Genomic DNA, 137,685 nt, shown 5'->3' with positions numbered 1-137,685 from the left:
GGAGGTAAAATCTGCCATCTTTGATCTGTTTCACTGTCTATGCAGGAAGGCAAGATCTGCTATCTTCAACCTGCTCCACTGTCTCCAAGGGAGGCGAGGTTGGTGTCTTCGATCTGCTTCACTATCGATGCAGGAAGGCAATATCTGTTATCATCACTGATCTGTTCTCTAGAGAACATGACCTGTATAATGAACCTAATTATGCCTAATGATTAGGATGACATGATCAAAATGAATCAAATGCTCCTAACTAGACAGATGTGAATGGTGTTTGCATGAATGCAGAATGTCATGAAAATGATATTTTAACGTTTGAGTTATTATTACTCCAAGTTTATTAAGGTTTCCTCACTAATGAGCTATAACACATTCTTGCTCAGCTAGCATCTCCGAAAAACACTTAACCAGATTGCCCCACACTGTAAACCTCCAAGTTTGATCTACTGGGATGCAAAATATGTACCATCTTTCTCCTGTTGTAACCCAAGAATAAAAAGATTCGGCCTTTTCTCAATCCTCTGCTATCACAATTCAAGGATACAGGATGTGAAACTTTTTGGTCTCTTACACCATTCCCAGGGTGTTGTACCAAATGCTCATGCACAAATGAAGAAATCTTCTCTAAGAACAACTTCTTCATATTACTCGGTGATCATTGCTTGCTTGTTCATTGAAGCTTTGTCACCAACACGACATCTTGCCATTTTGTTCAATTAATACTTTAGACAAGAAAATTCAAAGGGATAGTCTTAATTTAGACTCTTCTTTATCAGATTTCTAACCTGGTGCGTTCTAAACAATAGTCCTGTTTGAGGTTCCTATATTATTCAGAAACTTCTAGAGTAATATGCAAAACTTTCCTTGTGAAAGTTTTATTAGTCCATTAATCATTATTCTAATGCAACATGCTTGCAAAAAAGATCATGGATAAGAATTGAGTTGGTTCTGAGCATAGCTCGAAATGAATAAGTTGTCAAAGATAATAAAGATGGATAACAAAGAAATTGATTTAGGAATGCATATCTTGGAAACAAATGAAGTGTTCCAAGAATAACAAAAAATAATATAAGGATTAGGTGCCCCAGATATCGCAGCTTGAACTTCTCTGTACAGATTTTTAAGACCATTCTGAGTTTAACATGTGTTTAGGAGTACTTTGTCGATGCCTCAAGATGTCACCTACCCTTTCCTGTTGATTCCGGTATAGCAAGACCACTGCATGCCCCCACTCTGATCAGTATTTGAGCTGCTCTGAAAATTTCAAACGCCATTTTGATCAACATTTGAGCTGCCCTTTTAGGGTTTTCAACTCAAATCTGCTTTGGTCTAAGGCGCCCTTTGTGGGTTTTCACCTTAGCCTCTCCATTTTCATTTTTCATTTTTTTCACGTTTTTTTTACTCAAACTTCCCTTTGCGGGTTTTACCTTGGTCCTCTCCTTCTTTAAGTGGAGTATTTCCTGACTAAATCTGAGTTTACAAGACTTTGCAGGTTTATCATCTATCTCGCTCAAAATCAAAGCTCCTTTGGAAAAAAACCTTCTCTATAATCATAAGGTTCATCCCAATTTGGCATCCGCTTCCCTCCAAGATATTTTTTGTAGAGGGAGGATCTTCAACATTTGGTCACCCTCGTGGTATTCTCTAGGATGAACCTTTTGTTATAGGCTCGCATCATTCATTTCTGGTACATCTGACCGTGATGAATAACTTTTAGTCTTCCTCCTTCTATCAAGTTCAATTGATCACATTGCGGTTGGATCTGTTCTGCTTTATCCAACTTGCTCAGCCAATACCCAGAGAGAAAGAATTTCAATAGGAAAAAAATCGTGATAAACTAAAGAGAGAGGCACTGCTCCTGGTAGAGTTTTCACTGCATCATTCATGATATTAACCTTGAACATACTGTAAATTTCTGATATCGTCCTGTTGTTCAGATTGCAATGACAGTGCTTAACATGGGCATATCCTGGTATGACCATGCATAAACATCTTTGAATTCTTGAAGTAACTCAACAATGCATTGCTTTATCTTTGAAGTCATATCAATTCCAATCTTCACCGAGCCCACAACTTTTAATGATTCTTTGTGAGGTAGGATCTGTCTATCCTCTTATTCTACCATCCTTAATAAGTCTGGAAATAAGCTACAATCCATGTCATCTTCAAAGTTGTGAGATCCCTCTAAACACATGTCTCACTCAGAAGGAGATTCTGAGTCTGTAGCAGCGTCACTCATGTCATTGATATTTGGGGACCCATGGTGGGTACCGAAGAATATACAAAAGAATGTATGAGTAATATGAATAAATGAATGAATAATTTGGCAGAAAAAATTTGAAAGAATGGAAAAAAAACGTAAATAATGAAAGAACATTTGCTCAAAGATGATTGCAATAATGTATTTCATTAAAATAATAATGCTTAGACGTGAGCCTATCTCACAAATAAATTCTTATTGCTTCTAGGCTGAAAGCAAAAAGTGTTTTCTAAACATTACTCTAACAGACTCTAAATACTACAGGTTTTCCTCTGCAGTCTAACTATTTAGAACATTCCCAGGTTTACAAGGGCGAATATCTGACAAGGTCCCTTCTTTAGTTGTTTCTTCGTATATGTCACTTATGTGAACACCCCCAACACCTCTTCATATATTGCATCCACCCTATTGTCAATCATGATTGGGAAGCGGATTTTTTGCACTTGATGAGTCATCAAGCTTGACAACACCCATGTTGATGAGTTTTTCAACTAGCTTTTTGAAGGTAATGCAATTCTCGATTGAGTGCTCTTTAATTCCCGCATGGTAGTCACATTGTGCGTTCGCATCATACCACTTGGGATACGGAGGTTGTGGGGGTTTTAAGTAGGAAGAGGAAACAACGTGTGCATCGAATAAACTTTGGTACAGCTCCTTATACAACATCGGAATTGGCGTGAACTTGAGCTTCTCAGTACCTGGTTTCACTCCAAATTCCTGTCTCAATGAACTTTGTTGACTAGCAACCCCCTTTCCTGGATGACTTACAGTAACTGATTTAGAGTAACTTGTGTTGTTCACCTAATTTTCTCTTCTCCTTGGGACTAACCTCTTGTTACTCTCCTATGCATCAATTTTCCCGCTCCTTATAGCGCTTTCAATCATTTCACCATTCATGACTATGTCAGGAAAGCTTTTTGTGGCACGTCCTAACATATGTGTGATGAAAGGTGCTTTCAGGGTGTTAATGAACAACATGGTCATTTCCTTTTCCAGGAGCAGTGGCTGAACTTGAACTGCGACCTCCCTCCATCTCTGCGCGTACTGCCTAAAGCTTTCGCTCGGCTTTTTCTCTATATTCTGAAGGGTGATTCTATCGGGAGCCATGTCTGTCACATGACTATATTGTTTCATGAACGATTGTGCCAAGTCCCTCTATGAACCAACCGTGGCACGACTCAATTGATTGTACCATTTGGATGCTGCCCCTGCAAGGCTGTCTTGGAAACAATGTATCAAGAGTTGGTCGTTGTTAACATATCCCGCCATTCGCCTGCAGAACATGGTGATGTGAGCTTCTGGGCAGCTTGTCCCATTGTACTTTTCGAATTCTGGCATCTTAAATTTATGAGGGAGTACCAAATCCGGTACTAAACTCAGTTCTTTGGCGTCAATACCTTGATAACTTTCAGCGACCTCCATTGCCTTGAACTTCTCCTCGAGCCACTTGTATCTTTCCTCTATCTATTTCGACAACTCCTCCTTTATTCTTTCCTTCTCTACCACTTCATCAAAGTCAGGAATGGCCAGGTTGACAGGGTTATTTCTGGGATTAGAGCCCGATGCAACTTGAAAGTTCAAGCATCTACCGAGGCTATTGAGGCTTAATTGTGACAGTAGGTTTGAGCGGGTATGCTTCAGCTTGAGCTCGCGCATGTGGAGGAGTAAAGCCTGGAGGATAGAGTAGTTCATCCTCGTTACCTTCTTCGCCATCAGCCATGAGACCCTTTCCTTTATCACCTCCTCCAGTCAACAGTTTGGTTAGCTTCACCATAATATCATCTTGGGATTCTTGCATCTTCTCAGACATCTCTTGTTTCATCTTGTCTAACCGCTCCTGCACCTGTAGCTGAAGTCGGTCTTGCATCTCCTTCTGACACTGTTCGAGTTTTTCCAACCTCTGATCCATATCTTTAATCTTTGCTCGGGTAGAATGAATTGCTTGGTTAGTTGGTTGGTTTCCAGGTTAACTGAGCAATGATTTTAATCAATTAGGATCTTTTAATGGACTTTAATGTGTATGATGTCATGTGATGCAAATGCATGCAATAAATGCATAAAGAGACGTTGATTCTGATTCAATTCCATTTAGAAAACTTTACTAGAAAACAAATCTCTTTACATAAAATGGATATTTATATGGCTTTGCCCTCATAGGCGGAGACGTTCGATCCTCTTCTTCATTCGAGCGTTAAGATAAATCTCACGAACTCTTCAAAAAAGATGTCTCTTCTATCTCTTTTTGCTCGATCCGGGTCACAACTCGTTGCTCACTCATCCTCGTGATGCTCATTGGCCTCTCTTTAAGAAGGTTCAGCAGCTCTCGAATAATCTTTGTCATCTTAAATCCTTGGGCAACGGAGCCATAGTCGTGTAGTCCTCCATTAAATTATCATCCTTCTCTTATCACGAGTTCTTGGACCATATTCGGACAACCATATTGTCATCCACTTTATCAAGAAACTCATTTTCTTATGACAAGCTCTCTATTTAACAACTGAACGTGAATCAACACCTCTTTTTTAAGATGAAAATGTAATGCCATGTCATGCAATCAAAACAAAACACAAAAAGGTCAGTATCATATAAATATAACCAAGAAATAGTAAAACTCCTATTCGAATATCTAATAAGGTTTAGTGTAGCTCTACCTAGGGTAAGTTTCTAACGTTTACTATATGAGGGTTATTTTCTAGAGTAAGGGTACCCGAACCAGCAGATTCCTCGATCCTCACCCATTATAGGCTCATGTGAATCGAGTTCAGTTCAGGGGGATACATTTCCCTATGGCTGCACGGAGATGAAAATCTCACGAAGACATAGGTACGGATGTATCCCGGAAGCGGTCCACTACCCTGCACGGAGGTGAAAACCTCACGAAGGACTAGTTTTTCACTCCCACTTAAAGGGTATAATGCAAAATGCAAATGCAAAGTTACCAACATACCAAGAAGAAAAAAAAAATCAATGAATACGAAAGGGACTCATGAAATTTTCTAAAAACTTTTGATTTTCGACACAAAGACAAATACAATCAGTTTATGGCTCGACTCTCAAAGTCCCCAGTGGAGTCGCCAAGCTGTCGAAACCGTTTTTAAAAAATAAAAATTTAGTTGTCGACTTTAAAAATAAAGTTGGAGTCGCCACCGATCCTTTATTAAGGTGTGATCGGCTCACCTTAAAAATTATTTTGGTCTATGCATTTTGAGAAAACGAGTTCGGGAGTCAGTTACGCACGAGGAAGGGTTAGCACCCTCGTAACGTCCAAAATTGGTACCAAATTGATCATTTAATGTCTTAGTGTCGAAGGTTAAAAAGATTTTAAAATCAACTCAAATGATGAAATTTGAAAAAGGATAATCAACTGTTCAAGTCATGTAAAGAAATCGAGTCCCAATACGTTAGGGTACAATTCCTCATAATCCCCGAACTTAGAATATCACTTTTATTTTATGTGAAAATTTTCATTTTGAGAAAGTAACATGACACACCCAATGCGTTAGGACACAACAAGTTAAGTTCCCAAAAATGATTTTTATACCCATGCATTTTGAATAAAGAATATCCTCGGTTATTTAAGATCAACAAAGAAAATCAGAACCTAATACGTTAGGGCTCAATCTCCCTCGAAAATCCCAAACTTCGAATATTGCTTTTATTCAAAAACAAAAAAAAAAATCTTTGAATCAAGAAAATAACTTTGATGTATGGTTAAAACCAAACTATATTTTCAAAAGGGTATGTTAAAAAATTAATGTACAATATGATACAAAACCTTAATTTAGAACGATAGGAATACGTATTTACAAAATATATATATGAGCACAATATACAAGTAAGCTTGAAAATATGTACGAGCATGCATTTAACACGTAAATACGAGTGTACATATAATAAGGAAGGTAAAGAAATATATACAACAAGCTCACAATAATTTCTAAGAATATGCATGCAAAACATGTGTATGTATCCGTGAAAATTGTGAAGATAAAATATCAAAATATGCATATGTATATATATTTACAAAAGAAAAAAAGGTATACATATATGTATATATTTACATATTTATATATGTACAATATGTATTCAAGTAATGGAATATATATAGAATAATGATAAATGTTTTAGAAAAAAAATGTAAATATATATTTGTAAAATTTTTAAATTATAATATATAGTAAATATATGTAAATTCAAAAATGTACATGTATATTTATATATATATTTGTAAAAAATGTGAAGAATAATATATGAAAATAAAATATATGGTAATATACATAAATACTATTTGGAAAAGTAAAAAAAATATAAGAGTATACATATATCAAAATTTACTTGTATGCACAAAAAAAGTTTAAAATATTCATATACTATAAAAACATATATATATATTAAAGAAACATGCATGTGTATACTATAAGAATACGTGTATAAATAATGATAATAATAAAAATTTAAAAAAACAAAGTGAAAAGAGAAAAGAAAAAAATGTAATTAAAATAAAATGAAGGATTAAATGGCGATGCGCGCATTCCCTGAGGGGGCTAAAATGAAAATAACCCGTTTCCCTGAAACGGTGCGCAACAATGGGCCAAATTGAAACAAAAAATAAAACACAGAGTTAAAATTATAAATATGAAAAGGACTGCATTAAAACAGCTCGAGAGCAGAGGGATCAAGGAGATAAATATCCCCCCAGTGAAAACAGGCGGGTTACCAAGCGGGTCGGGTCACACATGCGGGTTTTGGCCCTATACGACGTCGTTTTGAGGCCATTGAAGAAGGCCCTAAACGACGTCGTTTCATAACCCTTAAATGCCAAATTTTCCTTAAAAAAAATTCATTTTCCTCTTTGATTCAGAAAACATAACAGAGAAGCTCTGCTAGGGTTCCTCCTTTATGCCGCCGCCGCCAATCGAGGCATACCACGGCCTCCGTCGACGCCCCAGTCTCCGATCGCGACGGAAAGGGGCACCAACTCAGCTATTCCGACGAAAATAGGTATGTTCGTCCCTTTTCTTTATATTTTAAACAAAAGTAAATAAAAATACAAAGAAACTCTATAGAAAAAATAAGATATATGTATATATGAAACAAAATAAAAGAATGATAATCTCAATGAGGTAAAAACCAGAGAGAAAGAAAACCTTTTCTTTCAAAAAGAAAAATCTATTTGCCTTTGAATTTCTTTCGGTATTTTCTCTATTTTTGTCTTTTTTTTACACTCAAAAAATCCCCCCTTTTACAGATTTTTTCCTCGATTTTTATAACCGAAAAAACAAAGAAAAAAACCAAATAAAAAATCCCGTAAAATACGAAAAGCGTCCTTATTTTCTGTTATTGTTGCGTTTGTATGCCTTCTTTTTTGCTATTTTGTTTCTATTCGTTGCTGCAGGTGTGGCGTGCGCGACGGGCGAAGAAGGCCGATGCGAATCGTGCGCCTATTGGAATCTTGCTGGCAGCGCTGGAGACTACTGCTAACTGCTGGGCTAGGGTTAGTTTGGAGCTTGGTGGGTATTAGGTTTAGTTTGGGCTTGGGTGGGTTTAGGCCTGCTAGTATTTTATGGGCCCGGGCATTATTGGGCTTGTACACACTTAATTAATACCTAATTAATCACTCAACTAAACTCATAATTACTTCTAATAATTATTTATGACTCAGTTTACTAAGACAAAGGTCCGATAACACACACTTTTTCGGTGCCCACGGATTTTGGGTCGTTACATTGGAGGCTTTGTTATAGCCTATGAGAGTGTAATTTGAAGTGTTTAACTTGAAATCAAAATTGGGTGAGAAAGGTGGCCTTGAAATGACCTCTTTTCGTCCACACGAGCAAACACACGGGCGTGTGTCTCAGCTGTGTGTGACACATGGCCTAACATATAGGCGTGTGGTCTAGCCTTATGTCCCCTGCATCCTTAAACTTGAGAAACAGAATGCCTAGGTATTTTCACATAGTCTTATTCGATTACACTCAATTGTTATGTAATGACATGTATTTTCACTTAGTCAATTTCCCAATGAACACTTTAGAATAATAACAGTTACACGATAGAACAACACATAGCACCACCCTTATAAACAATGAAATCTGGTGGAATCAGCACATAGAAACCCCTTATAATCAATTTAAAATTTCATAACAATTAGACACTCCTAACATATAGAACTCAACTTTTTCACTTTTTACAATTCAGTCCTTTTGGCTAAATTGAGTGCCCAAACGTCGAAATTTTCGAACAAAATTTTCACAAAATTATTCCGTGAAATTGTAGACCATCAAAATATAAAAAAAATAAAATTTTCCTCGTCGAATTTGTGGTCCCGAAACCACTGTTTCGACTAGGCCTAAAATCAGGATGTTACACTTTTGCTGCTCTGTTTCTTTTATATGAAAATAGACTCAATCCGCTTTAATCTCATATCTCATTCAACTTCTAATTCAATTTCCACCATTTTTGGTGATTTTTCAAAGTCACACAACTGTTGTTGTCCAAAACTGTTTTGTTGTTGAATTTACTCTTTCATAATTTCACTTACTCCATTTCATCTTACCAAAGGATCGATTAAATATCAAGCTCATTGTTCATCACATAGTCTTATTCGATTACACTCAATTGTTACGTGATAACATGTATTTTCACTTAGTTAGTTTCCCGATGAACACCTCGGAATAATAACAGTTACACGGTGGATCAACACATAGCACCACCCTTATAAACAATGATATATGGTGGAATCAGCACATAGCAACCACCCTTATAATCAAGGATACGAGGAATCAGCACATAGAAACCCCTTTTAAAATCAAGGTTACGATGGAATCAGCACTTAGCAACCACCTCTATAATCAATGATACTGGGAATCAGCACATATCAACCCCTTTTATAATTAAAGATACGGTGGAATCAGCACTTAGCAACCACCTTTATATTCAAAGATACGAGGAATCAGCACATAGAAGCCCCTTTTATAATCAAAGATACGGTGGAATCAGCACTTAGCAACCACCTTTGTATTCAAGGATATCCGTTCTAATCTGAGGGTTCAACCGGGAACTTTTCTCACTTTTCTTTTTCACTGATCAAAGTCAATTTCTCGTCTTTCATAGCTCATAACAACACATTTAACTTTTTTTAGCACTCACACTAATCAATCTAGTCCAAAAAAATACACTTTGGCAAAATTACATTTTTGCCCCTAAACTTTTGCATATTTACACTTTTTCCCCAAAGCTTGGAAATTAAACTTCATCCCTTATTCTTATGTTTTATGACATGCTGAACATTTTCCCCTTCTATGGCAACATCAAATTCCCATTCTAACACTTACTTATGAACATTAAGTATTTTTACCGATTATGTCATTTTACTGGTTTTCACTTAAAATCGCCTAGCAAAAGTTGTTTAACATAATTTCAAGCTTCATATTCTACGATAAAACATTAAAATAAACACATTTCACCTATGGGTATTTTTCCAAATATGAATCTTAGATTAAATTATTGCTAGAATAAGCTAAATCAAGTTACCGGGACCCCAAAAACGTAAAGAACATTAAAAACGGGGCTTGGAATCACTTACTATGGAGCTTGGAAGCTTGAAAACCTTAACTATGGCTTCCCCCTTGCTATATTCAGCCACCATGGAGAAGATGATGATTTTTCGCCTATTTTGTCTTTTTAATACATTTGAATTACCAAATTACCTAAATGCCCTTAACTTAAAAATTTCCTATTTCACTTATCTCATGTCCTTTTTTGTCCACAATTTAACCAATGGTCTAATTACTATTTAAGGGCTCCCAATTTAAAATTTCATAACAATTGGACACTTCTAACATGTAGAACTCAAATTTTGCACTTTTACAATTTAGTCCTTTTGGCTAAATTGAGTACCCAAACGTCGAAATTTTTGAACGAAATTTTCACGAAATCACTCCGTGAAATTGTAGACCATAAAAATATAATAAAAATTTTTCCTTGTCATATTTGTGGTCCCGAAACCACTATTCTGACTAGGCCTAAAATCGGGCTGTTACATGAAGTGTTTAACTTGAAATCAAAATTGGGTGAGAAAGGTGGCCTTGAAATGACCTATTTTTGTCCACATGGGCAAAGACACGGGTGTGTGTCTCAACTGTGTATGACACATGGCCTAACACATTGGCGTGTGGTCTGGCGTATGTCCCCCTGCATCCTTAAAATTGAGAAACAGAATGCCTAGGTATTTTTACACGGCCTAAAACATGGGAGTGTGGTTTGGCCGTGTGACCCCTGCACTTTAATTTCACAAGTTAGTATGCTCACACGGCCTAGCACACGGGCGTGTGGCTTGGCCGTGTGACCCAAGTCAGAGAGTTACACGGGCATGGACACGGGCTGGGCACGACCATGTGCCCCACTTCGAATGCCTACACAGCCTGGCCAAACGGGCGTGTGTCCTCTACACCTAAGAAAAATTTTGAAATTTTGTGAAAAATTTTCTGAGTTTTCGGTTTAGTCCCAATTCAACTTTTATATTTATTTTAAAATGGGTTTATATTAAATATTAAAGTATATTAATTTTTTATATCAAATGATGATTAAAATATGTTTAAGATAAAAAAAAAAGTTTACATATATTCATTATATCATTATATAAGAAATAAATTTATGTCATTAAAGTTACATTTTATTCTATGTATGAGTCTTTATACGTGTAAAACGTACTTTTTCATTTTAATGTTAATGTATGAGTCTCAATTATTATTAATATAAATTCCATTTTAATGTTAATGTTAATATAAATTCCATATATAATTTATTTAATGTGAAATACAATTACTTATTATATATTTAATTTAATTTAATATGAAAACAGGGTTGAACAAGTCACACTAATTGAAAAAAGCAGGAAAAGTTGACACGTGGGCGGTCAGATTTGGGAAAGCCCCGCGGGTGTTGAAGCATAGCTGAGTTTAGCGTTGTTCTAACTAATTGAACTTTTTTTCAAAAAATGATAGAGGAGGTGAGAGAGCCGATTGAAAGAAACCACTGCCAGCACGTAACCATTTCATTTTGTGCATCTACACATTTTAATATAATATAATATATATTATTTACTAATAATAATTGAGACTCATACATTAACATTTTAATGTTAATCTTTATACATGTAAAACATACTTTTTCATATAATAAAACATACATTTTAACGTTTTAGATAAAAAAGAAAACTATATGATCATATAATAACTTGAAAAATGAAAATCCAAACACACTAACTAAACAGAGAAAGAAACGATGATATATATATATATATATATATATCCACACCGATTACATAAGAGGTATTGTTTTTTTTAGTTCACACTAATGGTGTAGAAATTGTCACCGTTTTCCATTGAAAGAGTGACAGTATCACCGGTACCGTGAGAACTAACAAATCTCCTCCACCCATGACCTCTGATCGAGAACCACCCGCCTCCTTGACTCTGGCATTCGAATCTCCAAGAATCGCCGTTTCCATTCCTAACACTCAGAACACTTGGAAGTCCGCTGCCAACATAGTGAAACTTGAACCCTGATTCATGGCCACTTCTAAGATTGATTGTAAAGATCTCCGCCATTTCTATAATATGATATGCGATTATCAATCTCTTTTTGTTATAAGAGAAGTTATAAGACAGAAGTTATAAGAATCGCCGTTTAGTCATAAATGAATCTCTCTTTTTTTCAACTGTTTTCAGTTGAATCTCCTTGACCGCTGAAACATGTAAAACGTACTTTTGAATATGATTCATTTATGAATCTCTCTTTTTTTCAACTGAAAACTGAAACATGTCTGGTTCTCCTTGACCGCTGAAACATGTCTGGTTCTCAAAGAGGAAGAAAACAGAAGTTTATCTTTAAACAGTTGAAAAAAAGAGAGATTCATGAGACGTTAATCATGATTTTATTAAAGATTAAAGATTGAGACGTTAAAGATTGAGACGTTAATCATGATTTTATATTATTCTTTTCCGATCTAATCTCTATTTTATTAGAGATATTTTTCCTAACTAAAATATAACTATTTTGCTAGATGTTCGATGTGGAATGATTTTAATTTTGTATTTCATTTTTATTTGTTATAATTTGGTCCTATCCAAAATAGATAGTTACCTATCCATATCAATCATTACTTTTTTTTATTTATTTATCAATTTTTAAATCTAATATGTAAATATATCAAATGGTTTAGATTAAATATTTTTAATATAAAAGCATTAATTGATTGTATAAAATTTCATCATTTAACAAATCTCAAGTAAACCTTAAATCCTAAACCATTTAATATATATAAAGTCTATCTATTATCTCTTAAATAATTTAAACTATAATCATAATTTTAATATATTAAAATTAATATTATCTCTTTACAATTATATAAGAACTTATTTAATATATAAATTAAAAACACTAATTAATCTAAACCCTAAACTTCTAACTCTTATCCCTTAAACCCTAAATCATAAAACATAAGCAGTAAACCGTAAACCCCTAACCCATAACCCCTAAACCCATAATCCATAAACCTTAAATAGTAACTCTTAAACTTTAAACCCTAAACCATATACCTTAAATCATACCCTAAACTATAATGATAATTAATTTAATATTTTAAGATTAATATTATCTCTTTTACGATTATATAAGAAATTATTTAATATATAAATTAAAAAACAATAGTCATGTACCCAAAAAACTTTAAAATTATTTTAAATAATAGTATTTTCATTTTTTTTCATTTTTAACAAATATTTTTTGCAGCGTTTGCGTTTTTCGAAAAACGCTGCTAAAGGTCGACCTATAGCGGCATTTTTCAAAAAGCGCCGCTAATGCTCGATCTATAGCGGCGTTTTTAAAATAATGCCGCTAATGCCACTAAAGCTCAACATAAAGCGACGACGTTGTCCTTATATTTTTTACGGTGTTTTTCAAAAAGCGCCGCTGAAAGTCGACCTATAGTGGCGCTTCTTGAAAAACACCGCTAATGATCGATCTATAACGGCGTTTGTCAAGAAGCGCCACTAATGCTCGATCTATAGCGGAGTTTTTTATCCAAACGCCGCTAAAAATGCCACTAAAAGCCTGTTTTGCTGTAGTGTTCAATCACCAACATACTTGTAAACTATCATTCATTTAACCATACCAAACTCATATCAAGCATGATAAACCACCTTCATGTGTATATAAGTTGATTGTAAGAAAATAAACAAAATGTAATTCATATTATATACACAACCAACTTTGATCAAACCATTTCAACCCTATACATGTCATATAAACCATAATGTACGTTGCAAAAATTACCGGAACAAGTTGGATGGTGTGGCTTGATGTGTTGATCCGATCTCCCGACCTCACGATAATCTACAAGGACATTGAACAACACAAGTAAGCTTAATGAAGCTTAGTAAGTTCGTTAAGTTAAACATAAATCTTACTGAACCTAATATAACAAATCAATAAGCAAAATTATTCATGCAATCTTCTTGTCAATCACAACTTTAATCGATGAACACACTTATTTTAAATCAACACCAATAATAACAATAAGTCTTTCAATTTCAGTTACATAAATCACTTACCTAATCTTACCAAATAGGAGAACGGCTTACGGATAAGAATACATTGTTATCAGAAACTCGAAGGCTGAACAGAAGCTCATGAGAGCAAAACAGAAACCTATAAGGGTTGAATAGAAACTCGTGAGAGCTGAACGGAAACCCATAAGGGTTAAACAGAAGCTCGTGAGAGCTAAACAGAAAGTAAACACGAAAGTTTGCAACAAATGTTAAACTTTGGTTTACTTGGGTAATTTTGCTGTCACTTCCTTCCAATGCCGTCAATTCATCGATTGCTAAATGTACTCATATCTCGCGTTCCATTTAAATCTGAACATTCTATTCATTTTTGTAACTTTAACAATATTTCATTTTCAGTAGTAGAATAAATACATAATACTATTTATCAAATCAACATATAAATATTTAAGTTTAACCATACGAACTTATCTGGGTTAAATTGTAATTTTTGCAGGAGTTCGGGGACTATTCTACTAATTTTCCTTTTTCACTAGTATATACGGGCTCTTAATCTAAAATATAAAATTACCCATTCATTAGCATATATTTCATTCCCAATTCACTTCACACTTAATACCGCTTAATTTTTTTAATTTACACAATTACCCCAACTTTTACAACTTTTGCAATTTAGTCCCTTAACTAATTAGTCTATCAAATGAACTAATTTTTCTCAGTTGATAATTTATTTAAATATTCTAGGCTATCATAATGCCCTTGATAAACATAAATTTAATACCAAATCATAATATTTAACCTTTTAACAATTTGGTCCTAAAATCAATATTTATCAAAATTACTATGTAAAATCATCATACAACAAAATTAAAGCTCTAAATCCATGTTATTTCATCAAAAATATCTAGTATTCATCAATAGTAACTTTCAAATTTTCCAATAAAATCAAAAACTAATGAAATAGTTAGTTGGACCTAATTGTAAAAGTCTCAAAACATAAAAATTTCAAGAAAAGGTAAGAATTAAACTCACATGTAGAGAAATAGAAAACCAGCTTAAGAGCTCTTCAATGGTGTTTTTAGGCTAAAATTTATAGATGAAATGTCTAGAAATCATTTTAGCCATTTGTTTTATTTTTTTCTTAACTTCACCACATGATCATTTTGCCCCTAATTCATTTTATTTTGTTTTCTTTCCTATGCTTAAGCTGCCTCAGCCATCTCCTTTTGGCTCATTTACTCTTTAACTCCTCCCTTATTTACCATTTAAGCTATTTTATCAATATTTATCTTAATTAGCAAGTTTTGCACCTTTTCCAATTTAGTTCTTTTTAATTAATTAACTATCAAAACGTTAAAATTTTCTAGCGAAACTTTAATACTACCTTAATGACACTCCGTAAATAGTTATAAAAATATTTACGGCTTGGTTTATAGAAACGAGGTATTGATACCTCATTTTCTAAACCACTTGACCTAATAAATCCTTATAAAACACAAATTACTAATACAAAAATCTTTCTAAATCACATTTGACTCGTAAATACTAAATAATAAAATTTACGAGCTTACTCATCGAATTTGATGGTCTCGAACGTAACATACCACTATTATCAATGCTATACTCTGAACTCAAATTGTCCTAAATCATTTGTCGTTTCAACACCAAATTCGAATCACCATCTTGCAATTTCTCGAATTCGTTGAAGAAACAAGATTTCGTTCTCAACTCTGCTAATATAAGTATCGTACTTAATTATATTAATTTGGTCTCAATATCAATTTAATTCACAAACATTGAGGCCCGACACAAGTTTAGATGGCAAGATATCGTGCTACTACTTCCTTTCAGATTGGTGACGTACCCTTTGAAAATTGTATTAATTGGAGCGACTGCCATTTATCATCATTTTGGTCTAACTTTAAATTTGTGGGTGGTTAATTGCTTTATAGTGGATAAAGAAAATAACTGAATAAAGTTGGTTTGTGTTTCCGCAACACCAAACATGTTTGGAATTATGAACGTATGTACGTGGGTTATGGCTGTTAACTACTTTTTTAATCAATTTGATTTATTATTAATCTATTTGTTAAGTGACAAAAAAGCCACTTTATCGAAATTTATGAGAGGATCAGCAAAGGGGCATAAGGGAAAATGTCAGCATGATGTTAGCTGTCTCACGTAATAGGTTTTGTCGTGACGCAAGTGCTTTTGCGGCTATGCATGTGAAATTAATATTGGCGTGGATTTAAAAATAATATATTATAAAAGGATGAATTTCAAAGTTATCTATCATCTTAATTTAATATGCAAATTTTGAATTGTGATAATTATAAATAAACATATCAAATTATTTTTATATATAAATTATTTGTATATGTATTACATAAATATAAAATGATCCTATATCAATATTTTGTAAAAATTGTATGGAATCAAAATTTCATAAATAAAATTATACAAAATTAAGTTTATGTCTAAAATTACAAATTAGACTAAAATTCATGTATAATTTTAAGATTTATCTCTATAATAAATAATAAAACGTGTAATCGTTGGATACTGAAACAATTGCATTTACCTTTTACATGCATCACCATATACATACACAATTAGAGATGAATAAAACTTGATTCGATTAGGAAAATTTAAAAAATCTAATTTTAAATTATTTGAGTCAACTCAAATAATTAATTTAAGTTTGAGTCTAACTAAATTTTATAATTGAATAACTCGAATACCCTTTTGTTCTTCCAATCTTTTCAGTTTTTTATTAATATTTAAAAAAACTTAAATTAGCGCGATGTTAATTGTTTTATAATGTTGTGAAACGGTTATTGAAGATTTCGTGCTTTTTCTAGATTTTTAATGATTGATTTTAGTTTTCTATTTTTAATTCTTGCTTATGATTTTTATCATTTTTTAATTTTTAATTGTCAACGTTTTTTCCCTTAAAATTTTAATTATTTTAAATAAAGTCAAATTAAATTAGAGATGATATTGTATATGATTTAGTGTATAACAAAAAATTAATTCATTGATTACAAACATATGAACATAAGGTAATAATAGTAAGAAATTTGGAGTCATAAATTATTGTGATGACGCGTGAGCAGCTTGCTATTCTGTTGGGTTGAGTTGGTAAATCGGTTGTTAGGTTAGAAAATCAAAGCATTCCTTTACTTCTGTAATCTTGCGATAATGAAAAAAAACCCTATAAATTATGATAAGTCGCGAGCAGGGGCTTAAATCTTTACAAGGTCTTGAAAGGTGAATACATTTACATAAGTTTTCGGGAAAATATATGATCTTGATCGTCTTTGTTAGTTATCGCACGCAAGATGAATTGAAGTACAACCTCAAAGTTGTCATGTATGCATGATAATTGATAAACTAGGTCAAATGCTTGTGACGTCATCTGATATTATTCAAGATTGAACTACTATTACTAAGTTTTTTGAACATCAAACTTGTTGTTCAAAAAGAAAATGGTTGATAGGGCAAAGAACAACACCAGAAATAAATGGGTGTTGGATTCTAGCAAACATGTTTCAAATGTTGATATTTGAGTCTTAACATAAATTTTAACAATACAATCGGATTGGAGTAAAATTCTCAATATCCTTTATATATAAAGCCATAAAATTATGATTAATTTTATAACTCTTAAATTCAACATTCCTAAAAAATTTCAAATTTCTTCGTCATTAATATGACTTACAAGACAGATTACAACATTACTCTTTTATATATATAAAGAAAGATCTATTCATTCTTAAACAAAGCACAAATTTCAAACATGAAACTAGAATATTACATATAGGAACCACATAATAACTTACTTATAATTATAATCCACACATAACCTGACATAATATGCATGCACTAATAGATGTAGATAGCTTGCAATTCATCTATCATGGTTTCCACACTTCATCTATCTTGTACTCGTTGTTAGAGATGCTCTCAATGGTGATGTTGTAACCCTCTCTAATGGTATAGGTTGAACGGAGTTTCCTCCAATGTTCGCCTGATAAGATCATTTTGTTTCCAGTCCTGATACGCTTGAACTTCAATGGCACAGGACCCGCATCTCTGACCTTCAACTCCGCAGGGGCCCTAGATGATTCTGTGAATATAACTATGAGTTGTTTCTCATCTGCTTGATCAACTAACAAAAGAACCATTGTTGTGGCTTTGATTTAGATACTAACTTAAGGTTGTAGCTTGAGAGAGAATTTGATTTTTTTTTTCTTTAATGAAGATGATGAAACGAAATGAAGAAGAACCCTTGCTATATATAGAGTCCAAACTGATAAAATTTGCCCTAAATGAGAAATAATCAATAAAACACTTGTGTATATCTGAGGCGGACAATATCAGTTTAGTTCGCACGATGTCGTGCTACTACTCTGCTAAAAAAATATTTACATTCAGTGTCTTGTTAAATGATCAAATATTTTTTTATGAACAAATTATACACACTTTATTGAATTTTATTACGAGAGTTGCAGCACTTGCTGTGCGACAGCGTAATATTTTAGAGCCTCGCGTCATAGATAAAAATGTCGGCAAGTAGAAACAGATCATGCATGGCGGTACCTAAAAGAATGTTTAGCAGCCGATACCCCAATCCCAGCATCTTTGGGACTTATTGAATCTTTTCAAAATTGCTTTGCCGCTCTATAATATCAACATATCAACATAAGGTAATAATATTTAGTCATAAAACATTGTAATGAAGCGCGAGCAGATTACTATTCTGCTGCAACGTTGCTTATCATTTAAGAATTAAGACCGTCAGTGTTGAATTCATAGTTCAGTTGTTACGAGAGTCGTGATTAAAGACAACCCAAAATTGAAAAAATACATCCAAATACCTTTATTCTTGTAATCTTGATATAAAATATGGTATATCACGAGCAGAGTTTTAAATCTTTCGACAGACTTTGAGAGTTGAATGCTTTTATATATAACCTTTCGGCCACTATATATTTGATATTTTCTAATTTCATGATTATTGTTCTAATAATATTATCTTTAAAATTTAAATTTATGTACAATGCAACCTTATAGGTCATATATATGTGAACTCATCTATTATTACTGAAGATTGCACTACTATTATTAAGTTTTGTGAACTTCGATTCTGTTGTTGAAAAACAAAAAGAATGATAGGGAATAACACACCAAATAAATGGGTGTTGGATTGCAATGATTGAAAGTTGAATGATGATAGTATTTTGATCTTTAATTGGATGGAACCGATATAATAACTTGTTGATAAAAAATTAAATATTTTAATTTCAATTTTTCAAAAATTTATCATACTAGTAAGTGAAATATATATTTATGTAAAAAGATAAATATGAGATAGGTTGTTAAAACTAGCACGCCATAACCAAACTATTACTTGGAGAATATATGTACAAAATAGTGCCAAAAGGACACGTCTAAAGCTGAAGGGTTTCATAAACGCTAGGGGTTCATTTCAGGTCACCCTCATGGTGTACTCGTCGTCGCCTTCTTCCTTGTAAAGTGTGACCATAGTATTAACCCTAGGCTTAACAAAACTACTCCACTCAGAACCGATCCTCTCCTTCATTCTTTCAGTTGAAGTTCCACGATCTTCTCTGACCGGCAGAACACTTGAACCGCCGGGGAGTGCACCGCCATTGTGACGAAACCTCGACTTCCATTCATGGTTTCTTGCAAGAACGACACCGTCTGTGCAACCTAAAAGTCTACATGCATGCATGCTAAACTAGGTCAAACATCAGTGACGTCATCTAAAATGGGAGTTTTCTGAAACCTGTTCCCAAAGAATGATTATAATATAATAATGAATAAACTAGGGTTTTATGAAGCCAACTTTAGTCGTTCGATGGTGACGTCTATCTTTGTTAACAATCTTCCTGAATCTATTGATCGTCAATGGTTGTTCGATATTTGCAGCAGGTTTGGGAAGGTTGTGGATACCTTCATCCCGGGTAAGAGATCGTCAATAGGTGTTTTTTTTCTGGTTCTCGCTGCGTTGCATTTGTTAACACTCTTTATTTCTAATAGGTATTTGTTGCCGAGCAATAGAAAGAAATATGTCGCTTTCTTCCAAAATCTAAACTTTTAATTAATTAAGTAGGTGACAGAATAAAATCGCTTAGGGATCATTATCTTAATGTTAGCACGCGAGATGGAGACAATTTTCTTTCTAAACGCTGTCGCTCGATTGACTGAAGCGATTGCATATGCCTTGCACATGCATCGTCATATATACACGCACCACTGCTTGCTGTGAGAGAGAAATTAAGAGTTTGAGATTGAAGAACTAAAAACATGTTGTACAATTAATACCATAATCTGTTACTTTATTTTGTGGGCCTATTATACGATGATAATAATTTTTTTATATTTATATATTTATATTTTATTATATAATAATCCGACTCGAGTTTGAGACATATAGTAAAAAGGGATGGACTTCAGACCATTTGGGAGATCTTCCTCATCTCTCGGCTTCTAGACCTTCTCTTCTCATCTCTTCATTTCTGTTGATAAATTGTACCATCAAAAACTGTAATTGTTTAGTTGATGATTCAGTGAGTTGCAATCAAATAAGTGAAATAATATAAATCGAAACATTCCTTTATCATTATAATCTTGCAATCAAGAACAGCTCTTATAACAAGCTTAAAAAAGTATCATGAACAATAAAATAAAACAAAAAAATAAAAAAGAAATAAAAGAAACAAAGAAACAAGTAAAATTTTTGATTATTTCGATTATCCTAATGGTGGATCCAACAAGCCCATGCTTATGTGTTTGGACTCTAAGTTGAAAGTTCCCCTGCCCGGGAAGCTTTTTGTAGTTTGGGCTGTACCATGTTGGTACCTTAAAATGTGCATTGCATTTTGAATGATATACAGATTGGGCTGATGTATAATTTGTAATTCCAGTCAAACCCATAAATTTGGCCCTCAATTTTCTTATGGCCACCATTTAAAGCTAACACTAACCTCATCCAATCAGATTCCCAGCCATTCATCCCCTTACTTCACCTTATCCATCATCATCTATTTCCCCATACAAAAGTAAACCCCCATTTTTGTTCTCTTCAACTTTATTGCATACCAAAAAAACTTACAACAATGGCAACAGCCTCAGTTACCTACACTCCACCCATGTTGGCTGCTGCCACCACTAACCCCAAGAAGAAGACCAACACCAATGTGAATTACATAACAGGCTTGAATTCTTTTGGTGGGTTGAAAGCTCATAACAAAGTGGTCTCACTAGGCCAACGTGTATGCACCGAGCAATCATTTGCAAACGTTGTTAGCTCACTCAAAGCTCCGACAAAGGGCAAGACAGGTAAAAGCGGCGGCGGTGCACTGTCTTCAACCTGTAATGCTGTTGGTGAGATATTCAGGATTGCAGCAATCATGAATGGCCTTGTTCTTGTTGGTGTTGCTGTCGGATTTGTGCTGCTTCGAATCGAAGCTTCTGTGGAAGAGGCTGAGTAAGAGAATTTTAAGACATAACTTGTTTTCATTTCCCCAAAATTTGTAATTTTACTTTATGTGGAACTTTGGTTGCTTTATATGTGTTGTAAGCTCATTGGCTTGTAAGAAAACTTAGCATTGATATCTAATAACATCCAAAATGGATAGCTACTGTGAGGGAAATCAATATTTATAGTATATGCATAACATTATTCAGCAATGTTCTAATATTAGCCATTCTTGTCCAATTTCTTTGTTATTGATTACAAGACCTAGGGATCATCAGCTCTTGAAGGTATCAATAGTTATAGGGACATCACTGGTTCTAATTTCGAGTTGCTCGTATTCGGTCGATTGTGCCCTTGGGGTACATTTTCCAGCAAATTTCAGGCAGGTGAACCCTGTGAATATTAAGATAGCAGAGAGTATCCAACTGAATTGCATGTTAGCCAATGCTCTAGCCCTAAAATCGGCTTCTTGCGAGTAACATGTCACCGCTCCATGCATGCTGTCACTCCTCATTTTGGCCTGCATTATACATCCTCGAGGAATGAACTTTGGACACCATAGCATGAACCCCATGTTAATGAACCAACAACCTTGGAATATAACGGAAACTGAAAGAACAAGAGCTGCGGACAAGCTACTCGGTAGGAACGTTACTGTTAAAGATGCTAGAAGGGAGATTAGCACTATGAGCTGCAATAGCCAGTGGTAATGGCCTTCGAGTCCAACATGATCAGCTGAGTGAAAGTGGAGTAAGAACACCTCTTGACCAAAAACAGAAGCCACAAAGATTCCCGAAACAACCGATAGAATCTCGGAAGACCGACTTAATTCAGCAGAAAGAGTGAAACCTGCAAATATAGCAAGATGGAGAAATATGCTAGCATGCTCGAAACCATCGAGTTCGAAAGGGAATCGAAGGAAAGGCAAGTCTAAAACTTGCATGAAAATTGCTAACAGGGAAAAAGTTAAGATAAAAATCAGCTCCAAGTGTTTGAATCTAGAAAAAGGGCCATTGAATGGGTACCAAAACCTTACTGTAAATTTGGTAGACCCTTTGAGACAATAGGCTTTGATATTGTTGATGGTGTGCCATAGGCCAAGAAGGGTCAGTGCCAGACCTGGCACCAAATGTCCTACAAATGTACCCATGGTAGCTTCTGTTTTTCAGGCATGGAGTTTTTTGGCCAAACCGAGAACTTAAATAACAGAAGTGATTGTCGATACATCGTGTCAACAATCCATACGGAATTGCTTGGTGCTCAATGCATGTATTTCCACAAAACCAACAATGATATGAAAAGACAGCCATTTAGTTGAAACATTACAAAAGATGATATATCAGATAAGATATGGTTTTAACTGTATAAAGTATATACTAAAGTAGATTTGAGTGAAGAAGACACTAACTGCTGCTTCACTTCAAGATGTCTGAATTTGATAAACCGTGGAATCCGATGATCAGACGGCCACAAATTCACCTTTGTTGTACCTGTAAAAACCACCAAAGAAACCAGTTCTTCTTTTCATCTAAAGGTAAAAAAAGCATGGCCTTTCAAGTTGATGAGGGCCATAACTTTTCTCCCAATCACTTACTAGTGGAAAATTATAATAACCCATTACTGCAAAAAAGAAGTTCCACTCAGCCCAAACAAATGCATTTCTTAACGGAACATCACTAACCAACAAGTAAGGACAAGACAAAAGTTGATTAAGATTCCAAGTATAATCCATGACATTGTAGCGACATGCAAGAGATGAGTTTGTATTGGTCCAGCAGCTCCATTAAAAGGTTACAAGCAATCATATGACCTGCAATAATGAAACCTTACTACCATCGTGAACTTTTATCATGCATGTTCCTTGTAGAACTCATGCAGATTTATGTCAAATAATATGATTTTCTCTCAAGTCTCCATTGCATATTGGGCAATAATGCAATATGCAACAGAAGCAAATCAGCCAATGACATAACAAAGTCAATTACCAATTTGTGCATGAGAAAGTGACTTGTACCCAATTCTCCGAGGCCTTTAAGAGCCAATATAATCATGACACCATGCGCAAGGGACCAAGGGAAGGAGTCCAACTGACTAGTTATGACCTAGAATAATAAGCTCATGCACTTGATCTTATTTCACCGTCAAGAAACGAATGAAGGTTTCTATCACCGAGTTTAATTCAAAATTAAATAGTTGAGCAAGTTTTCAAAATATGGAAAAAGAAGTTCCAACATTTTACAATGAATGTATTTAGTTGAGCATTTTTTGTTGCCTGCTTCCATCAGGGCCAATACATGCTACTTTTCTTGTAATAAAAACATAAAATCTCAAGTTTCAAACAATAGATTACAGATTTAGCTTTGTCAACTTCACTAAGCATGGTCAGATCTAAGCCTAAAAGATAGACATATCCGGTGGCGGTCCATAAACAGTGTGCCATGAGAAAGGAATGACCCAACCACCACTTCCATTACCTGAAATGGAAAACAAAAATTGTAAGTCCTTGAAATTCTCAATGAAATTGCTAACAGACCAAAAAAGGATGACAATTAATAATATAGTCATAGTTAAAAGCTCTTTTAACTCATAGATAAATTTGTCTTTCTTATGAAACAAGTTTGGACATTAGTTATGAAGCAAACACCACAAAAATAATAAAAATTTGAAGAAAATTGATACAGTATTAGCAATAGAATAACATATTCCTCCACCATTAAACTCATCCCAAACTACCGAGGAAACGATGTTGGGGTACGTGTTCATTAGCATCTGCAAAACTTCAATAATGCATAAAATTATGTTTTATTTCTAAAGTTTAAATCTTCAAGGCAACCATATTAAAAACCGTAAAACTAAGTGCAATATTCAAGATATATACGTCATTGGTATAAAAAGACATCACAGAGTAGCTGTAGCAAGCAATATTGATATCTTAAATATAAAGGAGCCTTACCAGGAAAAGCATTAGGATTTAGGCCTAAAAGTCTGCATGCTGCCTCAGCCAAATGAAAAGCATCCTGTATATTATCCCCTTCCGAACAGTAGCATAGTAAACACGTAACCTTCAAGCCTTTGGCCTATATAGAAATTACAAAGTAAATCACAGAACTACAAGGTTCATCAAATAGCTCCAGAAAAATGCAAAGCTAAAAAATACGGGTACCTTCAAACAAGAAAAAAGTGCTGCAAATGGCAAACTAGGGTAATAATCTTCATCTTCCAGCTCATCTTCAAAAGGTAAATTACTTTCCAGCATAGTATTTCCTTCAGCTAACATGCTAAGATACTTCCAACATCTTTGAGCAGGATTATATTCTTGCAGCCTTTTCCATCCAAGTTGTTCACAGTTATCATCTCTTCCATCAGGATTTATGCTGGATAGGTAATAAATCTGCGGACCACTGAAAAAACAACCACAAGATCAGCATTTCTCGTGAACAACAGGCATTTCCAGTTACCAAGGCGATCTCCCAGAAAAGTAACACAATGTTCTATATTTCCAAAGATACACAAGTAAACTGATCGGTTGCCCCAAAACAGGAAATAGAAGAACCTCATAGTATATTAATATACTAAATGTAGACAATTTCAGATTGAAATACCTTGACATGTCAATTTTCTGCCACTTTCCAAAATCCAAGCTGGAAAGCAGAACAACATGCTTCTTTCCACTTGCAGCAGCAAAATTTGCCAAGTTTTTGGCAAATTCAACCATTCGTCCCTATTTGGATGGCCATTTCAAATATCAAATAATTCTATCTGTATTCAAGTATCGCTATAGCATTGAAAATGATGAAAAATAGGTAAAAAGATGATTGGGGAAACAAACTCACATCGAAACAAGGTAAAAAGATACTGTTAGTTCATTAGTGAATTTCAAATGGCATGGTAATCCCTCACTCATGATAATCAGAAATGACATAGGACTCCATGTAAAAGTAGTCATTCAATGTTTCCTGAAGGCAATTAAAAGTAGTAAAAACCTCTAGCATTCAAAATAGGACAGCAATTCAGGCACTTAACTATTTATATTCTGAAATATTTATTATTCGGGTTCCTTGTGTTGGAGTGACTAATTATTTAGGTATATACATCTGCTTTCTAACAATGGTCACATAACAAAAAGATCAAAGAGCAGTGTACAAGTATAAAGCTATAACTGGGATCAAGTCGAAAGTTGTCAGAAAACACTAGATTAAGTCAGTCATGTTCTGAGTAAATCCTATTACATGCAACACGTTCTCAAAATGGGAGAAACCCGAAGTTTGAATTCAATGCCTCTAATCCATCTAGTTCAGTTTACGCAATAAAACTGACTCGGAAAATCATCATTCATCGAGATCCGGAATTAGTGGGTCAGAATAGCAAGCACCTTAGTTCCAAAGCATCAAATTATACTTCCAACACAAAAAGTGTTTATTGCATATTATCCAGCACTTAGTTGCACTAACAAAATGTTATTGAATCAATATAGCTATAATTGAAGCAATACCTTAACGACGGGTGACCGCTGTTGGAGGAGAGCAACTCGACTAAAAGCTGACTCGTAAGCTGCAAGATCAAGAAACAATGTATTCAAGCTCCAATATATTTAGTCCAAGCTTCATAAAAACAAAGAATATGAAAAAAAAAAAAAAAAGGAAAAATGGGAGTAAATAGAGCACCTTCAAGAGGAAGAGCAAGGTCACCACAAGGAATAGGGCCATAAGCATCATTTCCAACACAAGGAAGGACAAAGGGATCATCTAAGTACCCAATTCTCTCTGCTTTCATTGATGATACTAATAAATCCACCGCTAGTTGCCCCACATTCCCAATCGACAAAGCAGGCTAAAAAAAAAAAAAACAAAATTAAAAATTTATTAAAAACAAAATTAAAAGGAACCCTAAGGGACGGAATTGAAAGGGGGAAAAGGAATAGAAGTGAACGAACCAGAAGCAAAGTAGAGCATTCTTGGTGTGGTTGTTTGCCTTGTTCAATAACGAATTCCATTTCTTTTAGAAAATTGAGGATTTTTGTATTGATTTATGAAGTTCCGCTCCTTCAAAAAAGCTCTCTTTTTCTTTTTGATGCAAAGATTTGATCTTTGCCTGTGCTACTACTCTTCCCGCTGGTCGTAGTTGCTCCTTTTTGAGCTTGAAGAACAAGATAGCTTTTTGGGCCTGAAGGGGCCAATAGATGGGCGGCTGAGGTTCTTTTTGGGCCACTGAATTTGGGATATTCCCAGGTTTGCAAAGTTGGGCTTTTATTTGGGGATTAAATGGGCCAAATGCTAGCCCAGATGCAAATAATGCTATGGGCGGCTAATCCCTATCCTGTCTTGCTGAGAGCTACCTTTACATAGTACATATAGTACATCAAATTTTGCCTTATAGTAAGATGTATGCTTTTAATTTATTCATTTATAGTTTATGTACTTTTCAAATCGTTCAACTTTGGTCTTTGCTATTTTCGAATCAATTGGTATTTCTGTAATTTTTAAATTTTTAAATTTCAACTTTATACCTCAAACGATACAATTAAATTCGTTTGGTTAAATTTTGTTATCGGTCTCGTGTCATTAATAAAGTTGTATATTTAGCTCATGTGCTCCAATTTGATCACTCTTAGTCCTTATACTTTTTTAATTTTAAAATTTTAATATTGACACAAATGATGTCATTAGATCCATCAACTGATTTTTTATAATAATATGATAAAACAATAAATTGACGTGGCATTACACGTGTAATAATATGTCTGCTGCTTAAAATTTTAAAAATAACATACCTTAATGAATTTAATATTTGATCAAAACTGAAATTAAAAAAATACATGAACTAACAAAGTCGATATTAAAATACAAAACTAAATTCACATACAAAAGATAGCAAAAAGTAACCATATAATTAACACTTATTTTTAGGATTTATCTTAATAGTTGTTCTTTTGATCTTTAGAAAGAAATCAAAGGAACCAGTCTCCCTTTCTTTACTTTTCCTCTTAATCTCATTAAAATATAGGATAAAATTAGCAAAGTTTTGTAGGGATTAGGGTTCTAGATACATCATGGTGTATGACCTAATCATTAAGGCCACATTCTAAAGATTAGATAACCAAATCAAGAAAAAACCCAACACACTAACATTTCATTCAGACTGAACAATGTTTCCACTTAAACCCTAAAAGCTTAGCTCACTATAAAAATATATCTGCTAGACTGCAACTTGGGCCACGCTCTTTAATTCATGTTTCATGATCAAGATAACAATATTATTGATGATTTGGTCAATATATCACCTTCCCTTATTATCTTGTTCAACCTGCTTAATCCAATGGGTGTTAATAGGTAGTTGACACGTAAACAGATACAATGCATAGTCCCTTTGATTAAAGTCAAATCCCCTTATCACTTCCCAAGCATTAACCACCATACAAGAAAAGAAAACACTACACTTGCTCATAATTATCCAAAGCTAGCAGACCAGATAATGCATGGATAACAGCACCTTCATTTTTTTTAAACATTTTAAGAGAGAATGTTATTGATTTGATACTGATAATGTTAGCTTGGGATAACTTGTCTGTCTCATCATGTTATCTGCAGAGAGAATACCAAGCCATGTGTACAGCACTAACTGTGGCTGGTGTAAACTGTTCATCTTTGATATTATGAACATGGTCCAATTAGCATGCAGAAGATAGCCATGTGTACAGCACTAATAGATACTTGGATTATTCCATTTTGTCCTTTTTTTTTTGTTATATGTTCTAGAAATTCTAGAGCTGATCTCATCAACCTCTGATATAATGGAAGAAAGACAATGATCAGTGATGGAGGATGAGTGTTGGGCCCCTTGTTTTCATTTGCTAAATAAAAATATCAATGGAGGTGTGTTTGATAATGGGTTTTGACAAAAAATATTTTGAAACAATAATAAGGGTTCAACAACACTGAGACATTATTGGGGATGGGACCTTTTTTCTGTCACTTCAGTTGAGTTTCAAAGAGTGGAAAAAAGATTGTAGGGCTAGCTTTGTGTTGTTTGATGTTGATTTGTCTCTTTCATGTAACCATTATTTCCTTTTTTTGGACATAGAAACCATTATTATTACAACATGTCCATTTGCAAAATGTATTTTATTACCTAGCTTTCTTTATTTAGTAGTATTTCCATACAAATGCAATGTATTAAAATTAGTTGACAATTATTTGTATTTAAAATTGAAATATCTCCTTTAAAAAGAATAAATATTTTTAAAGTTCCAAAATAAATATAATGAATGAAAATTGAATCTAGATTAATTTCAAAAAGATTGAACATAATTAAGAGTTCTAACCCATAAAGAGTTTACAAGTAATTGAAAATCAAGATCTAGTAGGAATACAAAACAGAGGCTTAAGAGACCAGAAATAGGAGATAAGTACTTGAATTAAATCTTATTATATACTTATAATAAAAATAACCCGACTTGAAATTCGATCTAGGTTCCGACCCTATATATTAAAAGATGATAGACATCCCAAAGGGAATACCTTCTTTTTTACTTCTAAATCAGAATTATCTTCTTTTTATCTTTAAATCCATTGATCCAATGTATCAATAAATCTTTATAACCAAAATAAGTGGGAGCAAAGGAAGACTCACGAGCAAACCATCGGGACAAAAGGAAATAATTGTGATGGGTTGACCTCCAAATAAATTTGCACCATTTTTCATTGTTAAGAAAATTGGAAAATTCAGTAAGTATTCATACTATGCAAGACACCTTGTGTTAAAAAAAAGTTAAATTCAGACCCTAAAAGCAATATTCCTACTTTTACAATATTATTTTTATTTTGAAAATGAAATGGAAAATAGTGACAATGGGCGAAAAGTTTAGTGGGTAATGATGGGTTGGGGTGGTACTAGAGTGTTCAAAGAAAGCATAATGTTACAATGATTGACGTACACACATCTTCCTAGATTTTAAGCTATCAATCCCGAAACAACATGATTGCCAACATGTGGCTTGCATTCGCCCATAGCCATAAACCCATTGTGGAATGTTTCATTTTAAGGTTTGGAAAATATTTTATCCAAGCGCATGCATTCCTACTTGATTACGCATCATCACTATTTCAACCACAAATAAACAATGGCTTGAGGAAGGTCAGTTTGGTAGTTAAGTTTTTTGGATTTGTCAGCTCAGTTTAAAAGAATTTCAGGGTTGTCATTGTTGGTATGAGATTAATTTTGTTCAAGTAAAATTCACTTCTTCTAGGCATAAAATTTTAAGGTTTTAATATAGAAGCATTATTTACTTGGATAAAAAGTTAGTTTTACCATAAAATCTTTTCACTTGTAAATCTTAATTGAATTAAGAAGATTTAATTTCTCAATTGGTTCAATTCAATTTTATTATAAAAGTCAATAATTTAAACTTAACAATTAGAACCAATTTCAACATAAAACCATTCGAAAATGTAATCTGAAATAACTTGGACCAAAGTGACAAAATATCCAAGATGATCCAAATGCTTTATAGCCTAATCAAATCAGTCATTAATAAAGCATCTTATGTTAAAAACTTGGGAGAATAAATCTAATCTTCGGTCCTCGAATGAATAAATATGATAATATTCAAAAGTCTTCGACTATTTGAATGGTTAAAGCTAGTTATGACACCTTGGGCACAGATTCGAATCCATCCCTAATACGAAACGGTTAGAAAAATAGGGACGGGACAAAACAACAATAAAAAAATATATTTATATGATAAAAAATTATTTTAAAATATTTATAATAAATATCCGATTTTAAAATAAGAAAATTCGCCTCTATCAAATCAGGTTGGATCCAACTCCATCTGATGTGAACTTTTTTGCCATCAACATGCATGCATCTTTAATTAATTTTGCACATATATAATATAGTTAGACAAATCGTCAAGTATCAACTAGCTTCCACGTGCCACCATTTTTCTTATTACCATTCAACACCATAATTGGACACATTACACTGCATACTAAATAGTTTTCTCTACGTATCTTGCTTATGCAATAAAATCCCCTCCAACATAACTTCTAGACCTAATTTGTTCATCATACGGGAACATCAACTCCGTATAAATAAAATAAAAAATCCAAAAGTGATATTCTATATATAGTATATAGAATTCATGAATGACACATGCCAACATCTTACATTTTCTTACTTGATAATTGCTCATTTTATTTTGGTCCGACCAATACTTCATGCTTATGTGATCTTATCATCTATTAAAAATTATTTAATGTCTGTTTAAAAATAATATTGGTAAACTAAAGAATTAATTTGATATTACTTTTTAGGGTTCATCGACCCTTGTCTTAATCTTGTTTACTTTTCTCTTACTCAAAGTAAACTTAATTAAGCACTTTCATGTTTTAATTTAATTAATTAATGTTTGTTTGAAAACATGGATTCAATGAGGTAATAGTAATTATTTAATTTCTTACATTTTTATAATCTAAAGTAAAATAAAAGCAGCTTTTTGTAATGACACTTGCCATGTTTACGATACATTTTCAAATTTTCACTTTCCACTGTCACATGGAAACAAAAAATCTAACATAAAAAATATTTAATATTTATTAATTGTTATTAAAGAAAGGGTTTACATTTTATAGTTCTTGCAACAGGAGACAAGTGTTCCGACATGATTCAAGTTATGTACAGATTTCACTTGAAGAATAAAACATTATATAGTCCCCACAGTAGGGTTAGGACACATTTAAAATATGATTAATATAAACATTTTAATGGACACGTATTGAATCAATATGCATCATCTCTTCTCCGATTTTCTTCATATTAAATTACTAAATTATTAATCATTGTAAATTTACTATTTATTCAGAAAATAAGATTAGTGTATATAACTATTTGTTATAATTATCTCACCAAACAATAACCTCAAACACCAAAGACTTTGCTAAGAGCAATGCCAAAGTCAAGCTCCATGAATGTACAAATGCATAGCACTTTGACAAAAATAGATGTTACGCTCTTTCTTGCATGGCTCATACGTGGATCTCACCGCGATGCTCACATACATTGTACACGTGTTAAGATCCTAGATTAAGAAAATCACACTTGCATATAAAATATTCTTCTCTAACCTTTACAACTCTCCATACACCACCATGTGAACCGTTACTCAATCAACACCTTTAAATTAATAATGTATGATAGGTTATGCTGACCAGCTACATTACAATTTTTTTTATTATGAAATACCTTTTTATATTCTTGAATAATATATATTGTTGGCAAAGTATTTTCCTTTTGCCTTTTGGTTTACATTCAATAATTAGAAGATAAGGGCAAAGAATGATGTATATATATATACTTTTCACATATCATCTGATTAATTCACAACGACGTCGTACCCATCGATTAATAATATAATTATTTATTAACCTCAGAACTTAGTTTAAAACTTAATTACGTAATCATCACTTTTGTATAATGCTCAAAGCAATCATTTTAATATAATCGTTATTAAAATAATTTAAAGGAATTATGAAAATTTTAAAAATTATAAAAAAAAAGAGGATATTTTAGAGCTTGGTTGATTTCAAGGCATTAAGAAAACGTTGGTCCAAATTAATAGATGAAGTGTAGAAATTGTAGACCCAATATAGCAACCTTGTATCCTGTACAAGTATATGTTTTGAAGGGGGATAACGTGGTGAGAAGAAACATACCCAATCCAACATGTTCCTGTTTCGTGGCGGCTAGCGCCGTTCATGAAGGTCGTAATTATTATCTACCAACCATGCAGGTGGCAGCAATTCAAAAACCGTTGACAAATATTTTAGCTGCTCCAAAACGATTTTGTATGTGAAATTCCAATAGGGGTTTGGGTTTTTTGGGGCAATGGACTTTAATTTCGACAACCAAAACCTTGTCTTTTCGGTTCACCAAACTCAACTGCCACGACGTTTTTCTTCATTTTATTTTATTTCATGTGAAATTAATTTGAAAATGATGTTTTTAATTGGATCACAATTTCTATATTTAATGTACAAAATATATGTAATATGATCCATACATTGATAGTGAATTACAAAATGATACTTGTTGAAAAAATTATAATAATATATTATAAAAAATATAAAAATATTTATTATATAATAATTCGATCCGGAACCCAACCCGATAAAAGTAATTTTTTTTACCAAAAAAAAGACCCCATCGAGGGGGAGGGTACAAAAGGACCTAGGAGGGAATCATTCCGATCTCTCTGCTTCTTCACCCTATTCCCACCTTTCCATTTTCTCTTCCCATCTCTTCATTTCTGTTGATAAATTGTATAACACTTTTAAAATTATTTGTTACTTTATTAATGATATATTTCAAGGGAAAAATATTTGAAACATTGTCAATGAAATTTTTAGACTCTAAAAGTAAGGTCGAGGTTGATAAGTATTCTATTAGGATATAGTAAAATATTAAAAAACACACACACGTACATGGTCATTTTTTTAAGGTTGTTTGTGGAATAAAAAAAGTGCACTACTAGTGTACCAAATACTAACCTATTTTTAATACGGTTCATATTGATTACATATGAATTTATGTATTTTCAACACATCAGACACAAACTTTTATTATATATATGTACATAATAATTGAGGTAAAACTCTTATTAGAAGTCAGATTGTATTTTGCGCCTTCTACTAAAAAAATGAACAAATTAGTCCCTGTATGTTAGACTAAATAGTAAATTGGTCCTTCTGTTAAAAATTCCCTCAAATTTTACTATTAAAAACTGATCATTGTACATCAGCATAAGGTACACGTGACACGCCATATGTAATTGTTTGATTATTTCATTAGCCACGCCGGTTTTAACAACAGAAATGGATGAAACTTTTAACAGAAAGAACTAATTTACTCTTTAATCTAACATATAAGGAATTTTTTTTTTATAAAAGGGATAAAAGTTGATGGTAGTTTTATGATATTTGAATATGTAATAATATTTAGGTGCTTAGTGTGTTCATTAATTATGAAATTGACTTTCTAGACCCCATTCGACCAAAATTAGAGTATAAAATTTAGGGTTGATTCCATGTAGCCATCTAGCTATCTATAAATAAGGGTTAATTGTTGAACCAATGAATAAATGTTACTTAAATTATAATACAGTCCAAAAACTTTAGAATAAGAATACAACTATTCTTCTTTCTCTCATTTCTTGTAATGCTAGCTTAAGCTTTAATACAAGATTTTAATAGTATAAAAGATTGCTCAAGAATAAAGTTAGCCATGTGACACTAGAATAACCAAACTTAAAAGGTGGCCGAAAGAAAATATTTGCCTACCATTAATTATTTTCTTTATATTCAACTAATATGATGAATATTCCTAATTTGCTTCATTTTGAAGTACTTCCCAATGCTTTTATTCAAATTTCATGATTTAGCAATATTGAAGCTTTGAGATTTTGAAATCTAAACTAAATTCAAGTAAAAATTCCTGGGTTTTCTTTCAATTTTATTATCTTTAATTGTTTTTCTAGATTAGTCATTAAAAACAATTATGTTTTAAATTTTGGGTTCTTTTCTAAGTACAAACAAGATCACCAACTTTGTCATGCATTCTTTTTCCAAATTGTTAATATATTTTAATATTTTATCGTTATTTAAGTCACTAGGCTATTAAATTTTGTTTATTTTTATTTTTATTTTTATGTTCAGCTACTAAACTTCAAGTAACCATTTTGTAACTTTTTAAATTGAATAATTAAAATGTAAATTTATTAATAATTTAACCGAAAAGTGAATTTTCAATATTTCCCATCGAAAATATAATAATTTCACACTTGCACGTTTGTAAAGACTTTTATTATGAATAAAACGATGATTTCAACCAAATATTAATTGAAGTAGGTAGCAAGAAAAGTTCAAAGCCAAAACGAGAACACTTCTTTCTTTTTACGGTAACGAAGGTTCACAAATCACAACCCTATTATATATATAGCATGTTGTTGCATTGGTCAATATCTTCCTAATTATGGAACATACGGTCAAACTTTTTGTCTCATACCATCGTTTTTATCTTACCTATGTTCACAATTAACATCTTCATCAAATGTTTACTATGAATCCATCTTCCATTTATCTATTCCGAGAATAATCACAATAAAGATCATTATTATCAATAATAAATATCTTGATTTCGATAAAAAATATTTAATATATTATTCTAGCTCTAATTAAATTAATCCGTTCATTAATAAATGAATTATTTTAATGTTTGTATTACAAAAATATTTCAACATAAGAGAAATATTCATAATCAAACTTTATTATAAGTTTCCTAGTTACCGGTACCCATTCGTAATGATTACGTCTCATAAACACGTGTCAAAAACCCAGAGCCTCACATCACCCACCACTATTCATCCCTCCCTCCCTCCCTCCCTCCCTCCATATATACCCCTTATATCCAACACCCTCGTTTAGTCTTTTCCTCGCAAACAAAAAATCAGATAGTAACGCTCCAAAATTTTCCATCTCAAATTACCTCTTCATTTTCTCAAAAAGCCATCCACATTTTTTTCTCTCTTCACATTAGTACAGAAAAGTCTATATCTTTATACAGTTTTGGTGCTCATTGTTAATGGGAAACGATAAGGGTGGTACGATGGTTATGGAGCAAAGCAATAACCTCCATAGCCGACCAAAACTAGGAACTCTCTTCAAATCTGAACCTTCTTTGTTTCCTACCGGTGCCGAAGACGACGAAGTCCCCAATCGTAAAAGCAGCGCATCAATGGCGAGCCCGAGGTGTTCCAACAGTACGACGACGAGCGGTGAGGGTTCGCCGTATATCATGTCACCGTGGATACAAGCTTCTCCTTATGTCAAATCACCATGGGTTATTAACCCATCTATGCTCCAAGCTGATTATGGCCAAGATGGGCTTATTGCTTCCATTGTAAGAGAAGAAGGTCATATTTACTCGTTGGCTGCGGCTGGGGATTTGGTTTATACGGGTTCCGATAGCAAGAACATCCGTGTGTGGAAAGATTTGAAGGAATTTTCAGGTTTTAAAACTAAAAGTGGATTGGTTAAAGCCATTATTGTATTGGGTGGTAAGGTATTCACCGGTCACCAAGACGGTAAAATCCGTGTGTGGAAAGTCTCATCGACGACGAGTCCTAGCGTACACAAAAGATTAGGCAGTTTGCCGACGTTCAAAGATATAATAAAAAGCTCTGTTAAACCGAAGAACTATGTTGAAGTTCGGAGGAACCGAAATGTTCTTCGGATCAAACACTTCGATGCCGTTTCTTGCATGAGTGTAAACGAAGAGGTCGGGTTGTTATATTCAGGGTCTTGGGATAAAACCCTGAAAGTTTGGCGATTAGCCGATTCGAAATGCTTGGAATCCATCGACGCTCATGACGATGCCATTAATTCCGTGGTGGCCGGATTTGATAGCTTGGTGTTTACGGGATCAGCTGACGGTACGGTCAAGGTATGGAAAAGGGAATTACAAGGGAAAGGAACTAAGCATTTCCTGGTCCAAGTGTTGTTAAAACAAGAAAACGCGGTTACATCATTGGCCGTGAGCCGAGAATCGGCGGTGTTGTACTGTGGGTCGTCGGACGGGCTCGTTAACTTCTGGGAACGCGACAAGCATCTTTCCCATGGTGGGATTTTACGGGGACATAAAATGGCGGTCCTCTGCTTAGCCACAGCGGGGAATTTGGTTTTCAGCGGGTCAGCCGATGGGAGCATATGTGTATGGAGACGAGAAAAAGGTGGTATCCATAAGTGTCTCTCGGTCTTAACCGGTCATACCGGTCCAGTCAAATGCTTAGCCGTCGAGGAAGATGATCGGACGTCGAGGAAAACCGACCGGAAATGGATCGTTTACAGTGGTAGCCTCGATAAATCCGTCAAGGTGTGGCGCGTGTCTGAAAACGCGCCAGATATGAAAGAGATTAAGCAAGTGAGTTGATTCCCCTACATTCTTTTTTCCAATGTCAAAGTCAAAAAGGTCAGAGAAAAAGCGAAGGAAGATTAGCACGCGCAGACACGGAAGCGCGGTAGGCGCGTCGTTGTTTGGTGGTCCAATCCCTTAACGGTGAAGGCAACTATTTGGTAGGTGTGGTCGGTGCCACGTGTAAAAATGGAGTTTTTTAACCACATGTCAGAGTGCCAGGTCAGTGAAAAGTTAAAATTTCGAAGTTTGTTCCATTGTTTAATTTTTGTAATTTAATGTTGTATTAAAAAAGGCACATGGTTAGCCTCCATGAAATGTCTTTTTTGAAACATGAAATGTAACTTGTAACTCAAGGTTGACAAAATTTATTGAGCAAGTTGACTTTTTTCTGCTCTTTTTTTGGGAATTTTAATGTAACCGGGACCAAGGGGGTTCCATTGGTGTGTGAACATATTTACTGTTTCATTTCTGTAATTTTTTAATTTAATTAAAGCTGTTTTTACTTTGTAAAATACTAAGGTGAAGACATATGTTTGTTGTCTTAGTTCCAACTCCATCCCAAGTATACGATTGCATGATCTCATGCTTAATATACTATCTATAATCACGTGACATTATTTCACTTAATGCTGATTCTTCGTTCTAAGATACCTTATAGACTTAGTTTTTCCATTGACAAACATACATTTCGTTTAACAAACTTATTTATCAATGTCTTAATCACAAAACAACACGCGACACTTCGAGATAAAAGAAGACCTCGACCTCGACTAGAAAGCTCAAATAATCCAAAAGCACTCAAACATTCCTGCCTGACTAACGGCTTCATTCTACCTATCTCTACCCATAGAACTATTAGTCTTTAATTAGAACTTTCAATGGTGATTCTTTTTTCTGAGGTACCTTACCGATTGACGAGCAGACATTTTGTCTAACAGATCCTTGCAATCTGTCCACATCAAGCACACTCTTATAATTAAATTTGAGAAGTCTTAATATACATTATAGCGCCATCCTACCTAAACCAATTTTATAACAAGCTAGTTATTTATCCATGTCTCAATCACAAAACAACATGAGACACTTTGAAATAAAGGAAGACCTCGCATATAAAAATTGAGATCTCGATGATAAAATTACATTTTAACTCTCACAAAAATATATATATAACTTAATTTCATCTCAAATAATTTTCTAACCAATCCTTTTATCATGTGTAACTGTTAATATTTAATTCTATTAATATTATGATGTGTCCTAGCTAAAAATATGCTTTAATGTTGCGTAAAATCATATAATTTTCCAAACTTTAAATCCACATCAAACCATAGCTAATAACATATGCATATGTATCACACCATAGGCATATTATTTTCCGAGCTTTTAATCCACATTAAAACCATGGATGGACCTCGACTGGCTACTCAACCATATGATTAATTACCACGACGCAGTGCATTATTCTATTTTCAAATGAAAAACTGGAATTGGGTTATTTATTTATGGATCCACGATCTTTCTCTTAATTTTGTTTTTTTCTTAGTGGTTCAACTCTCGTTTTTTTTCAAATTGGTGTTTTTAACCACAAGTTGATTAAGGGTTTCATAGGACAAATTATCTACTTCTTTTTTCAATCCCATGTTATCTTGAAATTTTTGCATCCGGTCGAGTCAAATTTGGGTTTAATTTATTTCAACTTTGGGTGAATTCAAGTTTAGATTATTTCAAGTTTAAAATTATGCTGGCCCAAGTGCTTCAACCAACCCAAATAATAACACACCTTAATAAATAACTTTTAAAGAAGGAACAAACCACGTTCAAAGCAACTATGACGTGTGATACGATAATTACTCAAATCATCCCTTAATCATATGGTCAGGGGTTTAATTTTCCCTCACGGAACACATTTCACGATGCCAATCGTTTACCAATTTAGAAAACATTTGTGATGATTAAAAAAATGTATATTCAATTCAAATCAACATACATTCAAAAGCAAAACTCATTTAACTTAACAATGAGCCATATCTCCACATGAAAAAAACAATAAATATTACACAAGGCCATAACTATAAACAAACCTTGTTCTTTTACATACAACATTCAAAGCTCCATCAAATATAGTACACACTGGAGCTTCTTCTCATATGTTTTCTTTTCTGTTCTCTTCAATCAACACGGTACAAACCTGTCCATAAGCATACAAAGTGTAGCTTCCGACATTATAGTTTCTTTACCAGCTTCTTTTTCTTCTTCAACATGTCTTTCCTTAACAAGCTGCTCATCCTTTTTAGCCTTCAACATGAACCACCTTTTAGCTTGAACTCTCTCTTTGAGCTTTTCAATTTCATCCATCCACACCCCTACTATTGCCGACATGTTTTTTTTTCTTACTTACTAAAACTTGAAGCTAAATAAAACCCTTTTTTCTTTTGAATGTGTTGTGTTCTCATGCTTTTGCGCTCTGCACGAAGGTGTTTATATAATAGAGTTGTGGTTTCGAAGAAACCAGTTTAGTATCTATGAGTGACGTTAAGGCTGTCAAATTTGACTCTTCCGCAGCAAAAATTAAAAGAAAAAGAAAAAGAAAAATCTGTGTGTGGTTGGCCCCTAGATACCGTTAAATTGGGAGAAAAGGATATAGTTTTGCATATTCCTCAATGGTGGTATCTTTTCTTTAGGGTTAATATATAATTTAGTACATGAATTTCACTTTGATGTTTGATTTGTACTTGAAGTTTTTCTGTCCTAATTTGATATTGGTGTGTTCAATTTGATATCAAGACTAAATGATATCATGTTGTTTGCTCTAGTGAATGTATGTGTAGGTACAATACCAATCTTGGGATTAATTTCCTTTTTGAGGGGTGGGGGGTTAAATAAAAATTTCAAAAAAATTGAGGACTTAATGACAAAATTTAAAAATTTTGGTAGGTCTAAGTAAAAATTTTAAAGGTTTGCATAGCTCCATTATTATTTCCGTCTTTTTAGGTACTTAATTGGGATAAAAACACAAACACTCAAAAATCAAATTGAATATTGAAGTCAAATTCGAGTAGTACCAAATTGAAGAAACACAGGTGTTAAATTGAATATTAAAACCAAATTCACGTATCAAATTGAAACAAAAGAAAAACTTAAGTATCAAATTGAATATTAAAATCAAATTTAGGTACCAAATTTTAATTAACCCTTTTGTTTATTGATAGAAGGGAACTGTTCTTTTGTTTCTGTAGAAAAGTTAAAAATATCTTCGGCTACTTCACGTGGCCTGGGAGCTAAGCAACAAAATAGTTCTCAAGGTTGGAAAGTTCCGATGGAACACCAGCAGGCCAATGAGCATGTGGTTCTCTGTGGACTTGTATTCCATTGGTCCCTAGATTTTAGTTTTCCATTGGCTTCGTAGATTTGAGATTTTCTTCTAAATGTTTCATGAAGCACTATTAGATAAGATCAAACACATTTCATCCAATTTTATTATTAAAAATTGGTGTAGTTGACGGAACATCACACAATTTCTCGTGAATTTATTGTACAAGGATCAATTTTTAATAGTAAAAATACAAGGATTAAATAAAATTTTTAAGATGTCAAACTATAAATTTTATGGTGTATTAATTTATAATTTTATTATTTTGAAGGGATTAAATAAAATTTTTATTTTTAGAAGAGTTAAAGTGTAATTTTATCCTATGTTAATTTAAAATTATAAATTTTTTATATTTTTGAGAGTCGCGATATGTTTGCTCTAGTAGAAATGAATGAAATTTTAATAAAAAGATTATTTTGTTCTTTAATCTAACATATATGGATTAATATGTTTAAATTTTTAATAGAGAAGATAAAATACAATCTGATTTATAATATTTAAAAATGTAAAGCAAAGGATTACATAAATTATGAATTTGAAAATAATTACAATCAGGTCCATAAGAAAACTGTATTGCGACACAACTCACATAAACACCCACAGTGGAATAAAGGAAACTAAGGGCAAAAGCAATCGACAAGCATGGAAATAGAGCCCTCAGAGCATGGCACCATGGCTGATTTACCAGGCATGACTTGGGTAACAAAACCTTGTATCAACCCATTTGAGCTTCTTTCTTGTGACTGAACCACCTGGTCGGACTCCACACTGGCAGGGCTCGAACCAGTACAAAAAATGGATTGACCCTTTTCGCGTAGCTTCGTGAGCTCCCTCCGCCACTTATCCACAACACCAGACATGGTTAATAATCTTGTTTGAAAGTGCTCTTCAGATATTTAGGCTTCCTTTGGTTGGATTTTATAGGAATCCAAAAAATATATGGATTTTTTTATTGTTAGCCCACGGCGCACACCTTCTTCAGTGGAATATATATATATATTCACTGTATTAACTTATCTGTGTGCTTTAAGATATGGATAAACTTAATGCTTCGCATTGAACTATGTTCCCTCCCCCTCTCTCTTTTTGAGATTGTGGAAGATAAAAGTTTTTAGTGCGAGTTTCAATATAAAGTTTTAAACGGACAATTTAAATTTTTAATTTTAAAGAAACGACGATTGATGTCACCCGTATCTTAATTCATAAATAAAAATAAATTTAATACCAAACTGTAAAAATATACAATCAACCCAATTACTCCTTGGGGCTTGTAGTTCATAGATTTCATAAAAATGCAACCTTGCATATTAAGTGCTAATATTTATGTAGTAATCAATAAGAAATAGGTAACAAAAATGGATTCTAAAGTCATAGATTCTTCTACCCAAAACCGAGTTTATTTTAGTAGGTTTTTGCCAAATCTCAGAGCTGAAACTACATGATTCCGTAGTGGTAAGAAACTTGAACTATTTAATTAACCATAACAATAATATGAATGTTAGCAACTTTTTATTCAAGTGCAAAGGCAGCATCTTGAATTGAAACTACAGCATAGGGATGTCACATCCCCTGTTCGGACTTCGGACCATAAGGCATCATCCCACACAAAATGCTATATCAAAATTGAAACTTTTTCTTACATTATATAATTTACACAAACATTGGTAATCATGCTACACTGTTATTTCTTCTTCTTCTTTTTCTTTTAATCAAGGGCCGAAGCATTCAACCAGCATGGAAATAGAATCCTCAGAGCACAGCACTACAGGAGATTTGATTTTGACTCGCGTAACTCTGTTAACAAAAGCTCGAGCTAACTCAGTTGAGCTCTTCTTTTCAGACTCAGCAGCAGTAGAGGTTGAACCAGTAGAGAAAAGGGTTTGACAAGCTCATCGCTCCATATATCCACAAGCGCAGACATAGCTAACTCAAAAGCAGACAATAAAAAGAAAGGTAAAGCAATTGAAGGATTTTAAATTTTTCTGATATTTTGGGATGTGAAGGGGTATATATATGGAAGTTAACGGGTGGGTTTTCCGGCGGCACACGTTGTTTGTGTGTATGAGCTTTGAGATAAGAGACAAGCAGACGTTCAGGTCGGTTAAGGTTATCTTCATTTCCTGGGGTCTTTACAATGACTTCAAAACCGCTGCCTACTTTTCCTTGCATTATAAACCAAGCATATATATATATATTATATATATATTAAGTGTTTAAATGCAAGAAAAAGTTCCCAAATCATCACTAAGAAAATACCAAATATGGCTGCCTAGCTTGTGCAGTTCACAACAGCCCATTGTCTGGCCCTGCTTTGGTTAATTATGTTTAGTGAGCTTCAAAATTTGTAAGAACATATCAGCAAGTGCAAAGAAATTATGTTAATTAAATGTCCATGTCATAGTCGGAATCACACAATCAACTAAGTCCTTGGTTTCAATCAAAAGTACCGTAGATTTTAATACGTCATATATTTTACAACAAGGAATGGATACTTGAAATCCATAAACAGAAAATCGGACATAAAGAACAAAAATCCGATCATGTTACACACTTATTTCAAGGGCTAAAGAATTCAACAAGCATGGAAATGGAGCCCTCGGAGCACAGCACAACAGGAGACTTGACTTGCGTCACTCTGCCAACAAAAGCTCCAGCTGACTCAGTTGAACTCTTCTTTAGTGATCGAACCACTTGACCAGACTCAGCAGTAGTAGGGGTTGATCCAGTAGAGAAAAGGGTTTGACCCTTCTCTCGCAGCTTAACAAACTCATCGCTCCATATATCCACAAGCGCAGACATAGCTAACTCAAAATCAGACAACAAAAGGGGCAAGCAATTGGAAGATTTTCTTTTCTGATAATTTGGGATGTGAAGTGGCTAACTGTCACTAAGGGGTATATATATGGAAGTTGATGGGTGGTTTTCCGGTCGGTTGTCAGCGGCGGCACACGTTCTTTGTAGTAATGATTGTATCATTGTGCTCTGAGATAAGTTACAAGGATCATTTTTTATTATATTTTGTCTTTCCAAACACGACAATGAGACCTTCAACTCGGTTTAAGTTACATTTTCCTTACTTTACAAAACCGCTGCATAAGTAACATGTTTCAAAAACCGCTATCTAAAGATAAGGATCATTTATTTATTATTTTCTTAAACTTACTTTCTCCTTTTTATTAAATTAATTCTTATAATTAAATTAATTATATCTATTATAAATTTTTTCTATATGTGCAGTTAAAAACTAGTATAATTAATAAAATAATTAGGCAATAATACGTGATTTGTCATATGATCAATTTTTAACGGTAAAAATAAATAAAAATTTTAACAAAAAATAGTTTACTCTTTATAGAAAATAATTTATTTATTCTTTTAATAAGTGTAAAATATAATTCGATTCTTAGCATAAAAGTTTTCATGGTACTTTGACCATGTTATATATATCGTGTTTCAAATGTTAGAGAAACTATGATGGACTAAGCATCAAATAAGGAAAGCTGAAGCAAGAAAAAAAGGCATCAAATTTCAAGGTCCACTTCCTCCATTGTTGCAAGTACAAGACTGCAATAGCCGCGATATAGACAATTACTTCACTAATCTTTACCAGTTATTCGAATATTCCAGATATTTTTCTCTTTTGTTCCAAAACAAACCATGACAATAAGGAACAGAACACACCACAATGATGTCTGATTCTTCTATCTTCACTACTATTAACATTGATTATGAAGCTAGGGTCAGCAAGTGGCAGAGGGATAACCTAATGCCGCTTCCACCCTAACTGTCAATGCTTTTCAACTTAGGGTCTGTTTGATTGCCAGTAAAATATTTTCCGTAAAATGATTTCTGGAAAATGTTTTACTTTTCTGTAAAATGATTTACTGGAAAATATTTTCTGGTGTTTGATTGAATCTGTATAAAATATTTTCTGCTGCTTGGCAGATTTTTTGAAAATATTTTTCGGAAAAGTTATTTTTACATATATTAATATATATTAATAAATTTTTATATTTTAAATTATTTTTACATATATTGCAATGATAATACTCAATTATTAAGCTACAATATTAATCGTTATAAATTGAAAAAAAACTAATATCAAATAAATTATTTGTAATTGTGTTAAAAAAACAAGTATTGAATAATTAAAAAAAATTTACTGGAAAATCGATAAACAGAAGCAGTTTTCTACCAGAAATGAAGGAAGAAATGAAGGAGGCAATAGAGAGGAGAGCACGGAAAATGTCTTACGAAAATTGAAAGAGTAAGACATTTTCCCTAAAATGTAACCCATTTTCCCTTGTTTTGGAGTTCATTTTCCAAATGGAAAATGTTTTCCGCCAATCAAACGCTGGAAAAGTTGGAAATGATTTTCCGGAAAATCAATTCCGTCAATCAAACAGACCCTTAATCTTCTATTAGCACAAAAGGAATCATCAAGAAATTGTAGCCAATTCACAAATTAATATTATCATATAACTTTTGTACCTAAACTTTACATTTCTTTCTAATCTGGTACCTAGATTTGATATTTCTTTTTAATTTAGTACTTAATCTTTTTTTGTTCAATTTGATACCTGAATTTAATTTTTTTCCTAATTTGGTACAAATTACTCCAATATATTGATAGTGTTAATTTTTATGAGTAGCAAAAATAATCAATGTATAATCGACATATGACAAATTGAAAGGTATTTCTTTAGTTTAGTTTAGTTTAGTTTAGTTTATTTATTTCATTTTATTAATTTTAAATAATGAATGTCTTTTATTTTGCATTTTAAAACCCTTGTTTTCTTATTCAATATTAATTAATTGAATAATTTTTAAACATGAATTTCCTCTAATGTCGTGATATTTTGAGGTAATCAGTATATCATTTAACAAATTTGAGTACCAAATTGAGCTTAAAAAAAGTTTAAGTACTAAATTAGGGAAAATGTCAAGCTCAATTGCCAAATTAGACCCCAAAAAGTCTAAGTACCAAATATCAAATATTATATTAAACCTATCATATAATATCTAAATCAAGGATTTTTATCCTTAGATCTTTTTAAAATCATTAATTAAGAAAAGAATAGATTCCAGGTAATCAATCACATGCTGCCACATCAGTATGAGGACAGATGCCAAATCACACTCAAGTTGCAGACATAAGCATGCAAATGGATAATATCAATTCTTTTAGTATAAATTAAGGAGCATATAATATCATGTCATCTGAAAGAATATTGGAGATGTTGGTCTATTTGGGTTGGAATTTGTTCTCTCATATGTCATCCTTCTATCCACCCCCATCATGTTAATAGATTTTTGTGTTTTTTTCAAATCGGTTCGGATTTAAGATATATAATTTATCTATATTTATAAGTAATTAATTCAAATTTATTTTAAAACTTAAACTCAAACATTATTTATAAATTGATGGTTTATACAGCATGTGGTACAAATTGTATACTATATAAAATGGTCCATTTTTAAAACGATTCTATATTTTTTTGACCTCGTATTTTTTTCAAACTTTGAGCGACCCTTTAAATTTGAGCAATAACCCTTACAACAATCTCAAGTCTCACAATTATGATTCTATTCCTTCTAGCTAGCATTATAAATATTTTATCTCATTCTCCTTACAAATGAAAAATGTATAGATTTATAAGATATAGTTGACCACTTAGGATGAAAACATTCTTAGCTTAGCTAGGCTTGTTGAATGTGTTGGTGTTGGATGCTTTACTTATCTGAGAGAAACTAAAATCATCTTTTAAAGATGCTAAGATTCTTGTTTTGCTCATTGGATCCCTTCACATAAATCCTCCTTACCAAACACTTTTACCCTTTGTCATCACCTATAAAAAATGGAAATTACATTGAAACTAAGTAGCCTTTGTCAAATCTTATTCTTGAAAATTGAGAAATTAATCCAATTATTGGTAAACGCATCATCAACTTTAACAATGATTTTGTTAATCTGTTGCATATAAAGTACCAAACTGCTATTTTCTAATTTTTTAAATATAAATTGTTGAAATTTAACAATAAATTTTAAAGCTATTCCTCAATTAGACTAACTTTTCAATTTCAAAGAGATAAATATCAAAATTATACATGAATTTTGACTTAATGTGCAATTTGATACATGAACTTTCATTTTGATTCGATTATACACATTTAAAGAAATGAATACATATATTTATTTTCATATTAAATTAATATAATTGTTTGTGTATACAATATATTAATGTATTCGACAATGTTGTTAGTGATTTGTGAAATTTAAATCAAATCAAAATTTAATGTATAAAATCGTACAAAATCAAAGTTCATGTATGACTTACATATTGGGTCAAAGTTCATGTATAAGTTTGATATTTATCGTACAAAATGGACTAACTTTTAAATTTTAGATATGAAATTCAAAATTATATGGAGAATAGTAGAGTAAAAGTACCGCAAAATCATATGTATCATACCTTGGATTACATTTTAGCCATTTTATTGAAAATATGGGTAAATTAACCCTTGTACATTAGATGAGTAAGCAAAATAGCCCTTCGTTAAAATTTAGTATTTATATATAAGGTATGATAAGCCCTCAGCCTTTACACATTTATTCAATTTGATCCCTACTCTTTTATTGGAAGTAAATTGCAAATAAAAATTTTAAAAAATCAACTAAACCCTTATAAAATTTAAAAATATTTAAAATCATAAAATTATAAAAATTATTTTTAAAAATTAAAAAATAACAATGCCGACCAATCAAAATCTAATGGTTATAAAATCTTAAAAAATTTGACCCTACTCTTTTATTGGATCAGTACTGTTGCTATTTTTAATAAAAAATTTATAAATTTTAAATTTTAAAAGGTTTAATTGATTTTTTAAATTTGTTAAAGGCTAAATTTCCAATTTACTTCCAATAAAAAAGTAAGGTTCAAGTTGAATAAATGTATAAAAGTTGAGGGCTAAATTTGTTATTATACCTTATATATAAACGAAAACGTTAATAGTAGTTATTATGATGATGTTGGTTAGTAGAGACATGATGACATGAACAATATGAGAGCCGTTTTCAACGTTATAAAGTGAAAATTCGTATTCTTCAATGGAGCATAAACATAAATGCCTTGTGTCTCTCTTCTAAAACATCAGGATTCTTCTATGTACATGATCACTTACCACCATTGGTCCATCACCACCATTTTTAAAGCATAATTCCTCTTTCAGCTTCATCTTCAAGCCATAAACTACATCTCCCTAATTATAAATCACCATCCACATTGTTTCTTTACCCACACACACAAAAAAAAGCCATGAAATACAATGAGATATCCCATTTCAGCCACCCTCAACACACACTTACATTCGACTACACCGAAACCCCATTCAAGTGCGACGGGTGCAAAGAAGTCGGCATCGGCTCACATTACCGATGTTCCTTTTGCGATTTCGATCTCCACACACACTGCGCCATACCTTCTCTTTCAATCCACCACCCTTTTTACACCAAATGTTCCTTCCAATTCTTCTCGAGACCACCCGGCAACACACCTCGTTATTGCAACGCTTGTGAAAAAGACGTTACCGGGTTCGTTTACCATTGTAAGTCATGCGGGTTCGATCTTCACCCATGTTGCGCGAAGTTACCGATGGTATTAGACGACGGAGAAACGAATTTGTATTTGTATAGGAAAGTGAGGGCACCATGTCATAAATGTGGACGTAAAGGGAGGAGTTGGAGTTATAGGTCCAGTTGTAAGAAATATAATTTGCATGTTGCATGTGTTAGGGAAATGTTAGTGGAAAATTGGCATGAATTGTATTTTGGATATGGAAAGGGTATTAAGAAACTGGAAAATAGAATCCCAAGTTTGAAAAACACATTGCAAACACCACATAAGAGAAGGAAAGGAAAAGTAAAGAAATGTTGTGAAATGGCTGGTCTGGCTTTACAATTTGTGATATCAGCTGTGCTTGGGGATCCCACAAGTCTTATTGCTGGAGTTATTGGAACATTGATGTCGTGAGGTTGATTGTAAATTATGGGGGTTTCTAACTGTTTGTTGTCTTGCCTGGTTTAGTTCAAGTTCATGTAGGTGTTTGTGTAAGAAAAAAGAACATGACGAGAGTAGAATGTTTAGCTTTTGGATACCTGAAGCTCATGCTTTTACCTGTCATCTGTTCGTGAATAAATTCTCTGCATGGTAACTCACTTTCATGAAAATATCATTTTCTTTAGAATTTGTTTCAACTTATTTTATTTAAATTCGAACAGACAAAATTCACCTATCAAATTAGGCCTACCCCTTGCAATTATGTAGGATGATACTAAAAATATATGTCGAGGTTCAAATCTAAATACTCAAAAACTCAATCCTCGTGAAATAATAAACCTATAAAAGTAGTACAATGCAAAAGCTGAGCTTATGGTTGAGAAGGAAACATATATGAGATTTGGAGAACATGTCGAGAAAAGGTATAGCAATGCAAATAGGCCAACAAAAAAGATAAGAATTATAGTTGTCTAACTCTAAATGGCTTTTTAATGATGCAAAAGAAGAGAGAAAAGGACGAAAGAAAAAAGAGTGCAATAATTGAGACAGTTTTACAAACATGGGTCCCCAAATTTATTTATATAAAAAAATGTAAAATGATGAAACTAAGGACTACAATACAAAACACCACAAAATGAGAAAAACAAACAAATAATCAAATCTCAATCATCTAACCCCTGGATGCTTCCCGGTGGGAAACCATCTCTCAGTCATTTTATGGCAGAGGTCTGAAAAATAGAGATACGTACCCGACCCGAAATACTATTAACCAATATCGTGAAATGAAATGGGTTAATTTCATTTGATATCCTTTAATTATGATTTAAATTTTAAATTGATTCTTAAACTTTAAAACATTTTGATTAAATTTTCAAAGTCTTAGTATCATATCAGTTGTATCTTTTTGTCAACTTAGAGGTTGAATATTAGCTAACATATGATTTAAGAGTATACGCGTATTATAATTTAAAGATAATGTGTTTAAGAAAAAGCTAAATGCTTGCATAAGAAGCTCAAATAAAAGTTTTTCATGCACTTCACTCTAATTTGTATTATAAAACTAGGTAAATTTTGATATGCTTAGAATAAAGTATATTGTAATTAAATCAAATATTACTTAAAAAGAAAAAAGAAAAAATTTAATATACGACATTTGAAACGCCCTTATTTGAACATCTTCGATAAGGTTTAGCTCTTAATTGACTATTTTAAAAGATTTTGCCTCAAATATAAGCTTGCATTTATGGTCCAAACCAATGACTAAGATGACAAAAGACCAAATCAATACGAAACTCATACTTTGAGTCTCAACAAAAACATTTGGTAAAAGTACTAGTAGTCATATTGCATTTTTCCCCTACTACTCAAGAAATAGGCAAATTAGTCTCTTTACATTAGATCAAAGAGCAAATTAGTCATTCTAATTAAAAATTACATCCATTTGTACTGTTAAAAAATGGCGTGGCTGACGGAATAACCAGATAGTACAATATGGCGTGTCACGTGTACCTCATACTAACGTAAAAGGACCAATTTTTAGTAGCAGAAATAGATGGAATTTTTAACAAAATGATCAGTTTGCTATTTGGTCTAAGGTACAAGGACTAATTTCCCATTTTTTGAGTAGAGAGGGTAAAATGCAATATGACTCCAAGTAAAAGGGCCTCCATGGTGCTTTTACCAAAACATTTTGAAATTTAAAACCAAATTAGAATTTAGATCATAGTTTAGGATGTCCAGTGCAATTATCCCATAGATTAAAACATAACACACTTTGCCATTGCACGTCTTCGTCTATATAAAGCTCAACGCCATCTTTCCTCCACACCAGCCCAGCAATAGCTCAGCTTCCCCTTTCGTCTCTCAAATCATCATTCAAAGCTCCATATCTGCGTTTTTTTCCCCTTTCCTCAGAGAAAAAATTATTACAACAATGGGTATTTGTTCATCTTCTCAATACACGATAAAGGCCGACAATCGCCTGACCTGGCCGCCGCCCTCCACCACCAAAATAATATACCCAGATGGAAACCTTCAACAACTAAGTCAACCCATCAAAGCCAGCGTTGTTCTGTCCCAGAACCCGAGTTGTTTCCTTCGCAACTCGGAGCTCACGTATGTGAACTCGTGCCTGCGTCAGGTACCCGGTGACGAACAACTTCAGCTGTACCAAATCTATTTTCTAATGCCACTGTCTATGTCTCAAGCACCACTTTCACTTGAAGAATTATGTTCGCTCGCCATTAAAGCTGGTGCTGCATTATCTCGTTTGAATGAGGCTTATTCTCACAAAGAAGTGTGCATATCTGGTTTATTGCAGCTGCAACTCATTAAAAATGTTGTGAAACATCATCCCATTGGAATCATAAAAATTTAAGATTATTATGGTAAATAACTCCTTGTCTGAAATCATTGATTTTACTCTTACTTAAAAAATAATCTTTGTTTGTCGGATTAAAAAGCAAATTGTTCATTTTTATTAAAAAACCTATACCTTATGTTAATTTATAGAGACCAATTTCTAACAATAAAAATAATGAAATTTTTATCAAATATAAAAGGATTGATTTGCATTTTTATCAAATATAAAAGGATTAATTTGCATATTATGTTAAAAAAGACATCATAAGAAAAAAAAAAAAAAAAAGGCCCAACGTCTGGCTTATGTACAGTTCAAAGTTCCTTGAAAGATAAAAGACCCGTTGAAATCCAGAATTCAATTTTCCAGGAAAATTTATGTATAGAAAAAGTACCAGAAAATATGAACAGGCAAATCCCATTAAGCAAAATATTAGTCTCCAGTTAGATCTGTACATTATCTAAAAATAAAACAGGAAAAGAAAAAAAAAATCAATTCCTATGAAGAACATCAGCTGGCATACTTATATCGAAGAATACACCGCCATACGTCTCCTTTTTAGGTCGTCTCTGGGACGGGCAACCACTGTCTTCCAAACTCCCAAAACCAAAAGGTCGATCCCGTTTGCCTGAACCACAATGTGTCAACAAATATATATCAAGTTTTAGTAGGTGCATGTGTAAGTGAGAGTGCATTTGGTTTACTTACCGTTAGCGCCAGAATCGGATGGAACACATTTCTCAGTATTGAGCTTTAGTAATCTTCAAACTATATGTGTATGTGCGAGTGAAAGTGCATGTTGGTCTCCAAAATGTAAAGTCTGCTTACCGCTAGTGCCAGAATCAGATGCAACACATTTCTCGGTAGTACTCGGTTTACTGTTCCAACAAACGGCAAGCTCGGATGCTTTCTCGATGCCCTTAGATTTGTATGGAGCTATGTTATGTGTATTACATTGGAGAGATCCCAATAGATCGTTCTCGATGCATTCATACCTGCAAGTCATTGTCTCAGCACACAATTTCGAAAAACTATCTTAAAACATCGATTAATACAAACATGGCTAGGTAAACTTACATTTTCTTGCAAAGGGTATCAGTGATCACGGTGAGATTGATAATTTGCATTCTCATCTCCGTTACTTTATCATCACTGTATTGATCAAAGGGCTCTTCTAAAATCTTAGAGAGTTTCTCGACATTTGCCTCGAGTTGCTGCTGTTGATCCTCAAATAAATGCTGTTTTATTTCCCTTTCCTTATTTGTCATCTCGTCAACGAATATTTCTTCTCCGAACATGTAGAATGCAAATGGGTATGAATATGAAAGAACCCGTCTCGATCTGAAAAGCCTATTGAGTCCGTTAGTTACCCAACTGAAATCTCTAAGAATTGACTCCCTTTCTTCTGAAATCGATATCTTCTCCAAAATAGTCTCCTTGAGTTTACTCTCGAGCTTAAAAGAATCTGTATGAGCTTTATAACGGTTGAGATAGTGCATGTATCGATAAAGATCTCGCTTCGCTCGTTCAGTCTTTTTCGCTTGATCTTCTTTGTAGCGACCACAGCTATGACCTGCAATTGTTGACCAAGTGTGATCCCGCCCCGTAGCTCCCCCACATAGCCAACTGCATTGTGCAAGGTCAAAAGCTTTTAACAAGACAGTTTATTCTCGAAAAGTAAAATAAAAGCAAGACTCACCAAAATGCTTGCCCGCAAATACAGCTCACAAGATTACAACCCCCATTCTTCTCCACGGGTTTGTGACACTGCGGACATGGCTTTGTATGAACAGTGATCCAATTTACTGTTTCCGACTCATCTCGACATTTCTTGGTCCAAAGCTCCCACATCATACATGAACATGGCGAATGTGCTTCGGATAAGCAACTAAAACAAAACTGCAGACCACAAGAACACTCTACCTCACAAAATTCATCATCCTCGACACGTATTGCATTTCCACAATGTGGAGTACTAGGACACCATTTAACCATCCTATTATCTTCTATGTAGGACTCAAGAAGAAATCGATCAAATTTCTCGGCTAAATCGGGATGCCTTTTACTGACTAGATTTCTCACAACAGATTCATCACAAACAGCATTGCATTTGTGCGCCATGCACCTAATTCGCCTACTTTGTCCTTCATTTATTTTCACAACAAAATGTTCCGTCCAACCTGGTAAACAAAGAGCTTAAATATCAATTTGAAACACAAAGACATACAAGCAGGGGGCGAAGGGAAGGGGAGAGACAGAGGCCCTTGTCCCCTCCAAAGTGGAAAATTGCTACTTTAATCACCAAAAATTTATAAAATCTCAAGTTAATATATGGTAAAATTATAGTTTGCCCCCCCCCCCCCCAATGCAAGAATTTCAATGCAGGGGGCGAAGGGAAGGGGGGAGACAGAGGCCATTGTCCCCTCCAAAATGGAAAATAGCTACTTTAGTCACCCAAATTTTATAAAATCTCAAGTTAATATATGGTAAAATTATAGTTTGCACCCCCCCCCCCAAATGCTAGAATTTCAATTTAGTCCATTTGAAAACTATCAAGATATAAGCCAATATAAAAGTGAAATTGCATTTTAGCTCTCATTAAAATACATAACTTAATCTTAGCCCCTTACAAAAATTTCTAGCTTCGCCCCTGCAGACAAGCTGATACAAATTCAATAACATTATGTTCGCAACAGCAAAACTGATATGCATCTCCATGTTAATTCTAAAGGGTCATTTTGACAATCTCTCAGCCTTGTTGACACTTAACATGCTGATGCTATATCGTGATGTTACAGAAACATGATTCAATAACAATGTGACAATTAAAGAGGATGCTTACAGTCATTGCAAAACCCATGCCCGCATTCCATTTTCGTCATCGTATCAACCGGTAACTCCTCAATGCATATCTCACACATGGATGTAGATGACAACGACAATAAAGACGTTCCTGTATGCTCACCCTCAACAACAGAAACACCTGCCGAGGCGAACAAGTACGATTTTCCATTCTCCACGAGCACGGCAAGCAATTTCTCAACATCCCATCGGTAATGGATTAGTAAAGTTCGAGCATGGTGTTCCCTTATAGATAACATGTCCATTACTCTCCTTAAATCCTCCCTCTAGCCAGTAGCCATAACCAAAAACAATAAGCAATTCAGCCCTCAAACAATAAAAATACAAAACCCCAAAAATAAAACAAAAATTTTACCTGTGCAGCTAAAAGTGATTCTTTTGTAATAACCTGTATAAATGCCAAATTGGTTCTTCGAAATTTAGTACATAAGAGTCCAAAAAGAAGATATAAAAATACAAAACAACATAGAAACTGGGTATCCTGTCATGTTTTTCACATTAAAATTACAGCTTGATTTTTTCCCCATTAAAATACAATGAACACAATGCAGTTTAACACACAAAATAAGAAAAAGAAATCACTAATTTGATGATCAACAACATTTCTCTATTCACTGAAAACCCAAAAACCCAGAAAGCAAACAATAAAAAAAAAACCCCCCTTTTCACTGAAAATTGAAACAAAAATCAAAACGATAATTCGAACAAGAAATTGAAAATTTTCAAAGAATCCCAGAAAAAAAAGGGAAATAAAAACAAAAATTGACCTTTGTAGTGGGACTCTTGGAAGTGACCCACTGAGAATCGGACTCGTCATTCTCGAAACCGTCAAGGGAATCTCGATCGGACGAATAGTAATAATCCTCGTCGCTGCTCGAAAAATCCTCCATCGTCCGATCAAACCAAAACAATTCAAATTTATACAATAATTATGATTGTTCTTGTTATAATATCTCTAAAAACAGAAACTTTTTAAAAGCGAATTTAACAAAACGTTCATAAACAAATATTTATAAAGAAGAATTTATTGAAGCTTTTAATCGATCAGTGGGGAAAAAACCCTCGTTTCCGGCTAAAGTTTCCTTTTTTTGTTTTGCCGGCAAAAAATAGTAGAGAAGAAGAAAAGACTTGCTTTCCTTTGTAAGTGACAAGTTATTATTATACAACCAATAAAATTGTGTTTTTTTTTTAATTTTTATTTCGTGTGAAAATATTTTATCAAATAAATAAATAAGAATTTTTGTTTATATAGAACTTCCTTATTTTACGCTGAAGTGTTGAGATATTTTCAAATAACCCAACGCCCAATATTTAAAAATATTATCTCCGCTTTAACTTTTCACTGAGAATCATTTTTGGATAATTTTAAAAAAATCAAATATTTTATTTTTTCAAAAACTGTTGGGATTTAAAAGCGTTTTTTTTCATAATAAGGGTGAAGTTAGAAAATTTTGTTAGGAAGTTAAAATTAAATTATAATTTTACAATATTAAAAATATAATTTTATTATTTTAATAATTTATATATTTATAATTTTAAATAATTAAATTAAGTTTTATCATTTTAGAGGAAGTCAAAGTATAATTTTATTTTTATTAATTCTAAATGAAAAAAATTCACATTTTAAGGGGACTGAGGCCCTGCCAACCCTTTAACTACGCCCTTGCCAAAAGTGCTTTTTAGAAGTATTGTTAAACTAAGTCTAAATATAAAATTTATCCATAAATTATATATTTTTAACACTTAGGTACCTAAAAGTTTCTTTTATTAAAAATGGTGTTTAAATTATTAATTTCATCTAATTTCATTCAAAAACACAATCCTAACTAATAAGAATTTAACCAATAAAAATGTGACAAGTGGCCATTTTATTCGACATTATACAATAAAATTGATAATTTAAATATTATTTTTTTAAAAATATTACATTTCTAAATGTGAAATATAATATAATTTGGAGATAATTTTATAATTAAATATTTTTTATTTGAATTAAAAAGTGATGTACTAATAAGATATAATTTTATCTTCTGTTAACAAATCAGATAATAATATTTTTTTCCGTAGATATCTCATTTTCGTATTTCTTTTTATTGGAAGAATTAGTCAAATTTGTAAGTACACAATTAATTTTTCAAATTCAAATATTATTGAAGAATTATAAAATTAATAATTTTAAAATTAGCTCAAAAATATAATACATCTCAGCAAAATTGTTAACGTAACCTATAAACTATTTGGATGTAAATCCAAATATTATAAGGTTGATATTAATTATGCAAATAAAAAGGTTTTCGTGCATACCATTTGAGAGAACGATATCTCACGAACTATTAAATTTGAGACATTTAAAGTTTGAAATATAGTTGAGAAGACATTTGTTGTTCTAAAAAAATATTTCTTATATTAACAACATCACATCAGTTTAACATAAAAAAATAAAGTTGAATCGTACTAGTATGTTGCATATTTCATAACTTCAATTATGGGTCGAATTGAGATGATTCATACCTCGTAGAGTATATAAAAGAACGAGACTTTGATAATCTCAATGATGTAGATACAAATTCAAATGATGATGAACTCGATCAATGACTAACAAATGATGATAAGGAGGATCGTTAAATATTAAAAGAGAATAACCCAACAAATATGCGCTAGAACAATTAGATAAAATTCATATGATTTATTTTTCTTGCTATTTTAGACTAACATAATACATATGATGATTTGATTTTAATTTGTTACTTGCTTCATACTAATAATTTGTTATAGTAATCAATATTTTAAATATAGATATATAAATTATGTAATCTGTGCAATTATAATTTGTACTACAAAATATGATATAGGAATTACGATCTAATTACACTTTGTATAGAGAATTACAATTCTTTATAATTATAAGAGAGTGTAATTATTACACTTTCATTCAATTACTTTATATTGTCCAAACGGACCCATAATGTTTATAATATTGTTTTCATGGCTACTAAGCATATCTAATTTTCATAGCAAATCTTAAATAGATAAAATATAGTTTTGGTGAATTTTGCTATTAGTATTTGTAATCTTTGTAAGTTGTAGGTTTAATCATTACACTTTAATTTTGTCAATGTTTAGTCATCGTATTTTTCAATTTGGCTTATTTTAGTTCCTCGTACTTTTTGAGTTTTAAATTTCAATCTGATACAAACTTTAGTATTTAAATACAAACTTTTGAGTTTTAAATTATATTATTAGCCTTGTATTGTATGTAAAGTTGTAGATTTAATCCATATTCTTTAATTGAATTCTTTATAGTCCCTATACTTTTTAATTTCAAAATTTAAATTTTAATGCAAATAAAATTGTTAAATCCATTAACTAGCTTTTTTAAAAAGAAAAAAGTGGAAATAACAAATTAAAATTGCATTACACATAAGCTAATATGTTTGTCGCATCGATTTTGGAAATAGTTGAACATAATAAATTTAATGATTATTGTTTGGTCGGGACCAAAATATAAAATTTGAAAAGTATAGTGACTAAAATAACCAAAATAAAAGTATATATACTAAATCCACATCTTACACATGGTATAGAGATTAATAGCATAATTTAACCTATAAGTTTGAAAACTCATTATTCGAAGAAGGAATTTTATAGTGAGTCGAAATTGAATTGTGAAATTTTGATGGCCCAAACAAAAATTTTACCATTTTGTTAATTATAACATTACAAACTTTAAAGTCCTAAAAGTATATTTTTTTTAAAGCGAATTGGATGTCAAATCGTTTAGGTCACCAATTCGTCGATTCGATCAGTCTAACCAATTCAATTAAAAATTACTAAGTTCAAAAAATAAAAATAAAAACACGGTTCAACCAATTCAAACGATTTTTTCAACCGGTTTGCATCAACTCTTAATTTAATCGTTTTAAAATTACTCTCCAATTCAGTACCCCAATCAATTCTCGATCCATCAAGCTAATTCATTCCGATTCAAATAAAATGACCAAAGCCACTGCCTTTCCCTCGGGAGTCACCCTTGCCTTTTAGCTAAATCGCACCACAACAATATGTTTGGGTTGCATGTTTCAGCATAGTCAAGACTTCACTCAACATATCCTTAATGGTCATCTTGTATTTGTACTACAATTTACCTCACCAACATTAGATTTGTGATTTAATCGCTTAAATTTTTATGAAATTATATATTGTATTCCCCAATAATTTATAATTTATCTTTAACCTCTTCAAAAGCAAGTTTTCGACTTCATTCCTAATTATCAAGATTGTTACGTTTACATTCAAATGCATATCTCACTACTTATTTTAATTTCACCGTTATAATAATTAATCTCACTACTATATTATTCTTAATTATTTAAGATATAACTTAAAAAGAAATTTATTTTAGATATGTCTATAGAGGGAAATGACTGTTTCATATGATTATGAATTACCAACTACTCCCTACTCATTGAAACATGAAATAATGACCAAAAGAAAATTTCCCCAGAAATATCTGAGTTGTATATAATATTTTTATTATGATAAAATGGGAAAGTGTTTAATACAAAGTTGAAGAGTTACAAATACATCTTATTTTAAAAAATTTGGGTATTTATTCCCATATAGGTAAACCCAAAATAAGATTACAAAGCATCCTAAATCAGTATGTAATTTAATGCAAGCAAAGCACAGCAGGGAATTTTTTGTACATAAAAAAAAACATAGTAAATTTAGACAGCTCAAAGTGTTGAATATCCTAATATCCCATCCCCATATAAATACTAACCTTCCCCTTTCTCTATTCATATTGCCATTGCCATGGGGAAGAAAAGCTTAGGCCGTCAAAAGGTTGAGATGGTGAAAATGAAGAACAATAGCAATCTTCAAGTGACTTTCTCGAAACGTCGTTCCGGTCTTTTTAAAAAGGCTAGTGAACTTTGCACCCTTTGCGGTGTTGAAATCGGCATCATCGTCTTCTCTCCGGGCAACAAAGTCTTCTCTTTCGGCCACCCTGAAATCGGGAACGTCATCGATCGGTATGTCAACGGTAACCCTCCTGATAATTCGGGTACGTTGCATCTCATCGAGGCTCACCGTAATGCTAATGTTCGTGAACTCAACATGCAGCTCACCGAGGTTCGGATTTGACTAATATATTAGTTTTTTGTTTGTTTGTTTATCGTTGATGAAATGATAGTAGTCGATGTTGTCTTGCATTCAGTTGGTGAATCAGATCGAAATCGAGAAACGGCGGGGCGAAGAGCTTAACCAAATGAGAAGAGCAAGCCAAAGCCAGTACTGGTGGGAATCACCGATCGAGGAACAGAACCCTCAACAACTCCAGCAGTTGAAATCTGCATTAGAAGAGTTGAAAAAGAATGTGGCAAAGCAAGTGGAGAAGCTTCTTATTCAGACAACGAATTCGCAGCCGTTTTTCGTCGGGAGTTCAAGTGCCGGGATGTTCCCCAACAACGTCGAGTTCGACCCGAACACGATGTCTCAAGGATACAACAATGTTCCCAACATGATACCTCCAGGATTCAACCCTAATCCTGAACTATACAATCCTTGTCCTCCTGGATTCGGACATGCGTTTTTTTAAATTAATTAATTAAGTTATTTACTTTCTTTATCAAATAAACAAAGAATTACAGTCCACCGACACAGTGTGTATGGTTTTTTTATGTATGTAAATTTTGTTTTATGCTTTAATATCAATTTCAACCATTTTTCTCGTTAATGTTCTTGGATCACCATTGGAAAATAAAACCCCAGTTTTTTTTTTATGTCGAAATTACAGACAAGATGGTCACCATGTTATAGTAACTGGCATTTTTTGAATTTTCCTTATATGTTTTCTTTATTTGTTGTCATTTGACAATCTAAATGTAAATTCAACCATGAATTTTGATTCCAAATATGGTATGAAATGATAATGCCAAGAAAGGTTGGTGGGAGGGATCGTTTTGAGACATACTCTAAACTGTCTCCATACGATGTGCATAAATCCATAATGATAAACTTGCCTTACGTGCTATATTGATTTAATCACGTGGCTGAGGTTCATTTACAAATGTTGAATTTCGTGGATATGATTTTTTTTGGGTTAATATAACATTTAGTCCTTGCTTACTTTGATACCTATATTTGTTTTATCTGTTTTAATACTTGAACTTGACAATTATGTTAATTTTAATCCTTGAACTTGACAAATGTAAAAAAAAAGTTTAATGACATGACATTGATATGTGCCCTGTCATCAAATTATGATGGAATCCAAAGTCAAATACTAAAGCAGACAAAAAAACATATATAGATACTTAAGTAAACTTGATTGTCAAGTTCAGAGACTGTTTTCACTAAAGCAGACTGTTTTCTTCGGCAGTGAAGAGAGCTTCCCTTCTATTACTCTGAAAGCTATCCCTTTTTGTTTCTTTGATAGTGAAGATAGTGAACAGAGTCTTATCAGTTTGGAAAATGTCTTACAAAAAAATATTTTGGTACTGACATTTTTCTTAAAAAAAACCCTTGATTTTACCCTCTTTTTGGAGAATAATTTTCTTTAGTAACTCATTTTCCACCGAACAAATACCGTAAAACAATGAAAATGTTTTACGAAAAATATTTTAAATGCAAACAAACCTACCCTAAAAGCTATATTAACTTATATATCAATCACCAATTCAATGTAATAAGATTTTGTAACTTCCAAGTGTTAGGAGAAATTAATCATTTAAAACATAACTTAAGATTAATGTAGATTGCAATCACTAATTTAATTTCAGTGATATCTTTTAAAGGAACTGAATTTGCTTTCAAAGATCAAACGTCTACATAAAGAATAAAGATTTTGGTAACCTACAAAATCATGGATTAATCATACCAAGTAATTTTTAATTAGTATAATAAAGATAGTTTAGGACAATAATTAACTTGATTTGTAACATACGTTGGAAACAACTCTATGAACACCTGAATTTCCACATCCGTCCTTCAGAAAAACAAATAACTGCATTTTGTTAGGATTTATTAGAGCGTATTAAGGCCCTAAGACATATCCCAAAAGGCCATAAAAGACCAAAAGTCATGCTGGTTTAAGGCCCAAAATATCCACTCACAATCTCCGTTGGAAAAGAAAAGAACAAAAATCTGAAACAATCTTACTTTTGTTTTGTTTTGTCTTGTCTTCTAGAAGTTACTAATTAGCATATCACCTGCACGTGTAATTGATTAAATATGTTTTAACCCTTTTCCCTAATCATACACATTATTTTGGGAGAAATCGTTCATACGAAGTTGATAAATCTTTCGATACATCGTTTTTTACTAACTCAAATAGTAGCGTTAAAAGTTTTAGAACTAAACCGGTGATCGAATCAATTAGATCATTAATTTTTATTTAAAATTTTAAAAATAAGTAAAATAAAAAATCTAATTTTTTTAGAAAATCAAGCACAAATAAATAACAATAATAACATAAATGTTAATTATACATCCCAATTTAGGTAGGTTAAGTTTTTCTTTTTTAAATTTTTAATCATTTTTAAGTATTTGGATAGATTGGACCGGTCGGTTTAAGTATTTGAGTTAAGCTAGTTGAGTTTTTTTTCTTGACTTGGGACTATTAATTTAAGCTAAAAACATAAAAGTTTGATTGAACCGATTTATGATATATCAATCTGATTCGATTTAGACAACATTAAATAATATAATTTCACTCTTACTTTATTAAACCCACAACCTTTTCAAACAATCTCCAAGACTCAGTTAATCTAATATCAAATTATGAAAGAGATTCGTGGACTTTAAATCAAATAAGTTAAGAAGAAGACGAGAGTCCTGGTCATAGAGATTCTATGAGTGTGAACCAAAAGAAATGACGTGAAGAAGGCTATATTATCGTGGGACCTCGTATTTGCAGGTAGGGGGACTCTCTGCTTGTAACTCAGGCAGCCGCAGTTATGTTGCGTTACATTCATCATCATCATCATCCACTGTTCTTCGGCTAGCTCCATGCAATGTTTCCGACCTGTTAACCACTTTCAGTTCGGTACTTTAGTCATTGCCCCCACACCCCCCACGTCTCCAACCCATATCCCACTTTCCCACCCTCTATTGGATCATCCTAATGAGTTTTTGTATTGTTTTATATAAAGGGGAAACGACAAAAGAGTAGCATAGGGTTGCTCTTCTTTGCTGTCTGGCATCTTGTTTATTGTATGTATATCTACTTGTCGTTTGCATTATGAGCCAGCTCATTTCTTTGTATTTGTAATCAATTCCTCAGAGTCTATCCATTCCCCATGTATGGTGAAATTTTAGGGGTAAATTCTACTATTAGTTTATATTTTATTTTAGTGTTTTTTTCCTTTTTCGAATTTTTGAAACTTCTCTTATTTTTGCATATTGTTAAAAAATAATTTAATGGAATAAATAGTTGTAGTTTCTATAAATTTACAATTTTAAAATATTCAAAAAGTCCTCATATCTTTTTGTTTTGAATAATTTAAATTTTTTTCTTTTGGGTTCTTTTTAATTTTTTCTTTATTTTCTATTATCTTCTTCATATCTTTTAACGTAGTTTTTTATATTTTCATTTATTAAAACTAGTCTCTATACTTTTATTTTTGAATAATTTAATTTTTTTCTTTATTTTCCTTTTCTTCTTCCGTTTAATTTTAATAAATGGAAAATATAAAAAATAATTAAAAGTGATGGAGAATGGAAGAAAACAGAGGAAAAAGTAGAAGAGAATGAAAAAAAAAGTTAAAATATCATAAAAGAAAAAAATTAAAGTGCTCAAAACAAAAAAAAATATGGGGACCAATTGTATAATTTAACCTAAATTTTTTGCTCGAAATGATTATTTAACATGACCCATCAGCTTATCGTTACACCGTTAACGATAATTAATGGCTCAGTGACTAAAATGTTAGAACATGTTAACGTAAGTGACTAAAATATAGCATTTTAAACAAAAGTGACTAAAATGTAACCTGCGGTAAACAAAAGTGACTATTTTGGTAGTTTACCCTTCACAAAAAAGTCCGTTAATGGGATAAATAGTTTTCGTTTATGTAAGAATAAAATTTCAAAATGTTCAAAAAGCATAAAAATAAAAAATGACTAAATTGGAAAACATGAACTAAATTTATAACTTTTTAAATTTTGAAATTTCAATACTACTCAAAAAGTTGATGTTAAATTCATTAAGGTTTTTTTTTTCAAAAGTCTTATGTGGCAGCAAATAAATTATCCGATGTATAAGTATAATGCATATGTCACCTTAATATTTTCATATATTATTCAAAAAAAATCAAATAATAAACTTAATCGTCCAGGTTGACATCAAAGGTTTGCAATTCAGAGGGATTGACAAGTGGAGATTCAACATTTACCACGAACAACGAATATGGCTACTGATACTATACACAAAGCAGTAAGGTGTTATCAAGTAGGTTTTTATTTTTTCTCACAGCTGCCTCTGACGATGCAAAATATAATATTGAAAGATAAGTGTTGAGTAACAAGTCTATTGTTATCGGTTGAGCGTTATAGTTCACTAACTAAAAAAGATTATAGAAATTAAAAATGATTAAATTGGAAAATATACAATAAATGTATAATTTTATGCATAGTAAACTATTAATAATAAAATTTAACCAAATAAATTGAGTCGGGTGAAATTTTAAAACTCAAAAATAAGATTAAAAATATAAATAATAGCAGAAAAATATTGAATTTTTGGCTTGAGCTGGTTCTGGTTTCATTTTTCTTTATGATGGTTATGTGCACATTAATTATATCCATTAATCACATTGGACTTTTTTGTTTATCGTTTTAAAGCAGGGAAGTTTCAGTATTAATTAGTTAATAAAAACTTTCTTTTTGAGTAAGCAAAAAATTGAAAAAACAATGTTAGCTTAGCTGTTCCACAGAAATCATTAAAAAAGATTTGGGAAATCTTCATCTAAGGTAACTAAATTATTAGTAAGTTTACGTTTTGGTCACTCAACTTCAAAAAATTACAAAATAGTCATTGAATTATTCGAAATTTTCATTTAAGTTACCGAGTTTAAAATCGTTGTTATATACCCTTTTCCATTTGCGTCACCTACAGAAATTGAAAGCTTTCTTGTCTTTTTTTTTTTACAGTTTAGTTTGTTAGATCAAACTTAAATTTAAAGTATGTTATTTTTCTACTTGTTAATGGGTACTGATTACTTGCTTGAAGCATGCTAGCTGGGCCTTTTTAAAGAAAAAACTTAACAACCCAATGACTTAAGTTCAATGATCATTTTGTAATATTTTGAAATTGTGTAAACAAAAAGTAAACTTATAATAGTTTAGTGACCTTAGATTGAATTTACCCAAAAACTTTTCCCTTTTTATCATAAAAAGAACACTAAAATGGACACTTTAAAAAACTGAAAAATCTCAGTGGAGGGGTTTAATCCCAAAGGCGTGATGCTGAGCTTGACCTCACCTGGTTCTTGGCTGGCTCCACATCCTTGTCCCCTTCCCTTGTCTGCAGTAACCCCCCAGCTAATATTACAGCCTGGTTTCTCGTTTTCTTTTTGCTTACGTTTTGCTCTTAAAATCTCTTTATTTTGAATCCCTCCCCCATAGGTCCAAAAAAATCCTCATCCCAAAGAAGAAGGAAAAAAAAGAAAAGAAAACCCAAACTTTTAAATGGATCCCTGCCACTTTGTAAGGATCCTGGTGGGTAATTTAGCCCTAAAATTCCCATCAACAGAGTCATCTTCTTCATGTTATTGCAAGATTAAACTCAAGAACTTCCCACACCAAGTAGCTACAATCCCACAACAAGACATAGAAACCAACAGCTGTTCTTCTCAGAAACCGTTGGCTGCTTGTTTTAGTCTTAGCAAGTCTCAGATCGATAACATCGTCTCGAAATGGGGTTCGTCGTATAAAGTTTCCATCGAGGTTTACGCCGGTGGCAGCGGAAGCGGCAGTACGTGTGGGTTGTCGTCCGGGAAATTACTAGGGAAGGTCTCGGTGCCGTTGGATCTACGCGGAGCTGAATCAAGGCCGTGTGTGGCTCACAATGGATGGGTTACTATAGGCAAAAATGGATCATCTTTACAGTTGTGTTTAACGGTTAGAACCGAACGAGACCCAAGATTCGTGTTCCAGTTCGGTGGTGAACCTGAATGTAGTCCACAGGTTTTTCAAGTTCAAGGAAGTGTTAAACAAGCTGTTTTTACTTGCAAGTTTGGTTTTAGAAACACAAGCGACCGAAACCTAGGATCAAGGTAAGCTTTTTTTTATTATATAAAGTTCAAAGGATCTTCTTTTACATTATAAAGTTTTTATTTTTGGTTATGTTATTGTGCAGATCCTCTTTGTCTGAATCAAAAGCTCCAAGGAAATGGCTACGTTCATTAAAAACAGATAAAGACCAGCCTTCTAAAGAACGAAAAGGGTGGTCAATTACAATCCATAACCTTACTGGTTCACCGGTAGCAATGGCGTCAATGGTGACACCCTTCGTACCATCTCCTGGTTCAGACAGGGTTACAAAATCCAACCCCGGTGCATGGTTAATTCTCCGACCAGGTTGTGGAACATGGAAACCTTGGGGTCGTCTCGAAGCTTGGCGTGAACCTAGTTTCACCGACGCCATTGGATACAGGTTCGACCTCTTCCACGACGATATCACTACCGCCGCAAGTGTAACATCCACCGTCGCCAGCTCCACCATCAACACCAAACTTGGCGGGAAATTCACCGTGGATATGACAAGTTTATCAACCCCATTAATAAGTCCACAAAGCAGTGGTGATTTCGGGTCAGGATCACGTTCCGGGTCAAGACCAGGATCCGGATCAGGATCAGATTTCGGGTTTTCGCCGCAAAATCAATTCAGGGGAGGGTTCGTGATGTCATCAACGGTGGAAGGAACGGGGAAATGTAGTAAACCGGAAGTGGAAGTAGGGGTGCATCACGTGACATGCACGGAGGATGCAGCAGCTTTCGTGGCATTAGCAGCGGCTATGGATCTAAGTATGGATGCTTGTCGGTCTTTTAATCAAAAGCTAAGGAAAGAACTGAGGCAACAGCAAACTCAGAACTTTGTCGTTTAATCTAGTGGTGGTGGTGGGAATTTTCTTGTCGTTTCTAGGTTTTGGTTTTAGTGGTTAAAGTAAAACTGATCTGAGGTGTTCTTTTTGGGGGATGATTCATTCGGCAGATAAACTAACAGCAAATCCCTTGAGCTGGATTTTTTTAATTATTATTTGTACAGTGCGGACATGGCATTCATACTTTTTCCCTTTTTTTTAATTTTATTAAATTAACTTTTTCTACTTCATCTTTCTTGTTTATTATAGATAATACCTTATTATCCTTTTCTTTTTAGCTTAGTTTTAATGTTCAGTTTAGTACATGAATATTTTTTCGATACACTTAAGTATTTGAGTTTAGCTTAAAAGCCTAATTTTGTATTCAACCGTGAATCTAGAAAAAAAATTAGAAAGTGTCAAAATATAATTTTATCATGCATTAGTTTATGGTTTCATCATTTTTTTTTAATAACTAAATAATTTTTTTTCTATTTTAAAGGTTAGAGTATAATTTTACCATACGGGAGCTGAAATGTAATTTTCCATTGGGGGAGGGGCCCGCCTGCCCCCTTTGCATTCGCCTCTATTGGTATATGAGTTTTTCCAATTTGAAACTTGAGTTTTTTTCATCACGGGTTTAGTATTTGAGTCTGGCTTTAATGTTTGATTTGGTATCTAAATTAAATTATAGGTACTTAATTGGAACAAAAAAAAAGCTCAGGTGCCCAATTGAATATTGAAGCCAAATTTAAGTGTTTAACTGTTAAAAAAAAGTATCAATTTGGAAAAACCGTATTGAGTTGAACATCGAAATTAAATTTAGAGATCAAATATTATATTAACCATATATAATATATGACTTATTGTGACTGGGAATCCTATGTTGGACATGTGGAAGTGTTGGATTGAAGAAAATCCACATGTCAAGTTGCAAGGATTAATGTAGAAGCAGATTTAGTCCTCCAAAGACTTAATTTTTTTCATAATGCAACATTTATTACTTGGGTGATATTTGTTGAACTTTTTTTCTGCTACTATAAGCAAAATCAATTAAATGTTCATCAACTTCAATGGAGTTTTCATATTAGTGGGTGCAGATATGATTATAAGATGAGGCTAATAATAGGACTAGCTTTTATTGGATAGTGAAAGGCCAAGGACTATTTTGATCAAACCGAAAAAGAAAGCATATGAATACTTAAGTTCTTGGATATTTCAGAAGCATTTTTTTGGCATATTTTAGCTTTTAGAGTGTACCAAATCTTAAAAAGTAGCTAAATTTTTGGCATATTAGAATCTAAAAATTTGTTGGAGATATGCATCAAAGTCCCTATAACTTGTGTCCTTACTCCCTTGTAAATCTCATTGATTATGCTAGAAGTTTTTATCTGTGACCAATAGGACGGCCAAGGGAGGAATAAAAAGGGTTCAAATACGGGTTTGATTGTTGATGGCGGTTCACTCCGAGGCCGAGAGTCATAGGTGCTTTCACTTATGGTTTTCTCGTGTTGAAAGAATGAGGAACCCCATAAGGTATGGGGAAAGGCTAATATAGCTCTCCAAGTCCCGTGAGACGTGTGTAGGGCGTGTGAGGACCATGTATCTATAGCCATACAACATTTGACAGGGTGAGATGGTGACCAGATTACCTCTAAAACTGATGGGTGAAGTCTCCATGTGTGATATGGTGAAGTCTTCCAAATGAGGTGAAAACACACAACATCTCTTTCATCCCTATATGAAGGCTTTAAGTTGGCAGCTGATACTGGTGGGTTCACTTATGCTGTTTCTGTGCATTTAATCTTTGAAAAAAAGCCCTCTACTTGGTTACTTTTACGTCATTCACATAGCCTTTTGGCCATTTCTTGGTACCATGACCATCAAGAATCTTTCAGCCGTTACCTTCTTTCGCAGCTACAGTGAAAGAGCAAACTAATCCTTTAACATGAGTCAATTAATCCCTTTTAAGTTAGATTAAAGAGTAAACTAATCCTTATATTAAAACTTTCATTCATGTTAGTATAAAATATTGGTCTCTATATGTCAACATAAGATACATATAGCACGTCACATGTCATTGTCTTGTTATTCCGTTAGCCGGGTTTTTAACAGTACAATTAGATGAAATTTTTAACGTACAAGAACTAACTCTTAATACAAAAGCCTCCATGATACTTTTTACCTATTTCTGCTCTATTTCTCAGTTCATTTGAAAATTTTATGAGCCCTGTTTTCTGGTGTATATGATACACCTTTTGAAAATGAATCCTGCACCTAATACTGCCTTTAACAACTAGACATACTGCAATTATTGGACCTGTAATAAGATTTTTGGTAAAAGATTAGACCATGCCTCTCGCATTACGTTGATCATGCACATGGACAATATGGATGGTGTTGAAGTATAATTCACATCAACTTGAAAAGAACCTTGAAAGCTGAATACATATTCAACTATTTTCTACACTAGTTTACTTTTCTAGCCATCCATATACGCTTTACTTCTCAGCAAAAGGGTGTAAGGCTGTTAATGTGACTAAATAGAGAATGTCATGTAAGCAGGTTGGCATTTGGTAACCTACAATTAGTTTGAGGTTAAATCTGCTGCCAAGCATGTATCTCGGCCTGGATTTGTGGCCTCAATTAGTAGCAGAAAAGGGATCATGTGGATAAATGGTGTGAAAAGTTTTCTTTCTCTGTCATCATTAAAATTCTCATACATTGCCCTACTAAACAGCCTGTCTTTAACAATTTGAGGCTGTGTTTTTTCTTTCAAGATTTCTTGTAACATGACAGGGATCTCAGGCTTTGGATACTGTCTGATTCTTATTTCCCCTCAAATGAAATAGAAATTAATAGCGATTTAATTATTAGTGATTTCATCTTTATACCTTCAACACTTATGTATTGTGTAATTTGATCTCTATTTACAGTTTTATTTTTCTACATGACCCTTTCACCAAAAAAGCTAACAAAAACAATTTAACCTCCAATGTCACAAAGAAGCAATAATGCAAACAATAAATCAAATTACAAAATATGTAAATATTTAGGGCTAATTTTTATAAAAATCAAGACTAAACTGATGTAAATTATAAATGTTGAGAGTTAAAGTTGTTATTATATTAATTTTAAAAATATCACCGTTAGCGGTTGATGACCAAAACAACAAAATCGAATAGTTGAATGACTATTTTTGTAACTTTTATAATTTAATGACCAAAACAAAATTTACTAATAGTTGGATGACTACTAAAGTAATTTATTCCTAAATTTTTATTAATGAATATAAAAATGAGATCACAGATGGCGGTAAACAAAGAAAAAAAATTTATGAAATTATCTTATAGAATAATTTACAGGTCTTGTTCATCAAGTCAGGATGGCCGAGTGGTCTAAGGCGCCAGACTCAAGTTCTGGTCTTCGTGAGAAGGCGTGGGTTCAAATCCCACTTCTGACAGCTTTTGCGTTTTTGCAGCAAGTCTAACTTACTAAGCCACTACACTAATTTTTGACTGCATGTTTTTTTGCCACTGCACCACCACCTTGACATCTAATTACAACCTGCATTGTTCTCACCACTCATGCTGTCATGCACTAAGCCATGTCTTTTAGCCACTACACCACACTCATGCATTAAGCCATGCCAAACAAATGGAAGATGAAAGATTTAAAAGAAAAATAATATTCACATAAAAGAACTTGCCACAAATTATACAGATTGCATCCACTAACAACATAATATAATAGTCTACACATTTTGATTTTTAAAGAAGAAACCGTATTCTCTAAACATAGTTTGATATTTAAATAAAGTAGAAACAAAGCTCTCTAAAAAAACATTACCAGTTTTAAAGCAGTTCACAAAAAACTGAACAAACCATTTATATAACCAGAACTTTTATTCAGCTACACTATCTTCATTTTCCGCCCCCTCCGTTGTTGTATCTGGCAATGTACTCAAATCTATTTCAGTACCTTTCTCTTCTTGTGAAACCGAATTGTCGGAAGTATCAATGGGGTCGTTATGATTTCCATCCACAGTCTCATTAGAGGAAGAAGTGTCTTCGTTTTCATCTTTTCCATTTGATTCATTGTCACCTTGTTTCTCATTATCAGTAGTCTCCTTGCTCGTGGAAGATTCAAAACCTTTACCTTCGGTTGTTACATTTACTACGTTCTCGATCTTGCTTGCATCTACTACGGTCTCATTGGCTTTTTCTTTATATATTTCTTCAATAACCCTACCACCTCCTGTTGTATCTAAAGCAGAAGTCCCGTTTTGCAGTGAACCCGGAATTTCTTTTGCAGCCTCGTTGTTGGTTTCTTTACTCTCTTCCGTAGAGTTATTGCTTGCTTGGACAATGAGCTCGGTTGTGTCTGTTGTGTTTTGAGGAGAGATATGCTCAGAGTTTGATGATCCAGTGTCGTGATCATTTTCTTTACCGTCCGTCATGTTCAAGGAACTACCAGTTTCGGAATGTTTACCTTCATCGGCCTTCAAATCTGACTTGTTTTCATCACCAGTAGACGAGCTACCACCTTCAGATTGTTTACCTTCGGACTTGTTTTCATCACCATCGGTTTTCTCAGTAGCATTGGCTTTGCTCTCCTGCTCCAAAACATTCGTTGTTAAGTTGTCATTAGGATTTTCCATTTCTAATTTGTCAGTTTCTGAGGTAGTAATTTGTGTGTCATGGGACACGGCACTGGAAGCATCATCTCCCTTGTATTGCTCCTCTCTTGCCTCGTGTGTATCCCTATCCCCTCCATCGGCATTCTGATCATTTGCTAACTCCTCATTTTCTTCATGACTCTCTTTTTCCTCGTTCTCTTTATCATCACCCTCGGCTTCTCTCTCTTTGTCCTCGTCCATTAATTCTTCTTCATTACCAACTTCAGCATCTGCTCTTTCTTGCTCGTTTTCATCGACCTCATCATCTCCAACTACTTTTCCTTCATCTTCCGCTTCTTCATCCTTAATTTCAGCTTCTTGCTCTTCATCCTCATGCTTGCTCCGCACTTCTTCAGCCTCTTCTTCTTCTTCATGTTTGTTTGTTTCTTCTTCCTCCTCTTCTTCGTGTTTACTTCCTTCTTCCTGCTCCTCTTCTTCACGTTTGATTCCTTCTACCCGTTCCTCTTCTTCGTGTTTTATTGCTCCTTCATGCTCCTCTTCTTCTAGCCTCTTAGTTTTTTCTTCCTGTTCTTCATCGTGCTTTTTTTCATCCTCCATCACATTTTCTTCTTCCTCTTCTTCTTCGTGTTTGAAGTTCTTAGATGCTTCCTGCACGCGAGGTAGGTCTTTCCTCCCGAATTTTAAGATCAAATCATCGGCTTGTTCTTTCACAGAGACTGTAGCATCTTTTGCATCAAATTCTTTTCTCTTATCATGTGAGCGCTTGACTTGGTAGACTAACCAGAAGCAAACCCCGAGTAACAGACAAATCTGAAGGACATGTTTTATCCTGATTCCTTTCGATCTTTGGTTTCTACTTGATGTCTTCTTGAACATGATGGAAATCCAAAGACCCCCCAACACCGATTTCCTTCCTTTATATATATTGACTGAAAATTGATTAAAAGGACTGATTAACCATTTGAAAAATCAAATTGAATGTATACTTGAGTGACCAAAATCATATCCGAATGCTAAATTATAAAGTACCCAAATTCTCAGCAATATCTTTGACATAAAACCAATTCAGAAACAATGCAATCTATGCCTATACTGACATGGAACCGCAATACCACAACTAGTTGAAATCAATATGGTCAACTTTCATTCAGCAAAAATAACAGAACAAGAGGCAACTTTCAAATTCTTACAGGAAAAAGTGTACTTGTTCTTGTATAACTTGTGAAACTAAGAGTCAAAACAAGTGATGTCAAACAAACAAACAAGATCACATGTCTTGTTTAAGATTTCGATATGATTTCTTAAGGAGGAAGTGTCCTTTTCAAGAACATGTGAAAAAAATCAAAAGAACAGGCAAATTTTATGACCTTTTTTTCGAAACCCGTCACATAAACTGGTTGTTTTCTAAGTTCATTACTAGCCACCTATAAATGATAGAAGCACAGACTGATTTGAATGAAGTGGGAAAGAAGGGACATTAGGAAATTTTGCTTTAAACCATTTCTCTTTTATTTATCTCAGGTCCGTTTTATGGGCTGAGACCAATCCTGTTCAAGCTAGGGTGGTGTTCAGGTAAAGCCCTCCCAATATTAACGACTACAAGAATCAACCTCAGTCCAAATGACTCGGGAAAAAATCCACTCCAATTCTTCCAACCACCTATTGGTGTCCTCATATGTTTTACGAGCTGAGACTATTCTTGTTCAAGCCGGGGTGGTGTTCAGGTAAAGTCCTCCCAATAGTAATGAGTAATGACTCTAAGAATCGAACTCAGTCCAAATGACCCAGGAAGAAGTTCACTCCACTTCTTCTGAGACCTATGGATGCATTAAACCATTTCCATCATACTATCTCTCATTATATTTTCAATACTAGCATTAACAAATAGGTTTCAATGTTATTTCATGGTACTAAACTGCTAGAACCAAGCCATCTCATTTAACAATCAAAGAATCCAAACTAATCCATATTGAAACCATGCATGGCATTGAATTATAGTGATATTTACAGTCTCATATGGTATAAAGAATGCTTTAGCATATGAAAGAACTTCGGATATATGAAATATATCAAAGGAAATAGCAGTTCCTCTGCAAATTAATGAAAACCCCTTGGTTCAACTCCATTAATGAAGAATGAACCAAGTTCAAATCCACATCACAAGCTATCAAAAAAATTATAAAGATTTATTTTTAAAGTGAAAAAAAGGGATATTTGCTCAAATGAAAGGAAACCCCTCCATGGAAGCCCTAAATAACAGCACAGTGAAGCAACAACAAAAACACCCAACAAATTTAGATATTCATAAACAAAAAACCATTCCCCCTCCCCCCCCCCAAAAAAATAGCAACCAAAACAAAGAATCAAAATATGAAGAAAAAAATCATGCTGTAAGCCTGTAACTACAACAAAAGAACTTGCTAAAGTTGATGAATAAAAGTACACAAGATCCAAACAAAACTGGATGATGAAGCCAAAATAAATAAATACCTGGAGAAAAAAAAAAGGGACTTGCAGATAAAAAAGATGAAAGCAGTCAAATGTGTAACACAAAAAAATGGTTTCAAGTGTGTGTGTGTGAGACAGAGAGAGAGAGAGATGAGGTAAAGGGAAAGTCTTTCACAGTTTTCTCACTGCCCCCTCTTCTTCTGGATCCAAGACGAACCCCTCAAAATTTCCCTTACACCCACTAGTCAGTACTATTCTTCTCGCCGCCAAGATTTCCCTTTTGGTCCCTCAACCCCTCAAAAAAAAGAAGAAGTTGGTTTAACTCATTATTTAATGGGTAAACTACATCCATGGTCATTAAACTATTAGTCAATTTACGTTTTGGTCACTCAACTTCAAAAAGTTACAAAATGGTCACTGAATTATTCAAAAAAATTTATTTAAGTCATTGAGCTATTCGATTGTTTTTATTTAAATCACGATGCTATTAAGTTTTTTTTAAGTTTAGCTAGTGAATTCCAAGAGACCATACAATTATCGGTATGGTGGATTTTGGTTTACAAGTTCACGATGTTCAAAGCTATTCCATGAAAAAAATGAACTTTAAAAGTAAAGAGGAAGAAGAGTTTTTGATTAGTGCAAATAGAGGAGGTCACACAATAGCAATTTTAACAGTCCAATGACTTAAATGAAAATTTACTAATAGTTTAGTGACCTTGAATGTAGTTTACCCTTATTTAATCAATTAAATTTATCTATTAGTCCCTATACTTTGCGAAAGTGTTAAATTTAGTACTTATACTTTAATTTGGTCAAATTGATTCCGTACTTTTCTAAATTTAAATTTTACTCTTGGCCAAATGACAACTATTAAATTCATTAAGTTATATTATTTCTAAAATCGATGTGTGGAACATATTATCATATATGTAATATCATGTTAGTTCTTATTTCCATATATCACACACTAAAGACTTAAAAAGATCCGATTGGAGAATATAGACTAAATCTACAAATGTACGCATAGTATATGACTACTACCAATTAGATTTAAATGATACCATTTGGTTAGGACGAAATTTTCAAATTTGAAAAAAGTACAAGGACTTAGATTGATCAATTGAAAACTACATAAACTAAAATTATTCAAATTACAACTTTCACAAAGTACAATGATTAATAACATTATTTAATTACTAAATTAAAAGGTTTATCTTAAATTAAAAAAGTTAGTTGTGGATGAAAATGTAATAAAATGGGAATATCAAAATAATAATAATACTAAATGTTTTAGGGTAAAATTGTAACTTAAGCTAAAAAATATTTTAATTTCATATTCATATTAGCTATCTATCACTATTAAATTATTGCTCGTGTATTTTTTAAGACAAAAACGTTATCCTTTTTTTAATTATTTAATGTCTTGAAATTTTATCAATATCATAAAAAATATTGTTAATAACATTATTAAATAATGATATTATAAAATTGATTGCTAAATTATGTCAAAATAATGTAAGTTTAAAAAACTAAAAATTAAATTTAAGCATGATGGAGGGACTAAAACCAAAATTTGACCATATTTATTTAAAAGAAAAACTAGAACCGGATCAGAATATAATACTTGATTATTATATCATTGTGCTAATAATTTCGTGCAAAATTAAGCTAAACTGAAAAGCCAACTTTCTGTTCAACGCGAATGTTGCTTTCCTTATTCCATCCGTTGTGTATTCCATTAAGGATTTATAATAAAATTATTGGAACCCTTAATTAGGTTTATTTTGGTATCTAAATTTTTTCATTTTAACATTTAAATTTAATAATTAAGTTCATTTTAGCCCTAAATTTGAAAATTTATGTATAGTTATATATTTTATTTTAGTTAAATTCTACTATTAGTCTCTCGTATTTTTAAAATTTAAAATTCCAGTATTCACCAAACAATAATGGTTAAATTCGTTAAATATAGTTCATTATTTCAAATCGGCGTACAAACATATTATCATATGTGTATTATCATGTTAGTTTATTGTTTTCACATATTATTCACTAAAAATCAAGTGAATAGAGTAACTTCTGTCATTGGTGTTAAGGGTGAAATTTTTAAATTAAAAAAGTATAGGAACTTAGAATGATCTAATTGCAGAAGATGGATTAGTATTTGAATTTAACCAAACAAATTTAACTGCTACTATTTGGGTCAAAAGATTTCGAATTTCACTTACCGTGTATAACGTATTTTTTTCTTTAATATAATATAATTTTTGGCTCGCTTTGTGCTTCTTAGGGTATCGTTGGTTAATTTGTTATATAGCTTAAAGTATAGTTACCGTATAGTACTCTTTTATAGCAGTTTAACTGCTTTATTGGATTAATAGATTTCATCATTCATCCAAAAAAATAAACATATATATAACTATAATTGAATTTTTCTTATGCAATTAAAATTTTCTAGAGGTAATATATCAAATATTAAACTGTTATAAAATCTATAATTTTTTTTAATTTTCTCAATATTCGTTTTATGATTTAATGGAAGCTATAAAAAAACTCAAAGGTTGGTTAGTGCATGGGCCTCATTGTCCCTCCTTGGGGCAAGGATCTTATGGACGTAATAACAATGGCCGAAGATCCCACACATAACATGATATTGGGGATGCACTCAAATGAATTTAATGAGGGTCCAAAAATATAGTTTGGATTAATCCAAAATGACATTTTGTTTGAGATTCTCTGCCCCACAATCCATAAATATGAACTTTAGGAGTCCAGTTATGATTTTTTTTTGGCAATATTTTGTATTTTTAGAAAGTTACTATTATATTGATTTATAGTTTTTATAGTTTTCAGAAGGATTAAATCGAAATTTTATTATTTTGAGAGTCAAATTATTATTTTATCATGTATTAAATTATAATTTTATAAATTTTGAGAGTTTAGAACAAAGTTTTCCCATTCCGCACTCTCCTTTGATCTTTGATTAATCCATTTTGAAAATCATGATTATTCTTCTTAATAAAGACAATATAAATTTTACCCCTGAATTTGGCAACTAAATTCATTTTGGTCCTTAAACTTGAAAAATACAAAAGTTTGATGGCATGACAGTTTGATATTGTGCCACATCATCACTTGAAAATTAAAACAATTGTATAAATTTTCAGGTGATGACGTGATATAATCTCGGAGTGTCACATACAATATTCTACCAACCGAACTAATAATTGAACTGATCAAACCACTAGTTCATAATTCAATTGGTTTGATCGGTTCAACAGTTAAATAAACACTAATTAAATAGATAATTAAAAATTATAAAAGATATATATTAAATTTATTCAATTATTGGTTTTTGTCTCAACTTTCGACTTTTACTTGTTTCGAGCAATTTTCAATTCAATCAGTTCAACATCTTTATTTGAATTAGTAAATTAATTGATTTACGATCAAATCAGTTTAACCTACCAATTCAATCATGCTCCAATAACAACATTAATCACATCAATTACCCTTCACGAAATCCAAGGGCCACCAAATAACTATTTTTTATGCTCTTACAATTAAAGCACTCATGTTATCTGGAGTCAGATCTCATTGCATTTATAGAAGAAGAAAACCCCTTTAAAATTACAATGATTTTGGATTGCTTCAGTGAATTCGCGTTTAAGACTTTTGGACTCAGTTTTCTTATGACACTCCCGTTTCTGTCTGAGTTGACACGGTTGATGAGACAAAGAAGATTCCCTGTCTCAGGCTCCAACATGGCCAGAAGCCAATGCCGGCAGCCTTTTATGGCGGACCTGACCCTGCTTACCTTACTGCACTCGTGTCTTTTCTTTCCTTTTCCTTTGTAAAGTTACAGTAATAACTAAGGATAAATATAATAACTAAATTATTAATAAGTTTAAATTTTGGTCACTTCAAAAAGTTACAAGCTTTCATTTAAATCAATAAGCTGTTAAAATCGTTATTGAATTATACTTTTTGTTCGTATTACCTACACAAATCAAAAGCTCTTATTTTCATTATTTTCTACAATTTATTTATTTTTTTATGAAACAACTTTAAACATCACAAATATGTGAACTAAAACCCAAACAATTTTCTCCTCCGATCTCCAACACTACTCGTCAAATTGACTTGGATCTATAGTATGTTATTTTACTCATCAATGGGTATTGATCTATCGTACCGATTGTCGAATCATCACTTGAAGCTCGCTAACCGAACTTTAAAAGAAAAAAAACTTAACAGCCCAATGAAGTAAGTAAAAAACATTCGAAAAGTTCAATAACTATTTTGTAACTTTTTGAAAAGATGAGTGGCTAAGACGTAAACTTAGTAATAATTTATTACTCAATATTTAAAACCCATGAATCAAATTGTAAATAAGTGTGTGCCTCTTGTATAAATAATTTGGATCTAACGATTAAAAGAAATGAATAACCCTTTTAAATATTTATTGACACTACATTTTAACACGTTAAATCCAACTACCCATTTGATAATTATGTATTGAAAATCTAATACATGTATTTTAACTTTACTAAATATCAAATCCGAATTTGATGTCATTTATAGTAAACTTGAAAATAAGAAGAATTAGGATATTTGAATGCTTTTCGATTTTTAAGTCAATATTTGAGTCACATGAACACTTGAAAATAAGTGTATGCATCACACTCAATCGTCAATCCAAACACACCCTAAATATTCTGATCATATCTAAGGTCAAAGGTCAAACACGATACGTAATATATATATATATATAATGAAGATTTGGGTTGCGTATTGACTACCCAAATCTAACCCTTAGCGAAATCTATTCGTTAGGGCCATTGGCTACTCATGCTTTGCACATTGCCTTTGAGCTACGTAGAAGCTTCTTTCCCTAAAAAGAGGTGATTCTCCCGAATACCACGAGCAATAGTTTTTTACTAGCATATTCAGGCTTTGTTAGAGAGTTTAAACTCGTGCATCGTATATTGCACTTTTAAAGGGAGAATTTAAATTTAAACTTTAAAAATAATATTATTAAGAAAAACAATCACGAATTTTAAACATAAATTATAAAATGAACATATATTTAAATCACTAAAAGAGAGCTCCAACTCGTGTAAGTTTGATGCTAGTTGGAGCTTGAACTCCAATGGACCAAGCCTTGGCAAATTCAACATAGACATGACTAAGTATTTAATTAAAAAAATTCTAAAATCCGATCCAAATCAACCTTACTGAAATCCCCCTAATAAAATCTTCAATGATAATATTTTTATTGTAAGAGCGGCAAGTCCTTACTTGCAACTTGTAATCATAAAAATTAGTTTGATTGAGATCATAAAAAAAGAATTATGTAAGGATTAGAAAACACATATTAATACCATGAAAAGCGACGAGGCGAAAATTATAAGGCAATGCTGATGCACTTGTCGTATTGAAACATCATGTGAGTTGGTCCGCAAGCTCGACAGTGCTGAAATGGTGACAGCTTACCTAATTGATGTTATTTGGTTGTTTGTCAGATAAAACAAGACATCAAATCTGTTTCAAACTCTGATTTGAAATCAAGATATCACTAGTTGATGATCTCAACCATGTTTTTAGACCATGATTAGAGTTATTGGTCGGACCGGCTAAATTGATAATCGATTAATACATTAGTTTAAATGAAGGGGTTAAACTGTTTCAATAAATATTTTTATTTTTATGAATTTTTAAGTATTTATTTAATTATTGCTTGCCTAGCATCAATCAAACCGGTTGAATCAATAATCAATGGTCTGAACAATTCAACCACTAATTCAATTATAAAACATTATACCTGATACTCAAATATTGTAGCATACCATAGCTTGAAAATTTGTATAATTTTTAATTTTTAAACAATGATTTAACACAATATCAAAATGTCACGTTATCAATTTTTTTTTTAAATTTAGTGGTATAGACAAAAATGTATGCATGCAGTACATTTGTCAATGCCAACATCATGACATATCTCTATTCAAGTACGTAAATGAAAAGGTATAACCTTTGATTGTCAAGACACAATTTGACATCAATGGTAGCTGTTCAACATTTATTTATTTTTCCGATAAGGTCCAACCCTCATTGTGATGTATATATTATCTTTATTAAATAAGACTAAATTCAAATCTTATCTTCAACTGAGAATACAAAAGAAAAGTTTTTAATATATTTTAATTATTTTATTACAAATTTTGATTATATTTGTTTTTAATATGATGTTAAAATTATAGAAGAATCTGAATTCATATCCTCTTATATTAACAATAATACATATACCACTTGAATTAAACTCAATTAATTAACATTTGGTAAAAGGCATTACCATTTAATATAATATTGGTTTTACCAAAAATAGATTTATGGTAATATCGACAACATTGTATGCGGTTGGTAGATACGTTGTCAAATATAAGCAATCTTTTGGTTTAACTTTTCCATATGGTTACAAATTTTAACTCATTTGTCGTATAGTGAAAAATAGAGCTAGAGTTGATAATGAGTCGGATTTAATTTGACAAAAAATATAATTAAAATTATTTTGACAAAATATATAAATATTAATGATTAAATTTATCATTAAATTACGGGAGGAAGGTAAACATTTGTTTAAGTTTATCCCGGAATTTAGAGCCTTAAATGACCATTTTTCTTTTTATGTATTTAGCAACTTGTTATATTAATATAAAAGATGAACGAGTAATTCTATTAAATGTTTGCAATAATTATTAAAAATTAGTAAAATTTAATTCGATTTAATTTAAACAATTCTATTTTAAATATCATAATACTTAAATTTAAATGAATCACGAACTTAATTAAGCTCAAATTGGAATGACGAGTTAAGTTGCATTTGGGAAAAAGAAAAACAGTAAACTGTAAGTAAACAGTACACGTAGATGAAGATCATCCTCAACATCACTATAAATAATTAATCATAGAGCTCGAAAACCGAAAAACTCACAGCTGTTTAGATTATAATCCCATTTATTAGCTTCAGCTTTCAATTTCATCCACAAAAACCATAATAATCTACACCGAATCCTTTTCGACGGGATTTCGCTTTACTCTTTTGTTTTTTTGCTATTAGCTAATGTTGCTTTCGTAATGGAAGAGCTTTATCATCTTTGCTCTTCGTATCTCTAACGAAACCCTAAGTTTTTATTTTAATTTTTGCTTGATTTGTGAGGTTGTTTTTCTTATACAAAGAGAGAACTTTGAATGGCGGTGGAGTACAGTTGTTGTGAATTGGAGTTCTTTATTCACATATTAATAGTAGTGTTGTTGGTATTGTTCGCGGGTTTGATGTCGGGGCTTACTTTGGGCCTTATGTCGATGAGTCTCGTCGATCTTGAGGTTCTTGCCAAGTCCGGTACTCCCAAGGATCGTAAACATGCTGGTACTCTTTTTCATTTGTTTCTTCTTTAATTGAATGATTGGAATAATTTACCTTTTTTTGACCGAGGTTTGAATTTGGAATGTTAGACTGAAAAATTAGATGACACAATTGAAATTTGATCATCTAGTTAAGTGATGGTTAGTGAAATTATAGTCAGATAAAAGGGTACACAAGCTAATTTTATCCCCCCATTTTGAAACAGAAAAAATATTGCCGGTTGTCAAAAAACAGCATTTGTTGCTTTGTACACTACTTATATGCAATGCTGCTGCAATGGAGGTATATGTATATATATATATATTATAGATACAGCTTCAGCCTGACCTGTGATATGGTTTTGTTTGGAAATTTTTAACTAATGTTTGGAACTTGTTTTGTTATTTTTTTCAGGCACTTCCCATTTTCCTTGATAGTTTGGTCACCGCTTGGGGTGCTATCTTGATTTCAGTGACCTTGATTCTTCTGTTTGGTGAGGTGAGGATCTACCTTAGATCGTATTAGCTGAAGCGCTTTCGAACTTGGCAGAGATAGAAAATAGAAATCCTTGTTACACCCTGAACATGACATTTTGTGTTTCGACTATTTTGATGTGTGTTACTCGATATAGTAGAAAAAGGCAAGAAGTTCTATGCATGTCCTGAATCCTAATTTCAATTTAATTGTTTGTGCAGATAATACCGCAATCCGTCTGTTCACGATACGGTTTGGCAATTGGTGCAACTGTAGCTCCATTCGTTCAAGTTCTTGTTTGGATCTGTTTTCCTGTTGCATACCCAATAAGCAAGGTAATGAATGTTGCTATAGATACTCACTTTGAATGCTGCAAATTGCTCTCTTGACTGATCTTATCTGTTCTTCAGCTGTTAGACTTTTTACTAGGCCATGGACATGTAGCACTTTTTCGAAGAGCCGAGTTGAAAACCCTAGTAAATTTGCACGGGAACGAGGTTTGGTTAACAACTTCTTGGTTTTTGCATACAAGCTTTTTAATTTTATCTACAGTTGTTTACATTGCTTTCTTCTAGTTACTATTTACTTGGTTGTTTCCATTTATCAAATCAATGCCATTGTAAGTGCAATGCCTTTTGGGGATATGCTTTCTTTCATGGTAACTTTCAGATTTATGATCCTTCTATTGAACCTTTGTTAGGCTGGAAAAGGTGGAGAACTGACGCACGATGAGACAACAATTATAGCTGGAGCACTTGAGCTCTCCGAGAAAACAGCTAAAGATGCCATGACTCCTATATCCGAAACATTTGCTATTGATATTAACGCCAAGCTTGACAGGTATGATTTTCTGTAAATTATCAAGAAACATGACATTTAATATCATTCTCAATTTCCCTCAGATTTTATAAGGTACCATTACATGCTTGCTATGGACAGGGAATTGATGAGTTTAATTTTGGAGAAAGGACATAGCAGAGTTCCAGTTTATTATGAGCACCCTACAAACATTATTGGACTTGTTTTGGTAATAATTTTTCTTCAGCTAAAACTAACATCATTTATAGTTTGTCGAGTGTTATTATGTAATTGTTTCCAACTGGATGATGCTCTGTGATATGACAGGCTTTCTAGTTAGCCATGCTAATGGTTGCATGAATCATTAATGCATCCCACCACCTTTATACGAGTTCCTTTCTGAACACTAACATTTTGTTACTTATTTGACGTTTCCCTATTCCTTAGGCTTTTACTTTCAAATGTTTTTATTTTGGTATTTTATTGAACACCATTTATCTTTTAATCTCACAGGTCAAGAATTTATTAACAGTCCACCCTGAAGATGAAGTTCCTGTGAAGAGTGTCACTATACGAAGGATTCCAAGGTATCTTATATTAAATAAACTCTAAAAGAAATGGACAACTTGTATTCATGTCGTTCTGCAAAGAATGTCACTATCTGCACCATACTCATTGGTTGATCCTCCATATTTGTATTTGTATATTTGCTTGGTACAGGGTTCAAGACACTCTACCGTTGTACGATATATTAAATGAATTTCAAAAAGGTCATAGCCATATGGCCGTTGTTGTAAGACAGTGCAACAAGACAGACCAGCCGCCTTCTAGCAACTCATCTAGGAGTAAGTATCACCCTCTTATTAGAATATTCTCACTGAATTTCCACTTATACCAGTTACCCGTCCATGGAAACTTGTTTATAATGCATAATTCTCTATTGCTTTATATTCGTCTTTATCTGTTTGTTCCTCTCTTGAAACAGGCCCTTTGCCGGAAGTGAAGGTTGACATTGATGGTGAGAAATATCCTCAAGAAAATGCTTTAAGACGTAAACGATCACTGAAGAAGTGGAAGAGCTTTCCCACTTCGAATGATTCTTTTAAAAGTGGTTCCCGGAGCCGGAAATGGTCAAAGGGTACTGATTCTGACATCTTACATCTAAATGGCAGTCCACTTCCACAGCTCCCTGAAGAAGAGGAGGCTGTTGGCATTATAACAATGGAAGATGTCATTGAAGAGCTTTTACAGGTACATATTCCTACTATTAGCCAACTTCCGATTTCATTTCCGTCAAACGTTTCTCACACATCTGCCTTGGATGTGACCTTTCTCAGGAGGAGATCTTTGACGAGACGGATCATCATTACGATGACTCATGACATTTGCCTTACTTCGTCGCAAAGTTTTTCTACGGCACTGATTATTTGTTGTTTCTTGTTTGGCACGCAGTAGAATTTGGTTTGTTAGAGCTTATTGTAGAGTGTAGACACATGCTGGTTGTATGCGAAATGCATTAGGCATTCGAGTTAATGGAAACTATATATTTTTGTAAGTAGGACAAAAGCAAGCATTCCATTTATAAATGTATGGTAATGTAAAAACTTGAATTTATTTTATTTTGTTCTAGTTATTCGCAATTTGATAATTATTAGTTGAGTTTGCACTCGAGCAACTTGAGCGACCGTTCGAATTGGTTGTGGGTTTTATTATTATTTTTTATTTTTATATATCTTATATTATTAAATTAGGTTATTATCTTTCGAACACAAGCTGGATTACAATTTTAATCGGGTACAAAATTTGATAAATAAGCTTAATCAAGTTTGAGTAGTTTTGAGTATGAGGTGTTCGGTAAACAGAGTTTTTGAGTTTTTTTTTTATAGTTCGATTAAAATATTTTATTCCCTTTGTCATATGCTTACTCAAAATTACTCTTTGTCACATCTATTTTTGAATATTTATATATTCTTAATTTATTTCCGATTTATTTGTGTAAAATGATTCATTATGTAACTTTATATTAATTGAAATATGCTACTATAAATTTGTTCGAAGTTTGACATAATTATCATTAATTTACATACTAAGAACATGTCATAATTATTACTAAGAATATAGTTTGCAATTATATTGATACACTTTTAATATTTTTCAATTTCTACAACGTTAATATTTGTAAATAAATAACTTAAGAAATTTGTTTATTTAAAATTCAAAAATATTCACTAATTAATTTTCATAATGAATGTTTTATTTCTTTGGTAAAAATGTTTTATTTCAATAATTTCACCTAATAAAACTAAAGTATTATAAACAAATAAATACCTAACAATGAAATGTGTCATGCTTTCATTTGTTTGTTTGTTTAGTTTTTTTTCTTTACATATATCACCTTTCAACTATCAACTAAGTTTTACCAAATACTTTTAAATAAACAGTTAATAGAATTAGTTGATCAAACCAGTCACTGCAATCAATAATCAACTAATTGCCAAATAGGGCTTAAATCTTGAGTTGAGTTTGTGTTTAATCAAGATAATTTTGAGTCGAGCTCAACATAGTCCATATTTGGATTTAGCCTAGCTCGATTATAGGTTTGTTTAAGTGCTCATGTTCTTTTTGAGCCAACTACATTAGTAATAATCTAATTATTAGTAAATATTTTTTAGTTATTTAATTATGAAAAGTTACAAAATAATTACCTAATTATTTAATTTATATTTTTCGCTTATTAGTGGGCTAATGGTGGTAGCATTTAAAATTAGCATTATAGTTAACTTTAACCTAAACATTTATAAATTATATCATTTAGCTTTGATTCTAAAAAGTTAACTTTGTGTGTAATTTGATTTTTTGTGATATTGAAGATTAATTTTAAAAGGAATAAGAAAAGATGAAAACTACTATCTTGAAATTTTTAGTATTCCGTTTGTTGCAAATTTTGTGAACTTTTAATTTATTTTTTAATTTTTAGGTTAGAAGAGTAAAAAAGTCAAATTATACAAGATTCAAAATTTAAGGGTTAGATTATTCAATATGTAACTATTAAGAGTTAAAATTGCTATTACGAAAAATTTAGAAATTACCATTGGTGAAAAAAGTTACAAAATTAAATAATTATACGGTCATCCATAACAAAAAAGGAATTTACTAAGTAATAATGAAATTGGGTCTAAAACGGGGGCCAAAAGAAAGAAAGCCTCAACGTCAGCTTTTATGCATATTTTCATCGTAGAACACGGAATGACCCATTTTACAAAGCTACAATCATTGATTATTACCACAAATGGTACATAAAATTAGATAAAACTAAACTATTGATTGTCACCAAATAGTACATAAATTGATAATAAAACCTTTATATTACTCACTTCCGATGTTTACTTCTTTTTTCTTCCTTCCTCTTCTTTTTCTTATCCATATATTTTTCTTTAGATTTATGCTTCCTTCTATGCTTCTTATCTGAGCTCTTAGAATGGTCTTTTTCTTTCTTCCGTCTATGTTCTCGAACTTCCTCATCGGAAGAAGATTCCTCGGATTTCAGTGAAGGTGGTTTCTTGGGACCTAATGTGTCACGATGTTCCCTTATAATGGGGTCCGTTGACGGCATTCCTGGAGAGTCGGTGGGTAGGTAAGGTCCTGTTTCATCCATCCTTGAACCTATAGAACCTCGACCGCGCTTCACTCTGTCATCATAAAACAGGTTCGTGTCAGTCAGTTTTCCGTATGAATGCCGGGGATAAAATTACAACTGGTTAGAGGTACAAACCTTGACTGAAGAAATTCCTCGATCTCTTCATCTCTTAGACCTTCATCATCTTCCATTGAACGAGAACTCTTGGCTGGTCTCTTGCTTGATGAGCATGAAGCACTAAAATCACTCTCATGCTTCCCACTGGTTCTTATGGAGGAATTGCTAGTGTCCCCATAACTCCTGCTGTGGCTGGTATCTTTTTTTGATCTTCCTTTTAGCCTATCGTTTAATTCAAGCTCCTTTTGTCGAACTCGCCACATCTCATTCACTTCAACAGCTCGGTTAGCTGAGAAAGAAGGGAAAGAAACAAGCACACACAGCATACATGCATTAGCAATAAAATCCAAAAGGGGAAACTGCCATCTTATTTTCTACTAATCAATTAGATTCACGTGTACCATACTTGTGCTTTCAAGGAGAACCTAATCATCATTAGTTTAAGGTATGTAAAAGATCCCTCAGTTCTTTCATACACTCGTATTCGAATTTATGAGAATTCATAAAACTAGTCACTGTTGTTACTAACCTTAACCTAAACTCGCTCTACTATTAGAAAATGCAAGCTTAATAGAAGAATGGGATAACAAACCTTGCTGTACACCAAGCACAGTAGCGGTGAGGAAGCGCGAATTTGGCCGACCCCTTACTTTTGGCTGCTGAAGATAAACATGAACACCTTCCTTGTCCGCTTGCCGTTTCAGTTCGGCTGCCTCTTTTAACAGAATAGCTGCTATTCTGTTTTCAGTTTCCAAATCCATTTAAGCTGCAATAGCATATTAAAACCCAGATGACTTTAACAGATTTCTCATGGAAAACACAAATTTGAACAAAAAAAACAATCAATACCCATTAAAAAGCTATGATCAAATATGAAAACTAGGCTCTCTTGATTTCTCCAAAGAAAACCCAGAGATTTTAGCATGGAAGACTAACAGCCCCAACACCAAATATAAACAACATAAAATTTTAATTATCCAAGCCATAGTTCAATACATTTATCCTAATCGACACGCATCGGCACAGGAAAAAAAAAATCCCTTTTTCATTATCCTCAAAACCCAATTAAAAACCAGCAGTTCATATCGAAAAGCCCCCAAAAATGAAATTAAAACCCCTTTTTTTTTGCCTCACAAACAACTTGAACAATAAGATTTCTAAGCAAAATAAACATCAAAAACAATAAAATCAGTAAACTTACCCAATCAATTAAACGGCTAATGCGAAATCCAAAGTGAAAATCCGGATCAATTTAAGCAACCACACCGCTTTTCTCCTTTGAAATCGAAAACCCTAATCCAAAATTTATTCTGGATTGAAGGTGAAGGCTTTTTCACTTTTCCTAAATAGTATGTATATATTTATTTATTTTAAAATTAGCGCGTAAATGTTATTTTCCTTTATTTCGCGTGGGAAGGGTGTCCTCCACGTCGGATAATAACAAGACAAAAATTGGGCCCTACATGACGTGGTATAAGGTGCGTGAAAGTAATTAATTTTGACTACGTTGACTCTCGAAGAGCCCAATTATTAGGGTTAGCCCGTTAGGGTTTAATATCAGCTTCGGCCTATAATCGTGAAGGCATCACATTTGTGGTTATTTGGCCGCATAAAAAAGAAGCAGCTTTTTCCATTAATTTCGGAGGGGAAAAAAAGGGGGAAAAAATCTGAAAATGTCTCTGATGAACAATCTATCAACTTCAATGATTTCTTCATCTTCATCTACTTACTTGGCTCCAACCAGTTTCAATTCAAGGTACTATTTTTTCCCTTTTGATTTTCTTCTGTTTGGTTTCTGAGAAAACAAAAAACCCAGTTCTCTTTCATTTTATCATTAAACAATGTTCTTATTTTATTTTTTAATTTCTTTTGTTGGGTTTTTATTTATTGGTACAATGCTGCAGAACCCAGAGTGTTTCAGTTCCATTGAAAAACATCAATATAGTTAAATGTGTTGCCACTCCTCAGGAACAACAAAATGGTGATCATTCTTATAACTTTTCATTATTATTGCTTTTTTTGGTATGTTAATATTTTAATTTTTGTTGTTTTAAAGCTAGTTGAGTTGGTAATGTTACTGAGAACAAACTGTTCAATTCATGAGTAGTTGCACAAATGACTTAATTTTCAATAAGTGCTTTTAAACTTGAATAATTTTATGACTGAATTATGGTTTCTGTTTGTTTTGAAGCTTACAAAACTAAAGTTTCTCGCAATGCGAACATAGCTAAGCTTCAAGCTGGTTACCTGTTTCCAGAGGTCCGTGTCATTTCTCATTGTGTCTAATGCTTTTCTTTGTTGTCATTGATGTTATATATAAACTTTTCCCTCAAGATACTGATTATGTTTGCCATTGGTTTTTATAAGAAGACATGGTTTGCTCAGTCGGTTTTCTCGAGTTCCATTTATTTGCTCTTGAGTGTACTTTTTTAATATTTTTGTAATAGGTTGCCAGGAGAAGGGCTGCACACTTGCTCAAGTACCCGAATGCACAAGTGATAAGCCTTGGAATCGGTGATACTACTGAACCTATTCCAGATGTTATTACGTCTGCAATGTCTAAGGTAAGTATTCCTTGTTTTTTTTTTTTTTTGTCAATTTACGGCTCAATATTGGTTTCTACCTGAGGTTTCTCACTTCTATCATCAAAATCTATTCAAGCTTATGTAATAGGGTTAAAGAAAAATACATTTACAAGTAGGGCCTGATATTCATTTGAATTATTTTCTATTTGGCAGAGGTCTCATGCATTGTCTACGCTGGAGGGTTACAGTGGTTATGGAGCTGAACAAGGTGAAAAGGTATGCCGTTTTGAGTCTTTATCGTAAATCGTATACTTCAAAGTTGAAGCTCATTAATGAAGTTATGGTTTGGTTTTATTAGTAGTACGCATAAATTATTTTCAAACCACAAATTAAAGGCCCCAATTGGATTTAATTGGGACTATAAATAAGTTCACTAGTGTTATAAATGGCATTTATTATGTTTAGATGTGAAATATTAAGTTTCAAAATACAACCTTAATGTTAATTTGTGCAGGCATTGAGAGCTGCACTTGCTTCAACGTTCTATCGCAACCTTGGCATTGAGGATGATGATATTTTTGTCTCAGATGGTGCTAAATGTGACATATCTCGCCTTCAGGTTTGATTTAGTTGTGAGATTTCTTTTATTATTAGTATTTTAACTTGTCTATCCGAAATAATCTTGGGGGTTGCGGTTTTGCTTTTGGCCAGGTTGTTTTTGGATCTAGTGTCACAATGGCAGTGCAAGACCCGTCATACCCGGTAACTTTTCTTTGTTGTCTTAATATGTCAAATCTTTTTCAATCTACTTTTTTCATGTCATGTTTAGTTGGTCTGGTTCCCTGGTGTATGAAGCTTCAATGAACGATGGTAAAAGTACCATGGAGGCCCCTGTATTAAGAGTTAGATTGTATTTTTCCTCTACTAAAAAAATGGGCAAATTAGTACCTGTATAGTAAATCAAAGAGCAAATTGATATTTTCTATTAAAAATTTTATCTATTTGTATTATTAAAAACTGGCGAGGTTGTAGGAATAACTAGATATTGACACGTGGCATGTCATGTGTACCTCATGCTGACAAATAGTAACCAGTTTTTAATAGTTGAAATGGATGGAATTTTTAACAGAAAGTTCAATTTGCTCTTTGATCTAATGTACAAGTACTAATTTGTCCATTTTTTTAATAGAGGGGGCAAAATGCAATGACTTTTTGTTCAAGGGCCTCCATGGTTTTTCTTACCATGAACGACTTTTTAGTTTGTTTATTTGACCTAGGTAGACCTGTGGAAAACAAATAATAATAACGGAATGTGGGGAAGAGAAACATTTAGCTGTAAAAGAAATAGCTTCTTGTGTCTCTATAATTTTTGCTATTCAATGCAGGCTTACGTAGATTCCAGCGTTATCATGGGTCAGACCGGACAGTTTCAAAAAGATGTTGAGAAGTACGGAAATATCGAGTATATGAGGTGTACACCCGAGAATGGATTCTTTCCTGATTTATCCAAAGTTGCTAGAACTGATATCATATTCTTCTGTTCACCAAACAATCCTACTGGTGCTGCTGCAACACGAGAGCAATTGACTCGATTGGTTAAGTTTGCGAAGGACAATGGGTCTATCATAGTCTATGATTCTGCATATGCTATGTATATGTCAGACGATAACCCTCGTTCTATCTTTGAAATTCCCGGAGCAAAAGAGGTTCCCTTCACCCCTGCTTGTTATCTAGAGAACTAAAGGATAAATATACAATTGATGTGTAAATTTCCTTATTCGATATTGTAGGTTGCAATTGAAACATCTTCTTTTAGTAAGTATGCTGGGTTTACTGGGGTTCGTCTTGGTTGGACTGTTGTTCCAAAACAGCTTCTGTTCTCAGATGGATTCCCTGTTGCCAAAGACTTCAACCGTATCATTTGTACTTGCTTTAACGGTGCATCTAATATTGCCCAAGCTGGTGGCTTGGCTTGCCTTTCACCCGAAGGGCTCGAGGTTAGTGTCCTTGCCCGCTTTATTGTCAAAGCATGCAAGAGTAAAACTCCTGATTTTGGGTTTTGTTTCTTCGTAGGCCATGCAAGAGGTGATCGGCTTCTATAAAGAAAACACCAAAATTATAGTAGAAACATTCAACTCGCTTGGGTTTAAAGTATATGGAGGAAAGAATGCACCATACGTGTGGGTTCACTTCCCTGGCCGTAACTCATGGGATGTGTTCAGCGAAATACTCGAGAAGACCCACATTGTTACTACGCCTGGAAGTGGTTTCGGACCTGGCGGTGAGGGTTTCATCAGAGTCAGCGCATTTGGTCACAGGGAGAATGTCTTGGAAGCTTGCAGAAGATTCAAGCAGCTTTACAATTGAATCTAATAGCATTTGACCGGTTACCTCGGTTTCAGACCGGAGACCAAAGGCCGTATGCTTCTATGATTTTTGTTCTCAATTCTGTAATATTGCTCGGAATATCTCGTCAGATTCTATGCTTAGAAAAGACTAGTAATGCTTCTTATTTATCCTATAACATTCACTGAAAACTACCTTTTTATTTATATAAATAACCGCCTGTATTCGCCAAGCAAATAAGGAAGAAAAATCTCGATTTTTCCATGGAAGTATCATGATTTTCCATGAAAATCTTGTTTATTAAAGCAGATGGCAGTATTAGATCACAGGTATTGGTAATGCCAATTTTGATAATATAATGTGAATTCTCTGAAATAATAGCTTACATAATTCCTATTGGACATTTGTTTTAGTTTCTTAGCTAGAAAAAGTATTAAAAGAATGTGACAAATTTTCCAACTCAGTGTTTGGTAGGTAGGAAAATAAAGCTTGGTTTGCTCTGAAATTTTCCATTGTTCTTCAAATTAATCAACTGGAGGAGCTCTGTAATATGCAGGCACAGTTGCAGGGAAAAACATTTGTCTAACTCCTTCAGCTCGGATAATAGGGAAGATGATGCCCGATGCACCCTGAAAATACGGATTATTATAAGCAAAAAACATCATGGATTGTGGTGAAACACGATTCGTAAAAGAAACAAGAAGATAGATTAGATGCCAACCGAAATCAATCGAGCCCCAGTCCAGATGCGTGTGGGAGAAGGAAATGGAAGTAACAAACGGCCAACACCGTATATTGCCACGGCGAAGAAATGTAGCACTAGGCTTATAGGATGCGGGTTTAGACCGGAGAGTAGAGATATCGGTCCCTCGGAAAATGCACCTCCTAAGCTCAAATAATCGAAACATGCTTCCCTCATTTCCTCCCTTGCTTTATCAGCTGAGGCACTAAATACCTTGTATAAAGCACCAGCCAATGTGTTTATTGTAGATGCCACTGGCTGCAGGTCATAAAAACCGATGCCGATACCATCCAGTAAGTGTTTACTTGCTTTGATTATATGAATTTTTAAGAATATGTTCGAAGTTTACCTTTCGTAAGGTGTAAAACGATTCGAGATATCTACAAAGAGCAGATGCATCATGAAGATTATGGAGTGGTCTTAAAAGATCCCTTAAGAGAACAATATCGGATAAAGCAACAGTCATTCCTCCTCCAGTTAAAGGATGTCGCATATTGAATGCATCACCGAGTAAAAGTGCACCCGGAGTTGGTTGTGGAGCCGCTGGCATACTTCTATTCGTCATGGTTCTTATGTTTCCCTTGTTGACCGCAGTGATAAACGCCGTGTATAGTTGTGGAGGAATCTGACATGCATAATTGGACCAAAATATCAGTTAAATGTTCCTAGGGATTCGAAACATACTTACCGGAACATAAACTAACTCCGAGTTACCTGGGGAGCCACCATAGTTTTTAAGTAATGAGCCATCTCACCATTGGAAACCGAAGGTACTTTTTGGCCGGGTACGTCGACCAAGCAACGAATCTCAGTGCTGCTAATAGGGTAAAATAAGATAGGCGAAGGGTCTGCTATTATAACATGTCCATGATTCGCATGCGGAAGCTCGCAATTCTCGAGAATCAAACCGACGAAACAAGAAGGTACATCGACCTAAACGAAAAAACCGAATATCGTTACATCATCGATCAAGTGCTTGATGTAAACAAGATTCGAACAAGAAATTCTTAACCTTTGGATTAGAAAGAGAGCGTCTTAAATTTGAGAAACCACCGTCGCATACGATCGTAAGGGGAGCATAGGCCATAAATTCTTGACCATCCTTAGTTTTGTATTGAATTCCTTTAACAGTCCCTTTTTCTTCTATTAGAGATGTGACACTCCCTTGTTCTAAACTCACACTGTATATGAATACGTGTATCTTTTATGAATATTAAAAAAAAAAAAAATGAAAAGTTGGAATAACATAAGAGAGCGTTATTACTTGGGAAGAGAAGCCGCTTTGTGGCGCATCCTTTGAATGAAACGTCCGTTATGAAAGCTTCGTCCGGCAACATCGGAATGGAAATTTTCCAAAGGATAAGACAACTTCGTATTCTTTCCATCTTTGAACAAAGCGTACCCGAAAACTCGTTGAGCATCAATCTCATCTACGCAATCTACAACACCAAAGGCCAATGTTAAATACCCAGAAAAAGAGAGAGAGAGCAAAGATTACAACAACGTAAAAGTATCATAGAAACTTTTGTACTAGTAGTCAGATTGCGTTTTGTCCCCTTTACTAAAAAAATAGACATATTAGTTATTGTATGTTAGATCAAAGAGCAAATTGGTCATTTTTGTTAAAAATTTTATCTATTTTTATTGTTAAAAACTGACATGGCTGACAGAATAAACGTGTCCATTCTGACGTACAAGGGACGAAATACAATCCGACTTCTAATAGAAGAACATTTATGATACTTTTACCTCACAACAACCGACATGACGTTCTCGGATACCTTCAAGGCCTAATTCAATCAATTTAAGATATCCCCCTGGTTGTAAAAGTTCACCAACAATCCTATCGGGTTCATTTAAGTCCCTTTCGATCACACGTACTCGCCGTCCGTCCTGAATCGTACAATAAACCGAAAAAGAAAACATGTTACCATTGAAAACATGTTACAACAAGGTGAAATAAGTGATGTAAGGACCTTTCCAAGTGTATAAGCAAGAGCTGCACCAGCAACACCAGCACCAACAATAATAATATCAGTTGCAGTACCCTCAGTACCCTCACCATTACGGGCCGAAACCACCGTTGACGCTGCCGCGGCCGCTGTTTTGTTGGTTCTTGTATTGTAATAAAACAAAACAAAACCAAGAAAACAGGCAAAGATTCCAAATATATATTCGTAAGCCATGATATTATAAGATGAACAATGAATGATTTAATTTGTGAGGGAATAAGGTAGCTGAGGGTACTTTATATATATATATATATATATCTATAATGAAATGTAAAACTGTCTGAATTTATGAAGTTTTTTTGTGTTTTAAAGTTCAACGAAGGTTCTGTTTTATGTTTTGTTGTGATTTTAGAACGCTATTATTACTGCCAAACTTTGAGACCTTTTAATTCCAGTTTGCTAGGTATCCATAATATATATTTAATCTCGGTAAAACTACCACAAAAGCCCCTGTATTAGAAGTCAGATCGCATTTTACTCCTTTTACTCAAAAAATAAACAAATCAGTCCCTGTACGTTAGATCAAAGAGTAAAATGGTCATTTCTATTAAAAATTCCATCCATTTCTACTGTTAAAAATGGGCGTAGCTAACGAAATGCTAATGTACAAAGACTAGTTTTTAATAGTAAAAAGTTGATGGAACTTTTAATAGAAGGATTGGTTTGGTCTTTGATCTAATATACGGGGATTAATTTGTCCATTTTTTAGTAGAGAGAACAAAATGCAAGCCGACTTCTAATACAAGGGCCTCCATGGTATTTTTACCATTTAATCTCTTCATCAAGATTATTAAATTATTAAACTATGTAAGCCATGGGTTAACTATTGAATTAGTACACGGTTCATGATTCTGGTAAAGGATCATAGTTACCTAGACACTTGATTTTAGCTTAAAGTGGAGTTGATACAAACTTTTGGATCAAATTTTTTTACTACAAATTGATTTTTTTTTAATATAAGGACAGCAGGGGCAAACAGGGGCCAAAATTGAATAATAAATTTTTAGAGAGGTCAAGGTTCAAATTTACCATTATATTAAATTTGTAATTACATAAAATTTAAATAGACAGGAGATTAGTTATTCATATTCGAATTCATTTTCAATTTGTAATTACATAAAATTTTGCTATTAGTCCTGTATTATATGTAAAATTATAGATTTAGTCCGTGTTTTCACATATTACATATGTATATAGAAATTACAGAACTTAATGAGTACCTTTTGGTCATGGTTGAAATTTTAAAATTTAAAAGTACAATGACTAAAAATAATCAAATTCAATTATAGGAACTAAATCCACAACTTTCATATAATAAAGGTACTAATATTAGAATTTAACCTTATATTTTCTTGAGTTGTTAGGATTCCCTACTTGTTTTTCTTGAAGAAAGATTCAAACCTTCATATAATAAAGTGGAAAAAGACCTCGAAATCTTAATAAATTAATATGAGTAACTTGCACAAATATCCAAACTATGAACCTCATTCTAAATTAGTCTTTAAATTTTAAATATTTTAAACACATATCCTTAAACTATCGATGTTATATCAATAAAATCCTTTTGCTACTAAAATTGTTAATTTAACCGTTAAATGTGACGTCAAATCTTATCGACATAATTTGAATTGAAAAAAAATCAAATTTTTGAGGTTTTCAAGGTTTTCTGAAACTAATGTTCACTCTTTTTTTCTTCTAATTTTAAAATTTATATCACATAAGAATGCGCATGCTATTATGGTTAAATTCATGGTTTCAATAATGAAAGAATTTGATTGATTAAACATCGATAACTTGGGGTGTAATTAGAATATTTTGAAGTTTAAGAAAGACTAATGCAATTAGCTTCGAGGTGAACATTTTCTTGAAAAAAATCTCATTTGGATGAATGATAAATAATTAATAATTGGAGCACATAAATTAAATTAAACCAAGACTTGTTGTGTAATTAAAGGAAATAAAAGATTTGTGGGGTTTGACTACGTTAATAATCCATATTACTACTTAATTGACTTAAACCTAATTTAACTACGTGTACTCTTTTATCAAACACGTATGTAGTAGGTAAAATTAAAACCACAAGATTCATTTTAATACTGCATTTTTGGCCGACTTTAATCAATGCTGTCTTACTTTAAATATGTTTAAAAGTTTAAGTAAGATTCTTAAATTTTTAAACATTTTAATTAAGTCCTTAAAGTATTAATATTTTATCAATCAGGTCTTTTTATCGGACGAGAAACATTTGTGTACTTAGGAGGGGTAGACAATGGCCTTGACCCCTAAAATGGGAAAATCCCTTTAAACCCTTCAAAATATAGTGAAATTATATTTTGGCTTTCAAGAATGATAAAATTATGATTTAATCCTATTGTATGGACGATTTGAATCTAACATGCTAAAAGATAGAATGAATATTAAATTTATACATCAATGTATAATAATGTTATGTCGAAAATGTTGTTAGTGATTTGTGAAAATTGAGTCAAATCAAAATTTCATGTAGAGAATTGCACATTAAACTAAAATTCATATACGCTTTGATATTTATCATTTAAATAATTTACAGTTTGAATCACGTGTTTTAAATGTACTCTACATCGTATTTGAGCTAATAGATAAATTTATAGATGGACTTGATTGATACAATATTGAATATTAAGGACTCAATTAAAATATTTTAAAATTAAAAGATTGATTTGAAATTTAGACACTAGTTGGAAATGGATCAATTAAATATATTTGAAATATTAGTTGAGGAATGGACAGGCGGAAACGGCTGTTGTCTCAATTATCCAATATGCAGTTTACCAAAACACCCTTCTGATCCAAACTATATTACCCCTATGCCTGTAACGGCTAGTTACAGAACCTGCAACAAATTTAAAACAATCGACTAAGGGAACGGCTTCCAAGAACAAAAAGGAAAATACTACTTGCCAAAGCCTTTGACTCTCTACCGGCTAGTTTACGCTCCGCTTCATCGTATCTTAGATCTCCGGCAACGAAAAATGGACAAATTTCAGATCAACGGTGCCGGCGACGAAGAAATAATCGGCGACGAATTCTACGAAAAGATTGAGGCTCCCAAGTTCGTAGACCTCGCCGCACCTGATCGTTGCCGCACTGAAAATGATGACCGTTACTGGTTTTGCCTCCGTGTCGGTGAGGTCCATTTTGCTTGAAACTATAATTTGATTTCGTAGATAAGAACAAAGCTTACATTTGTGGTTGGGTTTCATTAATTTGGTTTAAAACAAACTAGTACTCGATGTTAGGTCTCAATGATGTTTTTTTGTTGTTCTTGTTTCTCAGGATGTGATCAAAAGCATGAAGAAGAAATGGATCCTGAAGAAATTTATAAAAATTTTGTGCTTAGGGTTAGTACAAAATTTGCTCCCTTTTTTGTTTTCCCTTTTCATTTTTTCATGTCTTTAAGTGATTGCTGAACTTAAAGAACTGAATCTTTCAGGTTATGGCGGCTAGGAGTCCAAGTGTTGGGCTTAGAAAAGCTCTTTGCAGAAGAGACTCAAGGTATATACATGGAAATGTTCTTCACTGAGATTTGCATTCTATTTTTTCTTCATTGATTGTTTGATTTTATATACAATGCCTACTTCGTACCTATAACTCCTCCAAGCCCTTAAACGTGCTTAAGCATGCTTGAACTCATGTCCTTCTTGTTGCAATGATGATGGTACTGATTGAGGCTGTTTTTTATTGTCATTTTAGGTTGAAATTGGATTGTCCCCGTACGGTTCCTGCTAAATCTTCAAAGTCTAGAGTGTCAAGATTGGCTATGATCTCATCCATTTCAACAAAGATGGGTGAAGCTAAAGTGAAAGTTAAGCAGAGTTCGACTACCCCAAATGTGAAGAAGGCAACAGCAGCAAAGCAACCATCTACTAAGGCCTTGACTACTCCAAGGAACAAGAAAGGGGTGTCGAATCCGGGTACTTTTCGAAGTGTTAGGAACCCAAAACCGACTACAGTCGAGGTGCCAAAGGATAGAGTGGTGGCAAAGGCTTTGGTCTTTCATTCTCCAAAGAAGGCAGTGAAGTTGAAGAAGTCTGTGGAATGGAGTAGTTCATTAAGGAGGATATGTTCAGGGATGAAGAAGCTTGAGATTACTGATGGGAGTAAGAAGAATGCATTGGGGTGTAATAAACCATTAGCTGCTCCAAGGAAACAGTTAAGAGGGAGAGAGGTTAAAAGCCGAGTATACGATTCTTTGCATTGCCAGAATCAGAAGACTCAAGAAGCTAAATCTATAAATCGTTTGAAGAAAAAGAACGAAAATGAGTTACCATTGTCTGAAGCTGCTTTGGGTCGTCAACAGGATGAAAAGGACACAATTGATAGTACTTCTAAGAATCCTTCAGATATATTGGAGCAAGTAACAGGTCCCTCAAGGAGCAGCCATGAAGAGAACATTGAACCATGTCCTAAGGACAATGAAATCCCTGAAGCAACAGAGGGCGACGACGACAAAGAAAATGCTATGGCATCTAATATCAGAGTAAGTGAAAGCAAAGTCATGGAAATTGACAATAACAAGGAAAATTATGCAGCTTCTGATGAAAACAGGTATGGAATTCATGACATGTTTGTTCATACTTTTGTTTATTTATTATTCACTTGCATTCACCGTTGAATTTGCACCAAAATTTATTGCAGAAAATTGGATTGTGACACGGGCAAGTTGATGAATGAGACTCATAAAAACATTCAAAAGGTAGCTTGTTTATAAAGTTATATCCTTTGTTTGTTGTCTAATATATCTTTCTGGTTTTTCTAATGTCTGTTCATGATGATGCAGGTTGCTAAAGTGATAAGTAAGACAATGAAAGAAAACTCCACCGCAGTTAAAGGTGCTCAAGGAATGAATTACAGAAAGCCTAAGCTTACAAATCCGAAGCCTTTTCGACTTAGAACAGATGTATGGCATTGTTTATTGTAGATATTATTAAAATGCAAAATGGGCATCAAAATTTCTTTATGTTATCCTGATAATTTTCTGGCTGTTCAGGAAAGAGGAATTTTAAAGGAAGCAAACTTGGAGAAGAAGCATCTTCAAGCACCTGAAGGCGACAATGAATCAGATACAAGAACACATAAAGATCAAACAGTAAGTTAAAATTTCTATTTGTTTCCCATAGCTGTGTTCATTGGTCATCCAGGGAATTTGCTGAAGTTAATCCTATGGTATGTACTGTACTTTGTAGCAAACCATCAAGACCTCTAGCTTGATGAAACCGAAAGGATCCATGGAAAGAAAGATTTCAACCATTCACCAAAAACGTACCGCCCCTATGCATCAAAAGGCAACTCAAAAATCCGAGGGTGGATCAGAGAAGACTAGACCACGAGTGTAAGTAACAAATCTGGAAATATCCTTTGCTTTTTCATCAATGAAAATAAATTTGTATGTTCTCTAAAGGATAAAAAACTATATTCCTAATTCTTACAGGGTAGCAGCATTGAGTAGGAAGAAACTCGGTGCAATTAAGGAAATGTCACCTACAATGGCCAGACCCCTTAAGGGAACGTCGGACCCTAACAAGAATGGAACTTCCTTGACGAAGAAGGCATCATCATCGCAGCGAAGAAGGCATACAACCATACCAAAAGAGCCAAACTTTCATAGCCTTCATGCTCCAAAAAACTGCACAAAGAGAGTAGTAGCATGATGCAAGTGTATTTGCCTTGGTCACTAGCCAGCCACCCCTTTTTTTTTTTGAACACTCATTTGCTTGCTTGAATTGTTTCAATCTTTTGAGGGAATGCCAAGTTCCTTTTCAAGTAATTGCTTCTAAGCTGTAACATTTGTGCTACAAGAATGACATTGTATGAATTCATTTATAATATGCAAATATTCAAGATTTTTACCAATGGAGTTAGCAAGATAATATACATATCAAGTGTATTAAGGAATTGACATTATGTGCCTAAAGCTACTTAAGTTTATAACTTGCAAGATATGTAATAGAGTATGTGCTAATTTGAACAAGTACTCAAGCAATAAAGTTACATTATTATCTTTGAGAGTTTTCATTTATAGCACCATGATATTAAAATCACAATTATATGGCCTTCTCTGTTTCTATTGCCTGCACCAATCGAAAGTTTTCTTTTCCTTTCTCTTCTATAAATTTAGTTTTTTTTTCTGTTGAAATAGTTTTGAACGTTGCGAGTTTGCGAACCAAAATCCAAACAGTTTTTTTCTCTAATGTCTGACACTAGTCGTTAAATTGACTTAGATCTAACGTATGTTATTCTACTCATAGATGGATGATTGCCAGCGGATCGATCGTTGAATCATCACTTTGAGCTCACTAATTGAATTTAAAAAAAAAAACTTAACAACCCAGTAATTTAAATAAACATTTTTGAATAGCTCAGTGCTTTAAATTAAAACTTTCGATTAATTTAAAGATCATTTTATAACTTTTTGAAGTTAAATAATTAAAACTTAAACTTACTAATAATTTAGTATTGTACGTAATTTTTAATATATGTAAAAGAAGCCCAATTCATGAGGCCATTTTTTGTGCCCAAAAAGCTCAAACAATACCATCCAGAGTAAGAATAAACCCAACCAGGAAAACAAACAGTCACTGAATCTAGGGTTTCTCTGTGTTTGCCTTAAGCTTATTCAGTCAGTGAATTAAGCTGCTTTGTGAGAAATCAAAGGAGGAAAAAAAAAGAACAAAAATGTTGGATATCAATTTGTTCAGAGAAGAAAAGGGTCACAATCCAGAGATCATTCGTGAATCTCAACGTCGTCGTTTCGCCAAGGTCGAAGATGTCGATGCCATCATCGACCTTGACAAAGTCTATCGTCAATGTAATTACCGCTTTCATTTCTCACGTTTCGATTTGCTTATTCTTTTATTTATTTCCTAATAGTAAAATGTCTGTTACAGTGTTGTATGATCTCGAAAATCTGCGAAAAGAGTTCAACAAGATCAATAAGCAAGTTGCTCAACTTAAAATTGTGGGTTTCTTTCTCTATCTAGTGACAGTTTTTTTTTTTCTATAATTGCATTTTTATTGTTTGAATTGGTGTGGAAAAAAGGCTAAGCAAGATGCAACGGAGACGATTGCAAAAACAGAGGAGATTAAACAGAAAATCGCTGTGAAAGATACTGAAGTTAAGGATGCTTGGGCTGTTTTGAAATCTAAATTGGAGAAAATTGGGAATCTTGTGCATGATTCGGCTCCAATCAGTGACGATGAAGTGAGTTACACAGCAATTTTTTATTCATTTGGATAGTTTTTTATTGCTAAATAGTTTTAATTAGAATATTTTGACTTATTTCGCTAAAATAATACAGGCAAATAATGCTGTGATTAGAACTTGGGGTGAGAAGCGGTCAGAGCCTAAGCTAAAGAATCATGTTGACCTTGTCGAGCTTCTCGGGATTGCTGATACGAAAAAGGGTAATACATTTTTTTGAGAGTGAACATGCTCTGGCTTGCGTAATGTGAATGCATTTCTTTGGGAGGAGAAAATATGAATATATGATACATTTCCTGCATGAAATCGGCTGGCAAATTGGCTTGGTTTGTTTTTATTGTTGAATCGTTTTAACTGATTACCCTCGCTTTGTACTATAGGCGCTGATGTAGCAGGAGGGAGAGGTTTCTACCTTAAAGGAGATGGGGTGCGTCTCAATCAAGCTTTGATCAATTTTGGGCTTGATTTTTTGGAGAAAAGGGGGTATACAGCATTGCAAACACCTTTCTTCATGAGGAAAGATGTTATGGCCAAGTGTGCTCAATTGGCCCAGTTCGATGAGGAACTTTACAAGGTAACATTTGCATGTTGCTTCGATGGTCTTTTCTTTCCCTGTACCATTGAGATGCTCTTGATTCATAGATGACTTGGTTCTTCTTGATACTGATTTACTTTCTATTATGGAATGTTCTCTCATATATTATGAAAAAGGAACAAAAAGAAGCGTTGGTTGTTTTTTAATGTTCAGAAATGTGTTCTTCATTTGGCGGTTCATTGTTTTGACTGTTATTTTCTTTTCGTATAATAAGAAAGCATATCTGGTTTTGTTAGGTGACCGGTGAGGGTGATGACAAGTATCTTATTGCAACAGCCGAACAGCCCCTCTGTGCTTACCACGTGGATGATTGGATCCAGCCCTCGGAGCTACCTATAAGGTTCTATTCATGTCAAAATGGTGCCTCCATTGCTATTAAAAAATTGTCTTCCTTTTTGTTTATAAAAACTGTTTTTTCCCAGGTATGCTGGATTTTCGTCTTGCTTTCGTAAAGAAGCCGGTTCACATGGCCGTGATACTTTGGGGATTTTCCGGGTTCATCAATTTGAGAAAGTGGAGCAATTCTGCATTACCAGCCCAAATGGCAATGATTCGTGGGACATGCACGAGGAAATGTTGAAGAACTCTGAGGAATTTTATCAGGAGGTAAGATATTTTTCGAATTTATTGAACGCAAAAGGTCCCCAGCCTTTCACCTAATTCCATTTCTATTTATACTTAGGACTCTTTAAATGTCTACTTTATCTGGACCAGTGAACCTAATCAGGCTAGCTTCATAGGTTATCAATGGGCAGTCCTTGTGGTCTTAATAAAAAAACGAGTCTTTTCCCTCCAACTTAAGTTGCTGTAGTTTGCCTTTTATTAAAAGTTTGACTTTGCATGGATTTGTGTAAATCCCATTTTGCAGCTAAAGCTACCTTATCAAATCGTCGCCATTGTTTCTGGCGCTCTTAATGATGCTGCTGCCAAGAAATACGACTTGGAAGCATGGTTTCCTGCATCTCAAACTTACAGAGAGCTGGTGTCTTGCTCGAATTGTACAGATTATCAATCAAGGCGACTAGAAATCAGATACGGGCAGAAAAAGGTAGGTCCTGTTGGTTTGTCCTGTTATAGATGAGGAAATTTGTGGTTCATGCTTTGTGACTGTTTCTGTTGTTTTCGACTTTCAGAACAATGAACAGGCAAAACAATATGTTCATCTGTTGAACTCGACTCTCACCGCAACAGAAAGGACCATGTGCTGCATACTTGAGACTTACCAGAAAGAAGATGGTGTCGAAATACCCGAAGTTTTACAACCGTACATGGGTGGGAAGTCTTTCCTGCCTTTCAAGACCAAGCCGGCACCTGAAGCTAAAGGGAAGAAATCAAAGGCCTAGTAAGGCTCAAATTGGCTAAAACTATTTTTGTTGCTCTGAAATTGTTTGTCTTTAACCTTTTCTTTATGATGAAACTTGAGTATACCATTGAATTATTTGTGGTACATTGCAAAACATAAGCCGAATCCCCGCCTTGATACCACGTTTCGAGGTGTTGTTGGAACAAGGAGAAGGTGACATTTAAGGATTTGTATAACCATTGTAGTTTTAAGTTTTAATTGAATGTTTTCTCATTGATGTACAATAGAATGGATTTTTGTTCTTTTTTGGTTATCTTAAAGTCTCGAATTTTTGCATTATGAATTAAAATTTGATTGCAGTTATAAATGCTTGAAAAATATGAGAAGCAAATGATTTACTAATTCTCGTAGGTTAAACATAAAAAAAAATCAAAATAATTATTTTTATTTGTCTCGAATTACAATTTAATTTTAGTTATTTACATTTTAATTTTAGTCTTTTAAAATGTTACGTATTAGCTAGTTACACTATCGTTTTATTATATAAGTGATTAAAATATAACATTTTAAATATAATAGAATGATTAAAATATAATATTTCAAATATAATAGAATAAAATATATCCTGAAGCAAACCAAAAAAAAGGACTATTTTGATAGATTAAGAAAAAACCCTTTCTTTTCCAAGAAAGAGTTCATGTTTGGGAGAAATACAAAAATGAATGATATAGAACCGAACTTGATTTCTATAACTTCTACTATAAAAATATGCAATTGAAAAACCAAACTGTAATCAAACTGAAGTTTGAGGATTACATTTCCACTAGAAAATTGGCTGTAATTTACAGAGTTGGTGCAATGAAAACCAACATTAAAGTGATAAATTTACAAACAAGCCTCTGCCCGACCCGTCAACTATGGATCATGATCATTACCTTACCACCAGCTGAGTTCCAAGGCTTCAAGGAACCTGTTTTCCAAGGCAGAATCAGCAGATAAACAACGATCAACCTCCATTTTTGACTCTTTGCTAATAGACCCAGATTTTGTTCGAACAAAAAAGCTTTTACCCAGTGCAATCCATTTCAAAGCAGAGGCCTTTACCTCCGGTGGCGGTGAAGTAGGAACGACCGGTGAAGTAGTTTCGCCGAGATGGGGAAGAATCAACATTGCAGCAGTAGGCGCCATAATTAGATATGAAATCAATGATCTTTCACTTGCTTATTTGATAAATTGACAGTCAGCTGTTTTTTAAATAAAGGGATTTGGAAGAGGTTCGGAATGAGAAAACCAGGGAAACAGTCTGTGGGCATTTCAGTCGGTTTAAGTTTTCAGTAGTCTGGTGGGGGGAAAAATACGATACTAGTCCCTATGTTATACCTCAGATTGTATTTTGGTCCCTTTATTTGAAACATAAACAAACTTAGGCATTAACTTTTACACATTTTATTCAATTTAGGCCCTATTCTTTTATTTGGACCATATTTGACCTTCCATTCTGTAGGAGCTAAATTGTATAAATGTGTAAAATTTTTTTATTACTTATATTTAAAACACCATGGATTAATAAATATAATAATTGAATTTTTGTTTCAATTTAGTACTTGAGTTTGGGTTCAATATTCACTTTGGTACCTGAGTTTTTACAATTTGATACCTTTTTTCTTGGTTTCATGTACCTGAATTTAATTTCCATGTTCAATTTAACTCCTATGTTTTGTTTTTTCTTATCTCAATTAAATACTTAAATTTTTTACTAGAGCATGCATGTCAAGCATTCTTTCAATCGTTTGGTCTGTTACGATAAAAAAAGAAAAGTAAAACTTAAGTACTAAACCTTTCGCAGATTTTGACTATATCCCCACCATAAACAATGAGCGCAAGACAAAAAGATAATGGAACGTGGAAACCTTTGATTTGATTAATCTTCGGTTCACCACTACACCAACCCTTTAAGCCGTTGGTTTTCTGATACTGTTGCTGTAGATACACGACAGGGCGGGACACACGTGCTGTCCTGCTTCTCTCACTAGTTCTAAGATGATCAAAATTCCTAAATATCCCAACTTTAATTTTCAATATGTAAGTTTGGTTCATCACTAAAAACGCATTAACATGATAAAAGTTGAAGCTTGTTTGTTCGAGCTTTGCCGGGTCCTTGCATGATGTATACGGTTCTAAATGAAAGAAAAAGGAAGAGAATGACTGAAATGAATCATTAGTCCTTTTGCATTATCTTCATTAAGTGTATACATGGGGGATGTGTAGTTTCAAAAAAGAAAAAACTGGAACTTTACCATGAAAATGCTTAACAGCCAAATGTATTGAACTGGTTTTGGCTGAAAATAAACAAAACTTTTCACTAAAAAAATACCTTCTTCAGCAACAATGTTAAATCAGTATCTATAACAAATGTCTTCAAGCTTTGATGCTTCTAATGTTGTTGCTCATCTGCTGTCATTGGAAACCCATTCTCACTATCTATTTCTCCGTACAAACTACCTCGAGACTCCGGACCTTCAGACCGATTAAGTACACCGTCTTGCTTTGCTTCGGCCACTTGAAACAGGGTGACTTTATGTCTCGATGATTCATCCTTGATTGAGGTTGATAATGTCGATGCTTCAGCCTTATCGGTTCTCGCCTAATCAAACAAAGTTAATCCATCCAAGATTGTAATGACATGATGTTAAAAAAGCCTATATGCATCCAAGTACCACGTACCTGCAATGGCTTCATAATATCTGGTTCTCGATCATCGGTTTTGTTGAGTTCTTCTTGAGCTTGTAACTCCATGGAATTTCGAAAAAGCTGACGTAGAAATGTTACGTCATCGGACATGACACCAAATCCTTTCAAAAGCTTGGATCCAAGTTGTAAACTTGTCTGCACAAAATAGGATATTGGAAGTCAAGGAGCTGAAGCATGAAAGCTGAACCTTGTAATAACAATGAAGAGCAAAAGAAATTATCAGTACCTCCGTATTCTCTAAGATTGCGTCTGTTGCACCGGCTTTTTTTAAATCTAAGAGATGTTTGAGGTCTTGAGCTCTTGCATAGATTGGAACCTTCTCGAAAGCATATTTTAGTCAAAGATTAGCAATTCATTTTATCGAAAAAAGTAGAAAATGCAATAGTAGCTTATAAGTTTACATGAAATAAAGTATGAATGGATCAATAATGGCAAATGCAGCATTAATAAAGGCCACCCAGGACAAGAAAGAGCGAGCTATTACCGCGGGGAAGGCAAGTCGAAGCCTTTGAACAGCTTCAACTGTCCTCTTTTTTCCTCGGTACATAATCATGACGGCCTTCGGGGACTTGATACCAGCAGACTGCAGAACACCTGGACTTGACCCATCTCCATAAAGAATCGGGAAACCGAGCTTTCTAGATGCCTGTGAATGCAGTGACAAATATTTTCAATACCGTTACCTATCGGTAATGAAATAGCGTATGTTATCATCAGTTTATATGATGAAATTTGGATACCTTCACCACAGAAGGATTGAGGTCAAAAGCTATATAATGTAATCCCATGAAGTCACCATCTACTCCAGAAGCAAGCGGAGTCGACAAAAAATTAGCAAGTACCTGCAAGTAAAAACATTTTAGACTTAACTCGTGTTGCTGCCACATGATAATTATCACTATTACTGCATGATATTTGACATACCTGGCCCATTTGGCCAAAGCCAATGATAACAACGGGTTCACTTGCATCAAAGTTCACCATCTCATCGGCATCATTCTGTGAAAATTTCTTCTTTAAGTTCACACAGATAAACTCGTTTCCGAAGCAAGATGATGAGAGAAAAAAATAGTCATTGATGATACTGAAATGAAATACTATTACGAACATACATCTTCATTAAACTTGTTGTCAACAAAATCAGCAGCCCTTCTTCCAACTTCATTAAGCAATGGGGTTAATGCCATTGACAGTACCACAACAATAATAAGCAGCTTATTAAGCTCAAGCGGTAGCACCCCAAGGCTGCACGAGGATGGCAAAAGACTTTATAAGCATAAAAACGGAAGTGTTTTACTTAGAGACTAGTTACTCATCTAACGAACCTGTTAGCAAGAGAAAAAACAACGAACGCAAACTCGCCTCCTTGTGATAAAAGAAATCCTACTCTTACACTTTCCTGTAAGGTAAGTCCAACACGAGGACCGATAGCTGTAATGATAAATGTTTTGATGACAATTAAACCGGACAAGAGTGCAAGCACACTTGGCCATTCTCGGTAAAGAAGCTGCAAAACAAAGCCGATATAAACTTGCATTAATCAAACAATATGAAGCACTGATACCAGATGCGAATAAGAAAATGGAGAGTAATGAAGGAAAATACGTACTTAAAATGATTACAATACCTGCAAGTCAATTGAAGTTCCAGTAGTCACGAAAAATAACCCGAGAAGCAACCCTCTAAATGGTCGTATATCAGCTTCAATCTGTGTCCGGAAATTTGTTTCTGCCAATAATGCTCCAGCCAGAAATGCTCCAAGCTGAATAACGAAATTGAATGTAGTTATTACAAGGCTTGAAATGCATCAATCTTAAGCATTATCTGCTAATGAGAATACATATCAAACCGTATCACTGAAGCCTAACTGTTGGGTCATAAGGGAAGTTCCCGCAACTGTTAACAAGCAAAGAGCAACAAAGGCCTCCGAGCTCCTTGTTTCAGCAACAACCTGAAAATTTAAGAAACCAGGGTCATTTTTTGTTCTTCCTTTTTTGTCTCTGTTTAATAACAAACTCAACAAACCTCGAAAACTCTCCTAAGAATGTATTTTCCTCCAAGAGAAAGTATACCAAGCCCACCTAGCGCCTTTAAACTTTCTTTAGCTAGCATTGGCCAAATACTGTCCTCTATTATGTTCTGCAAAGTTGAAAAAGAGATTAAAAATGGTAGTAGATGACAGTGACTCCCGGATACACCCGATAAGCACATGATCTACCTGGCTCTCGAGCACTGGAAGTATGACTAAGAGAGGAACAACAGCTATGTCCTGCGAACATCAAGAATAGGACCCAAATGAGGTTATTGACATCCAAATTTTGATGTCTACTTCGCATTGAATATAGAAAAATCCACGAATGGAATGGAATAAATAAGGCAAGCATGTATTGACCGTAAGTAAGAACCTGTAAAAGTAGTATCCCCAGAGTTGCTGAGCCAAATCTTGTTGGCAGCTCACCCTTCTCTGCAAGAAGCTGTATTTTATGATTGTAAGCTTAGAATGCAAGATATGCTTATTGTAATGAGCACAGCACAATTTTAGCCTAACCACAACGGTTTATACGTATCTACCCAAAGTGACAAAAGTAGCAAAATGAAACAACCATTCTTAGATATCTACAAGTAGAATACCTGTAGAACAAAAGCTGAAGAAGATAGAGATAAAGCAGCACCAATCACTATGGCTTCATCAACACTTCTTATATTAACCTACAAATGTACCAACAAGGAAAATTAAGCTAAACCGGTTTACTCTAATACGTAACTGCTGTTCAAAACATTCAGATTATAAGCATTACTAATTCTGAATTAGTAAACATATCCACAAGTCCATGCAAAAAGTAGCACTAGAGTTTGCACAATGACACTCAACGGAACACCAACTGGTAAGTAGCAGTGCTGATTAAAGCATTAAACAAATAAATGCAGATACAATAATGATTAAAGAGTCAAGGATTAAAGTATTTTCACCAGGTCAGGCCCAGAGTGAAAGAGGAACTGCAAAATTTTTGTTCCAACAGCCCCGTTAGGCGGAAGTTCAAATGCAGTGAAAGCAAGGGTGGACAGAAAGACCTTACAAATAGAAAGAGAAAAAAGACAATATCAATCAAGCAGTTCCATATCTTACATGTTTTAACAACTTAACTCATTCTTTGTCATTTCCAATATAATGTTGCTCGGTTGTTTTACAAATATGAGAAGAGAATGTAAGATTTTCAACCTCGATGCACAACCGGACTAAAATAGCAGTTCCCAATGATATCATTACCTGAGTTAATCCCATGCCAAAAGCAAATTTAGCAAGAGCTTTCAGGCGATCAAGTGATAGCTCTAAACCCATTTCAAACAGCTGAAAAGGAACATGTATTAGACCAAAATTAATATGCATGATAGTAACAAGGTATTCTACGAGTAATTTGCAGCTTTAGAAAGCCAAATAATATAGAAAATACCTAAAAGATGGCTATCAATCCAATAACTAAGACCAGATATGTCATGCAATTGAACTTACCAGAAAAAGTATCCCCCATTCAGACAGGACTTTGACATCTGTAAGATTTCTAATCAATGCAAATCGATTCAGTACAACCCCGGCAAAGAAGAATCCAAGTATCTGGAAGCAATTAGTATGTAATTTTTGTTAAACATTAGGGATGAAAGACTATCAACCAAAACGGATATCATCTATAGTTTCTTCTATTTTGCATATATGTAATGTCGATACATGAAATGGCAATGGGGAAAAAAAGAACAATTTGAGAGACTAATGCTACTTGAAGTGTTTATTCTTACAGGGCTTGCTCTAATGATCTTGAATGCAGGAACAACCAAGACAGTGACAGCCAAGAATGTAAGAGTATCCAATCCTAAATCATTGATGACATCAATAGCACTAGCAACTTCAACCGCTGCATAGATTCGCGACCTTCTCTGGTGGAACAGTCCATGATTGGAGAAACTAAGTCCTCTCGAATTAGATGGTGATGAAGGTAAAGAAGGTGTGCCACCAAACATATGCTTTAAAACATGAGTGCAATTATTCATTCTTGCTTTTACGGATAATGGTCTAGAATGGAAAAGAATGTTATTGATATATGGCACGTAAGAAGAATGCCCAGAAAACCATGACATAGCTTGAGAGTATGCGCCACCCTGGTTCTTTCGCTTAACAAAGTCATAACCCTGCAGTAAAAGAACGGTTCAAGAATGAAATAACACAACACTCACTAGGTAGAAACTAGAGTTCTCTAAAATCAAGTTCTTAACACATTTTGGCAGCTAAAATTGATTTCCAAACTATTACAACACTAGGAAAATGATTGTAAAAATAGATTAAATTTTATTGTTCTTGAAATAGCAATAGATTATAAGGAAGCCAAATCAAATTAAAAGAGTTTTAACTATTTAATTAGAACAATATCCAGAACTTCAAGCTACTAAGCTTAGTCTTGGAAGATTTAGCAAAAGGCTCTAAAGGAGGGGTTCACAACATACATATAAAACATAAGGACAGTTCAAAATCCTTTTTGTAAAGCAATTTAAAGAAAGAAAAACTATAGGTTAGCACTTTAATCGTTCAAGAAAAACACAGAGAAAAATGTCAACGCCAAGAGATTACATACCTTGGGACTATGGCAACAAGATACTGATTCCAACATGGTGTTAAATCGGTTTAAAGACCAAAGACTCAAGAACCTGAAACAGACAACTTCTAAGGCATTTTCCTGATTGTTTTAAGAAACTCTAAGGATTCTTGGGAAAAAAAGAAAAGAGAGATATGAACTCTGGGTTTTTTTTTTTTTTGAATTATGTCCATTTGTTACTGTTTCTTGTGTGTGTATTTTAAGGGGGTAAAGAAGAGAGGAGAGGAAGTGGCCACGACATGTTTAAAAGCTGTGTTTTCAGGGAGCTTGTAAAGAATTGAATTGTCCCAACCAGAAGTGTGTTTGTGAGGACTATGTAAAATATATGTTCGGTTGAAGACAAATAGGAAGTGGTTTCTATTTAGACAGGTTAGCAGTAAGGTAACATTATGTACACGTGGCGGTTATGGATAGATTATCTAAAGAAAAAACAATTGTGAACATTAGATAAGGTTCAGACTTCAGATTTTTTAGCATCAAAACGCTTATGGTTAAAATATGCCTATAGTCCTTGTACTTATATTTTCAGAAATTTAGTCCCTCTATTTTTTAGATTTTCTTAAAAATTTAGGGTAATTACAATATTTTCTTTAATTACGTGACTATCAAGTGAGTAGTTTTTTAATTTCAAAATGTAACAACAACGAATTTAATAAAAAAAATTATCTTTAAAAAGTAGAAGGACTAAATTCCTAATTTTTGAAAAATACCAAGACTATGAGCACATTTTAACCAAAGCTTGTTCTTCATCTCCACCGTATATCTCTAAGTCTGAAGGTGGTTACCTAATGAAATACTTTTAAAGTTTCAAGAGCTCAACCTTATGAACACAACGAAATCGAATGATCAAACAGATAAACCATAAACATCTCTGGAATTTATCTGAATTCTGAAACCAAGTAGCACCTGAAATAGCTAGGCAAAGTAAACTATATATCCATGGGTTCTTCATCTTTACTGATTCAAAGAAGCTCCGGAAATTTGCCCTTCTGGTAACAGTACATGAAACTCGAAGAAATTCGAGATTTTGCCTTCATTTCAAGGAAGCATGAAGTTCAAACACAATAGAACCATCAAAATAGAATTTAATACAGAACTTACATACATCATTATGGACATGTTTCTATACAGAATGAATAAATAGTACCAACATATATGCTACTATAACCAAGAATTTGCAGGAGCAAACTTGAGTGATATGCTATTAACACAATGACGTTCATTCGTCGGCGTTCGAAAACCTTCACCTCTAAAAACATGGCCTAAATGACCACCACAAGCTGCACAAGTGATTTCAGTTCTCATCCCATCAGGATCCGGCTGGTTAAACATGACACACCTCTCATCATTAGTCAAATTTACTTGAAACATATACCATTTTTATAAGATGATACAGAGGAAAATCGAGGAAGAAAGCTAACATTTCGATTTATAGCTCCTGGGAGACCTTTATAAAAAGCAGGCCAACCACAACCAGGATTGAATTTTGTTATGGATCTGTAAAGAGGAGTGTTACATCCAGCACAGTTATAAACACCATCACCAAAGAATTTGTCATATTCTCCTGTGCCTGGATACCTATACAGCATCAAAATATTGCCAGGAATTTTATCAATGGATATGGCATTAAAAGAACATCCTTTGAATAAACTGCCTTGAAGAGATTCATGAACAAAAGCAGCTAAAAAGGACAGATTTCTTTTTGCACATTAATCTACCAAACTCTTCTAATAAACACTATAAAAGCTCAAAATTTATTCAATATTCCATAGAAAAAAAAAAGTGTTGATCAACACTGGTACTAGCTTAGGAAACTTACTCAGTGCCCTTTTGTCTCAAAATTCGAAACTGTTCAGGGGAGAGAATAGCACGCCACTCTTCCTCGGATTTCTGGAGCGACCCCGGAGCTGCCATGGCCACGACTTGACTTCCACGGTATCTACGCTTGCTCTGGAGAAAGGACCTACTGGACTCTGATAAAGAAATTGAGCAAGAAATAGCCTTCGGTGAAGAAAATGGAAATCTCAAGCGCCTATTACAAGGAAGAACATAATTAGCAGCGGTGGCGGTGATAAGGAGTAGTGATTTCGGGGAAGAAGAAGAAGAAAACGGTGTCGTTTTGAGGATATGAAGCCCCATTTGTGAGAGTGAGTTGGAGATTGGCGAATAAACAATGGGTAGAAGATAACGCAAAGGCGGAAAATCCTACTCCATTGATTTGATGAAAAAAAAATCTTCAAAAGGACATGTCGTACAAGTAATTAATCGAATAACGTCAAGTCCACATTACTCTGGCTTCTTCACTCGCGCGAAACCAGCCGAGTTTCATGTTGCTTATAATGATCAAACAACAAAATATGTTTAGCTTGGTGTTTTCCTTCATTTTCTTAGCAACCAAACCGAAAATCTTTATGAATTATGTTAGTGGAGAAGGAGCTGAACTTGGAATTCAGTTTTGTTTATCATGCAAATTATGCCTTTTTTCCTTGAATTTCGCCTTGGTTCCCATTACAGGTTTTGTCCTCATTTATATAAGATTATATATTAATGTAATTTTATATTTTAACCCTTTGAAATTTGTATCGATAAACTAAAATAGAAGTCAACTACGAATTTCTTTTATCACCCAATTATAAAAAATTACAAAGTAATCATTCAATTATAATTTTTTATCACTTAGTTATGAAAAATTACAAAATGATCATCCAACTATTTAATTTTATTTTTGTTTTTATCACGAGCTGGTTAACATAAAATTAAAACACCCAAAAATTCAGGATAATTGAGTGGCAAAAGAAAAAATTGAATAATTGAGTGACAATTTTATAACTTTTCATAATTGAGTGACAAAAATTTTTACTAATAATTAAGTGATCATTTTGTAACTTTCATAATTAGATGACGAAAAAAAAAGAAACATAATTCGATGAGTACTAATATAATTTACCCAAAATTTATGATTCATCTCAGGGTCAATGAATATGAACTTTGTAGTAGTTTGCCACATATAGTGCATATAAAAGAGAAAGAAAAAGGCAAAGATGATTCACACTACACCACTCAACAAGATATTGTAACACATAGAGCCATGCATATGTTTTCTTTTATAAAAATATACAATAGATCTGCCATAATTGCAAGCCTCTAAAATCTGATCTCCATCAATTCCTTTCATTTTAGGATTCAGGAACATTATCAGATTTCGTTATATCATATCATATATATATATATATATATATATATATATACATATTGCAACATCAGGCAACACCTGCATGCACGACAAGACAGGGAACCAAGAAACAGACTAAAACAAGCCACAAACTTAGACGGTATAACTGGGAACTGGTGCATGTCATCATCGATTCACTGAAACCAAATCAGATCCCCAGCCGAGCAGAAATGACACATCGGAGATTTCCCTTGCTTGTCCATCAAGTTAAGAAGTGCAGCCCTAGCCGAGTCCATATGACAAACAGCAGCCGCATTGATATTATCTTTAGGATGAGTTTGAATGGTAGCTGTAGTGTAAAAACAACGTTACCCACCATCGAAACCTTAAAAACCCTCTCGCTCAATTCCTCATCGTATTGACAGAAAAACACAGCGTAAGGGTACAGCATAGGGTGACAAGCTGCTTTCCTCGAAGATTTAATCTCTTTAGGAGATTCCAAGACCTTGTAATTTTTCAATGAAGATGTAGACATGGTGGGGCGGGTGGTGGTAATGAACTTGGTATCTTGAGGGGCAACTTTAAAAGCACCACTAACAAAATCCACCATGGATTGAAAGGAAGTAGCACAGGTCTTGGTTTCACCTTTAGCTGATGATAGTTTGTAATGTTAGTAATCCCTGGTGCATGTTCACATTTTGGAAGCGTGTCCGCCATTGATTTGGCTAACGAAGAGCCTGGTGCGATCGAATATAGTTGCAGAATTTGAGGGAGTTTTGATGACGAGAAAGGGATGGAATCGGCAATTTTCTTTGGCAAGGAAGTGGATATTGAAGGTCTTTATTGGAAAAAGATTGGTAATATTTTCCCCGTGTCGAAATTGTTATGCAATTCATCGACGGTGAATAATCCACCCTTTTAATTCTCCATATTATCATGAGAATGGTCTTTAAGGGAGTATTTAGCTACAAGTCCTTGAAGAACAGAAGCTTTTTCTGCCAGTGACCCAATGTTCACCGTCTTATGAAAGTCGGAGATGGTGAATTTTCCGTCGAGGTCCTTTGGATTCGCCACTGGAACTGGCTTAACGTCCCTAGCTCCATTGATGCCATGGCCACACTGCACATAAATAAAAGAGTTATAAAATGGCTAACAGTTTTGATATAGCTTACGAGTAAAAGCAAAAGACAGGAGAAAAGGAGGCATTGAATGAATTGGACCATCTTTTAACAATTTGCTCTTTGCTTGAACCGACTGTACTGGGTTGCTCTAAGCTTGTCTATTTATAGGAGAAAAAAGGAGAACGAAATTTACACTAAGGTCCACTTCTTGCATGGCCCATGCAACCATGCCGTCAATAAAAAAAAATATCGTATTCAATATTATCATAAATTTTACAAAATTTTGAAAAACAGACTTCATCACCAGACCAAACTTTATTTGATAAGAAACACCTGATAATTCAGAGTAGGGTGTGAATTTGCTATTATCGTATATGCTTGCCACATTTGCTGTCAATTATTTTACATTTAATATGAATGGATAAGTATAAATGGTATAGTAAATACATCTATATAATTTTTAAATATTAATAATTTAAAATTTTATAAATTATAAAATGCTAAATAAAAATTGTGCGTGCCCTTAACTCTGCTGATTATTACCATTAAATTATTTGATTTTCTTGGAAGTTAGTGATAAAGGAATGGGAGTGAAATATAGGAAAATAACATTACTTTTATTGTGGAGTTTAAATTTATTTATTTTATTCTTGGCAACTACATATATTTATTTATTACGGTATTGGAATTTAATAATCAAGTGTATTTTAATTTTAAATTTTAAAAATATATAAAAGTTAGATAACATATACTCTAAGTTTATGACATATTATCGGGAGTAGTTAAAAACAGACAATTTAGTTGTTATCGTTAGATAAAAGAGTAAATTAGTCTTTTTCATTAAAAATTTCATTTATTAGTACTATTAAAAATTAGTATGGCGACAAAATAATCAAAGAATGACATGTGGTGTGCTATATGTATATTATATTAATGTATAATAACTAAATTTTAATAATAAAATAGATAAAATTTTTAATAAAATGACTAATTTACTATTTAATCTTAATTATAGAGATTAATTTTATATTTTTTGAATAAATAAGACTAAATACAATTCGACTCTTATTATAAACTTTTACCCATAAACATCTGCATGGTCAAGTATCGGTACAAGCCCATAGATGACAATTTAAAACTCGTTTTGAATCTGTATTCTTTTGAAATGCCTAACCAATGCAATACTTGAAATATGGTTGCATGCTCTTGTTTTAAAATGTTCTTTCAATTTGATTGGGCTTGGTTATGCAAGCCTATGCTAATGGCTCAGTTGGGCCTTATTGTCTAATTGTTCAATGTCAACTAATAAGGTTGCATTAAAGTCCGTTTTGGTCACTCAACTTTAAAATGTTACAAAATAGTCATTAAATTATTCGAAAGTTTTCATTTAAGTCATTGGATTGTTAAAACTGTTGTTGTATGGGCTTCTCTATTCGCACCTCTTGTACCAATCAAAAGCTCTCATTCTCTTTCTATAATTTAGTTTTTTCTTCTTCATAAAACAACTTTGAACATAACGAATCTGTGAACCAAAATCTAAACAATTTTCCTTTTTGATCTCCGATATTGATCATCAGATTGGCTTAGATTTAAGGTATAGTACTCTTCTACTTATTAATGGGTACTGATCCACCATACTAATTGTCGAATCATCGCTTATAGTTTGTTAGCCAGACTTTTAGAAGAAAAAAAACATTTAACAATTTGACATTGAGTGACTAAAATGTAAACTTACTAATAATTACTACCATTAAGTCTAATTTACCCCTTGCTTGCAAAAAAAAAAAAAAACTGAATTTATTATTTTATTGCTGGTACACAAACAGGGAGGCTAATTGAACTCGTTTATTCCATTTATGGCGTGGTTCTAAATCACTGAGCCAACTCGGACATGGTGTTATATATTAACATTCATATCATACAATAACATTACAAATAACATCACATGAAATATGATATCTACTGAATTTTTCTCCATATATTCAAGCAGGCAAAGCCACCCATACAAGATTATCCGGTGGGAAAACATGGCACACAGGGGAAGAGCCGGGCTTGATTTTCAGCAATTGGAACGACACATGATCGACGTCCCATCGAGACGTATCCATATGACAAGCAGCCAGAGCTCGAACCCGATCACCATTCTCGGCACCAAGCAAAACCTTAAACAACCTGGTTTCACTCTTTGGTGTATTGTGACAATAAAACACTGCATAAGGATATGGCAAAGTGTGACATGCAACCATTTTTGTAGACCGAATCCGTTCAGGCACGGCCAAGATCGTATAGTTTCGGAAAGGAACCGTCGGGTTTTCAACAAAAGTCGTGGTGAAAACTTGAAGTTGAGCTTTCTTGCCGAGCAAGGAACTGGCGTAATCGAGCATCGATTCGAGAGAAGTAGCGCAAAACCGTAACTCGTCTTCGAGGGGTTCGAGTTCGCATTGTTTGATCGTGTATTCGATAGCTTTGGCTTGATGCGAGTCTTTTGAGAATCGGAAAAAATCAATGATTTGTGCGATTTTTGCCGATGAAAAAGGGATTGAGTTAGCTTCTTCTCTAGAAAGTAAATGAGGTGAAGTTGAAGGGTCTTTGTTGGTGAGATAAATAGCCATTGTTTTACCAACTTTAAGATCGTCCATCTTGAAGAAAATTTTACCCGAAGGATCTATACGGTCGCCATCGATGGAACTTGAAGCCTGTCGCAAATAATTCAAGCCGGTCGAACCTTCTTCCACATGATGTCTTCGAACATTTCTGCCTTGTCCTAACTGCAATAAAAAATGTTTCAAAGTTTAAACTCGAAACTAAAACGAACACGAAAAAATATATATATTGTTGAGTACCATGAAAGCAAGAAGAAGAACAGAAAGGAAGATACAACAAGAAGCAAAACCAGAACCCATGTTTCAGCTTTTGGAACTCAGCTTTGTTTTGGGGTTTACTGACAAAAGACCAATATTATATTTTCCATTGAAATAATGCACTTTTTAAGCAATAAAATATGTGCACCACCATATAGATATCAAGTTTAGAGAAAAATAATCGTCAGATTTTGGTCAAAAATGTTATGTCATTCGGCATATTGTCTGGTTTGTTGGCTTTTATGTCTACACCAAATACACTATTTGATTCGAAAAAATCACTAGCTTTCACCGAGTAAAACTGATGATAAAAACCAGGGGCTATAGCTAGAAAACAGAAAAGATGATGTTTAGGGTGCGGTGATGGTGGTGGGTTTAGAAAATAGAAATTATGTGGAGAGTTGACTATATTAATCGAGAACTCTCACACTGCAAAGTCAGAAATTTTTTTTAGAGGGATCGAAATTAAATTGTAATTTTTATGATAGTTAAAATATAATTTTATCATCTGAATAATTTATATTTTTATAACTTTTAAAAAATTAAATCAAAATTTTATATTTTTAACGGAATCAAAAGTATAATTTTATTTTTATTAATTAAAATTTTACTTTAAATAATTTAAATAAAAAAAAATTCCATTTTAAGATAACCAAGCCTGTTAATTAGCGAGAATCCAAGTGCAGAGAACGTACTCAAAATGAAAATATATGCATGTTTCCACGAGATTACAATATCCATACACCACTTAAATGTTGTTAAATTTTCTTCAGTGTAATGATTAAAGTAAAGCATCATCAAAAGCTGGTCACATGCTGTTTGATGTAGTGCAGGTGGAATTCAGAAATCTTTTAACGGGTTGGAAAATATAATTTTATAATTTTACTATTTTAAAAAATTTAAATAGATTTTTTTTATATTTAAAGGTTAAAATATAATTTTACTATATATTAATTTTTAATTTAATCATTTAAGCGAGACTTTAATTACAAATTTTTTCATTTTGAGGAGGTCCTTCCTACTCCTTAAATTCATCGCCGTCGAGGTGATATATACCGACTATCTTTAAATATTTTTTGAATGTCAAAGTGTAATTTTATTATATATTAAATTTTAATTTAATCAATTAAGAGAGGATTTAATTACAATTTTTTTTATTTTTAAAAGGTCGAGACTCTTGTTTACCTTTAAATTTGTCACTACCAAGGTAACATATGTCGGCTACCATGAAATACCCAATTAGTAGACTAGGGATCAAAATATAATTTTACCATATGAGAATTTAATTGTAAATTTTTTCTATTTCGAAGAAGACCAATACCCTTGCCTACCCTTATACTTTTTATTTAAAAGAAAACCTAATGTTGAGATTTAAATCCGAACAAAATCTCTCACACTTTTTGCACATTACATAATATATTATCATCCACATAACATGGAAAATAGACCCCTACACCATTTTTTCTTTCCCTAAAGTTGACAAATGTGAATGATTGACCTTTCTTTTGAGACTCTATGAAAGTGATCTTATCACTCCCTTGACAAAAAGCAGCCAATGAAACATTGACTAATGGGATTGAGTGATAAAAAATTGAAACTTTATGAAATTAAACAGGAGGGCATGATTCATGAACTATTAATTTTCTTCATTAAAGGTCCTCGTAATGCTTTTAAAAAACTTTTGCTGTAATTACTTAGCTTTCTTTTCCTTGTTGGTGAAGCAAACCAAATGAAGAAAATTATGGTCACACTGTTGGGATTAAGAGTTAAAAGAATTGGTAAAAACACCTCTTCAGTCCTTCTTGATTTTGATATTGAAACGAATTGGTCACTCTAAAAGAATCGAAGAAATTTGATCGTTATCAAATTCGAAAGTGAGTAACTAAGGACAATTAATCATAATATTAATATTTTCCGCTAATTATATATATGTATTTAAAATTTTGAGGGCTGAATTTATTATTATACCAATCAAAATTATGCTTAATTATTCATTTTCGAAATTGATAAAGAATCAATTACTCTAATTTTTTTGAGAATTACTAATTCACTTAATATCGAAATTGAAAGGGATTAGAGAGAATTTTTTACGTAAAGAATTCTATCAATAAGCAAAATAGGGGAAAAAAAAGAAATTTCAAAAGAGTACAACCAAAGCTTACATGTTTGCTATGCAAATGAAAGTTGACTTTGGCACATATGGCCAAGACAGTGATCATGTGCCCAGCAAATCATAGCATAAGAGCCATAATAAAAATGTAAAAAAAGGAAAATTAGACCAAAACCATATGATAAAAATAGATAAAAATAAAGATGCTGTGCATGAACCAAATGGGAACCAAGAAAAATACAACCAGACAAGCTCTTTTGACAAGCACCAAATAGACAATTGTGTATGAAGTTGACTTTAGAGCCAACTTAGAGTTGTCACGGGGTCTCAAACTCTATCTAGAATTTAGGATCGAGATTGAATCATATCATTATCTCGATATATTTTGACATTTAAAATTTTATTATTATTAAAGAATTAAATTATAATTTTTTTCATTTTACCATCCTCAGCTGATAATCAGCAATAGGATCATGCAAAAGTATATGAGAATATATATCTATATAGAGAGACATATGCATGATTAAAATAAGAACAAATCACTAATAAAGATGTACAAATCTTTGAATTATTAAAACACTTTTTTTTATGTTGTATCTTACCGAACTACTGTTAATAAATACAGGGTAGGCTATGTTTCACATGTTGGTAGGGCATTAAATGAGGAAAGGTGATGTTTTCAATTAAGTCCTTGTAATCAAATATTTGTCTTATAATGAGAGGTCAACTTTCAACAGAAATTTATTTTTAAAAGCTTATAAGTATTTTCATGGTAGGTAAGCATTACTTTGCATTGCATCATTGCTGACCGGAAAATTTTATATATATGGTGAAAATTTCATGAAGGCCCCCGTACTAGATGTCAAATTACATTTTACCACCTTTATTCAAAAAATGGAAAATTAACTTCTATATATCAGACCAAAAAGCAAATTGGGTCAATTCTATTAAAAACTGGCATGGCTAATAAAATAACCAAACAATACCTTACACTGACGTACATAGACGAGTTTGTAACAATAAAAATGGATGAAATTTTTACAAAATGACCAATTTACTCTTTATCTAATGTATAGGGACTAATTTGCCTATTTTTTGAGTAGAGAGGACAAAATGCAATCCGGCTCTTAATACAAGGGCCTCTATTGTAGTTTTACCATAAATATATGTATATGTGTGTGTTAAAATTGATCTCCATGTTTTTGCAGCTAAGTATGTTGGTTTTGAGAGTCAACTTAAGAACTCAATGGTCCTGAATTTGTTCACCATTTAAGATTAAATGATAGGAAAAGGACCTTACATCAACTGTTGATAAAAAAACACCTAACCATGTTTGCTGAGGCATCAGCCATTAGAAGTTGCTGAAATGATTAATTAATTTATTTTTCTTTTAAGACAAATGCCCATTTAGTTAAGTCAACCAAACACTAAAAAGGGACTTTTGCTGCTTACTTAAATTAGTGTTTGGTACATCATCACTACCTCTAAATTGTATAGCATGATAGTGATAATGTTCCACTTACAGACCCCATTTCTAAATTCTATCCATCTGCCATAAAGTGCGTATTATTACAACCTTGTTTGCTGTTGGGAGCATATATTCTGTACAGATTTGCAGATATTACTTAATTTAATCAAGTACAACTGGTGACAAATGAGATTCCAGTTCTAGATATAGAGTTTTAAAAACAAGAAAATCTGATAGGATTTGAGGGAAAAAAAAAAGAGGAAGAAGAAGAGATTTTGAAACTTTGAATATCTTATCAGCTCTGTCTTTGTTTTTGGACCTCTAAAAAAGGTTAGTGCTTTTAGGTTTCATTAGTTCCTCTCCCACCATATATACAAATTTCAACTATGCTTCCCATTAAAACGTGTAGAACATTGTCTACCACTGAAAGTGACACAAATTTTTAAAAGAATAACATTTTAAAATAGAGAGACAGACTCTTTTAGAATAAATTTTTAAAGTATGATCCGTTGGATAGTTGGCTGAATCTCTCCATAATGATCTATATGTTACGGGTTTGGAGTTCAAACCCTACGAAGCAGGGGCGAAGGTAAGGGCCCTAACCCCGCTTAAAATGGAAAATTATAGCTTTAATCTCTTTAATAGTTATAAAATTTTTAACTTCACCTTTACTACCAAGCACGCAGCTTACACGTCTCTCTACCATCATGGGAAAGTATGATATTAATTATTGGTAAGAAGTTGCCAGGAAGTTCAGTTTAGTCGACTGCTCAACGGATAATATTCTAAAAATTTCTTTCAAAAAGAATGAATCCAGTTTAGAAGATTTAAAAGTAATCACACACAGTCCAATCCTTAACTACTAGATGTGCCCATTTTTTTCCCATAGGTCAAAGCAGATTCAATCTCTCATTGTTTGTGTCATGTCAAGGAGAGAGGTGGTGAAACCCCTGAAAATGTTGCCATTGGACTCTAAAATCTTGGGGCTCTATTTTATATTATATTAAACTTTACATCAATGGTCCCTGACCGACAGATTCACAGCAAATTATCATGCAAAGATAATTTTATAAAAAAAAAATACTACTTATTTAATTGATTGTTCAATAAAACAGTGAAACCAAAAAAAAAGTTATAATAATCACTTCCTTGTCCCTTTACCTAATACCTCTATAAAACGGGTTACTGAATTGCAAAGCTTTACAAAACAGAATAGCAAAAAAGATAATGAAGACTTCCATTGCTATCCTTATTTTCTGCTTTCTTCTCCTGGTATAGTTTATATTTTTTCCATCAAAATATTCAATAAAAATCATTTATTTTTTTATTTTTTTGGTTTATTAATTATGTTTTTTTTGGACAGTTTGCAAATCTCAACCATGCAAGAAAAGAACCAGGGGAATACTGGAGAAGTGTGATGAAAGATCAACCTATGCCTGAAGCAATCAAAGGGTTATTACATGAAGATGAAACAGGTTCGGGTTCGGGTGCGGAGATGAAAATGAAGCAGTTCGTTAAAGATTTCGACAGCCGGCATAGTCTTATAATATATCATAACAGTCCGGAATCTAAACAAGAAGACACGACACATGCTAAGGATGTTAAACACACGAAGGACCAGAAACAAGATAAACCAGAGAGAAAGAACTAGGAAAAAGAAAAACAAAACAAGAGCTTGTATTAATGGAGGTTTTTTCTTTTGTCTGATATGTATGCCGCTAGTAGTATTTTTAGAGGTTATATATATACAGTCAGAAATACTAGCTGATATCTATTGGGATTAAAATTTAAACATAAATTATCAACATCGAGCTAGTTTCATTCTTAAAACAAAATTTACAGAAATGGAGGCTTTAGTTGGTAAAAGTACTCTTGAGGCTTAAATGATATTTTGTTTTTTTACTAATAAATAGGTAAATTAATCTCGGTACTTTACTAAACGGAACAACTTGACAGTGACACGTGTATTATTATACAAGTGTAAAGAAGCAAATGTGATTTAATAAGCGTCTAGAATGCTGCCATAAACTTGAAAACCCACATTAATTCCTATCCAAGTTTTGGGCTATAAATACCTACTGTTTTGAATCAATTTGGGTCACCCAAAATTTGAGTTTTGGGTCCAACTTAATCGAGATTAAAATTAAATTATTCCTGATGAAATCTAATTATGGAATAAAAAACAAGGGTTTCAAAAGCAGACCAGATAGCGTGCTCCTTTGGTCACTCATGAATTGAATGATTAAGCATCTTGTGTAACCTGCAATTCAATCTCTACCGCACATGAGCTGATAGATATTGTTCATTGTTAGGCTGTCAGTTCTTTTGCAGAAAAAGAGAATTACAAGACATGTTCCTTAATCTCTTTTGTCCTTGTTGGTGATAAAATTTGTGATTCCTAGTAGCACCCAGCTTTTCATTCTTCAGACAAAAACAATACGAGGTATAAATTCCCTTGCTCCTGCTTTCCTTTTAAATTACCAATAGGAGAATTTACGCATTTATATAATGTGTCACTCAAACTCGGAATTTTTTTACGGGTAAATTAGGAATTTTTTCTATGATCGGAACTATGTTATATATTTTTATGAGAGTTAAAATATAATTCGATTGCTGTAGTGGTTTATATTTTTATAGCTTTTAGGCTTATATCAAAATTTTTATTATTTTTAAGGGATTTAAAATTAAAAGTTTCAATTTTAGGAGGGTCAAACCTTGACCTCAATTCTCGACTCTCAACATTGCCATTGAGCTAAGATCAACATCTGCTATTACTCCTTATATTATGCATAAGTTGTAAGTTTAGCATTTATAATTTAATTTGGTCAATTTTAATTTTTGTACTTTTCGAATTTTCAATTTTCAATTTTAACTCAAACGATAGCAGTTAAATTCGTCTAGTTGTACTATGCAAAATCTTGTAGATTTATTCCATCTTCTCCAAATTGATCATTCTTAGTCCTTATACTTTTAGAATTTTGAATTTTTAGTCGTAACGCAAACAACACCCATTAAATCCATTAATTGACTTCTTTGGTGAGTAATATGTAAAAATAATAAGCTCGCATGGGGGCAAAATCAAAAATTTTTTTTTGAGGGGTTAGAATTAAGTTGTATATTTTTATGAGTTTAAATGTAATTTCATCATTTTAATAGCCTATATCTTTATGATTTTTTAAAGGACTAAATCAAAATTTTATCATTTTTGGGAGTCAAAGTACAATTTTACCTTATATTAACTTAAAATTTTATAGATTATGAAGGGGTAAAAGTTAAATTTTCTAGCCCCCCACCAGCCTCGTGGCACCACCCTTGAGCTAATATAACATTTCCACATGATAATATGTTTGTCACATAAGGTATTGGAAATAACAATAAAAGCTACACTTAATTAAATGCCGAAATTTTAAAATTTAAAAAGGAAAAAGATCGAAAGTTGTACAATTCATACATAGTATAGGGACTAATCATGAAATTTAACCAATTATAAAACATCATTTTCTAACCTATAACACAATCCGTACTATACAAGGTAGACATTGATCATTCATGGTGGGATGATACTAAACAAAACTGGCTATTTATAGTTCATATTATGGTGTTTTTTGTACGAGGTCATTGTCTTTGTGGAATTTTCTTACACTCTTTAGTAGTGGTGGCCATTTTGATCAAGTTGCGGGACAACATAATTGGGTGTCTTTGTATAGTGGTTGCCAGCAATAAGTGAAAAACGAACTTGTAGGCAAAAAAAAAAAATTATCACTCATTTGTGGTGATATCTTAGGGAGAAATTATATTTGACTTTAGGAGTGGATTTTGTTTCGTCTTTCTCTACTACTAAAAAATAAGTAAATTAGCTATTGTATATTAGGTTAAAATACAAATTGGTCTTTTTGTTAAAATTTTTATCTACGTGTAATTATCAGGTTATTCTGTCATCCACGTCAGTTTTTAACAATAAAAATGAATGATAGTTTTAACAAAAAAGATCAGTTTGCTCTTTGATTTAATGTACAGAGCCTAAGTTGTCTATTTCTTGAGTAAAAAAGACAAAATGCAATTTAACTCCTAATACAATACAGGGTCATCATAGTACTTTTTTACCACTAAAAGGTTAATATAATTTTTTGGTTGTTAAACTTGGCAACTAGATCTGTTTTGACATCTGAACTCGACAAATAAATCTATTTTTGATCCTTGATCTTGAATTTCGTCAAGATTTGATGACGTGACACTTTGAAATTGTACCACGAGCTCACAATATTACCTGAAATTTAAAAAAAATTAAGTGATGATATGGTATAATATCAAAGTGTCACATTATGAAACATTTACATTTCAAGAACCAAAATAGATTTAGTTGTCAAATTCATATATTAAAATAGAAAAAAGAATGTACGAATACCAAAGTAAACTTAATTGTCAAATTCAATGACTTAAAATTACATTAACCCAATATTGATGTATGAACACTATTAAGCCTTATAATAAGGTATTGAAATTAGAAAGTTGAATTCAGATATTAGCCACTATATTTTATGTAAGTTGTGGATATAGTTTTAATACTTTAATTTGATAAATTTTAATCATATAATTTTTAAATTGATTAATTTTAGTATTTGTATTTTTTAATTTCAAAATTTCAATTATGATCCAAAACGATATGATTAAATTTGTTTGGTCAAATTTTGTCATTACTCATATATTACAAGTAAATTACACAAATTCAGGTTTAACAAAAATCAATCAGTGTTAACAATTAGATTTTAATTTTTGGCATAATATCAAATGTAGCCTTAATATTTGCATTATTTGTCAATTTGGCCCTTATTCCTTTTTAGCTAAAATTGGCACTCGACCTTTTAAAAAGAATCAAATTTGAACATCAACTTTTTGAAAAGAGTTAAAATGATGTTTTTTTTTATCTAGAATACTAACTAAAATGTTAAATTTTTAAACAAGATAGCTTGCATGACATTCCACGTGTGTTGCATGCTAAATTTTTTTGAATTTTTATGAACCTTTTTATATTTTTTAAATTTTAATTTTGATGTATTTTTATAATTTTTAATTATTTGTTGACGTGACGTATAAAATAGATGGTGTTATGTTAACATAATGTGCACATGAATTGTCATGCAAGTTGCTATGCAAACAACATAAAAATTAATGTTTTAGTCAACATTTTCAATAAAAAATTAGGCAACTCAACCCATTTTTTTAAGTTTGTAAATCTGTGTAATTTATAACACATAAAAATTAAATTTATAGTAATATATAATATTATAATGTAAACATTTAAAAAACAAGTTGCTTATATATAAAATTATAAATAGGATAAATATTTTAAAAAATTAAAATTAATATCAACAAGATTAGCCATTTACAAATATAAGTAGACCTAATTAATATTTTAAAGGCTTGATGATAAATTTAGTCATTAGCGTTTGCATTTTCTATTAATTTAATCCTTAACCTTTTAAAAAAAAGTCAACTTGCTTTTTTTTTTAACAGAAATGATGATTAAAACATTAATTTTTAACGTTGTTGGCTTGATAACTTGCATGGCAGCCCATATGCACATCATGCTAACATAACATCATTTGTCTTATATTTCACGTGAACATATAATTTAAAAATTATAAAATAAATCATAATTAAAAATAAAAATATATAAAAAGTTCATAAAACATAATAAAAAAAAGCATAGAGTACACGTAGACTGTCATGTAAGTTGTCGTGTTTAAAAATTTAAAATTTTAGTTGGTATTCTCGTTAGAAAAACCATTTCGATTTTTTCAAAAATTGATGGTAAAATTTAACATATTTTTAAAATATCAAAATCAAATTTAACTTAAAAGAAAAATAAGAGTCAAATTAATAAAAATATAAATGTTAAAAGTTAAATTTAATATTATACCAATTTTAAACTAATAATTCAAATTGAGCTAAATTTAATTAAACATAAAATAGGTAAATATTATAATTAAATCCTACTCCCCCCATCACCCATCACCCACCATTAGCGGTGAAGCAGTTAGTCGCTTGTCACCATTGTATACACAAATTCATATGAAAATTTCATTTTTAGTAAGAAAATTTTCATTTTCGAATACATGTTAGACACATCATTATAAATGGTAATAATGTAGCTAACATGACCAGCGGCGAAGCCAGGAGGGTTGATAGGGATTCGAATCTCATTTATAAATTTTAAATCAGTATTAGTAAAATTATAATGTAATCTCTTTAAAAATGATAAAAATTCGATCTAATCCTTTAAAATTTATAAAAATATAAACTATTAAAATAATAAAATTACATTTTTACCAATTTAATTCCGACCCTCCCAACAAAATTTTTCTAACTCCGCCACCGAACATAACTAAGTACTGTGTCACATGCTCCAAGCTGATCCACGTAATAAGGTAATAAATAATTGATTTCAAAAAATATCTTAATCATGGATATTGAGATATTCAATTATTTCATTTTTGATGATGTGTATGCTGGATATATCCATTATACATACATCTAAGTTTTCAGATCATCCTCAATTGTTGGGATATATATTATAGGTCAAATTGTGCTATTAGTCCTTATAATATGCTAAGTTATGGATTTAATTCTTATACTTCAATTGGGTTGATTTTAATCTTTGTATTATTTAAAATGGTCAATTTTGTTCCCTATATATACTTTTCTTATTTTAAATTTTCGATCATAACCCAAACCGTAGCAGTTAAAACTGTTTGGTTTAATTATGCTATTAGGTCTATACTATGTGTAAAGTAATAGATTTAGTCCATGTCTTCCAATTTCATCATTTTAGTCTTTATACTTTTCGAAATTTAAAATTTTAGTTTTGATACAAACGACAATCACTTAATCTATTAGCTGTCTTTTTTTGTGTGTGAGTAATACGTGAAAATAACAAATTGACATGGCATTATACATGTGATAATATGTTTGCCATATAAGATTTTGAAAATAACATAACTTGTTGAAGTTAACAATTTTTGTTAGATCAAAACTGAAAATTCAAATTTTGGAAAGTACAAAGACGTATTCCATAACTTACACGTAGTATAGAGACTAATAGCGTGTGTGTATATATAATATATGGGATAAAGCAATATTGAGTCACTGAACTTGACAATTCTTCTCACCTTGATCCCTGAGCTTTTTTTATCCACATTAGTCTCTAAACTTGGCAGCCTTTTCAATTTAATCCCTAAACTTAAATCCTGCAAAAGTGTGATCAGTTTTAGGAACTAATATGAACAACAGTAAATTCAGGGACCAATTAAAAGAATTATTAAGTTCAGGGACTAAATAACAAGAAGAAAACGAATCACATGCATCAAAAGAAAGAGGAGAAAGCATTAGGTAGAATATTGCTATAAATTAGTAAGTACCTTTGTGAAGAAAAAAAAGTTGATTATACCCTTAAATTAAATTAGCCCAAAGTTGGATTTTGTTGACTCATTAATTTCAAACACATGATATAAAGAATATAGTCATAAAATCAGGTAAATTAAAAATTATGAAGAATAAAGTGAGTTTCTCACTTTTTAAAAAATATTTAACTACGTAAATATTTAAGTAATATACATGAAAGATATTATATGGAACCAAATTACAAGACAAATTAGTGTGTAACTTTTTTAGAAAATAATGATAAATAATGGGACATGTGGCAAATGAGTTGTTCCTCTCTGTCTTCTTAGTTGTTTGGTCAATTTTTTATTAGTCCTTATACTATGAGTAAGTTACAAATTTAGTCCTTATATTTTAATCAGTGACTTTTGATTTTCGTAGTTTTCAAATTTTGAAAAATTTAGTCCTAACCATACAGTTGAGGTTAAATTCTGTCATCTATAAAATGTGAAATGCTATATCAGCTTGTTATTTCTACGTATTGTTATTAATGACTATTGTTTCCGTCAGGATTGGAATTTCAAAATTAAAAAAAAATATAGAGGCTAAAACTGACCAAAATAGGAAATAAGGATTGAATCCAGAAGTTACGAGACCAATAAAAGAATTGACCTATTTAGTTCAAGACTGAAATTTTAATTCGAAAACTTAAGTATAGTACAAGGACTAAAAACAGAAATTGACCTATTTGCTTTTGCTGATCAGTCTCCTACAGAAAAACACAGAAGCACAAAAACAAACAATTTTGTAGTAGAACCAAAACCTTTTTTTCGAAAAAAAGAGTGTTGGGAAAAGAACTTTGATTCCCATACTGAAAATTTAAAAGGATTTGGTAATGAAAAAGGGATTCGCATAATCCAAAAATATATTAAAAAAACAAATAGAAAATGTTAGAGATAGAGATAGAGATAGAGTTATAGAGAGGTGAAGTGTCAATTTTCGAGAAGAATACATTCTTCTTGAATATATATGATTCTTAAGGGCTAGTCGGTTGATGGAAAATTTTGACAATAATCATATGTTCATTTAGTTTCTTTTTCTTTTTTCCTTTTTGCCCTTTAATCTTTTATGGTGTCCAAATTCTGGGTTTATTCTTATTCTTATTTTCATATAAATTTTGTTGTTTTGCTCTGACTGTTCAAGTTTAGAAGAAGGGAGCTAAGCTTATTTATCTGTGAGTGTACCCTTCGTTTTTTTTTTCTTAGCTTAAAATTTAAGTGCGAATCTTCACTGTTTTGGGGTTTATTTTTATCTGTTTCTGCATAAATTTTAGGATTTTGATTATCAGTTTGGTTATGTTTCTTAGCTGTTGTTATCTTAGTATAGAGAATAAGAACATAAAAGCATGGAAGATGTTTGATAAAAGCTGCAAAAGGGAAAATTATCGCTTTACAAGTCAATTATTGTTGTTGTTGTTAATGTTTCAACTTTAACGGGGGTAAATGAATTGCATTTCAGATTCAAAAGTTGCTTAGAGAATTTCTTATTTAAGTGATTGAATGACTTGCTTGAGGAATCTGATTGATGAGGATTCTGAAATCAATGCCAAACCGATCGGTCCTGTATCGTGTATCGATGTGGAGAATGTTGAAAGGTATTATTACATTCTCTTCAGGTTCCTTCACATGTATTAGATCATGTATGGTTACTTAAAATTTTCTTCTTGTAGGCCTAATAAGAAGGTCTTCTCGAATGGAGATTTATATGTTGGTGATTTTAAGGATGTTCTTCCCCATGGCAAGGGGAAGTATACGTGGTCGAACGGAATGGTTTATGAGGGTGATTGGGAAGCAGGGAAAATGACAGGTAAAGGATTGTTACTTTGGCCATCGGGAGAAAGATACAACGGTGATATCTCGGGGGGTTACCTTCATGGTTTTGGCACGCTTACATCACCTGATGGATCCATGTACGAAGGACAATGGAGGATGAATATACAGCATGGATTTGGAAGAAAGAAGTATTCTTATTCAGATGTTTATGAAGGGGAGTGGAAGGAAGGTGAGCATGAAGGTAATGGTAGATACTTTTGGAACAATGGAAACAAATATACCGGGAATTGGAAACGCGGGAAAATGCATGGTAGAGGTGTTATGGAATGGGTAAATGGTGATAAGTACAATGGTTGTTGGTTAAATGGTTTGAGACACGGGTCGGGAATTTATCAATATGCCGATGGGGGATACTATTTTGGAACATGGACCAGGGGGCTTAAGGATGGTAAAGGAGTTTTCTATCCTGCTGGTAGTAAACGCCCTTCTCTAAAGAAGTTTTGTATCTCTCTGGGATATGATAATGGTCCTAAAAGTGTGTTGTCTCAATGCTCATCATTAAATTTGGAGGGAAGCACAGTCAAGAAACGAAGTGTTAGGCGTAGTGTTTCTGAGAAGATCTCAGTGAGTGGAGTTCTAAGAAGTTCAGGTCGAATATCGCATAAGAGTGCTGAGAGTTCTAGACATTCTGATTCCAGTAAAGAATCCATGCACCATTATTCCTCAGGCACATTCTCCTTTGATTCCGATGGCGGTCAAAGTGAGGCGCAAAAAAGTACTGCAGTAGTTTACGAGAGGGAATACATGCAAGGAGTTATGATCAAAGAGAGAGTCCGAGGTTACACTGAATTACCAAAGAAGGCCGAAAAGAAAACTAAACATCACGCCAAAGAAACCAAAAAGAGTTCGTGTTTTGGCATTTTCAAAGGCAAAAACAGCTATCATTTGATGCTTAATTTACAACTCGGTATAAGGTAACTAATCAAGATTGAATTTCCTTCCTTTTCTTTAACAACTCAACTATATTTTTACGTGTGTGTGTGTGTGTGTGTGTGCATGTATGTATATTATCTTTGGATTTATTACATGTTATAACATGATTGATTGAAGTTCACAGGTATACTGTTGGCAAGATAACACCGGTCCCTAAGCGTGAGGTTCGAACTGCTGATTTTGGCCATCGAGCTAGAATTACTATGTTTTTCCCTAGAAGGGGTTCACAGTTTACGCCTCCACACAAATCTGTTGATTTTTGCTGGAAAGATTATTGTCCTATGGTTTTCAGGTATTAAAATCCTATGGACATGTTGCTTTAATGATCTGCAATAATGATGGAATAACGATCTTATACTTTTTGCTTCGTTTTTTGTACTATGTTAAGGAACTTGAGGGAGATGTTCAAGCTAGATGCAGCTGAGTACATGATGTCCATTTGTGGTGATGATGGTCTCACAGAGATTTCTTCTCCGGGAAAAAGTGGAAGTATCTTCTATCTATCTCTTGATGATAGATTTGTGATCAAAACATTGAAAAAATCCGAGCTCAAGGTTCGAACCTATATTGGTTTTCATGCATGTAACATGTTCCTTATTTTTGTTTGTTAATGTTCCTCTATGTTACACAAGTAAATTTTCTTCTGTGTAGGTTTTACTGAAGATGTTGCCTAAATATTATAATCACGTGAAAGAACATGAAAATACTCTCATAACAAAGTTTTTCGGGCTCCACCAGATAACTGTACATGGCAAAAGAAAGGTGTGTGTCATCCGTATGGCTTTGTTTATGTATGTTGCACCGAGCTTATGGTCGATTTTCTGCTACTAGGTGCGGTTTGTGGTTATGGGGAATATGTTTTGCACAGAACTGCGAATTCATCGTCGTTATGATCTAAAGGGATCAACTCACGGAAGATGTACCGATAAAGATAAAATTCACGAAAATTCTATATTGAAGGATCTTGATCTATCGTATGAGTTTCAAATGGACAAATCATTGCAGAAATTCTTTTTTCAGTAAGTTCCTCTGTTTCATCCTCCGTGACATGTGCATTGGTACTACAAATTTTCTCATAACTGATAAACTGAAACCCTGTTATGTTTTGTCATGACTATGACTCCATGTCTACTTGACTTCTAACAAGCAGCGTTTTTTTCTTCGTATTGTAGCCAAATTGCTCTAGACTGCAATTTCTTGAAATCTCAACATATAATTGATTATAGCCTTCTATTGGGGCTACATTTTAGAGCTCCTGAGCAACTAAATGGCCTGCTAAAACCTCCCATGATGCCTAATACTGAGAGTTCACCGGCAGGTCAAGGTAGATATCGCTATCTGATTTAACCATTTTATGTTAATAATCTGCTCTTACGTGCTTAGTTTATGTGATGAAGTGGAATAGGGTGGGAACAGAATAGTTTATTATCTCGTGCTTAGTTTATGTGATGAACTGATTCGACTCATGTTCTGTTTACACCAGGTCCGACTACAGATGGAGAAGTGTTATTCCCTTCAAAAGGCTTGTTGCTTGTGGCCCACGAACCCAGCTCCGTTAGCACTGATCCCGGTCCTCATATTAGAGGAAGACCCTTAAGAGCTTTCTCTCTAGGTGACAAGGAAGTCGATGTTTTGGTTCCCGGTACTGGAAGGTAGTTGCTTTTGTTCTCATTCTTTTTACACAACTGAAATTTTGTTTCGAACCTTATACAAAAAGTATTTGGCCTGATACTTGTTGATTATTTTCGGCTTTACTGATTATCTAGCATACCCTAGTATTCTTATAAGCTTGCATGTTCCTTGGACCGAGCTATGTCAGTCACTAACATAACAAATAGTAAGGGCTACAAAAGAAATGAACCTTCAACACAAAGAAAGGTGTATAGCCTGATTGTATGGTAAGGATAGAAGCTGTTGTTGGACTTGTTTTATTCAGTTGGTGACCCCTTTTTTATTCAGGTTACAGGTACAACTAGGAGTGAACATGCCCGCACAAGCTAACCAAAAGCTTTCCCGGGATGAAGCAGATTCAGCTGAAGTTGAACTTTTCGAGGTTTATGATGTGGTTATCTATATGGGAATTATTGACATTTTACAGGAATACAATGCAAAGAAAAAGGCCGAGCATGCATGCAAATCGGTGAAATTTGATCCCTTGTCAATATCTGTTGTTGAACCTGAGCTTTATGCTCAACGTTTCATCAATTTCTTAAAGCAAAAAGTTTTCCCGGAACAACCATGAAAAAAAACAGATATATGTTTCTACCATTGCTTCTATATTTTGGTTCACTTTGACAAAATCGATAAGCCAATAACCATCTGTACCTACTGTATTGTTTGCAAGTGATATTGAGATATCTAATAGCTAAGAATTAATCAAGCTTTGGTTCTGCATGCAATTTGTTTCCAATAACTGAGAATTACATCTTGAAATTCTAAAACTTTTGCAGCAAGAGAAGTCTAAAATACAAAAATGGTTGTTGGTTTCTTTGCTTGCATGGCAAGCTAATCTTTTTTAAAGCAAACAGGCTAGTTGGCAAGAGCTCAAGTGTCAAGCTCACTCCTCGGTGCTGATAGACCGTCATCCCAGCTGAGCATCCGTATGTTGTTCACAGTTTTGCTTGCTACCTTCACGTACATGATTCCAACTTACATCTTCGCTTATAAAAAAAGTACCTTTTCCCTAAGATTTGATTAACCGAAACCATCAATAGCATAATGGTTTTCAAAGTAAGCTGCTCAAAAACTCGCTTAATTGTCACACCTTATCAAGATATCGACAGCTAAACAGGTTGAACTGATTTTATTTTTTAAAATATTTTAGATTTTTATGAATTTTTAATTAACCATTTAATTATTATTGGTCCAACAGTCGCATTGATTGAATCGAAAACCGATGATCTGAACACTGAATCTGATATTTTAAGATTGTATCACATCATCAGCTGAAAAATTACATATATATTGTAATTCGGACTAACTGATCTTGTATTTCTAGAGCATAAAACAGAAAGTAAGAATAGATCACTTATCGGAAGTTGTACTTGCAACAATCATTATGAAGACGTCACTAAATAAATGATCTTACTTGTTTCATTAGTGTTGCAAATAAAATTCGTCACAAATAATAAATTATTTGTGACGAAACTCTTTATTGTCAGTATATATCGTCACTAAAAAACGTAATTGTTGTTTTTTAGTGTTTTCTAAGGGAAAAGAAGTTACTTACAGGGAATAGATGATAGTAATAATCTCCCATTGTCAACATGCTATTCCAACAGATGAGAGAACCAAATCCAAGAATCCAACAAGCTACCGCCGCACAAAACTTACCCTGATTATTCAATAATACAAGCATTAAATTGTAGAAGAAAGAACCCTAAACTCCATTGATACTAACAATGAAGAAAATAAAAAACACAAACCTCTAGCCTTGAAGGTGATTCTCCTCTATCAACATCAGCCATATCTATTTGAATCAACTGCAGCAGTTTTAAGAAGACCTTGACAAAACAAAAGCCATGTAGTGTGCTCGGAACTGGATACTCTTAAAAGTAGAAATATATTAATCGATGACAGCAAAGTCGGTCACATACCAAAAATACGAAAAAAAAGAAGAAAAGCAGACATTTATTTTCATACGGGTTGGTGTGTAGTGTGAAGGCTGTATAGTATAATACAAAGAGATTGTTTTACCTTAGCCTAGAGTAGTGTTCTTTTTAGTGTCTAATAATGAATTTGAACTGCGATCGGCACATTATGGCTATTGACTGGGAAAGAAAGGTTTCTAAAATCATTGAGGGGTTCCCTGCAAGATATACATACACGATTGGGCAGTGACCTGTGAAAATAACATTAAGGGACAAATAGGGGTGAGTGCTGCTTAAAACCAGACACTGAAAAAGTTAAGTCAATCAAAGAGAATCCTAGTTTCCAAAAATGTACTCTGTGAAGTTTTGATTTTCAAGAAAAGAGAAATGCCGTTGCCAGATTAAGTTTTGGTGGATCCAGGATTATGAATACAACAACAACAAATAGGGTAACTTACACTCGAGTCATTAAATTATTAGTAAGTTTACGTTCTGGTCATTTAATTTCAAGAAGTTACAAAATGGTCATTAAACTATTCGAAAGTTTTTATTTAAGTCACTGGACTGTTAATTTTTTAAAAAATTAAGATAGGGATTAAATTGAATAAATTTAAAAAGTGCAAGGATTAAAGTGTAAAATTTTCATTTTATGAAGGTGGGACCTAAATTTTATTTTTCTATTTTATACTTTTCTCTTGATGAATTATTAGAGGAGGGCAAAGCCCAAACAACAACACGACTCGAACCCAAGCCACACTTGAAGCGATAAACGCCCTAACTATCAAGTCAACACACAAGTTCTATTTATGATTATTTCATTAAATAAAACTAAGCTGTAGTAGTTTGCTTGCGATAATAAATAATATTGTGCTTTAATTATGAATTTTTAAAATATTGCAATTTTTTAAATCTTATCTATATGGTATTGGTATCAAAATAAAATTTTAAATTGAATACTTGATAATTGAAAGGGACTAAAACTAATATTATTCCATTCAACTAAGACAGTGAAGGCCCATCTCAGACCCATCTCTACCCTTATACCATACCCACACCCTTCACCCATGATATTATTATAAAACTTTGAGTTAAATTTAGTTTCACGAATTAACTAATTGAAATTTGAATAAAATTAAAATGTAAAATGGGATTTTATTTTATAAATTGTTAATAAAATTTTAATTTAATAATTAAATTTTAAATACTATTATATGTTTATTTTTAAAAAAACTCATATGCTGCCTATTTAATTTTACTTGTGAAATTTTTAAACACCACTTATATAATATGAAAATATAAATTTATATTTTGTTTAAATAAATAAGATAGTTACGTCAAATTTTGAAGACGATATTATTGAGAGGGACAACCATTAACCTCGAACATATTTTAAAAATATGATAAGTATATTGGGAGAAATATACATTTAAGAATAAATTTAAATAAATGTTACTTAAATGTAAATTTAATTTCTATATTTACATAATTGTCAATTTTTGTTTATTGGGAGAAATATTGTGGTGGTTTTATTCAGTACATTTAAGAATAAATTTAAATAAATGTTACTTAAATGTAAATTTAATTTCTATATTTACATCTTTTTTCATATATTGCAAGAAGTTTAAGTATAATCAAGTATGAAATCAGTAGCATATAATCAAGGTAATGCAACATACATACGTACATACATACATACAGAGGAGTTAATGCATCAGTTACATTGTTTTTCCTGCTCAGTTGATCATACTGGGCATCGGAAGTTACATTCTTAAAAGACAAAAAAAACATGAATGATGCATATAAAACCAAGACCCAATATGATATACATTTCACTTCACATGGGAATCAAAGCCCTCATCTTCGAGACTTCTATGTAATTTCACCATATCCAACCTTGACCAAAAGAAGCGAAAAACAAATTAAAGACACATATGTATATATGTATGTATGTATGTATGTATGTACGTACGTACCTTTGTATGTATATACAGCAAAACAATAGATATACCCACTGAACATTCGTGCATGAAATGGCAAACCTACTTTTTTTTCTCATACATACATATGTGAGGGTTTACTTCATTCATGTCTGCTAAGGCAATATGGGTAGATGATGTTCAAATTTTCTTATCTCCTTGTAGGCTACTAAAAATAAAATTACTATTTTATCCTTCACAATAAAAAAAACAATAAAATATTGGATGTAATAATTAAGTATATTAAAGAAAACTCGAGTTTAAATCCTAAATATTTTAGAGGATATAAGAAAAATAGTAGTCTACTTAGAAAAGAGAATTTATGCCAATTGAATCTTAACTCGATTGGTACGAGCATTGTTGCCAGTACAAAAAGACATGGTTTCAGATGCACTGAAATGCAATATTTTTCTATTTAATGGTTAAGAAAAGACTACAAAAGCTTATAATGAAATTGTTAAAAAAATTATTATTAATTAATTACTATACATTGAAAAGAGATTTTACCATTAATTAATTAGTAAAGACCATAGATTTTTCATTTATGTGTAGGAACAATTTGTCATCAAACATGGAAAGAAGAGACATGGTCAACACAAAAAGAGGCATCAAATTAAAAACTAAGTCAATGGCATCTCTTTTTTTTTTTTTATCTTTGTTTGTTAGCATCTTTGACAAGTGTGACAAAATGATTCCATGCACACAAAAAAGACACCTTAAAAACTACTCCCATTTTTTAACCCCACAAGCCATTGCCTGAAACTAAACAACGACAACTCATGACTGGTCGGAGGAAGTGTTTGGCTGACGGGAATGAAGCCTGGTCCGAGATCATATAAGGCTATATATATACACATATCCAGAAACTTTCCCGGAAAATTTAAATAAATCCAAGAAAATTTCATGGAAATTATATATAAAAGATCAACCTATATGACCTCGAGCCAAACAACATTCCCATCAACCGTTTCTCCTTTTACACAGTTTTTTTCCTTCAACTTTGCCTTAAAAATGAAAATGTTTGAGGGGAATGAAGCCTGGTCCGATGATACCTTTTACTTTGATCACACTTTACAATCTCAAAGCTGTCGCATCGAGCCAGCCAACATTCCTCTCAAAGACAACCCATTTCCATCAACTTTCTTGCTTTAACGATAAACAAGCTCAGGGATTATTTCTGAGAAAAAAAAATTGAGGCAAAAGAGATTAAAGAAAAAAACACAAAGAACATGTTTTGTTTCTCTCCTTGAAAGAAAAAAAACCCTAGCATACTTGGATTTATAGAGAGAAATGAGGTTAAGAACATGTCCTTTGGTCACATCTCTCTCACACTTATCGTATAGCGCGTATCTTCACGCTCTTCTTAAAGGGTTATAAGATGTTACATGTTAAAATTTTTAATAATTACAAGGATTATCATTCTATCGGGTTGGGTTGGGTTCGATTCAGGTTAAATTTTATCAAAATTTTAGACCCGGTTGTTAGTATTAGTATAACGAATGATCTTTTAATAAGATTCACTAATGATATATGAATTTATAATACTATTAATACATCAAATACAAACTCATATATATTAAAATTTATATTTAATAATATATTGATAGCGTATAAAATATAATAAATATATAATTATTAGTGGAGTTGTTTAATCTCACAAATAGATATAAAAAAATACATCTTATTGATTATTTGAGTTGTATTTTGAAATGGGGGAGGGTCGGCCTGGTTTCAAAAAAATTTCAAGTTTAAGTCCGTTTTTCGGACCATCTAAAAAACCGTTTTATTATTTAAAAATTAATAAAATACTAAAATTATAATTTTTTTAGTTGCTATTTTATACATTTTTATAACTAAATTTTAATTTGAAGGTATTTTTTTATTATTTAAATTAAATTCAAGTCGCTCCGAAACGAAAATCCTTATCTAAACCAGACCCGAATTAGATAGGTTACCCGACTTTTGAATAGGTTTAAGTGTGGTTAAAAATATTATATATATGATATATAGTAAATAATAAGAGTGTGTAGGTGGAGGTGTTAGGTCAGTGACAAGATGGAGCAGTAAAAAAAAACCCTAAACATTTAGTCATTTAGGATCTTTGAATGCTTGATGTTACGAAAAGAAACAAACAAAAATTAGTGTATAAATGATTTAATATTCAAATCTTTATTTTATGTTTGGAGCATTGAGATTCTTAAAACTTTGCATTCCACTTTCCAATGTAGAACTATATCACATGATTAGTTTGCCCCTTAAATCAATCTTTAAATTTATTTTAAATTATTTTGTATTTACCATTTTTTCAATTTTCACGATTATTTTTTCCGGATTTATTATTGCTTTTTTTAATAACGTTGTCATTAAAGTTTGAATTTGAGTTCTTTTTAAGTGCAACGCATTTTACTATTACACGATACTATTACTTTTAGGGATGAAGCCATAAATTTTGTTAGAGAACCAAAATTGAAATAT

The 137,685-nt window shown here is 32.9% G+C and overlaps 23 protein-coding genes and 1 non-coding gene across 30 annotated transcripts; 13 read left to right on the top strand and 11 right to left on the bottom strand.

Annotated features, from left to right (window-relative positions):
- The first annotated feature begins 20,854 nt into the window (after positions 1–20,854).
- Positions 20,855–21,513, top strand: LOC105795498 (uncharacterized). The gene has a single exon (XM_012625141.2). It carries the CDS (start codon positions 20,973–20,975, stop codon positions 21,345–21,347), a length of 375 nt encoding a protein of 124 aa, XP_012480595.1. The 5' UTR covers positions 20,855–20,972; the 3' UTR covers positions 21,348–21,513.
- Positions 21,501–22,733, bottom strand: LOC105795495 (uncharacterized). Its single transcript, XM_012625139.2, has one exon. The coding sequence runs from the start codon at positions 22,482–22,484 to the stop codon at positions 21,609–21,611; it is 876 nt and encodes a 291-aa protein (XP_012480593.1). The 5' UTR covers positions 22,485–22,733; the 3' UTR covers positions 21,501–21,608.
- A 774-nt stretch (positions 22,734–23,507) lies between these two features.
- Positions 23,508–26,450, bottom strand: LOC105795497 (uncharacterized). Its single transcript, XM_012625140.2, has 7 exons — positions 26,268–26,450; positions 25,999–26,164; positions 25,827–25,885; positions 24,937–25,055; positions 24,498–24,735; positions 24,288–24,411; positions 23,508–23,808 (listed from the first exon to the last, which is right to left on the bottom strand). Exons 1-7 carry the CDS (start codon positions 26,325–26,327, stop codon positions 23,729–23,731), a joined length of 846 nt encoding a protein of 281 aa, XP_012480594.1. The 5' UTR covers positions 26,328–26,450; the 3' UTR covers positions 23,508–23,728.
- Positions 26,451–34,824: 8,374 nt separating this feature from the next.
- Positions 34,825–36,813, top strand: LOC105795494 (protein JINGUBANG). The gene has a single exon (XM_012625138.2). The coding sequence runs from the start codon at positions 34,970–34,972 to the stop codon at positions 36,314–36,316; it is 1,347 nt and encodes a 448-aa protein (XP_012480592.1). The 5' UTR covers positions 34,825–34,969; the 3' UTR covers positions 36,317–36,813.
- Positions 36,814–46,957: 10,144 nt separating this feature from the next.
- LOC105795493 (uncharacterized) lies at positions 46,958–47,915 on the top strand. Its single transcript, XM_012625137.2, has one exon. It carries the CDS (start codon positions 46,988–46,990, stop codon positions 47,699–47,701), a length of 714 nt encoding a protein of 237 aa, XP_012480591.1. The 5' UTR covers positions 46,958–46,987; the 3' UTR covers positions 47,702–47,915.
- Positions 47,916–49,661: 1,746 nt separating this feature from the next.
- LOC105796051 (uncharacterized) lies at positions 49,662–50,105 on the top strand. Its single transcript, XM_012625691.1, has one exon. It carries the CDS (start codon positions 49,662–49,664, stop codon positions 50,103–50,105), a length of 444 nt encoding a protein of 147 aa, XP_012481145.1.
- A 383-nt stretch (positions 50,106–50,488) lies between these two features.
- LOC105795492 (probable E3 ubiquitin-protein ligase ARI2) lies at positions 50,489–54,078 on the bottom strand. Of its 2 annotated transcripts, none has more exons than XR_008194644.1 (7): positions 53,717–54,078; positions 53,305–53,337; positions 52,930–53,215; positions 51,787–52,267; positions 51,165–51,713; positions 50,796–51,082; positions 50,489–50,715 (listed from the first exon to the last, which is right to left on the bottom strand). XR_008194644.1 is itself a non-coding variant. In XM_012625136.2 (7 exons), exons 1-7 carry the CDS (start codon positions 53,837–53,839, stop codon positions 50,579–50,581), a joined length of 1,776 nt encoding a protein of 591 aa, XP_012480590.1. In that variant the 5' UTR covers positions 53,840–54,078; the 3' UTR covers positions 50,489–50,578. The 2 variants fall into 2 exon arrangements, 1 of the variants encoding a protein (XP_012480590.1); XM_012625136.2 differs by having other exon boundaries at positions 50,916–51,082.
- A 3,686-nt stretch (positions 54,079–57,764) lies between these two features.
- LOC105796236 (agamous-like MADS-box protein AGL62) lies at positions 57,765–58,548 on the top strand. Its single transcript, XM_012625811.2, has 2 exons — positions 57,765–58,082; positions 58,168–58,548. Exons 1-2 carry the CDS (start codon positions 57,765–57,767, stop codon positions 58,546–58,548), a joined length of 699 nt encoding a protein of 232 aa, XP_012481265.1.
- A 4,869-nt stretch (positions 58,549–63,417) lies between these two features.
- LOC105795491 (uncharacterized) lies at positions 63,418–65,283 on the top strand. Its single transcript, XM_012625135.2, has 2 exons — positions 63,418–64,225; positions 64,309–65,283. The coding sequence occupies exons 1-2, from the start codon at positions 63,639–63,641 to the stop codon at positions 65,054–65,056; spliced, it is 1,335 nt and encodes a 444-aa protein (XP_012480589.1). The 5' UTR covers positions 63,418–63,638; the 3' UTR covers positions 65,057–65,283.
- Positions 65,284–68,411: 3,128 nt separating this feature from the next.
- Positions 68,412–68,495, top strand: TRNAL-CAA (transfer RNA leucine (anticodon CAA)). The gene has a single exon. It is a non-coding gene; the product is annotated as a tRNA-Leu (tRNA).
- Positions 68,496–68,737: 242 nt separating this feature from the next.
- Positions 68,738–72,409, bottom strand: LOC105795490 (uncharacterized). 2 transcript variants are annotated; one of them, XM_012625134.2, is made up of 2 exons: positions 72,295–72,409; positions 68,738–70,600 (listed from the first exon to the last, which is right to left on the bottom strand). In XM_012625134.2, the coding sequence occupies exon 2, from the start codon at positions 70,545–70,547 to the stop codon at positions 68,937–68,939; it is 1,611 nt and encodes a 536-aa protein (XP_012480588.1). In that variant the 5' UTR covers positions 70,548–70,600; positions 72,295–72,409; the 3' UTR covers positions 68,738–68,936. The 2 variants fall into 2 exon arrangements, with proteins under 2 accessions (XP_012480588.1, XP_012480587.1); XM_012625133.2 differs by having other exon boundaries at positions 72,162–72,404.
- A 6,691-nt stretch (positions 72,410–79,100) lies between these two features.
- Positions 79,101–82,444, top strand: LOC105795489 (DUF21 domain-containing protein At2g14520). Of its 2 annotated transcripts, XM_012625130.2 has the most exons (11): positions 79,101–79,548; positions 79,751–79,827; positions 79,939–80,022; positions 80,220–80,333; positions 80,409–80,495; positions 80,699–80,838; positions 80,938–81,025; positions 81,310–81,383; positions 81,517–81,641; positions 81,782–82,047; positions 82,134–82,444. In XM_012625130.2, exons 1-11 carry the CDS (start codon positions 79,371–79,373, stop codon positions 82,176–82,178), a joined length of 1,278 nt encoding a protein of 425 aa, XP_012480584.1. In that variant the 5' UTR covers positions 79,101–79,370; the 3' UTR covers positions 82,179–82,444. The 2 variants fall into 2 exon arrangements, with proteins under 2 accessions (XP_012480584.1, XP_012480586.1); XM_012625132.2 differs by lacking the exon at positions 79,751–79,827 and having other exon boundaries at positions 79,403–79,548.
- A 1,487-nt stretch (positions 82,445–83,931) lies between these two features.
- LOC105795488 (uncharacterized) lies at positions 83,932–85,911 on the bottom strand. Its single transcript, XM_012625129.2, has 4 exons — positions 85,752–85,911; positions 85,143–85,316; positions 84,569–84,839; positions 83,932–84,485 (listed from the first exon to the last, which is right to left on the bottom strand). Exons 2-4 carry the CDS (start codon positions 85,309–85,311, stop codon positions 84,167–84,169), a joined length of 759 nt encoding a protein of 252 aa, XP_012480583.1. The 5' UTR covers positions 85,312–85,316; positions 85,752–85,911; the 3' UTR covers positions 83,932–84,166.
- Positions 85,912–86,118: 207 nt separating this feature from the next.
- Positions 86,119–89,690, top strand: LOC105795486 (LL-diaminopimelate aminotransferase, chloroplastic). The gene is made up of 10 exons (XM_012625128.2): positions 86,119–86,306; positions 86,455–86,531; positions 86,742–86,809; positions 86,998–87,114; positions 87,289–87,351; positions 87,590–87,694; positions 87,787–87,837; positions 88,461–88,781; positions 88,866–89,072; positions 89,149–89,690. Exons 1-10 carry the CDS (start codon positions 86,224–86,226, stop codon positions 89,440–89,442), a joined length of 1,386 nt encoding a protein of 461 aa, XP_012480582.1. The 5' UTR covers positions 86,119–86,223; the 3' UTR covers positions 89,443–89,690.
- A 9-nt stretch (positions 89,691–89,699) lies between these two features.
- LOC105795485 (squalene monooxygenase SE1) lies at positions 89,700–92,349 on the bottom strand. The gene is made up of 8 exons (XM_012625126.2): positions 92,140–92,349; positions 91,945–92,056; positions 91,428–91,602; positions 91,176–91,344; positions 90,878–91,096; positions 90,513–90,788; positions 90,143–90,421; positions 89,700–90,050 (listed from the first exon to the last, which is right to left on the bottom strand). The coding sequence occupies exons 1-8, from the start codon at positions 92,347–92,349 to the stop codon at positions 89,946–89,948; spliced, it is 1,545 nt and encodes a 514-aa protein (XP_012480580.1). The 3' UTR covers positions 89,700–89,945.
- A 2,725-nt stretch (positions 92,350–95,074) lies between these two features.
- Positions 95,075–98,067, top strand: LOC105795484 (uncharacterized). The gene is made up of 9 exons (XM_012625125.2): positions 95,075–95,340; positions 95,491–95,555; positions 95,648–95,709; positions 95,908–96,762; positions 96,853–96,910; positions 96,995–97,114; positions 97,205–97,303; positions 97,401–97,546; positions 97,646–98,067. The coding sequence occupies exons 1-9, from the start codon at positions 95,187–95,189 to the stop codon at positions 97,863–97,865; spliced, it is 1,779 nt and encodes a 592-aa protein (XP_012480579.1). The 5' UTR covers positions 95,075–95,186; the 3' UTR covers positions 97,866–98,067.
- Positions 98,068–98,761: 694 nt separating this feature from the next.
- LOC105795483 (serine--tRNA ligase) lies at positions 98,762–101,626 on the top strand. Its single transcript, XM_012625124.2, has 9 exons — positions 98,762–99,022; positions 99,102–99,172; positions 99,254–99,415; positions 99,513–99,618; positions 99,796–99,989; positions 100,247–100,350; positions 100,433–100,616; positions 100,879–101,058; positions 101,144–101,626. The coding sequence occupies exons 1-9, from the start codon at positions 98,890–98,892 to the stop codon at positions 101,351–101,353; spliced, it is 1,344 nt and encodes a 447-aa protein (XP_012480578.1). The 5' UTR covers positions 98,762–98,889; the 3' UTR covers positions 101,354–101,626.
- Positions 101,627–103,519: 1,893 nt separating this feature from the next.
- Positions 103,520–109,027, bottom strand: LOC105795482 (K(+) efflux antiporter 3, chloroplastic). Its single transcript, XM_012625123.2, has 19 exons — positions 108,687–109,027; positions 107,857–108,246; positions 107,576–107,677; positions 107,333–107,413; positions 107,035–107,136; positions 106,696–106,773; positions 106,470–106,538; positions 106,283–106,333; positions 106,090–106,203; positions 105,914–106,015; positions 105,692–105,826; positions 105,390–105,571; positions 105,177–105,309; positions 104,989–105,063; positions 104,805–104,906; positions 104,549–104,710; positions 104,291–104,380; positions 104,038–104,199; positions 103,520–103,957 (listed from the first exon to the last, which is right to left on the bottom strand). Exons 1-19 carry the CDS (start codon positions 108,720–108,722, stop codon positions 103,748–103,750), a joined length of 2,376 nt encoding a protein of 791 aa, XP_012480577.1. The 5' UTR covers positions 108,723–109,027; the 3' UTR covers positions 103,520–103,747.
- Positions 109,028–109,700: 673 nt separating this feature from the next.
- LOC105795481 (peptide methionine sulfoxide reductase B5) lies at positions 109,701–110,992 on the bottom strand. Its single transcript, XM_012625122.2, has 3 exons — positions 110,527–110,992; positions 110,129–110,285; positions 109,701–110,027 (listed from the first exon to the last, which is right to left on the bottom strand). Exons 1-3 carry the CDS (start codon positions 110,844–110,846, stop codon positions 109,869–109,871), a joined length of 636 nt encoding a protein of 211 aa, XP_012480576.1. The 5' UTR covers positions 110,847–110,992; the 3' UTR covers positions 109,701–109,868.
- A 1,149-nt stretch (positions 110,993–112,141) lies between these two features.
- LOC128040003 (BURP domain-containing protein 17-like) lies at positions 112,142–113,229 on the bottom strand. Its single transcript, XM_052628976.1, has 4 exons — positions 113,194–113,229; positions 112,886–112,998; positions 112,575–112,717; positions 112,142–112,530 (listed from the first exon to the last, which is right to left on the bottom strand). Exons 1-4 carry the CDS (start codon positions 113,227–113,229, stop codon positions 112,142–112,144), a joined length of 681 nt encoding a protein of 226 aa, XP_052484936.1.
- A 1,598-nt stretch (positions 113,230–114,827) lies between these two features.
- Positions 114,828–116,166, bottom strand: LOC105795480 (BURP domain-containing protein BNM2A). Its single transcript, XM_012625121.2, has 2 exons — positions 115,844–116,166; positions 114,828–115,768 (listed from the first exon to the last, which is right to left on the bottom strand). Exons 1-2 carry the CDS (start codon positions 115,901–115,903, stop codon positions 114,983–114,985), a joined length of 846 nt encoding a protein of 281 aa, XP_012480575.1. The 5' UTR covers positions 115,904–116,166; the 3' UTR covers positions 114,828–114,982.
- Positions 116,167–120,571: 4,405 nt separating this feature from the next.
- Positions 120,572–121,244, top strand: LOC105795479 (organ-specific protein P4). Its single transcript, XM_012625119.2, has 2 exons — positions 120,572–120,711; positions 120,803–121,244. Exons 1-2 carry the CDS (start codon positions 120,667–120,669, stop codon positions 121,088–121,090), a joined length of 333 nt encoding a protein of 110 aa, XP_012480573.1. The 5' UTR covers positions 120,572–120,666; the 3' UTR covers positions 121,091–121,244.
- Positions 121,245–127,637: 6,393 nt separating this feature from the next.
- LOC105795477 (phosphatidylinositol 4-phosphate 5-kinase 8) lies at positions 127,638–132,043 on the top strand. Of its 2 annotated transcripts, XM_012625114.2 has the most exons (10): positions 127,638–128,053; positions 128,338–128,473; positions 128,549–129,625; positions 129,769–129,936; positions 130,033–130,198; positions 130,296–130,406; positions 130,476–130,663; positions 130,817–130,968; positions 131,128–131,296; positions 131,604–132,043. In XM_012625114.2, exons 2-10 carry the CDS (start codon positions 128,379–128,381, stop codon positions 131,884–131,886), a joined length of 2,409 nt encoding a protein of 802 aa, XP_012480568.1. In that variant the 5' UTR covers positions 127,638–128,053; positions 128,338–128,378; the 3' UTR covers positions 131,887–132,043. The 2 variants fall into 2 exon arrangements, with proteins under 2 accessions (XP_012480568.1, XP_052484740.1); XM_052628780.1 differs by having other exon boundaries at positions 127,638–128,473.
- Positions 131,884–136,452, bottom strand: LOC105795478 (equilibrative nucleotide transporter 3). Of its 3 annotated transcripts, none has more exons than XR_008194643.1 (3): positions 133,070–136,452; positions 132,874–132,978; positions 131,884–132,272 (listed from the first exon to the last, which is right to left on the bottom strand). XR_008194643.1 is itself a non-coding variant. In XM_012625117.2 (3 exons), exons 1-3 carry the CDS (start codon positions 133,109–133,111, stop codon positions 132,226–132,228), a joined length of 249 nt encoding a protein of 82 aa, XP_012480571.1. In that variant the 5' UTR covers positions 133,112–134,666; the 3' UTR covers positions 131,884–132,225. The 3 variants fall into 3 exon arrangements, 1 of the variants encoding a protein (XP_012480571.1); XR_008194642.1 differs by having other exon boundaries at positions 131,884–132,978; positions 133,070–133,182; positions 133,341–136,452; XM_012625117.2 differs by having other exon boundaries at positions 131,884–132,327; positions 133,070–134,666.
- Positions 136,453–137,685: the final 1,233 nt, after the last annotated feature.

Source organism: Gossypium raimondii, chromosome 3 (assembly GCF_025698545.1).
Source record: "Gossypium raimondii isolate GPD5lz chromosome 3, ASM2569854v1, whole genome shotgun sequence".
In the NCBI taxonomy this organism is placed as follows: Eukaryota; Viridiplantae; Streptophyta; class Magnoliopsida; order Malvales; family Malvaceae; genus Gossypium; species Gossypium raimondii.
Note: the sequence above shows the minus strand (reverse complement) of the source record. Positions and strands in the feature narration are given on the sequence as shown.

What these genes read in the sequence shown, in the direction of transcription:
- LOC105795498 (XM_012625141.2), top strand. Translation starts at nt 20,973, where the DNA reads ATGGCAACAGCCTCAGTTACCTACACTCCACCCATGTTGGCTGCTGCC.
- LOC105795495 (XM_012625139.2), bottom strand. Translation starts at nt 22,484, where the DNA reads ATGGGTACATTTGTAGGACATTTGGTGCCAGGTCTGGCACTGACCCTT.
- LOC105795497 (XM_012625140.2), bottom strand. Translation starts at nt 26,327, where the DNA reads ATGGAATTCGTTATTGAACAAGGCAAACAACCACACCAAGAATGCTCT. An exon ending in CAGAAAATTGACATGTCAAG is followed by an intron (nt 24,736 to 24,936) that starts GTATTTCAATCT and finishes TTGTTTTTTCAG; the next exon opens with TGGTCCGCAGATTTATTACC. An exon ending in AAATCCTAATGCTTTTCCTG is followed by an intron (nt 23,809 to 24,287) that starts GTAAGGCTCCTT and finishes TTTCCATTTCAG; the next exon opens with GTAATGGAAGTGGTGGTTGG.
- LOC105795494 (XM_012625138.2), top strand. Translation starts at nt 34,970, where the DNA reads ATGGGAAACGATAAGGGTGGTACGATGGTTATGGAGCAAAGCAATAAC.
- LOC105795493 (XM_012625137.2), top strand. Translation starts at nt 46,988, where the DNA reads ATGAAATACAATGAGATATCCCATTTCAGCCACCCTCAACACACACTT.
- LOC105796051 (XM_012625691.1), top strand. Translation starts at nt 49,662, where the DNA reads ATGGGTATTTGTTCATCTTCTCAATACACGATAAAGGCCGACAATCGC.
- LOC105795492 (XM_012625136.2), bottom strand. Translation starts at nt 53,839, where the DNA reads ATGGAGGATTTTTCGAGCAGCGACGAGGATTATTACTATTCGTCCGAT. An exon ending in CCAAGAGTCCCACTACAAAG is followed by an intron (nt 53,338 to 53,716) that starts GTCAATTTTTGT and finishes GCATTTATACAG; the next exon opens with GTTATTACAAAAGAATCACT. An exon ending in ATCTGATTCTGGCACTAGCG is followed by an intron (nt 50,716 to 50,915) that starts GTAAGCAGACTT and finishes ATTGTGGTTCAG; the next exon opens with GCAAACGGGATCGACCTTTT.
- LOC105796236 (XM_012625811.2), top strand. Translation starts at nt 57,765, where the DNA reads ATGGGGAAGAAAAGCTTAGGCCGTCAAAAGGTTGAGATGGTGAAAATG. An exon ending in TCAACATGCAGCTCACCGAG is followed by an intron (nt 58,083 to 58,167) that starts GTTCGGATTTGA and finishes TCTTGCATTCAG; the next exon opens with TTGGTGAATCAGATCGAAAT.
- LOC105795491 (XM_012625135.2), top strand. Translation starts at nt 63,639, where the DNA reads ATGGATCCCTGCCACTTTGTAAGGATCCTGGTGGGTAATTTAGCCCTA. An exon ending in GACCGAAACCTAGGATCAAG is followed by an intron (nt 64,226 to 64,308) that starts GTAAGCTTTTTT and finishes GTTATTGTGCAG; the next exon opens with ATCCTCTTTGTCTGAATCAA.
- LOC105795490 (XM_012625134.2), bottom strand. Translation starts at nt 70,547, where the DNA reads ATGTTCAAGAAGACATCAAGTAGAAACCAAAGATCGAAAGGAATCAGG.
- LOC105795489 (XM_012625130.2), top strand. Translation starts at nt 79,371, where the DNA reads ATGGCGGTGGAGTACAGTTGTTGTGAATTGGAGTTCTTTATTCACATA. An exon ending in GCAATGCTGCTGCAATGGAG is followed by an intron (nt 79,828 to 79,938) that starts GTATATGTATAT and finishes TATTTTTTTCAG; the next exon opens with GCACTTCCCATTTTCCTTGA. An exon ending in ATTAACGCCAAGCTTGACAG is followed by an intron (nt 80,839 to 80,937) that starts GTATGATTTTCT and finishes TGCTATGGACAG; the next exon opens with GGAATTGATGAGTTTAATTT.
- LOC105795488 (XM_012625129.2), bottom strand. Translation starts at nt 85,311, where the DNA reads ATGGATTTGGAAACTGAAAACAGAATAGCAGCTATTCTGTTAAAAGAG. An exon ending in TGTGCTTGGTGTACAGCAAG is followed by an intron (nt 84,840 to 85,142) that starts GTTTGTTATCCC and finishes CTTCTTTCTCAG; the next exon opens with CTAACCGAGCTGTTGAAGTG. An exon ending in GAGGAATTTCTTCAGTCAAG is followed by an intron (nt 84,486 to 84,568) that starts GTTTGTACCTCT and finishes TTATGATGACAG; the next exon opens with AGTGAAGCGCGGTCGAGGTT.
- LOC105795486 (XM_012625128.2), top strand. Translation starts at nt 86,224, where the DNA reads ATGTCTCTGATGAACAATCTATCAACTTCAATGATTTCTTCATCTTCA. An exon ending in CTGGTTACCTGTTTCCAGAG is followed by an intron (nt 86,810 to 86,997) that starts GTCCGTGTCATT and finishes TTTTTGTAATAG; the next exon opens with GTTGCCAGGAGAAGGGCTGC. An exon ending in TGCAAGACCCGTCATACCCG is followed by an intron (nt 87,838 to 88,460) that starts GTAACTTTTCTT and finishes TATTCAATGCAG; the next exon opens with GCTTACGTAGATTCCAGCGT.
- LOC105795485 (XM_012625126.2), bottom strand. Translation starts at nt 92,349, where the DNA reads ATGGCTTACGAATATATATTTGGAATCTTTGCCTGTTTTCTTGGTTTT. An exon ending in AAAGCGGCTTCTCTTCCCAA is followed by an intron (nt 91,345 to 91,427) that starts GTAATAACGCTC and finishes ATTCATATACAG; the next exon opens with TGTGAGTTTAGAACAAGGGA. An exon ending in CTGGGGCTCGATTGATTTCG is followed by an intron (nt 90,051 to 90,142) that starts GTTGGCATCTAA and finishes CCGTATTTTCAG; the next exon opens with GGTGCATCGGGCATCATCTT.
- LOC105795484 (XM_012625125.2), top strand. Translation starts at nt 95,187, where the DNA reads ATGGACAAATTTCAGATCAACGGTGCCGGCGACGAAGAAATAATCGGC. An exon ending in CTTTGCAGAAGAGACTCAAG is followed by an intron (nt 95,710 to 95,907) that starts GTATATACATGG and finishes TTGTCATTTTAG; the next exon opens with GTTGAAATTGGATTGTCCCC. An exon ending in GAACACATAAAGATCAAACA is followed by an intron (nt 97,304 to 97,400) that starts GTAAGTTAAAAT and finishes TGTACTTTGTAG; the next exon opens with CAAACCATCAAGACCTCTAG.
- LOC105795483 (XM_012625124.2), top strand. Translation starts at nt 98,890, where the DNA reads ATGTTGGATATCAATTTGTTCAGAGAAGAAAAGGGTCACAATCCAGAG. An exon ending in CCCTCGGAGCTACCTATAAG is followed by an intron (nt 100,351 to 100,432) that starts GTTCTATTCATG and finishes GTTTTTTCCCAG; the next exon opens with GTATGCTGGATTTTCGTCTT. An exon ending in CTGAGGAATTTTATCAGGAG is followed by an intron (nt 100,617 to 100,878) that starts GTAAGATATTTT and finishes CCCATTTTGCAG; the next exon opens with CTAAAGCTACCTTATCAAAT.
- LOC105795482 (XM_012625123.2), bottom strand. Translation starts at nt 108,722, where the DNA reads ATGTTGGAATCAGTATCTTGTTGCCATAGTCCCAAG. An exon ending in TTCACTCTGGGCCTGACCTG is followed by an intron (nt 106,774 to 107,034) that starts GTGAAAATACTT and finishes GTACATTTGTAG; the next exon opens with GTTAATATAAGAAGTGTTGA. An exon ending in GTTTTTTCTCTTGCTAACAG is followed by an intron (nt 105,310 to 105,389) that starts GTTCGTTAGATG and finishes ATCCTCGTGCAG; the next exon opens with CCTTGGGGTGCTACCGCTTG.
- LOC105795481 (XM_012625122.2), bottom strand. Translation starts at nt 110,846, where the DNA reads ATGGGGCTTCATATCCTCAAAACGACACCGTTTTCTTCTTCTTCTTCC. An exon ending in TTGAGACAAAAGGGCACTGA is followed by an intron (nt 110,286 to 110,526) that starts GTAAGTTTCCTA and finishes GATGCTGTATAG; the next exon opens with GTATCCAGGCACAGGAGAAT. An exon ending in CAGGAGCTATAAATCGAAAT is followed by an intron (nt 110,028 to 110,128) that starts GTTAGCTTTCTT and finishes ATGTTTAACCAG; the next exon opens with CCGGATCCTGATGGGATGAG.
- LOC128040003 (XM_052628976.1), bottom strand. Translation starts at nt 113,229, where the DNA reads ATGGTTGCATGGGCCATGCAAGAAGTGGACCTTAGT. An exon ending in CATAAGACGGTGAACATTGG is followed by an intron (nt 112,718 to 112,885) that starts GTCACTGGCAGA and finishes TTTCCAATAAAG; the next exon opens with ACCTTCAATATCCACTTCCT. An exon ending in GGCGGACACGCTTCCAAAAT is followed by an intron (nt 112,531 to 112,574) that starts GTGAACATGCAC and finishes AACTATCATCAG; the next exon opens with CTAAAGGTGAAACCAAGACC.
- LOC105795480 (XM_012625121.2), bottom strand. Translation starts at nt 115,903, where the DNA reads ATGGGTTCTGGTTTTGCTTCTTGTTGTATCTTCCTTTCTGTTCTTCTT. An exon ending in TTCTTCTTCTTGCTTTCATG is followed by an intron (nt 115,769 to 115,843) that starts GTACTCAACAAT and finishes TTTTTATTGCAG; the next exon opens with TTAGGACAAGGCAGAAATGT.
- LOC105795479 (XM_012625119.2), top strand. Translation starts at nt 120,667, where the DNA reads ATGAAGACTTCCATTGCTATCCTTATTTTCTGCTTTCTTCTCCTG. An exon ending in TTTTCTGCTTTCTTCTCCTG is followed by an intron (nt 120,712 to 120,802) that starts GTATAGTTTATA and finishes TTTTTTGGACAG; the next exon opens with TTTGCAAATCTCAACCATGC.
- LOC105795477 (XM_012625114.2), top strand. Translation starts at nt 128,379, where the DNA reads ATGACTTGCTTGAGGAATCTGATTGATGAGGATTCTGAAATCAATGCC. An exon ending in TATTGTCCTATGGTTTTCAG is followed by an intron (nt 129,937 to 130,032) that starts GTATTAAAATCC and finishes TACTATGTTAAG; the next exon opens with GAACTTGAGGGAGATGTTCA. An exon ending in TTGCAGAAATTCTTTTTTCA is followed by an intron (nt 130,664 to 130,816) that starts GTAAGTTCCTCT and finishes TTCGTATTGTAG; the next exon opens with CCAAATTGCTCTAGACTGCA.
- LOC105795478 (XM_012625117.2), bottom strand. Translation starts at nt 133,111, where the DNA reads ATGGCTGATGTTGATAGAGGAGAATCACCTTCAAGGCTAGAG. An exon ending in AATCACCTTCAAGGCTAGAG is followed by an intron (nt 132,979 to 133,069) that starts GTTTGTGTTTTT and finishes TTGAATAATCAG; the next exon opens with GGTAAGTTTTGTGCGGCGGT. An exon ending in ATTACTATCATCTATTCCCT is followed by an intron (nt 132,328 to 132,873) that starts GTAAGTAACTTC and finishes ATCAAATCTTAG; the next exon opens with GGAAAAGGTACTTTTTTTAT.